The sequence below is a fragment of the Telmatherina bonti genome, assembly GCF_933228915.1.
Source record: "Telmatherina bonti genome assembly, chromosome: 4".
NCBI lineage: Eukaryota > Metazoa > Chordata > Actinopteri > Atheriniformes > Telmatherinidae > Telmatherina > Telmatherina bonti.
The window spans coordinates 7,739,438-7,883,616 of NC_136622.1; the positions used below are offsets into that span (position 1 = coordinate 7,739,438).

The 144,179-nt window shown below is 43.0% G+C and overlaps 3 protein-coding genes across 4 annotated transcripts; all 3 read left to right on the plus strand.

The window, feature by feature from the left end:
• Positions 1–22,676: 22,676 nt before the first annotated feature.
• edem2 (ER degradation enhancer, mannosidase alpha-like 2) lies at positions 22,677–30,152 on the plus strand. Of its 2 annotated transcripts, none has more exons than XM_079238404.1 (11): positions 22,677–22,878; positions 23,358–23,468; positions 23,594–23,633; positions 23,720–23,825; positions 23,921–24,046; positions 24,904–25,115; positions 25,193–25,334; positions 25,415–25,539; positions 25,614–25,758; positions 27,647–27,768; positions 27,848–30,152. In XM_079238404.1, the coding sequence occupies exons 1-11, from the start codon at positions 22,787–22,789 to the stop codon at positions 28,328–28,330; spliced, it is 1,704 nt and encodes a 567-aa protein (XP_079094530.1). In that variant the 5' UTR covers positions 22,677–22,786; the 3' UTR covers positions 28,331–30,152. The 2 variants fall into 2 exon arrangements, with proteins under 2 accessions (XP_079094530.1, XP_079094531.1); XM_079238405.1 differs by having other exon boundaries at positions 22,774–22,878; positions 23,249–23,468.
• A 27,567-nt stretch (positions 30,153–57,719) lies between these two features.
• LOC306755153 (peptidase inhibitor 16-like) lies at positions 57,720–91,820 on the plus strand. Its single transcript, XM_079239436.1, has 6 exons — positions 57,720–58,173; positions 87,081–87,231; positions 87,377–87,444; positions 87,538–87,647; positions 87,787–87,878; positions 89,111–91,820. Exons 1-6 carry the CDS (start codon positions 57,907–57,909, stop codon positions 89,533–89,535), a joined length of 1,113 nt encoding a protein of 370 aa, XP_079095562.1. The 5' UTR covers positions 57,720–57,906; the 3' UTR covers positions 89,536–91,820.
• Positions 91,821–99,990: 8,170 nt separating this feature from the next.
• snx21 (sorting nexin family member 21) lies at positions 99,991–113,981 on the plus strand. The gene is made up of 6 exons (XM_079239430.1): positions 99,991–100,115; positions 104,801–105,116; positions 107,764–107,960; positions 108,044–108,185; positions 108,268–108,433; positions 110,117–113,981. Exons 2-6 carry the CDS (start codon positions 104,825–104,827, stop codon positions 110,565–110,567), a joined length of 1,248 nt encoding a protein of 415 aa, XP_079095556.1. The 5' UTR covers positions 99,991–100,115; positions 104,801–104,824; the 3' UTR covers positions 110,568–113,981.
• The last annotated feature ends 30,198 nt before the right edge of the window (positions 113,982–144,179 follow it).

The window sequence follows — 144,179 nt, forward strand, 5'->3', positions numbered from 1 at the left end:
TTTTAATTAATCCTAAGCACAAAACTAACTGTAAATCCTTTGAATTCCTGACATTAAATTTATCTCATCCTAAATGGAATTCAGAGAAACTGCTCCTTTTAGCATTAGTGTATCGCCCACCTGGACCTTACTCCGAGTTTCTGACCCAATTCTCTGATCTCTTGTCTGAGTTAGTGCTGACTACTGATAAGGTCATTGTACTAGGTAATTTAAATATTCATGATGACAATGAAAAAGATAGTTTAAAAATTTCCTTAAGCTCTGTTCTAAACTCAATTGGGTTTTCACAAAATGTCAATGGAGCCACTCACTCTCGTGGTTATACTGTCATGAGGTTATGTTTTGCTGTGCTTTATTTTGTAGGTTTCCTGTTTTATTTTGTAGTTTTTCCTGTTTGGTTCTCTTGTTTAGTTTAGTTTTATTGATTTTCTGTTCATTGAGTTCCCCTGGTCTTGTTTTAGTTCATTCAGTACACCTGTTTCTTGTTTGGTTCCCCAGTGTATTTATACCCCTCAGTTTCAGTTCTTGGTTGCTGGATCATTTTGTTGTTTGTGTAAGTCCCCTGAGTTCCTCCGTTTAATTAAATCAGTCCTAAACCTGCATCCCAGTGTTAACATCTCTACATTTGGGTCCACACCTTCACCTTCCTCACCGCCACCTAGACACATACTCTTGATCTGGTTCTAACATATGATATTGAGACTGATAAGCTCAAACTTTTTTCCTCAAAACCCTGTCTTGTCTGATCACTTCCTATTAACCTTTGAATTCACTTCATTTGATGATTCACCGACCAAATATCAATTCTATTACAGTAGATGTTTATCAGACAATATTATTATAAAATTTAAACAATCAATTGAATCAAATTTTTCCCCTCTACCATGTGTTAGCATGACTGAGACTCCCCCTTTTAGCTGTGCTCCTGCTCAGATTGATCAGCATATTGATACTATAATAGCTTCAATGCATACAACTTTGGATAATGTTGCCCCCCTAAAGAAGAAGAAATTGGGTAAGATTTTGAAGGCTCCCTGGTTTAATTCCCAGCTTCGAGCGTCAAGGCGTTTGGAAAACAAATGGCGTTCATCAGGATCTCACTTAACCTGGAAAGAAAGTTTAAGCGTATACAAAAAAGTTTGGTTCTCTTGTTTAGTTTAGTTTTATTGATTTTCTGTTCATTGAGTTCCCCTGGTCTTGTTTTAGTTCATTCAGTACACCTGTTTCTTGTTTGGTTCCCCAGTGTATTTATACCCCTCAGTTTCAGTTCTTGGTTGCTGGATCATTTTGTTGTTTGTGTAAGTCCCCTGAGTCCCTCCGTTTAATTAAATCAGTCCTAAACCTGCATCCCAGTGTTAACATCTCTACATTTGGGTCCACACCTTCACCTTCCTCACCGCCACCTAGACACATACTCTTGATCTGGTTCTAACATATGATATTGAGACTGATAAGCTCAAACTTTTTTCCTCAAAACCCTGTCTTGTCTGATCACTTCCTATTAACCTTTGAATTCACTTCATTTGATGATTCACCGACCAAATATCAATTCTATTACAGTAGATGTTTATCAGACAATATTATTATAAAATTTAAACAATCAATTGAATCAAATTTTTCCCCTCTACCATGTGTTAGCATGACTGAGAGTCCCCCTTTTAGCTGTGCTCCTGCTCAGATTGATCAGCATATTGATACTATAATAGCTTCAATGCATACAACTTTGGATAATGTTGCCCCCCTAAAGAAGAAGAAATTGGGTAAGATTTTGAAGGCTCCCTGGTTTAATTCCCAGCTTCGAGCGTCAAGGCGTTTGGAAAACAAATGGCGTTCATCAGGATCTCACTTAACCTGTAAAGAAAGTTTAAGCGTATACAAAAAAGTCTTACGTACGGCAAGAACCGCTTATTATTCATCATTGATAGAGGAAAACAAAAACAACCCTCGGTTTCTTTTCAGCACTGTAGCTAGGCTTACTAGGAGCCGGAGCGCTGTGGAGCCATGTATTCCTTTCTCACTTAGCTGTGATGATTTCATGTATTTTTCTCAGGAATAAAATTGATACTATTAGAGATCAAATTCACAATACTCTTCCTTCTACCTATAATGTTGAGCCTGTTGTGGTCTCCGAAGCATCCTTAGAACCAGGATCTGACTTGTGTCTAAATAGTTTCTGTCCTGTCCAACCCTCTGAATTAACTAAAATAATAGCTTCATCTAAACCATCCACCTGTATCTTAGACCCTCTCCCAACGAGCCTCTTTAAGGACATTTTCCCTTTAATTGATACATCACTACTAAATCTTATCAATATGTCTTTAGTGACAGGATATGTACCACAATCATTTAAAACTGCAGTAATCAAGCCTTTACTTAAAAAGCAATCTCTGGATCCAGAGGTGATAGCAAATTATAGACCTATATCTAATCTCCCGTTTATGTCCAAAATTCTGGAGAAAATAGTTTCCGCTCAGCTACATGCCCACCTGAGCAGAAATAATTTATGCGAGGAGTTTCAGTCAGGATTTAGAGCTCATCATAGTACTGAGACAGCATTGGTGAAAGTTACTAATGACCTTCTTATGGCCTCAGACAAAGGACTTGTGTCCGTACTTATCTTGCTTGATCTTAGTGCTGCATTCGATACAGTCGATCATAACATTCTGTTACAGAGACTAGGACAGGTGGTTGGAATTACAGGTACAGCGTTAAGCTGGTTTAAATCATATTTATCTGATAGACTTCAGTTTGTTTAAATGACAAGTCCTCCTCCCAAACTACAGTAAGTCATGGAGTTCCTCAAGGTTCTGTACTTGGACCAATACTCTTTACGCTATATATGCTCCCTTTAGGCAAAATTATTAGACAGCATGGAATAAACTTTCATTGTTATGCAGATGATACTCATATACTTATCCTTTAAACCAGATGAAACAAATCAGCCCAATAGGCTACAAAATTGTCTTATTGACATAAAGACTTGGATGTCTAGAAATTTTCTCCTCTTAAACTCAGATAATACTAATTGTCTTTGATCTGAAAAACTCGGAGCTAAATTTTCCAGTTTTATAATGAACCTGGATGGCATTACTTTAGCTTCCAGTGCTACAGTGAGAAACCTTGGAGTAATATTTGACCCTGACCTGTCCTTTGGCCCACATATTAAGCAGGTTACTAAAACAGCCTTCTTTCATTTACGTAATATAGCCAAAATTAGGGACATTCTGTCTCAGAGTGATGCAGAAAAACTGGTTCATGCTTTTGTTACTTCAAGACTGGATTACTGTAACTCTCTATTACTGGGCTGTCCTAAATATGTCCTGAAAAGCCTTCAGCTGATCCAGAATTCTGCAGCCAGAGTCCTGACCAGAACCAGCAGGAGAGATCATATTTCTCCAGTTTTAGCCTCTCTTCATTGGCTGCCTGTTGAATCTAGAATAGAATTTAAAATCCTTCTCCTTACATATAAAGCCCTCCACAGCCAGGCACCACTATATATCAAAGACCTCATTGTTCCTTATATACCAAGCAGAGTACTTTGTGCCCAGACTGCAGGCTTACTTGTGGTTCCTAGAGTCTCAAAGAGCTGAGCAGGAGGCAGAGCCTTTGGTTATCAGGCCCCTTTCTTATGGAATAAGCTCCCAGTTAGTGTTAGGGAAGCAGACACCCTCCCCACCTTTAAGACTAGGCTGAAGACTTATCTTTTTGATAAGTCCTATAGCTAGGGACGGTTAGCATCCCCCCACTAAACAGTGTTGCATCATTAACATGTATGTCTCCTGTCTCAGCAGGTCTCCTTGGCCGGAAGTAGCAGTTACTGTTGTCTGTTGTCTATCTGTCCTCTTCCCCCCACACAGCAGAGGCAGATGGCTGCCTGTCCTTGAGCCGGGTTCTGCTGGAGGTTTCCTTCCTGTTAAAAGGGAGTTTTTTCCTTCCCACTGTTGCCAGTGTGCTTGCTCAGGATGGGAGATTGAGTTGGATCTGTGGTGATTCCTGTTTCCTGGTGGGCGCGGTCAGCTGACAACTGGAGGCACAGCTGATCCACATCTCGGCAATCAACGAACCACCTATTTAAGACCAGCTCTGCCTGCTATCCAGCGCCAGATTGTTGATTGCCCTGCGGTAAAACAGCTCTCGGCCTCAGCTCACGTTGCTTGTGCTTGACCTTGATTGTAACCTGTCCTGTCTTCCTCCTGCCAGAGAAAGCCAGCCTGCCTGTTCATTCGCTTGCTCCCCTGCCTGCCTGCCTCCTGATGCCCGCCAGTCTGCCAGTCTCTGAAAGCTCCGCTGGAAGAATTCACAGGAATCTGTGGAAAATCAATAAACCTCTCTCTGTACTCAGAAAGTGTCCGCTCTTTGGATCCTACTAGCCCCTCACCTACAACAGGATCCTCCAAATCAATCTGTTTTCCTTATACAGGCTATTATAAATTGGCTTTCATAATGGTTTTTTTTTTTTTTTTTTGTCTGTAAAGCATCTTGAGATGGCATTGCCGTGATTTGATGCTATATAAATAAAGTTGAATTGAATTTAATTGAATTAACTGACCCTTGAGTCAATCCATGAAATGACCAGAGCTTGAACCAAGAGCTGTGTCGTGTGGTACAGTCTGATTCTCTTGACGTTGTAGAGAGCAAAGTGGTAAAAATGGGCAATTGAGGCAACGTGGACCTTAAAGGTCAACTGATCATCCAGCATGACACCAAGATTCTGGACAGCAGACGTAGACACAAGTGTGATAGAGTCGACCTGTACACTTATTAGCGGAGGTATGGAAGGATTGGCTGGACAGACAATAAGCTCAGGCTTGAACAGATTTGGCTAATGTTGGTGATGCTTCATCCATGCATAGATATCAGCAAGGCAAGCTGATGTTCTCATAGAGACAGTTGTGTCGTCAAGTGGGAAGGAAAAGCTCATCTGCATAGAAGTGGTAAGAGAAGCCATAAGAGCTAATGACTGTATGGAGTGAGGAGGTATAAAATGAAAACAGGTCATGATCCCTTTTTTTTTTTTTTTTGTTCAGTGTTATTTGTTTTATGGTTTGTGTCTTGTGCTTAATATCGTTTTTCTTTGATCACTCACCCCTTTCTCTGTATCAGGCCTGCTTGCCCCGCCCAGTCTTGTCTGTGTCTGCCGTTACCTCCCTGATTATTCACACCTGATGGTGTTTTCACCTCATTAGTGCCTGCATATTTTATTCCCTGTGTGTTTTGTACCCAGTACGTTGTATGTTTATACACATTCAAGCCATTGTATTGGATCACAGATACATTTTCTGGTTTGGACGGCCTCTCTGGACTCTGACCAACCATCGGACAAACAAACCTTGTTATGCCTACACTGGATCTGTTTTATGCGTTTGAGTCCCAGCTCTGAGTCACACCTGTGACAAGAGGGCCAAGAACCGAGCCCTAAAGCATCCCTGTTTTCACCCCATGCATCTGGACGCTTCTCCTCACCAGGATAATGTGAAGGATCTTTCTGTGAGTTAGGATGTGAACTACGAGAGGACAGATCCAGAGATGCCAAGCTCAGAGAGTGTGGAGAGGAGGATTTGGTGGTTGACCATGTCAAAAGCAGCAGACAGGTCCAGCATTGTCAGGAGTGATGGTTGACCAGGGGATCTGGCAAGTTGTAGGGAATCAATTAGGAGAGCAGTTTTAGTGGAACGGCCCTGCCTGAAGCCAGACTGATGTGGATAGAATAGGTTTTTATCGTGGAGGAACTGCGAGACCTGAGTGAAGGCAGCATGCTCTTGTAGTTTTGACATGAATAAAACTACTGAGACCAACCAGTAGTTTTCAACCTGGACTGGGTTGGGTGTGGGTTTGTTATTGGAATGACACCAGATTTAAGAAAGAAGTTGATAATATGAGTCATTGTAGATGTGATTGTAGGGAAAATGTTCTGCAAGATGTCTGTAGGGACTGGATCTAGAGGACAGGCAGTGGGTTTAGAGTTTACTAGAAGTTTTAAGACTATCTTCATTCAGATGCGGTAAGAAGCCAAGTGAAGCCCTGCTAGCTGGATGTGGTGGGCTGAGTTGGTCAGACTCAGAGAACTGATTACTGATAGTAGCAACCTTTTCAGTGAAAAAGGATGCAAACATTTCTGGTAGGTTATAGTTAAAGGCTATGAATTGTTGTTTGTTGGGAGCATTGTGGATCTTGTTCTTATAAAAGTCTATCCAAGCAGCCAGCTTTGACCAGGATGTGGTCTGAGAGGTGCAGTGGGGTGACGGACTGACTCAGCTGTGGTGCAGTTTCTGGTCAGTGACAAATCAAGAGCATTGCCTGCTTTCTGTGTTGGAGGATTCTGGACTAGTTTGAGACTGAACGAGTTGATGAGATCCAGAAAATCCTTTGCCTGTTTTGCCAATTTGAATATTCAAGTCTCCCATGATGCAGTGTGCCATCATCAGGTATGTCAGAGAGTAACAAGTCCAGCTCAGCTATAAATTCATTTTTATTGCCTCCTGGAGGCCAGTATGTGACTAGAATGTATACAGTCATGGGTGAAGAGACCAGCATGATACTCAAGACAGAAAGAGGTAAAGTTCTACTTTTTAGAAAGAAAAACTCCGTACCACCTCCTCGTCCAGCGGGGCAAAGCGTTTGGGTGAATTCTGCATTGACAGAAAGGGCAGCTGCAGTAGCTGTGTTTTCTGAAGGGATTCTGGTTTCAGTCAAGGCTTGGACCTGACTGTCTGAGAGACTCATCAGTAAACTGATAAATTTGGCTTTGTTTACTTTGGACTGACAGTTTAGAGACGAAATGGAACAGCTGTTGGAGCCAACGTGGATGACATTGGATAGGACAGGTTTTAAGTATTGCACTGTCTGTGAGAGACATGTCTGTACTCATATCGGTCGGGGTTAGAGTTGAAGCACATTGTGGGTTAGCTTGGTTGTCAGGGAATTACAGCGTAAATTTAGAAATTTTATGAAGGCTGTCTTTGTTGGGTTTTTTTCTTATAAATGCGCCTCCACCACAAAGCAGCAACTTGCTTGCATGCTAAATTAAGATGGTGAACATGTTAATTGACCAGCTGAACATCAGCACGGCAGCATTTTAAAGTTTTAGTCATTAACATGGTTTCTCTGTATTTGCATCTGGTGACTGAAAATAAAAACTAAACAGTCAATAAAAATAGCTTACCTGCATAGCAAATAAATGTTTTCATCTCTTTACAGTTAGAATTCTCCCATTTTCCAGAATCTGCGAAGTTTGCTGCTGCACAGTCGGCCGTTGCACCATCTCGTTCTTGGGCTACCCAGTAGCTAAATGAGAAGTTGCTTCTATCCACCCATTTCCAGGAGTGTCTGAAAAGACCGATCCAGGCTGATTGTCCTACAGGGATTGTCTCCTCTATCTTCTGGTTCTCTGCTGAGCTTCTCACACTGGCCAGGTCTGTGTGATGCTCTCTGCAGTAGCAGACATTACATTGTCAGTGATGACAAATGTTGCATTTGAACCTAAAAATGAGCAATTGTGAAGAAATGTGTTGCATCATAGGTTAAAAGTTTTGGTACATTGATCTGTTGCAGTTTTCCCATCTGCTTCCAACACTGTTGAAACACTGATTTACAATCAGAAATAGTTGAATAAATTGAAAACAGAATAAAAACATGTAAAGATGAAACTGATGTAAGCTGCACGACGCAACTTCCTGCAAATTTATTCACTCTTCTATCACAACTTAGAGATTTTTCATTTAAAATGAAATACATTAATATCTAAACTAAAAGTTTCGCAAACAGACAGGAATAAAATGATCATTTGTTTTTATTTGTGTTCTTTAGTTAAAATCCTTACCGCTAACATCAGAGCAGACTGATCTATGGACCCATTCACAAGGTGCATCATTCCATTTTCCAGTGTAATATATCTCTGCACACTGAACTTTGCCCATGACGTAGTTCGGCTCACCAATTCCCCAGTTTGCAAACCCGGCCTCGTGTTTGTAGACATCTGTGTTCGTCATTGACCAGGTCCAGTTTCTCACACCATTGTACAAACCAATCCAGGCTCTCTGAAAATAAGAGTTTTTTGTTTAGCATCAGGTATGAGGTGAAATAGTTCAACTTGTCGACAGTTAACACTTTCCCATCTCAAGACAATATACTGACACATCTTCATTTACATTTCTAATTTCTCAGTCTATCTTTGTGTTTTATAGGTGTTTCACTTCAACCACTATCATCTGTATGTTGTGTAAAAGTTCTGTGTTTATGTGGTTATAGTCTTATAGAGATTATAAAGGACCTTTTATGTAAAAATATAAGTAAAGGTTGTTTTGTATGTGCTCTATGAACCTTTTTGACAGAAGTCAGATGCAAGTCTGACTTAATATAGTTTTATTTGGGGCCACTTTGCCCCAAATAAAACTTTGGCAAAGGCCTGCAATGGCTTTGCCAAATTCTTCACCGACAAAATACAGAATATTACACAAGCAGTTCAGAGAATATACTTGGTCAGCTGAAAACCAATTTAAACACCATAACACATTTTTATCCTATTACCAGTAAAAATCTGTAGAATATCGTACAGTAGCTGAACTCCTCTTGCAGTTTGGACATTCTTCCCACATTTTTTCTTTTTTTTCCCAAAAAATTCTCAAAGACCACGGTTTCTGGCACTGTACTTTTTAATTGGTTCAAAATGCACTTAAAGAACAGGAAGTACTTTGTGTCAATAAGTAACTTTATATCTAAGCAGACAAGGACTGCATGTGGAGTTCCCCAAGGTACCATCCTGTATAACATCTACATACTTCCACTGGCACAGGTCATACAGAGCAACAATATTACTTAGTGTGGCTATGCAGCCGACACGCAGCTTTATATTACAATGTTACTAGGGGACCAAAGACCTGTGCAGGATCTTGGTAGATAGATCAAGGAGATGGCTTGATGTGCCTAAACTTATTTTCAGCTGAACAAAAACTGAACTGAGGTGATCGTCTTTGGAACCAAAGAGAAACAACCACAGGTAACCACATATCTTTACTCTATACACTTGAAAACCACCAACAAGGCCAAAAATCTGGGTGCAGTGACGGACTTATACCTAAAAACCCACCAAGCAGACTAGAAATCTGGGTGCAATGATGGACTTATACCTAAAAACGACCAACCAGACCAGACCAACTAGTCTAGGCTTCCATCTTTTGTCGGCTTGATTACTCCAACAGGATCTTCACGGGTCTTCCTAAGAAACCATCAGACAATTGCAGCAGAACTCTGCTGCTTGAGTTCCCACAAAAACCAAGAAAGTGGACCATATCAAGTCCGATTCTGAGGTCTTTGCACTGGTTGCCTGTGTCTTAAAGGATAGAATTTAAAATTCTGTTGCTGGTCTATAAGGTCCTGAATGGTTTGGGACCAAATTACATCAGAGTCCTCTTGACCCAATATGAACCTACTACACCCCTCAGGTTATCTTTTTATTTATTTATTTCCTTTATTTCACCAGAAAAGTCCCATTGAGATTAAAAACCTCTTTTTCCAGGGAGTCCTATCCAAGAGGCAGCAAAAAGTGTCATTTATAGCAACGTCACAATTACAATTACTTACAAATTTTAAAAAAAAACAAAAAAAAAACAGTTCCAGATTAATTAGGCTGTCTCATATGCTCTCAATCTGGATTCAAAGTTATTCAATGAAATAAGTTCTGTTAGTTTCCAATCCGTTAGCATCATGTTCCATGTAGAGGGACGAGAAGGCAAAAGCTCTTTTTCCCAGTTCAGTATAAATCTGCGTTTTGGTGTGGATGACAGGCCAAATCAGAGAAAAATATCTTTTTGTTAGATACCTGCTACGTCTGGACAAGGCCCCAGAAACACAGCAAGAACTATGACGGTTCACAAATGACCCCTAATGGGTTTACATCAAGGACATTATTCTAAACAACCCCACAAACCACTTTCCAGGTTCAAAACCAAAGCAAGGGGTGGCAAGCTGAACAATAAACACCAGCTGCCTGATTGTCTGTCAGCATGCTCCTTATACAAGGCTGACAAGCTGTGCCCAGCTGGGAAGGATGATGAATCAGCCAATCACAGGAATGGAGCAGTGCAGCCAGTCACGTAATGGAATTAAGATCGCCAGCCAATGGTCTAGAGGGGATCGCGAAATCCGGTTTTGCATGTAGTGGCTGATGCACGCCGTAAAGTACATATCTCCAAACCTCTCATCCCGTTATGGAATTTGTCGCTTGTTTTGGATGCCTCCTCTAAGCATCCTTTTGAACTAAATGAAGGGGTGTGGCTGAAGTGTCTTACGTTTAAAACAACACTGCTTTTGTCCTCGATCATAGCCAAACGAGTCAGGGATCTGCATGCCTTTGCTATTCACCCTCTTATTAGCAGTGGACAGGGTCTGTCTGTAGCCCAATCAGATTTTGTGCCAAAAACGATGGGACCAATATTCAGGTGCTCATTGGTGAAGCTGCAGGCATGCCATCTTCCATCTTCTTCAGTGGAGGAGCAGAGGCTGAAAACATTATGCCTGGTTCAAGCACTGAGGGTTTATGTGAACTCAACAGCTTCTTCAGGAGGTCTGAGCAGCTATTGTTGACTGGATCACTTCTCATAAGGGTAAATCTGTGACTTGTGAAAGGTTATTACACCGGATTACTGCCGCCATAGGTCTGTCTTACAGATGTGGGGGGGCGCAGCCATCCACAGGGTTTAAGGGCTCATTCTACCAGGAGTAAAGGGTTGTCTATTCAGGACATCTATGCTGCCACCAGTTGGGCCACACCGCACACATTTGTGCAGTTTTGCAGGCTGGATGTTGTTCAGCCATCTCTGGCTCATGCGGTGTTGAGAATGGGTACTAAGTGTTTTTACCTGTCAGGAGCTTTTGCTCATGCTTCTGGATTGTTTATGCAATCCGGGAGGGAATATATCTCCCATAGTGAAATACCAAGAGAAGTTAGAAAAAGAATGTTGGGTTACTTCAACCCAGATTATTTGATAACAGTGAGATGTTTCACCTAAACAGCCGTTCAAGGGATACAGCCCCTGGCTACTTCCAGCCCTCCAGCGTGAGGACATTTGCATTATTTATCAGGCAGCATTCCTATTGGCTGGAGGTACACCAGTGTCTTCATCTTCGACCATTTAGAATCTGGAGTCATTTACAATGCAAACTTTATGTAAAACCTGTTGTTGGACAGAGGTAATCTGGGATTGTAGGGAGGAGGGATTCTCTCCATTTTTCAGTGTTCGGTGGGCTTGCTGGGCCCTGGGGGCCTTGGGATCCTTCCCAACACGTCAGGCTGTGGTCGCGCTCCTTTAACTAGTACTCAGTTGATCCTTGATGGCATGACCACAGGTTGCACATTCATATGTGCATGCCCACGAAAGTGTTCATCTTTCCACCAACTTTCTACTAAATGTTGCAGATGTTTATCTGTTAAGTCTCTGCAGGTATATCCAACAACTGTTGTGTGTGTGTGTGTGTGTCCACTTTTCTTTTTTTGCATATCGTTATTACTCCACTTTACATATCTTTTGTACTGTAACACTGTAGTGTTTTATTATTTTTGCGAACACTGTGTTTTAAGCAGCTTAGACACTGTCTTTTCTCTCTCTTTTTTTCTTTCCTCTCATTTTCTTTTCTCTTTTTCTCTTCCCCTGTCAGGTCCAGTGCTGCCATATCAAGTCTGATGATCATTTTAATAAAAATAATAATAAAAAATATTCAGAATATCAAAGGCAGCCACATACACGACATGTCTCCCTTGACAGAGTAAATCTGGCTGGCAAAAATATAGCACACAGATTGCAACACTGTATGCTGTGATGCTGGACAGGACAGGTTAAACAAAAAAAGATATATTAAATGTTCACCTGGAAAGTAATTTGACTGAATCTTTATATTATGTGGAGTTATAGGAAGTTGCATCAAATGACAGCAAACAGGTGGAAGACAAGTAAATAAAATGATTCCTTTCATGTGAGGGTTTGATAATTAAAAACACTTTTAAACATAAAGGAGACGAGAAAAGTGGTTTAACTTTGCTGTTTCTGCAGCTTACCACATTCTTTAACTCTGCCATGTTGTTCAGGGTGTCCACGTCCTCCTGGCTGGTTACTGCGGCCAGGTCTGTGTATTTTTCTCTGCAGTAACTTCGAGCTTCAGTCCAGCTTTTTTCTTCATTCACAAAAAAGTAGCGACCTTCACGGGGAGGGGAGCCAGCACACAGAGCTGCTGGGACACATACGAACAGACTGATTAAAAATCCAGTTCAGTGGGATCATGTTGAACATCTCATTCCAATAAAACATGTTTTCTCTTTGTAATACCAAATTGTAGAGAATTAAAATCCACTTACCTGAAGCAGCGATGATGAACAGAACCTTCTCCATTCTGCTGCTTCTATCTCTGACTGCAGATATTATTCATCCTACTCTCATCAACAACATGCAAAATTAGAAGGTATTTACATTATAGACGAAAAATGTTTACTCTGAGACGTTCAGCCACGTCAATAAAACTTGAATGAGGTTTTAAATGACAAATGACTGATTTGCCTCGAGGCCTTTGATCCTGTGAAGCTGACATCTTCCTCAGAGCTCAGGATTAGCTGATTGTCTCCACATGGACACACTCACTGGACACATAATGAGGCTGCAGCTGTTAATCAAAGTATGCAGCTACTTAAAATCCTGGTTTCATGTTCAGTCTAGTCTTGATAAGCCTACATACAGCTATTGTCCACTTCATCCAGTTCCCCTGTGAACATGCTTGTTAATATAAGATTGTAATTGGTCAATCACATGGCAACAAATCAGTACATTTAGCCATTTAAACATGATGAAGACAACTTGCTAAAGTTAAAACTTAGCACTAGAATGAGGAGGACTGGAGATTTCAGGGACTTGGAATGTGTCCCTGCTGTAGTTCTGAGTATTTACTGGGAAGGTCTGGGGAAGAGAAAACATCCAGCGAGCAGCAGTTGTCTGGACCAGAATCTTTTGTTGATGTCAGAGATCAGAGGAGAATGAACAGACTGGTTGGCAAACAGGATGTCCAATAATCTCTGGGTTCAACCAAGATATTCAGAACATCATCTCTGAACACACAACACGTCCAGTCTGGAAGCAGATGGTCTCCAGCAGCAGAAGACCACACCGGGTTCCCTCCTGTCAGTAAGAACAGGAAATTGAGGCTACAATTCACACAGACTGGACAATAGAAGATGGAGAAACGTTGCTGGTCTGATGAGTCTCCAGTTCAGCTCCACATTCAAACCCCTGCTAGGGGTCCAGAGGGTGGAAGATTCTTGCATCCTTGGAGCCCTGGGTTCCTGCTTGCCCATGGAATCCAGAGCTGTCGTCCCTTGCAATTGGGGTCTATGCCCAATGCCCCCTCGGGGGTCTAGTTGGGGCCTTTCACTCCTGGGCCTGGAGGGCTAGTTAGGTTTCATATTGTGGAACCCAAGTTGGGTTACAATCAATCAGTCAATCAATCAAGAACACTTTAATCATCCCTGAGAGGAAATTCAAGGTTCAAGTACAACCCGTCCAAGATTTTATAGACGAACATAGAACAATTACACAAATCACAGATCCAGGCAGGCTTTAGGTGGCACCAGCTTTATCTGGTGCCGCCTTTGAGCAGATAAGAACAGAGGTACGATTGGATTCAGGGTGGAGGGCAAAAAACAGGTACCACCAGACTATGCCTCATGGGGGCACAGTCTGGAGAGACAAAAATAACACCTCATGTTACCATAAGCACAAAGTCACACAATAGACAACACAAAGTCCAGCACTCAGTGAGTCAAGGGTATGTGTGGACCGCAGCCAGGTACCACGGTCCATGTGGATAAGGGGGAGGGTGGTGGGAAGAGCGTCACTGAACATCTCAGGGGAGGGGTTGTACTGGCACCAAGGCTTTCCGGGAATCCGAATCCAGAATAGATTGATTATTTGGGTTTCAGGCTATGAAAATATTTTGCTCCCAACCTTGAGTCAATGACTGGTCTCACGCTGGCAGTTCCAAACAGCCAGTGGTCAATTTCAATTTCCACCACCCATACATGCAGACCATCATTCCAAGCTGGAATTGATTCTGCGCACCAGCTCTGGAACCGCCACCAGTTTGCCAGTTTGGGCCAGATTGGCATCCTGCTTGCGATCCAGTTCGATCAACACCTGAGTCTGTGCCCTGCTCGCACGGTAGATTCCGCCACAGAATTCAGGCAGCCTGCCAGTTGCTGCCCATATTGGGCAGATTTACAGGTAGATCAGATATCCGCCAGTTCAGATAAGCAGCAAACCGAGTACCATAAATCTGAAATTTTAAATATCCTCGATCAAGAGAACCACCAGACACATTGGTCTCCACTTGGCTCACAAGTCCAGGACGTGTCCAGTCGGACATGCGGGCTCCGCTTTGCTCGATCTCCGGGATGAAAAAATGTAATTGATTGCATTCAGAGACCATCAGATCCATGACGTAAAAAGTTTGAGGATTGGAGATGTGCAGTGAGGCTCTGGGACAGACAGGACATAGGAGCAGTCCAGAATGGGAGGGAGAGAGAGAAACAGAGAGAAAGGAAAAAGCGTCCGTCTTCGCCTGGAGAGCAAAGGAACAAGATGTAACTGGGTTTCATATTCTGTAATGGCTGCTGGTTTTCTCGCTCACTAATGGTCATGCTGGTTCAGTCCCTGTGTAATTTTTTTTACAGTATCCAAAATGAAAATAATTAGTTTAGGAACAAGGAAACCAGTCACATGTGGTGAGCCTGAACAAGGCATGTAAAAATGAAATAAACAAAAAGCTCTGTCAGGGATCTGGGAGTAGTGTTTTTCAGGTTCCATCAGAGGGGGCCAGTGGGTCTTTTCCTAGAGGGTGATTTCCACAGGTGTGCTGTCTTACGGAGGATTAGTGATCACTGTATCTGGAGCTGGCTGCCAGTCCTGCAATGCTTGAGTCCAGTGGTAAACCCAAGCCCTCCTGTGTTTTCTCAGAATACCTTGTATCCTTGTGGAACTTTACAGTCTGTGTTTTCCAGAAACCTACCTACAGGATTTTCCTGAGCTCCCCGTGTTTTTCCAGCAGTGATCATCACCATGAATCATTTCTAGCATAACAACCAACTTGGTATCTTCTACTCCTGGCAGAGCTGCGGATCTGGAAACAACAACTCTGTGCAGCCTGTCTGCCCTCCAACGATTCACCATCACTGGTTCAGACTGTCAGCACTCTTTCTCCCAGATCTCTCGACATCACCCGGGCCATCTACATCCTCTAACAGGCTGGAAATTAAATCATTTTCAAGAAATCTCTGAATCATACCATGGCTCAAATATCTGTTTTTACAGTGAACTTAAGGTTACGACCTACTGGATTTTCCAGACATCCAGACAGATTTTCTCATTTCTCCAGAACTTGGTTCATTTACATGTGGGTCAAATTCATGAGCAACATGACGCTAACATGACTCCTTGAACTTCCAGAAGTGACTTTGATCGTGTTTAATCAGATTTTCTTACAGCAGCGGCTTGAAATGAACATTTCTGTGGGTAAGGAAGTCCTTGCTTGTGGAACTTTACCCGAGGTTCTGTGACTGACTGATCCTGTTTACTTGTCCAGGATAAAATAAAGTCATTTCCACTTGGATTCATCATTTTTATTTGACCAGAATCTCAGCTTATCCACTGATAACTACATAACAACTGTACAATGATTTGATGATAAAAGACAGAACATTTCTTTTATGATATATTTTGAATATGTTACTGATACTATTGATCAGAAAAAAAAATCCAACCCCAAAGCTTTATCTACTTAGTTTCTATAACTTGGCTTCACATTTTCTGAAAATCTGTTTAAAAAAAGTGACATCACTTCCTGTTTTTGTGACATTTACAGAAGTATCCAATCTGACGTCAGAGCATCGTGAACATTGTTTAAGAAGAAGTCTGAGGGTGTCACATGTAAATGTCGCACATCAGACTTGTGTCAGGTGGAACGTTTGTTGTTCCATGTTCCTGGGGCGACTCTGCAGAGTGCAGCTCTCATCAGGGCTAAGGCTGGATACAGCTGTATGCTTGTGCCTGTTGTTTAACAACGTTACAGCTAAGCAACCACAGTTTATTGTCCATTCTGTTTGAGGTAAAGGACTTAGATGAACAGAAACAGAATGAAACAAAACTTAATAAGCAGACTTCTGCAGAGCCTAACATCCAACTAGAAACTGACTAACTTGAGTGAGGAGACCTCACTACACACCATGGTTAGGCATGTTACTCCCACTAACCAATCAACAGGCTATATTTAGTGCATGTCGGGAGTAAAGGACGGCCTGACTAAGATGAAGAATAAGATGAGTATTGGAATATCTAGATTAATTTATTACAATCTTGATGAGGTTAATAAGTGGGAACATGGATTTGAGACATGATTACTTTTGGAGATGTGAGCATTTATTGAAGAAAACCTGACAGAGGAAAGCGTCTCTGTGTTTGATGTTTAGGATCCACAGGGGTTTATTTGATCTGAATGTCACCATGAGGGTAATCACCCTCTTCTGGAATTATGCAGAATAAGGAAAAGAGGTGAAAATTTGTGTGTGTGATGACCGTGTGCTCCTCTAGCTCATCCATATGTTGAAATACAACCCACAAAAAGGGCTTTTTCATTAGTGGGAGACCACAAGGTTTCCTCATTTTTTAAACTTTCATCATGGACTCTCTTCCTCCTAGTCTTCCCACAGCTCGTCCTCATCCCTCTACTGGCTGCAGGCCCATCCATTGCTTCCTAAAGTTTCTCTTCTGTCTTGTCCTCACTGCAGGTATCCTCACTTTCCTGCAACACTGCAGCACAGGTCTCCTCTAGATTAATTCTCCACATTAATGCTGCTGAAGAAATGCTGAAAAAATGACCAGACAGACGAGGCTGAAGGTGATTTTCAGACTTCAAACACGTCAATCATGCAGGTGCATAAACATGATGAACCGGCATGTTGTCGCTGTTTCCCTTTCGGCTTGTCGGCCTGAAGCGGTCGCCACAGCGAATCATCATTAACCTGCATAAAAATGCTACATGCATCCAATGGGATTGAGGAAGCTCTGTCTTGATAAAGGAAAAAAAAAACCCAAAAAAACCAAAGCTAATTTAGCTTTTTATTTAAATTTCACACACACACACACACACACACACACACACACACCTGCACACACACAATATTAACTTGGATTCCTTTTCTTACATCACTTCAAATCTCATCATTGAACCTGGACCAGAGTTTCTTTACTTTTATCATTTTAATTTGTAATTTCACAAGGATTTTATTGTGATTTTTATAGTTGTTGCTACTAGTTGCTTTCTGTACGGAATCTGCAACGCGTTTATTGTTTAAAAGCACTTTGAACTGCCTTGTACATGAAGTCTGCGATGCAAATAAACCTGCTTTGACTATTCATATGTTTTAGCTTATATGTATCCGAAGAACAGAGTTTCTTTCATCAGAAAACAGAGGGAATACAGGAAATTCAGTTGAATATGGAAATAAAATTACATAGACATCATTTGCATGAAACACAGCACGACTCGGCTAAACTGTTAAAACCCTGACAATAAGAAATGATCATTCATGGTTATACAGGAACACATTGTTTACCTTCCGCAGCAAACTCAGTGGTGCCAACTTTGTCTCTACATTTAGCAAGTTTTCAGACCAGACTGAGAGTGAAACAAACAAGGCTGCTGTTACTGGTCCTGTCCTGGCTGGCTGTCGGATAGTAATGTCTCATAATGAAGAGTGGGAACAGTCATTTGAAAAGTTAGAAGCGCTACAACAAGATGTAGACTCCTATTTAAATACCAAACTAAATTTAATAAAAACTAAAGAAAGAAAAAAGAACAGTTTAAAATAAGAGGTTTTTAAATTAAATAAAACAAAAATAATAAATAAAATCACGGCGCTCTACATCAGTGTGGCATCCTCCCACGGACCAAAGCATTTGTACCTGTCAGCTTCACCAGTAGGCTGATGCCAAATTGTCAATAGCCTAATTAAGATTTTTTTAAAAATTAAGAAACTAGAGCAAAGTAATAACGTGTGGGCGCAGATGGGTTTGTGTGTCCATGAATATCCTAGAAGCTATGTTGTTGGCTTTATGCCCCAGTGGCTGGTTCCAGTAACTGAAGGTACAGAAATTTCAGCATACAAACACTTATAAACATGAATGATGGCTAATTAAGCTAACATGTTTATATATATATATATATATATATATATATATATATATATATATATATATATATATATATATATATATATATATATATATATAATGTTACAGCTGCCCCTAATTGCCCATCAACCCATTTTCATTCAGCCTGGAAACCATCTGGCCTCCCTTTGGCTTGGATTGGATCCTCCACATCATCTGGTCTCGTCGGCATCTCTGAGTGGTTGACCTCTGCTCCAATGAGGATTCAACACCTTTCCAATCAGGATAAAAGAGCGCCATGTTCTTCATTCTGGGGCAGCTGTGTGGTGGTTGCAGCTTGCCCCCTTGAGACTGGGTTTCTCGGTTGTTGGTTTTACAGCCTTGTCTACCATATTGTTGGTTTTTGTGAAGCTTTTGATCTTTGCTGTTTTGACTATTTAGTGACTTGAGTTTACAGGTGTTTGATTGTTTGTGTTTAGAACCACCTCTGTTCTATATTTTGGTTGCCCTGCCCTTCCAACTGGGCCTGTATTGATTTCTTTTTATTTTTCGGTGGGACAATAAAGTTGCCCAATACACTTTTTGGTCTGGCACATTTGTTTTATGTTGCGGCTCTTACCCCTAGACTGCTGGGTCGTAACAATAATACAAGCGAATAGGGAAAAATAAAAGCTACGTACATGCATATTCGTGAAACATTCTCAATCGTCAATAGTTCTAGTAGTCATTTTATCAGGACTTTAATGTTTTAAAAAAATGCAATCTAGCAGTTATGAATGAGCCTGTTGTGGGCTGTTCTGAGGCCCTCTGGGAGTTTCCTTCTTTCCATTTAGTGAAACAAAAAATTGAGTATAAGTAACAGAGATGATCTGTTTATATTTGAGTGTATGAGTGTTGCGTTGACCTGGACAATGGCGGCAAGGCGTGCTGGTGGCAGCAGGAGTATCCAGGATGATAAATATAAATGATAAAATAAACATTGATAAGAATCATATCAAACTTAAAAAGATGGTAAAACTGGTGACCTATGTCAGCACACTTGTTTAGAAATGAACCTTCAAGCTCTTCTGAACATGGCGAGTTTTAATGACCGATTTGCCTCCAACATCCCGGCGCTGGAGTCTTGATCCAGCATAAAGTATGCAGGTCAGTGGCCCAAGGTCCAACGTCTGAAACTATTTACTGTTTTTTTTTTTCTTTCGCCCCACTCTGGTTGATGTGGTCCTTTATGTGTTTCTGTCCTGTTTCTGTATTTTCTCCCTGCACTACTTTGCAGCGGGATAAATCCCTGATTTCTCTAGTTTAGACCATATTGTTGCAATTTTTTATTTTAGTTGTGAGCCTTCGAAGCCTCTCTGATATCCTCTGATGTAAATATCGCCGGAAGAGCTTTGACCTCGTTGTTGGTCCATTTATCTGCAGCCTTTTCAATCTTCTGGTTGCTGTTGCCGCCTCAGCTCAACAGTTTTTATAAATGGCAGGGTCTGAAGAAGCTGAAATTAAGTGGTGGGAATCGGTGACAGGGCGGAGCGACCACCTACGTCACCACCTACACCAAATGTGTCCCTATGGAACCCCGAAAAGACCCTGGCTGTGTCTGAATGTCCACCACCCTACACGATGGTCACGTCATCTCCTAAGAGTGTTAAAATGTCCAGAGAGAAAAGAGTGCACTCAGAATTACCCACAATGCATTGAAAAGTATTGAGCATTGATGGTCACTAGATGGGTCAATATAGACTGTGGAAACGAGTGGGGAGAACAAAACCTGCACTCCATCATACAGACTCTGTCATGATCTTTCCCAGTTGTCCCTGAAGGCATCCTCCTGGGCTGATGAGCTGATGGTTTCCACCTGTGCCTCCTTCTATTTAAGCAGCGGGCCCAGGATTGTTGGTTGCCAGATTGTCAGATTATCTCTGTTTGTTTCCAGCTGTAAGTAACGCTCTAGATCACCTGGTACTCCTGCCCTGTTTCTCCTTCTCCCGAGAACCTGCCTGCCCAGCGTTTTTCCATACCTCTTCCTCGTGTGTCTACTCTGTGTATGGACCTTGGACTGGCTTTTGGATTTGGATTTTGGATACTAAACAAACCCTCAATAATCTCAGATGAGAGGAACTCCTTGTTTTCCTTCTTGGACATATCTCCCTGGAGTTGGCTTCTCCCTGTTTTCCATTTCATTAACCCTCCAGTCGTCACCAGCTGGATCCAGTTTGGATCCTCTAAGGCACAGGTGTCAAACTCCAGTCCTCGAGGGCCGGTATCCTGCAGATTTTTGTTGTCTCCATGCTCCAACACATCTGACCAACATTCATAAATAGGTTGACAAGAAGCTGTTGGATCCATTTGATTTGAATCAGCTGTGTTGGTAGAAGGAAACAACAAAAACCTGCAGGATATTGGCCCTCGAGGACTGGAGTTTGACACCCCTGCTCTAAGGGGACTTCAAGCCCTTCTTGAGTTGGCTTCCTGCTTCCTCGACCCCAGTTATTGACTAAATCTTTAACCCAGTCCTGTGGTCTTCTGGTTCTTCTGGGTTCCATCTCCTGAGTCGTTACAGACACATCAGACTCCAGTACTGCCATCGTGTATTTTATTCGATCTTTTACTCTGGAATTATATGTAGATATTGATTTAAATTCATATCTGCTGGAAATGTGATTGTTTTTATATGGGAGACTAATAAAAATGTCTGTCCGTCTTTTTTCCCCAGTCTTTGTAAAATATCAGACTAAAGACTCCAACCCTTCGTCTACAGATGTGTGATGTGAGCTGACAGTTTTCCAAGAATCTTTTGTCTTTCTGGTGTAAACTCGACTTAAGACATGCAGGGCAGTGCTACTTGAGACCAGGATTTGGAAAAATGGTTTTATATTAATAATTTTATTAAATATTAAGACTTGTCTGACACTTTTTAATGACTTATTTGTCAACTTGCCCCTCCCAAAAGTCTGCATCAATGCTCTCATGTCACATGACCGATGACGTGTGACCCTTTGTACGCCCAATGAGACACCGGAAACAACGTAACTGATTCAAAACGTCGGTGGTACTGATGCCACGTCTTCGGTCTAAATGCCAGGCTGAACGCCAGGCGTTCCCTTCTGATCGCTGCTTTACAGCTTGAGAGAGAAGTACGATTTAGAGAGAAAACCTTCAGGATGGAGATTTCATGTAGAAAATAATCATGTGTATTGAAAAACTACCACCTTGTGTCGCACACAAAGGAAGGAGGATAATAATATGGCATAAGATTAAATTGTATCAGATTAATTAGTACTGTATTAATATAAATGTATTGTGTTTAGTATTATATGTTATTGCTAAAAATCTCTCAGTGGCATTGGCTAGGACAACTGACAACAGAAGATAAATTCATGATAAAATATAAAATTTTATGTTGCTGTTGCTGACTAAAGTGGTGTTATAATCTAACATGTGGAAACAGCATATGAACCAAATTTAGGATTGTTCTAAGTAAATCCTGCTGAGATGCATGAGTACATATCCCAGACCATCATATCTCCCAACAGACTGACGTCGATGTGCCTGCCATCTTGCTTCACAGCACAGGTGTGGTATGTAAATCATGTAAAAAAATCTGATGATTAAAGAAGTCATCACCCGGAAATTGCACTTTTTAAAACGTGCGTATTAGTGTTGGGCGGAAGTGTTAACATCCCCGGAAGCCTTTTTGTTGAAGACGGCCGGGTTTTTCCATCTGGACGCTTTGTTCGCAGCAGAACTGTCTGAAGTCTCGCAAACATTTTCATTTTCTCCCCAGGATGTCGACATCCCGGGGAGAAAATAAATGTGTATAATATGTGTGTGTGTGTGTGTGTGTGTGTGTGTGTGTGTGTGTGTGTGTGTGTATGTATGTATGTAATGTATGTATATATATATATATATATATATATATATATATATATATATATGTATATGTTCATCGGATGAAACGGTTTGGATAATGAATGAATGAATTCTGTTGACGTATTGCTGAAAGGTAATGTCTTTCTTTGGTTAAATTTCATAAAATCTCTTTTTTAAAAGCCAGATAGTTACACCACAGTGTCTAGTGTATTTCTGTTGGTACCACTAAATGAGAGATGTTAGAAATGTCCTTTAACAGCGTATTATTCACAATTTTTACAATGTGGCAGTGGGGAAGGGGGGCCCTGGAGCACTCTGGCCCTAGGGACCTGTGCACTTTTAATCTGACCCTGGTCAGGACGTCAGCGCTGTCCTCCTAACTAACCCTAAACTAAACAACCCACTCGGGATTTTTTTTAAACCTTGATTAGTGATGAAAGATGAAAGAGTCAAGATAAAAGAGTGAAGAACCACATGTTGATAGTCAGTACGTCACCATTGATAGTCAGTACGTCACCAGCAGCGTCCAATCAAATCAAGCCTTTTAACATTCGTCAGCACACGGGATGACGCATGCGCAGTTGGCCCACTTCCTGGTTCCTGACAGCTACACAACAAAAGCAACAACAACCCTCCTGTTTTCTGGTTTTCCGAGCTGTTTTGGACTCTTCTGGTAATATCCTGTCCGTCTGTCCTTCTGTCTGCGTCGCGCCTCGATGCGCGCTCCCGTGTGCGCGGCGCTGCTGCTGTGGCTGCTGCAGGACGCAGCGACTCATCAGTTCAGTGGGGAGGAGATGGCTGCGATCAGGTAAACTGTGGTCTCCTGCAGAGCTTCTGCTCGGAAACTTTATGTTCTGCTTTGTTTTCATGTTTTTCCTCAAGAACTAAAGCGTCGAATTGTTAAACTTTAACTCTGGTCAGACTGTGTAAAAAAATAAAGTATTTTTCCTTTAGATTATTATTTATTTATGTTGTTTATGTTATAAGAGGGTGAGATCTAAAAGTGGATAAAGGTTTTAGTTTTCATCCTTAACTTTATCCATCATGTCCATGTTTCAGTCCTTCATGTTCCTCCCAGGAAAAGTTTTTATAACTTTCCCATTTATTCATCGCCACCATCGAGACTTTGTAAACCTGAAGAGTTTCAGGTTTTATTTGGTCTCATTCTTCCTGTCCAGTTACCTGTACCCTCCTCTTCATCACCTCGCCTTACCTGTACCCTCCTCTTCATCACCACGCTGCTCTGATGCAGAACGACGTGGTTCTTTAACCCGCTTCATGTCTCAGGCAGCGCATCAAGTCCATGTTCTACCACGCCTACAACAGTTACCTAGACAACGCCTTCCCTTACGATGAGCTCCGCCCACTCACCTGTGACGGACAGGACACCTGGGGCAGGTGAGCAGTGACATCACAGCCACCATAAATGATGTTTATATTAATAAGGATAATTTAAACCATTTTTTTCTTCCCCGTCTGGAACTTTTCCAACAGAAACGTGTTTCTCCGCTTCGTTTCCACAGTTTCTCTCTGACGCTGATCGACGCTCTGGACACGCTGTTGGTACGAACCTTTAGTCTGACGCAAAGCGCCTTGATGTGGAGACGTTCAGATGTGATGAAGTGACGTGGAAACGTGCTCCTCTGAAGGTTTTAGGAAACCACACGGAGTTCCAGCGCGTGGCGACGCTCCTGCAGGACACCGTGGACTTCGACATCGACGTCAACGCGTCGGTGTTTGAAACCAACATCAGAGGTAGAAACAGGTCTGTGTCTCCGATCCTGACGGGACTTTTCTGGTCAGAGGTCATCTGTCTGTGTGTGTGTGTGTGTGTGTGTGTGTGTGTGTAGTGGTGGGAGGTCTGCTTTCAGCCCACCTGCTGGCGGGGAGAGCTGGCATGGAGCTGGAGCCTGGTTGGCCCTGTTCAGGACCACTGCTGAGGATGGCCAAGGATGCCGCCAGGAAGCTGTTGCCTGGTATGAACACACACACACACACACACACACACACACACACACACTGGAGGAGATACTGGGAAGGTGGGGAAGTCGGGTCACAGCTGCTATGAAATGTAATTAATTTAACTGTAACCATAGTGACAACATGACACAATGACGTGTAAAACTCACCTTCACATGATAACAGAAACCCTTAAAAGAATTTTTTTCTTGGTTCGCAAATTTTCCTTCTGAGTTTTTTAGATTTTGGAGACAAAAAGTAATTTCCTGAAGCGTGTGTGAGAGGACAGCTGGAGGGATAAAAAGTAGGTGGATATAATCCCTCCGTCCGGCCTCTGAGCGCGTTTTCATGGAGCGTCCAGGTTTGTAACCTCGGCAGGATGACCTGGTGGAAAGGCTGAATAAAAGAGGGAAGAAGACGAGTTTCTGAAACGGTTGGCTTGCGTAGAATCATCTGGAAACCTGGCTGAGTGAAACCGTCGAGTGAAGATGTGGAGCCTTCTCTCCCGTTAAGCTCTGTGTCTGAACATGCAGGAACTTTAAACTGAGCAGCAGTCAGAAACCAGGCTCACTGCAGAAATGCTGTTTTTAATCGCGCTGATTTGATCAGACGCTCAGGTATCTGCTACCGCCCCCCTGTGGTCAGCCGTGGAACAGCTTGATCATCACAGTGGGGATGAAGATGATGATGAAGCTGATCTCCTGGCTGGGCGTCCAGCTGAATACTCCTCCTGCGTATCGATGGACTTGGAAACCCGTCTCTCCATTTCGGAGCCTCTGAAATCCTGAGCTCCTCCTCCAGAGGACTGCAGGACTCTGGGGGAGGAGTCTGGTTCTGGTCTCTGGGTCACGCCAACACATCTGGATCTGTCCAGCGTTCCAGACTCCGACCGGGATGCCGTACGGCACGGTGAACCTGCTGCACGGCGTCAGTCCCACCGAGACGCCCGTAACCTGCACCGCCGGCGTGGGAACCTTCATCCTGGAGTTCGCCACCCTGAGCCGACTGACTGGAGACCCGACATTTGAGACCGCCGCCCGCCGAGCCTTGAGGGCGCTGTGGAAGACCAGGTCCGACATCGGACTGGTAACTCGCCACCTCAGTTCAGTGAACGTCCCCGCGGTGGCGTTGGACCCGTCTGAGCTCTGTTCGCCTCTCCTCAGGTGGGGAACCACATCGACGTCCTGTCCAACAAGTGGGTGGCTCAGGACGCCGGCATCGGCGCCGGAGTGGACTCGTACTTCGAGTACCTGGTGAAGGGAGCCATCATGCTGCAGGACGAGGAGCTGCTCGGCATGTTCCGCGGTAAAGCTGCTGGTTCTGACCCGACCCTGCTCGCTGACGCAGAGAGCGGCTTCACTCCATCTGCTGTCGTGTGTCCTCAGCGTTCGACCGGGCCATCCAGAACTACACCCGCTTCGACGACTGGTACCTGTGGGTGCAGATGCATAAAGGAACCGTCTCCATGCCGGTTTTCCAGAGTCTGGAGGCCTTCTGGCCCGGCCTGCAGGTAAAAACCCGGACAGGACACGAACCCGACAATCACACCGTCTTCGCTGACTTTGTGGGTTTTTTGTCCTTTAGTCTCTGCTGGGGGACCTGGACAGCGCCGTGAGAACTTTCCAGAATTATTACTCGGTGTGGAGGCAGTTTGGGGGTCTGCCGGAGTTTTACAGCATCCCTCAGGGTTACACTGTGGACAAGAGAGAAGGGTACCCTCTGAGACCAGGTAGGACCAACAAACCAGCTGCTTTCAGGAGAAACCGGCTTCTTTTCATCCCAGTTCTAGCTTTGAAACGTGCAACGGTTGCTGATTGGGTGATCAGAAGTCTGAGGTGGGGGTGGGCGAGGCACATTTGCATATTTATTTCCTTCTGTGTTTATAAATGTGCCCTGCGATGGACTGGCCAGCTGTCCAGGGCGACCCTGAATCGGATTAAGGGTTAGGATAATGAATGTTTATAAATGTAGCTGTTATTCCTCATTCTTTTAGTATTTTCCAGCATAAAACATTTCCATCTTTTCTGTCTTCAGTTTGTTTTGAGTCGAGTCGGTTCAGGTGGTCAGGATTACTACGGTACACGTGGAAATGTACCTGTATGTACTTGTGAAATAACTTGACTCTGACCATAATGTGTCATTTTCACCGCTATACCTGCGACTAAATATTTCCTTTTCAGATCTATGAGCTGTAATGTAAACAGGCTAAATATTAAAACTTTGATCGTGTACTTGTACGATGTGAACAAACGAGGGCACAGCTGTGGAGTTTTTCTCATTTCCAGGTTGTTATGCTGTTCTTTTACTGGTCAGAAAGTTGACTCCATGTTTCATCTTTGTGTGATTTTCTTTGTTTTTGTTTAGCTTTTCTGACTTTCTGCTCAGTAACGATGAAGGTTTTATAGAAGTATTCTCTCTTGTTGGGCTTCACGTCTTTCTGGACCTTCATGATGTTTCTAAGGTGAATGTGGGGTCTCTCCCTGGAGTCTCCTGATGATTGACTGTCCATCATCATCATCATCATCAGCTGATGGCTTCCTGAGATATTTACCTGGTTACACTTCTACTAAAACACTCAGGTTGACTTTTTTAGCTTCTGTTCCTCCTCAGACATTTCTTCATCCTTCCCTCGCTGATCCGAGCCGTTTCTTCTGGTTTCTGCTGAAAGGAAGGTGGTTTTCTTTTAGGAGGTAACATTTCCACCTCCTACTGCGTCATCAGACAGCAACATATGTCTCCTCTCAGCTTTCTGTAGAGACTTGCGTTGTACATAAAGCCGTTGTGAAGATACATGCTGGGTTGGAGGCAGGAAAAATCAGGTGCGATTACAAACACGTTCCAGAGAAAACGCGACAGATACGTGTCACGATGTTTAGGACAGGGTGTGAAGATCCAGGTCAGGTAACTGAGTTGGCTTACAGACATGATGTACAGTCGCATCAAAAACATTGCAAACACATCAAACATCATCTCTTCACACCTCGTTTGAGCGCGCCTTCTCATCCAATCAGGGAAAATGGCTCCCAAACACGAACAAACAGCACGGTCACATCTTCTGAAGCGTTAGAACTGCACTGCTCTTAAAACGTTTGGTTTTACACCGGGGGGGGGGGTGTAAAACCTTGGCCCAGATGGACGAAGCTGAAACTCTTCTATCCTACAGTCATTTAGCAGACGCTTTTATCCAAAGCGACTTACATATATACCTAGATAGGCACATCGAGGGGCTACTTGGCTCAGTGTCTGTTCTGTTCAGTACCTCCTGACCTACAGCCGCCCCAGCTCTTTGTTTGAAAAGGTGCAACTCGTCCCTGAAACGACCCCAGCTGAGCGTAGAGGGATTCTGGGCGGAGCCATGTGTCTCCTGTCAGCTTCCTGGACCATTTAACAAACTGGGAAAACGAGGTTTTAGAGACAGTCTAAAGCAAAAGACGCAGCAGGTTCAGTAAAACCGAGTGTCATGGTACCGTCACCATGGTACCGTCACCATGGTACCGTCACCATGGTACCGTCACCATGATGGTCCTGAAAAGTATCTGCATGAACATCAAACACACCGACCTTCTGTGTGTGTGTGTGTGTGTGTGTGTGTGTGTGTGTGTGTGTGTGTGTCACAGAGCTGATTGAGAGCGCCATGTACCTGTTCAGGGCGACAGGTGACCACACCTACCTGCAGCTGGGCCTGGACGCTCTGGAGTCCATAGAGAAGATCGCCAAGACGCCGTGCGGATACGCCAGCGTAAGTTTGAGCGTCGGGTGTCGCATGCCGATCTCCCAGAAAACTGTCTGAAGGTTTTTTCCCGCTGCTCCTCCTGCAGGTTAAAGACCTGAGAGACCACCAGCTGGACAACCGGATGGAGTCCTTCTTCCTCGCAGAGACCGTCAAGTACCTCTATCTGCTCTTTGACCCGTCCCACTTCCTGCATGGCGGGGACATGGAGGAGGACGGGTCCTGGGAGGAAGGTGGGGAGGGCGGGCAGTGTGTTTTAGGGATGGGGGCGTTCATCTTCAACACGGAGGCTCATCCTCTGGACCCGGCGGCGCTCTACTGCTGCAGCCGCCACGCCCAGGAACGCCAGGAGCTCCGGGACCTCCTTCTCAGCCTATCACAGCCCAGAGGAAAAGCTGGCAGCCAATCAAAACGGCCAGCTGAAGAGGCCCAGGACCCTCCCCCCGCCCAGTCAGACAGCATTGCTCTGAAGCCGGGAGAGAAGAGGACGCCCCCCCTGCTGTCCTGTCCCGTCCAGCCGTTCAGCGCTCGACTCGCCATCCTGGGACAAGTTTTCACCGACAACACCTGACCCCGCACGCCGCGGGGCTTCAAGCCGGACGCAGTGCCTCACCGGATCATAAGTCCGGACTTCTTTCACCATTTTGGGAAAAATTAAGTTAAAAAATGTTGAATCTGATGCAAGTTTTTTTTTTTTTTTTACGTTTGAGTCTAAAAAACTGGTCTGTGCTGCTCCGAACGTTTGAGACCATGAAGAAGCTTCCGCAGAGACTCCACCCCTTCCTCAGGAAATGTGCTAATCAAGCCCCGCCCACATTGACCCCTGACATGGGAAGCTATGAGAAGAAGTTAGCTGAGGCTGGCTGTTAGCTGTTAGCATGTCTGGACTCAGGCTTTTGCGCAGGATCCTCCATGTTCTGCAGGCTTCAGAGTGTCCCTGCTGCAACGCACCTGATTCAAACCAGTGTTTGTTCAGCAGACATGTGCAGAGCTTGTCTGAGTCAGGTGTGTTGCAGCAGGGAGACAAACGGTTGTCGCTAACGCTGAAATTGTGGCAGCTGCAGTTAGCTGCACAGCCGTTGCTGCTGCTGCTTTATGGCATAAAAATAAGCAAACTGCAACATCCACTGCGCTGGTTCCACAATGTGCTCCTTCAGACACACCTGGACAGGTTTATTACCGTAATACGAACGCTAATGTTATCATCTCTTTTAGCATTGAGCCTAGCGATGTAAACGTTAGCTTGTTATGTGCTAAAACAATGTTAACTGCATCCGACTGGCTTCTCTGGATGTGTTCAGAAGCCGAGAGAGACGTTCACTGAACAGTTTCCATGAACCCAACCTGGACAAACCAGAACCAGAGGTCTGTAATCCAGTTCCCAGACAGTAAAAGTCCAGTCCAGCAGCAGTTCCAACCAGTTCCTAAACCAGCTGAATGTAGTCATCTCAGCTCACCTGCAGGTAGATCAGCCTGTTGGTAGAAACGCCTGGTCTAAATGCACAGAACATGGCAAGACTTTTACTTTATGGCACTGGGATTATACACCTCTGTCTAGGACCAATAAACCACTGGAAACAACTGGTTTTACTGGGTCTGTTTATTAGAAAAACATGTTGCTTTGGGAATGTTTGAATATTTACTGGAAATATTGGATCTAAATGAATTAAACATCGTAAAAGTTTTTTATTTAACTTGAAAAAGTTTAAATTTATATATTTTTTCATTTAATCTCAGATGAAGTCATTTCAGACTTTTAGTTATATTTAATTTAAACATTAATTATAATAATAGAACTTTTAATTCAGAGGAAGATGCTGCACACTGCCGGCCAGACGACTGATTACTCTTTGCAACTAACACTTGGATTTGCAGAAAGTCTTTTTCCTGGATGACTCGTGACTTCACATCTTGCTAGCCTCCTGCTAACTTCTCACAGCTTCTCATCCCATCATGTAAAAGATGAGCTCAGGCTCATCTTGCTAGTCTGGTTTCTTCTGCTTCCTGGTTAAAGCAGGGGGTCTAACTCCAGTCCTTGAGGGCCGGTAACCGTCTGGTTTTTGTTGTTTCCCTCTACCAACACACCTGATTCCAATCAAATGGATCCAGCAGCTTCTTGTCAACCTGTGTATTAATTTGAGTCAGGTGTGTTGGAGCATGGAGACAACCAAAACCTGCAGGAAACCGGTCCTCGAGGACTGGAGTCTGACACCTGTGGGTCAGAGCATTGTCTGCTGATGGTAATATCTTATAACACGTAAGAAACATCTTAAAAAGGTGTAAAAAAGTACAATATTTAGCTGGCCGGATGTTAAATCTGCCATCGGGATGATTAAAAACTCCACGTGGAGTTTCCACATCTTGGCCTTCAAATCATGGTGAATGTAGACGAGACCACTTTCTCCTGCGACTGCTGTAACTTAAAGGTTTTATATATTTCTATTTATTAAAGATGTTGTGAGATATTCACATGAGTTTGTTTTTTACTCAGTTGTCTGGAAATGGAAGAATTTTCCAGCAGAAATCAGAAGAGAAAGGATTTGGCTTCTGGAAGCAGTGCAGCAGTTTCGTCTTCTCATGAAGAAAACATTTAAAGTCTAATGAAGTTGGACCAAAGAAGTGAACACAAGTCGTGCACACGAACACGGAGGCCCTCTGCATTCCAGTTTAACTGGACTTAACATTACTCTGCTTCACATCTGATCTGGAAGCAGAGTTCAACCAGAGTTCAACCACACATTTCAGATTTGAAGGCAAATGAGGACGATTCAGTTTCACTAAAACAACCAATAAAAACAACACAAATGTCCTGGAAAAAATAGTGAAATCAAAATGCAAAACAGGCGTGACATGATCTCCTTTCGCCCACAGACTGCTGGGATAGGCTCCAGCTTCCCCGCGACCCTGAATTGGATGAAGCGGTTAGGAAACTGAATGAATGAACATGATCTCCACACTGCTAAGCTCTCATCACTAAATAATTCAGCTCATGTCAGAAAAAGTAAACTGAAAACTACTCTTTAGGAAGCAACAAACAGAACTTTGATAGATGAAAGTTAACAGATTGCTGAACATATTGACTGCACGTAGATGCAGTTGTACTGGTTGTACTGGTTGTACTGGTTTAGAGCGGCCAGTAGGTGTAAGCAGTGGACCACAGAGTTTATGAATCGACATCCTGTCAGTCAAAGCAAACTACAAACTAAACTGCTGTTGACATGTAGTAATAATACAACACAAGTAACTGCTAATTAACTGAGAACTAATTATTTATAATTAACTTAATTTCATTTGATTTAGTTTAATTTCTGGTAAATAAAATAGTGTATTAATTTCAAGGAGAAGTGTTAAAATACCTCTGTGTTGATGAAGAAGAGATGACAGGTGTGCTGCAGGTACACCTTAAACCACCGGTGCTCATGGAAGAGATTGCTTCAACACGAGGAGAGCATTCAGATCAAATTGGATATAAAAATTTAATTCCAGATACTCAAAGTGGTTAGAAATAAAAGATATTTAATAAAAATGCGTCAGAATTGATAAAATACACCAATGCGTTTCAGCTTTTGCCTTATTAGGGGTGTATAGTAACACAAACAGCAGTTATTATTATCACAGGTGTGCACAAATGAGACCATGCAGCACCTCCTAGTTGATGTAGTAAAATAAATAAGTGACATGATATTTAGGAATATGAATTTGCAGGGTAAGCGTTAAAACATGCTAAAATAGTAAAAGAAAATCTAATCAGCCAATCACAGGGCAGCAGGTCAACACATTTGGTCATGTAGACTTCATGAAGACGACTTGAAGCTCAAACTGAGCTTTAAAATGAGGAAGAAAGATTCAAGTGGCTTTGAACGTAGAATATTGTTGGTCTGAGTGTTTACTGGGATTTTCACATATAACCATCTCTAGGATAATGGACAGACTGGTTAGAGATGATGGAAATACAACAGCAAGCACTGGTTTCATCCATGATCTGCAGAACATCATCTCTGAACACACAACCCGTCCAGCCTGGAAGCAGATGGTCTCCAGCAGCAGAAGACCACAGCGGGTTCCCTCCTGTCAGTAAGAACAGGAAACTGAGGCTACAATTCACACAGACTCACCAGAACTGGACAATAGAAGATGGAGAAACGTTGCTGGTCTGATGAGTCTCCAGTTCAGCTCCACATTCACATGGTAGGATCAGAATCTGCTGGAAACATCATGACAACATGGATCCATCCTGCCGTCAGGATCAACGCTTCAGGCTGCTGCTGCTGGGATGGTGGTGGAGGTGGGACCAGTTTGGTCTCTAAGTACCTACATGACATGTTTAACCACCACAGCCTACCTGAGCAGAGTCGTTTGTGCTTTTTAACCTGGTGGGTAAATTATTCTGTTAACAAATGACATGATGATCAAAACGATTGATCAGAACCATCAGAAAAACGTAACTGACAATAAAATGATGAAGGAAAATACCATTTTCTTCCTGGTTTGGTTTAAATGTTGCACGCATGACGTTTCACATGATCACCATGTCAACCAGCAAACAGCTGGACAGCTGCAGAGGCTGGAAACAAAACTGTAACACAACCTCTGGATGTCAACACCAGCTTTGTTTACTTTCCCCTCTTATCCTCACATATTTTTATTCTGTCTCATTGCTTTCTCTGTTCTCCTATTGTTTTACATCACCCTCTCAGTATGGGTGGGGTTCTGCACTTCTACTTGACCTTCTCCACCATCCCCTTCTCATTGCCTTGGTTCTCCTGTGTCTCTTGAAATGGTCTTTCTTTATCGTCTCTCCGTCTTTTTTCTTCCATTTTTCATTTCCCTCCTCTTTCATTGCTTTCTCTCTCTCTTTCCTTCCTCTCTCGGCTGTCTTTTCTCTTCATTTTCTCGTTCCATTTATTTTATTCTACTTTCATTTTTCTCTCCTGCTTCCATCTTTCTTCATCTCAGGGTGTGTTTCTGGATCTGTCTGTGTTGATGACTCCATCATGACTCGCTTCTGAGCGTGTTCTTGAGTTTATTCCAAACAAGTCTTTAAAAGAGGAGAAATAACTACACCACCCTTCTTCCAACCTCGTTGTACTTTGACATTTTGGCTGCTCTCTTACAGCCTGATTAACTTATTACAAACAACTGCATTCATGTCATCTGATTTTAGCTGCTATGACAGATAACACCATGTTTTCTACACACGGCCACCTGGTCTGAGATGTGAAGCCAATGAATCTGTATCTTAAAGTGCAATACCAGTGATGGCCACTGGGGGCTAGAACATCTCAGACTATGTTTGAGCCTTGTGAATTACCCTACAGACTCTGTAGGAACATTAAGCAGAGAACAATCAGGAGCATCTACATAGGGACAACTCAAGAAAAACTCGAACAATTATTACAGCAGCAAGCGTATAGAAACAAAAGTGTAGCTACTAGCGATTAAACCCGCAGGACTACACCAAACACCCTAGGTGGACACCTTGAGACACAGGTCCCAACGACTCAGGGACGATGACCTACCAGACTAAGCATTGGCTGAGTCGAGTGCAGATCCAAGCCTGAGTATCACCCACTCCCTGACCCCCATTCCACACCTGAGAGTACTGATTCACCCCAGGTAGCTAGCTATTATGGGACATCACTACTCCAACACACACTGGGTACAGTTACATGATGACTATTAATTTGTAATCAATAATTCAGAATTAAATAATTGAGAATTAACAGTATTATGCACTGAGTTTACATGAAAATATTTCTGAATGGAGGTTTAAATGGAAACAAGTGCTTAATTCCCTTTTAGATCTGCTGGTTGGGAAGGGTTCTGATTGGACAGGGGGCCGGTGTGACGTACTTATGTCTACCGGAAAAGCAAAGTTCACTTCCTGCATCTCGCCTTTTCGCTCGTAACATGAAAATCTACATAATAATGAACAGTTTCGCCACTAGTTTGATTATAATTTTGAAGCAGCAGCTCGATACGAGCCGACTACTTCACTTTTTTTTCGCAGATGAGAAGGAAGTTTGACCACCTGCCCACAGGTGGGTCCATGCTCATTAACATGAAGGTTCAATGAAGTTAAAAGTAATGGCAATTTATTTGGTATGTTATACATAAATACCTTATTTATTCTAAATAAGCTCTATTGTTGTTTTGCTAACATTTATCCGCAAACGTGTTTGTCCCAATGAGATGTCGTGACTCTACTGTGGCTTATGGAATAATGACAGCAAACATTTGGCTAACTGGTAAAATTGGGTAAATTGTTTTATACTGGTAAGACAAGTGGTAAAATGAGTACACAGAGTTTTTTGTATTGTTTTACTGGTTCGTGGTGTTTGTGTGAAGAAACCTGGAGTCATCCATAATTAGGCTTACCTGTAAAGATAAGATAGGAGTAATGGGTACACTAGGTTTAAGGCTCCTGAAGGATGTTGCAAGAAGTTGATGTTTTACTCATCTCTGATTGTCTCTGCTTTCCAGGAGTGAGGAATGGAGAAAAGACACCACAGGTGTTCAGGCGCCTTTTAATGGTTCCGGGGGGCGGGAACTGAAGCAGTGGAGTAAATGAAGGTGGATTTTGTGGAGAATGGATTCTTAGAGTGGGGTTAATCAGGGGCTGGATAATTTAAGTATGATTGTTGGGGTGTTTAGGGCTATGTAAATATATGTATGGTTTCTGTTAAAATGTTGATGTAAATACTTTGTGTTTTCTGTGTATATAGCTGATCTGAGAACCTGGTTGAATGGTATGGTCCAGTTATATAAGCAGGCAGTTTTAATCAGTTGAGTTGGTTCTTTGAGTGTGGAAAATAAAGGTAGATAACTACATGTCCAGTTGTTTGCCTCTTCTGTGTGCTTCCCATGATGTTTGCCTCTGAGACTGCTGACTGAAGTTCACAGTGTTTGTACCTGCATTTAGTTTGTATGGACATGTTTAACTTTAAACAGTTTTTGGTGAAATGTTTTCGTGTGCCTTTGCTCATTTCTCAGGGAAAATGTGGGAGCTTGTGACTATGATATGGCGTGAGTGTGATATGGCGGCACCTTACTAGTACTTGTACACAGTACAGTTTTAACAAAGATAAACAGATTGCATATACCATAGTTTGACCATTATAATACTGATTATTGTAATGCCGCTTTTTGTCTGCTTGTTATGTAGAAACTCTGCAAAACCTCAACAAATTGTGTGTCTTTATGTGACACCAGGTTGATCCACCTTCCCCAGAGGGTGAGAGAGGAGACGGAACAGGACAGAGAGTGGTGTTTATTGGTGTGGTGACTTAATAGTGAATTAAAAATATGACTAAATCTGTCATTTATTTTGGTTTCTACTGATAACTGTACGGAAAGATGAGACTGGAAGGATGTAGGTTTAAGTTTATTAGACAAGTACATATGCATAAACAAGACAGAGTACAAACCAAACACTGTACAGGAGAGTTTGTTTTTATTCATAGGAGAGTTTGTCTTCCCATTAGTACCTGGCAGACCAGTCTCAGCTCAACATGCTGATTCTTTGTCCCCGATGCGGAAGTCAAGTCAGATGGGATTTACTGCCTCGCTTTGGATTTTAAGTTAAACTGACTTAAGTTTTTCTAATGTGAAAATGAAGCAACCATAGTGACACCCGCTTAACGTCGGCTTCATGTTCAGATTTTAGCGATGATTTTCCATTCTTTGGAATACTGATCGATACCTCAGTGTCCATCTCAGGTTTTTATTTCAAATGGAGTGTTTTCAGTCGACTTCTTTCACGCCGTTTTTCCTCCATCTTCTGAAATGGGAGAGATACCACAACAAACTTTGATTTTCCAAGTTTTTTTTTTACAGCAGAACTTCACAGCGGTGCCATCTCGGGGAACTTTACAGACACTTCAGCCCAATCAATTTATAATAAACAGTATCATTATAGAAAACCAGCAGATTGGGTCAAATCTCAACTTCTATCCAATCTCCCATACTAAGCCATATTTCTGTCAATAGGATCCCCATCAGCAACAGCACAAAGCTGTAGCTAACGTCTCTGGGCTCATACATAATAATAATTTATAATAATGAAAACAGATCATCAAGAAATAATAAGCCAAGAAAAAGGCTTACTATAATCATACATAAGCAATGACTATCTTCATGACAAATAAACATGAAAGTAATGGCTGCAAATAACAATGATAAAAGTATAGCAACAACAATAACTATAAACATCAACTTTACATTAAAGCTGGGGAATGTAATGTTGGGGAGCTAGCAGGATGTGAAAGTAGCGCCTTGTCTTGGCTCCTCCCCTTGTCTTGGCCCCTCCTCCTGTCTTGGCTCCTCCCCCTGCATTGGCTCCTCCCCTTGCATTGGCTCCCCCTGTATTTGCACCTCCCCTTACACTGGCCCCTCCCGTGTCTTGGCTCCTCCCCCTCTGCTTTTTCTCCTTGCGTGATCCAAAGCTTTTTTATTTGCAGCCTTTTCCACCAACGATTCACTCTTTCTCAGCTGTTTAGCGGGAGGAGGCAAATAAACTGAGCCAGGTCAGGGAAATCCTTTCTGCATTTTCTCAGCCATGTTTGCTGAGCAGGGTGTGACTATCGGGTATGCGCTGCTGGAGGGGGAGGAGGGGAGCCGGGAGAAGAAGCTTACGAAATATAAGAAATGAACAACTCCATTTGAGTCGGAACGTTTGGATTGGTCAGAGTTTTTACAGATTTACTGTAAACTGAGGGTCTAACTATATTTCTTATTGTTTATGATTACAAAATGTATAGACTACTATCAGGACGAGGAACCACTTCACCCAGAAGACAATAAAAGATGTCTCTGAACAAGCTTACCTACTATAGCTTGATATATAGCTGCCTTGGACAAAGCACAGCAGCATGGAACAAACGTGGAAAAAGCATCAGGACACAAACAAAAATAGTGACATTTACAATAATAACAGCAGAGAAAGAACGGATCCTTATTGATGCTAACAGCAAATGATCAGAAAATACTTTCTTATAATATTATGGTGACATTACAAAATACTGTCAAAGTATCCACTCGAAAGTGGATTTAGTCCTGGTTGATGAAAATACCCCAGTTTATTAAAACGGAAGATTTTAAGCGTGATCTTAGGGCACATTTACATGAAGCTGTTTGATTTTGAATCCGAGTCCGTTTGCTCAGAAAAACCGCTTTATTTGGGGAAATGTGAATTTGCCAACGAATTTAGATTCAGATCAAAGAAGCGGACTCGGTCCGCCTACAAACGCAGGTCTCAGTCTGTTTAAGTGGCGGAACAAATATAGGAAGCCGACTAACAAAAAATTACTTCCTGCATGTGGTATAGCATTGCATTGTGGGTAAATCCATAGCAAAGGGGTTAAGGGTCCTCTGCTTGTCATTTGTTCATACTGCGTCCATTGTTGCAGTGTATTTCTGCAGTATACTTGCATAAGACACAATAAAAACCGAAAGCAGCCCTAGTTTTGTCTCCATGTTTAACTTGCAGGTGGAGGGAACAGTTTTCTTCTTCATGTCAGTCTTGTCCTCTCTTTAGCTAAATACTAGTGCAGCGCCACCTCTGGTGGGAATGGGGATATATTATTCTAATGGTTTGGCTGGTTTGACCAAAGTGCAGCGTGAACACGATCTCGGTCCACATGGATACACCTCCCTACAACCAAGCTGAGTCCCCAATTGGACAGAATCTAGTCGACTCTCCGGATGTGAAAGCATAGAGGCAGTCTGCTTCCTGGAGCCAAACTGGGATCTGTTTCCACAGAGAGGGTCTGAAAACAGAAGCCTCTGCCTCCCGTTCTGCTTATAGAACCGCTGGAAACCAGCAGTAAACATGCAGTCTGACAGCGGAGGGAACTCTGATTTCTTTAACTCTTTAATCTTGTTTGTATATTTCATTCATTCATTCATTATCCAAACCGCTTAGTCCGACTAAAGGTCGCTGGGAAGCTGGAGCCTATCCCAGCAGTCTTTGGGCGAAAGGCTGTTTGTATATTTACTTTCTGAAATCTTTTGCATCATTTAATACTCAAAACCCTTTTTGCACATTCTGATACTTGTCTTCTGCCCCCTGTTGGACACCTTTTGCACTGCAACAATTCTGACATCACACAGCTATAACTGGTAAACATACAAAAAAAAAAATTTTTTTTTTTCTTAGTTTTGTGATATTGTAAGAAGAACAAAAAAAAAGACTTATGATTAAAAGAAATTTGAAGTTTCTCCCCCATTTTTGTTGGGTTGTTGTGAAGGGTTAATAGCTTGTAACTGAGAGTCTTTTATGTGAGAAGAACAATTTGAGCCCTTCACCTCCTTCCCTCACTTGCCTCACCTGAAAGTGCAAAAACAAACAAACATCACCACTGCTGACATGCTGACTGTTTAGTTCTCAGTGGCAGATACTTTAGACAGCATGCTGAGAACACAAGCAGACACAGAGTTAGCATGGGTGGCTAACGAGCTAGCCTCTATGTGGTCCGCATACTTAAACCAACAGCGTTGGCTGGGATATTAACACAGAAAATACTTCAAAAACACTGGAGAACACTTCTCATCTTTTAACATGGCGTCCGACTGAACCATTTCCAGTCCAGTCTGTTTACCCTTCTCAGACCAATGTGCTCTGCATCATCCTAGTTTCTAGTCATTTCAACTGCTGCTTTTTCTTTTTGGGGGGATATGCATCACATATAATGGATGAAAGCAGAATAGTTTTTGGGAAAAGCTTCAGAGGAGAGTAAAACAATAATAGTAAGGAATAATTTATTACAGTATGTGCTTATAAATGTAGTTAACTGTGATGTGTTAGTAAAGCCTCATTGCATGTTGGGTAGACTCACTCTGTGTGGTGTAAGTCTAGCTGTTGTCCACTTCATGTGGTGTAAAATCAGGAAAAAACTTCCACTGCAGGCTGTGTGTCGTGGCACTTTATTTCACGGTTTCATGACATTTTCCACTGCAGAGAGAGAAACACGCACATCTGAGTCACCTGTTGGGATCATCTGCTTTAAAGTGACATCAACATGCTCTTGATGAGCCTCATTACTAACGTTCATTGCCTCATCCCAGCCTCTTTGGAGCGAAGCACTCTGAAATGTAAAAGTGGATGTTTGAAGCTGATGTCTGTGTTTCCACATCACTCCCAATCAGGACTTTCACAAATTTTCTGGGACTTTTGGATGTGCTGACATGTTTGCAGTGGGATTTTTTTACTTTTCCAGACAGAAGGAGCTGACGTGGTTCTGCTGGTCTTCATCCAGAGCTCAGGGTTTCACGGTTTCTCCTCCCAGCGTGCCATCGGCGACATTAATGAGGATGTATCTGGTGAGGTACTGGTTTACAGTTCTCATTTCGGAGGCCTGATGGTATTGCCTCTGCAGGTGTTTCTGCTTGCAGCGTGCACGCTCAGAGCTGTGCAGGAGCTCCCACGCCCCGCCGACACTGCAGCTCTGGAACATCTGCAGGAGAAAACTTCTCAGTCCAGATGTGCTCGTAGAAACGCCGTGGGTGTAACCGGTTTTATGAGTTGTATGACATGTGCAACCAGTTACACCACAATGTAGAATGTGACTTTGGTTGTAATAGAATATGTTCAGAGGACATAGTTTCACGTAAATTATACCTACCCTGAATGAAGGAGGTAAACTTGGAGGTAAAATGTTGAATAAGTGAAGTGTTTCAGCTGAATCTGTGGAAATGAGACAAGTTACGTGTAAAATGGTGATGGGATTACCACAACTCACTTCTAGTAATGGATTATGGGTAATTTATTGGATTTAGTAACAGCTGAAATGTCCCAGAATGTCTTATTTAGATTAAATTATTCAATTTATTTAGTTGATGAATAATTTATATGGTAAAAAATGTTTATTGTTTTTAGTAGGCCGTTAAAATTAATCTCTAATATTGTGTTTATTTTCCACTCATCCAAACGAAAATGTCTCAAAGTTTCTCTTGTTTAGATTTATATAATATTCTAGTTTCACACTGTTATGATGAATAACAATAACTTACGTAGGAATAAAATGTTTAAAGAAAGAGTCATGTTCTAATCTCCATATTGGCTTTAAAGCAGCAAAAATCCATCTTCCAGACGGTGTCAGCGTTTAGACAACATACTCTAGTTTCCCTGTTAGAATGATGATCAGTGATGAAGGATTTATGATTAATACCGGTAATGTAAAACACAAGATTCCTGCTGCATTCAGGAACATCAGTTCATCCCACCTCCACTCCAGCTTCCTGCTGCAAGGCAACAACTATTTACTCTTCATCTCTTTAAGGAAGCTGGACCAGAATCCTCTTGCTTAAAATAAAACAAGACTTTGTGAAGTTTCTCTGCTTTATGTGGAGTTGATGAAGTTTGTCCAAATCCTCACATATTTCCAGTAAACTCCAGTTTTTCAGCTTCATTTAACGTCAACTAACTCTGCTGTTGCAGTTCATAAAGTCACCCAACAAACCAACAAAAAGTTTTTTTTAGCTTTATTTTGAAGGTGAAACCAGCTGGTTGGTTGTTACTGAATCAAACCAGCAGCATCAGTCATCATGAGCGAAAAAGCTCCCTGTTGCTATGGTTACTCTGCCAGCTCCAAGGAGCACTCAACTTCCTGTTGCCATGACATCATCACAGAGCATGTGCAGTGTTGACAGGTCCAGGTGCTGCTGATGATGATGATGATGGTAAACGTCGGTTTGCTCACATTATTACATAATGTTGCATGTGTGTGAGATTTGGCTACAGATCTCCAAATTAATCATAAATGTGGACTGAGAGGGTCCACACCCAATGCACACACACACACACACACACACACACACACACACACACACACACACACACATACACACACACACACACACACACACACACACACACACACACACACACACACACAAACACACACACACACAGATCCATCTGTTAACCATTATCCACCAGTCAATGACAACAGAATCACATGGGCTGGGCTCACGCACAGTCACATACTATCCACATGATGTATGGATCTGAGTGTGCATGTTGGGGAGGCCAGTTTGAGCTCCAGACTGGGGAAGTGGGAGGTTTGGTCTGGTTTTATGGGGTCCTGCTGGAGACCTCGCTGTCAGAGAATAAAATGGGATCATATGTGAAACAGTTTGATAAAGTTGTGTTTGTTTTTATTGTTCAGGTTCCAAAAAGCCTCCTGTAGGGACCCTGGAGGATCCTGGAGGACCCTGGAGGATCCTGTAAGACCCCGGAGGATCCTGTCAGTCGTTGCCTCGCAGACACAGGAAGACGTCTGTGTCGGACCGCTGGCGGGGAGCAGCTGGGAGGTTTGCAGCTGGGAGGTTTGTAGCCTGGTTTCCCATCAGTCCCAGCATGTGACTGGAGGGGAATTCCAGAGGAATCTGCAGCATTCTCTCATTTCTGCACATTTCACTCCATTTCTTGTCGTTTGGTGTGTTTTCTCCGGCACTGCTCGATCTCTCCCAATAGAAACAACACAAAGTGAAGCTGTTAACTGGAACATGCGAAGACTTCTTTGCATCCGTGTGCAACTAGAACGCACAAACAATGAATCAGCTTTCTGGAATATTGTGATTTTTGATTTTGTATATAAAATATGCAGAATGATCCAATTTGTCTCCTCCTAGCTGGCTCTGTTTGTTGTGCATCTCGCCAGACTGACAGCATTCGCTGCAACACCTGCATCGGCGTCTCACGTTACACTGATGTTGAAACTCCCTCCAAGCCTGAACATGGACATTTTCTCGTCCCAGAGTCTGAACATGGACCAGAACGTCACCAAACAAGAACAAAAACATGCTTATTAAAAAAAGTGTGGCTCTGAATTGTAAATTATCTTATTTAGATGCCACAGAGTTGAAAACCAAAGGAGATTATGAGAAGGAAGCTGAAAGAATGAAACTGATCTTTGTGGACTTTCTTTCACCGTGTCTCCTTTCAGAGCGATGGCTGGATAACAGGTGATTTTACTGTCACAGTGTCTAACAGCAACAACAACCTATGTATGAGGAGATTACGAACTTAGTGTCTCTAAGATTAGAAGTTTTATGTGAACTGGGACTTTTATGACCTCAGAATAAACTGGTCCTCTTGCTCAAAACTTTTTATGCTGCTGTGGAAGGTGACGGTAGAAGACGAGGACGCTCTCTGGTTACAATCAGCCTGATTCGTTGATACTTTTCACAAACAAATTTATTCTTAAGTCCATCTTCTGAACACAAGGATTGTTGTATTCATGAAAATCTTCATATCTTTGATTATTTTACAGATAAGAACTGAGTGACTGTTTTAGTTCAATCCAGCTTTATTCACTTCACAACAACATCATCTCAGGCTTTACAGACACATCAGTTCAGGATCATTCATAAACAGCCTAGCTAATAGAAACCAACTGATTGAGTCTTAACTTGGATCCAATCCCCCATCCTGAGCTGCATGCAGCGACAGTGGGAAGGAAAAAACTCCCCTTTAACAGGAAGAAAACCGCCGGCAGAACCCGGCTCAGGGAGGGCAGCCATCTGCCTCGACTGGTTGGGGTGGAGAGGACAGGAAAGACAGATCAACATGTACAACTGCACTTATTCAGGAAGACCTGCGGAAAAATGGGGAAATAAGTTAGAGACGGCAATTTTGCCATATTTATACATTAATACGATAGAAAAAGGTACTTCTCAGTGCATCAGGTAACATCCCCATTGCTACATAAGTAATGGATGGCTAGACTACCCATAACTATAAGAGCAATGAGCATAACCTGGACAGTTGGGTCCCGTACATGCAGACTCGATGCTCATATCCTAACTATAAGAATCATGGAAAAGGAAGGTTTTCAGCTCGATCGTAAAGGTGCGGAGGGAGTCTGCCTCCTGAACCCACGGTGGGAGCTGGTTCCATAAGAGAGGAGCCTGATAGCTAAAGGCCCTTCCTCCCATAGTACTCTTTGAGACTCTGGGAACCACCAGTAAACCTGCAGTCTGAGAGCAAAGTGCTCTATTTGGAATATATGGAACTATGAGATCTTTTATGTACAATGGAGCTTGGTCATGGAGAGCTTTATATGTGAGGAGAAGAATTTTAAACTTTATCCTGGATTTAACAGGGAGCCAGTGTAGAGAGGCTAAAACTGGTGAAATATGATCTCTCCTGCTAGTCCTCATCAAAACCCTCGCTGCAGCATTTTGGATCAGCTGGAGACATTTCAGGGCATATTTGGGACAACCCATAAATAATAAACTGCAGGAATCCAGCCTTAAAGTAAAAAGGCATTGACTAGTTTCTCTGCATTTTTCTGTTTTATGAACTTATAAACCTTTTAGTAAATTGAACTATTTTTCTATCCTTTCATTCATTCATGAACAAGTCAAACTCCACACACAATTATTCTATCGATGATTTTCCTAAAATAATCAATGTTATCAGAATCAGTACCACAACCAGAAGTTTATTTATCGTTAATGAACTGGCGTCCCAATACAAAGAACTCTGACTGGCAGTAAAACCTGACCAGTGGAGTCAGACACAAACTGAACAAACACACACAAGATCAGGCAAACTGCAGGGCAGATAGACACAGAGCACCATTCCTGCAGGTTAGAAAGAATAACATGAGGTAAACTGGGGGTTGATGGGAAAAAAGAAGCGTCTCTGTACTGCTCCTCCAAGGAACCAGTCCAGAGATCTGACAAAAAAAACACCTCAATACAAATCAACTCAATACACACACTCACACAGTCACAACATAAGGAATTCAATCGTTCACACAGTCAATAGGACTGAACACACACCAGGTTCTTCCCCTCAACCACAAAAGTATCAATCCATACAGTCCAAATCACCTGAAACTTTCACATCAAGCTGCTGGTCTTTAACTCTTCAGATTCACAAGTGTTTTTATTATCATTATGATGACGAGTTGCAGTGAGATGGATATAAAGTCTTGACCTTGTCAATAACACATCTCATTGCACTTCAGACTCGCTGGGAGGTTTTATTTCATCAGATCCTCCTTTCCCTCCATCATTACAGCATCGTGAAGGAAGCTGGAAGCACCACAAAATTTCAGTTTTAAACTAACTAACCCAGGTTAGAGTTCACCTCTTCATCATCACTTTTTATTTTCATTCATTGTTTTGGTTTCATGTTATTTTTTCTTATCTCTGTCTCTGCACACGGTCCTTAAGTTTCGTGACCTTTTACGGATTTTTCAGGGTGTTTTCTTCCAAATTAGCACCAGCTGGTCTGTTCCTTCAGCTTGCAGGGGGATTGGTTTTCACCAATCTAAGAGAAAATTTTCTGACTACATCACGGTTATGAACATGTTTGAGTGAGTTTGATAAAGGATTTTTGTAAAAAAAAAAAAAAACTTAAGCGCAACTTGAGAAAAAATTCATGGAGATTCACAAGAAGATGGTGATGGTGGTGAATGAGGCGAATGGCTTTCACTACATTTGGAGTTTCCCACTGGAGAAATAGAGAATCATATTTATGTAACACAAAAACAGTAACAGTGAATGAAGTCACCTCATTAGAGAAGGAAAATGAAGCGATGCTCTGTCAGGCTGGAAGGTTCAAGTCGCCCAGGATGTCGGACCACCAGGCAGGAGGCAGAGGGATGTATCACTAATAAGGTCTGTTTCCATTACACTTAGAATTGTGTGAAAACTAAATATTGCAATAAAAAAACGCAAATGGAAGCGCCTACATTTAAAAAAAAAAAAAGTCTCACATATACCTAAAAAGTTTTTACCTTCTCATGAAGTCATTTTCAAATGTTTTGATACAGATGTTTTATATCGCAAAAGTGTGATGGGAATACTTTTATCGCATTTATGTGTCCCAGATGTGACATGGAGGGTCATGACCACTTTATTCCAGGTAAAGATGGTGTGGTGTGGAAAAAACAGTAACAGTAAAATTCAAATTTTTATGAAAATGAGGGAGAAAAGCTCTGAAAAGTTGTAGCAAATTGTCAGCAGAAAGTAAAAACTCCAAAATAACGTGGCTACCTTGCATACGCCGCAATTCTCGCAAAGTCTCGTCACCCAAACGAGATTTTACGAGAACTGAAACTTCCACTGAAACACTGTTCAATGGAAACACCCATAAATCCCAATTTTATCAAAACTTAGAGATATTGCTTTTATTTTTAAAAAAGAAACTAATGGAAACTCCACTAAAGTTCCACGTTTTACATTTACTGAAGATACAAAGGCAGGATAACAAGTTCAGAACTCAAAGCAAATGAAAAACGAGGTGAAGATGAGACAGTCTGTGACTGATGGAGCAGTAAGTTCGCAGGCGGAAGTCAGGCGAAACAAGGCGAAAAAAGGCGTAACAAGGTGTAACAAGGCGAAACAAGGCGTAACAAGGCGAAACAAGGCGTAACAAGGCGTAACAAGGCGTAACAAGGCGTAACAAGGCGAAACAAGGCGTAACAAGGCATAACAAGGCGAAACAAGACGTAACAAGGCGAAACAAGGCGTAACAAGGCGAAACAAGGCATAACAAGGCGTAACAAAGGCGAAACAAGGCGAAACAAGGCGTAACAAGGCGTAACAAGGCGAAACAAGGCGTAACATGTCGTAACAAGGCGCAACAAGGCGAAACCAGGCGAAACAAGGCGAAACAAGGTGAAACAAGGCGTAACATGTCGTAACAAGGCGTAACAAAGGCGAAACAAGGTGAAACAAGGCGTAACAAGGCGAAACAAGGCGAAACAAGGCGTAACAAGGCGTAACCAGGCGAAACAAGGCGTAACCAGGCGAAACAAGGCATAACAAGGCGAAACAAGGCGTAACAAGGCGAAACAAGGCGTAACATGTCGTAAGAAGGCGAAACAAAACGTAACAAGGCGTAACAAGGCGCAAGAAGGCGTAACAAGGCGAAATAAGGCGTAACAAGGCGAAACAAGGCGTAACATGTCATAACAAGGCGTAACAAGGCGAAACCAGGCGAAACAAGGTGAAACAAGGTGAAACAAGGCGTAACATGTCGTAACAAGGCGTAACCAAGCGAAACAAGGTGAAACAAGGCGTAACAAGTTGAAACAAGGCGTAACAAGGCGTAACCAGGAGAAACAAGTCGTAACAAGGCGTAACAAGGCATAACAAGGCGAAACAAGGCATAACAAGGCGTAACAAGGCGAAACAAGGCGAAACAAGGTGAAACAAGGCGTAACAAGGTGAAACAAGGCGTAACATGTCGTAACAAGGCGTAACAAAGGCGAAACAAGGTGAAACAAGGCATAACAAGGTGAAATAAGGCATAACAAGGCATAACAAGGCATAACAAGGCATAACAAGGCGTAACAAGGCGAAACAAGGCGAAACAAAACGTAACATGTCGTAACAAGGCGTAACAAAGGCGAAACAAGGTGAAACAAGGCATAACAAGGTGAAATAAGGCATAACAAGGCATAACAAGGTGAAACAAGGCGAAACAAGGCGAAACAAAACGTAACATGTCGTAACAAGGCGTAACAAAGGCGAAACAAGGTGAAACAAGGCATAACAAGGTGAAATAAGGCATAACAAGGCGTAACATGTCGTAACAAGGCGTAACAAGGCATAACAAGGCGAAACAAGGCGTAACAAGGCGAAACAAGGCGAAACAAGGTGAAACAAGGCGTAACAAGGTGAAACAAGGCGTAACATGTCGTAACAAGGCGTAACAAGGCGTAACAAGGCGTAACAAGGCGAAACAAGGCGAAGCGGTGAAGGAACCAGCTCTGGTTCGGCAGGTTTGCAGGAGCTTTTCACTCTTTCCACGTCGGGAAGGTCAGTTAACCTGCAGATGAAGATCTGCACGGCGAGATGGACTTTGACCTTGTTCCCGTCTGCAACTTGACCACTAGATGTCAGTAGATGTTTCCCACTGTTAACATGGGCCGTGGTAAAATTTAAAGATAGCAGCTCAGAATAAAACATTAATTTTTACGGGGTTCATTTCAGCAGTGTAACGTTATAATGATACACCCTGATGCCAACATTTAACGTATGTTCCAGGTAAGCAGCCACCAAAACCTGTAGTTCCCTTCTCGTCCACTAGGGGCTCCAAAAAGCAGTCAATCCCCATAGATTTCTTTTTTTTTTTTTTTTAATGGATTTTTTTTGCACTTTTGGCATTAAAAAATGTTAAAGCAGTGTGCATGGGCTAAATACAACTCAACACGTGTTTCCACCTTCCTTAAACCTGACAGACAGCTGCTTTCTTTCTGTTCCTTCAGCGTCTGGGACCCGACAGCAGCTGAAACACGCTGCTTCCTCATGCAACTAACCGTAGTAATAACCTCTTAACTAACTGTCAGGATGTTCCTGTGAGGTGGTTTCTGCCATGAAAAGCATCTCAATCTCCGCATGGAGATGCTCTGAGTTCTGAGAGAAGCATCAGCATGCAGCAGTAAGCCTCCAGCTGGGATTCATATCAGCTCCGACTGCTTGGAAAGGCCGTGGTCTCCGTATGGGACCAGTTGAACTAAAGCCCTCCCTGAATGCTGAGAGGGTCATGCGCGGTGCTTCATCGGGATAATGGCCAGCACATTATCATCAGAAACATGAAGCATCACTGATGACGTACATGTATCAGGTCTCCAGGAGAATTGCTGATGTTTGCATGAAGGTTGCGGTAACCGGACAAAACTACGAGGATGTGCAGAATTCACAATGACTGGCTGAATTATTCTTGATCGTGGTGATTAGAACTGACACTGAGAACTGCTGAAGACACAGAGCCTTTACTTTTTCTTCACTCTTGTGGGACTATCAGCTCCAGGAGCTCCAGACCAGTCCCCAGAACAGAACCAGAACTTCTGGCACAGCGTTTTAAGTCTCTGGTTCTGATTCTGCTGCCCCAGCAGATGCTGCAGAGTCGACTGAACTCTCCACCACAGACTGATAGAGGATATGAGACATCAGACGTAGAGAGCTGAGCTGAGAATGTGGACGTAGCAGAATAAGCTGTCTGGCATCAGCAGACAAGATTTAGAAAGGTTTTCATGGATGCAGCTCTACGGCTCATTCCACCAATGCAGTTTCCTTACAAATGTTGCTCCATTTGAAAAAGAAACTTTCAAATGGTAAACTTCCCAATGGTAAAATATTTATTCCCAAGATTCACTGATATGGCTAGAAAATTATCCATCAAAAATAATTTCCTTTCTGCTTATTCTTGTTTAGTTTTCCGTTTGGTCCATTTCAGCTTCCGTAAGGTCGCATCAGCGCTGAACATGATGTCTTTTCCAACGTTAACCCTGTTTTATTGTTTAATCTCAGGCAGTTTTAGCGTTTTATGCCTGAACATAACCTATTATCTCTTTCTCTGTAATGCCACCCATCTTCTCTCCCTCCTCTTTGCATGACTCCTCTGTAGACTTTGTGACTTAAAGGAGAAACATTGTCTGTGATGATGGAAGTGTTGCAGTGAGTCTCTCCAGCTTCCTGCAGCGGTGGGATTTAAACAGACACCACTGTGGATTTCAACACATGGTAAGTTGTTGTTTTTAGGTTGCTGGATCTCGTTTTAACTTGCAGGCTCCACCGGTTTGTGTTGACAATACGAAGCAACAGCTTTCAGGTGGCGGCTTCAGGTTGGCTTTTCAGGTCTCTACGGATCAAATTAAAAACATTTATTTCTTCTTCAAACATTTCTGTCTACGTTGTGAAAATCTGCTTAAAGTTCAAAATGCAAATGAAGGAAAAACAGTGAATTTGCTTTGCAGCAGCAGAAAACCAGTTTAAACTGAACCGAGCCAACACAAATGATGGAACCTGAGAAAAGCTCATGGATTCTTCCATCTCTGAGAAAAAGACGCCTTAAGCAACGTAACCTGCGATGTGGCTGTTCCTGCAGGACAGGTCTGCACGTGAGAAGAATGTAGAGGAATATTTCTCTTTCTGCTCATTGTTTGACATTTCGTGCTTTCTACCTGAACAGATCCCCTCGTATCCTAAAAACAAGACTGAACTTGGTTTTGGCTCCTTCCAGCTGGAGCAGACAGCAGAAGAACTGAAGAACAGGCGGACGGTAAAACTCCACCCTGCTGCTGTCAGATATCTGGAAACTTACAGGATGGGATTCACTAAAACTTCCACTTATTCCCTGTAAGGTTTGATTAGTTTGGACTCAGTCGAGAATGTTAATCTAGATCCATATGAACATTAAAAGCTTAAATTCCTGAACCTAAAACACAGCACCGTCGATGAAGTTCATCTCTGATCCAGAACTTTGTGCACTTCTGGTTATTTTCTGCTCCAGAGACGGATTTCTGTTTGTGTTTTTTACTCACAGTTAAAAGAAAAGGTGAATGAAAATGTGTGTTTCTGACCGGACAGCGGTTAAAGTAAGTCACTCGCTGTTTCTCACATCTCTGAGAAAAGCTTTGAAGTCTTTAAAGTCCAACCTGAGAACAACTGAGGAGAAAAACAACAAAACAAAATATTTTTTAGTTGGGATCAGAATCCAACAACAACTCACGATTCAGTTCGATGCTGATTTTTGGGATGACGATTCGATTCTCGATTCAAACTGATTTTTTATTCATAATCTTTACACTTCAGCAACAAAAGGTGCTCATTTCCCAAGTAAATTCATTCTTCTATAACCCAGAAAGAACTGAGAAATTATTCAGGCCGATTCGATTTAAACTGCGACGTGTACAAAACTGTTTTTGCTCGACGTTTTTCTTCATTTCACGCCCAAAAAAACAACACAGTAGCCAGACCATCATTCTGCTGCTATAACGCTCACGAAGATGAGTAAAAAGATCAGTAAAAACAATAAAAATGACAAAAATATTACAATGGATTATTTTTTTTATCACAAAATATATATATATTTTTTTTAACAAAAATATCGATTTTGAAATTGTGAAGCAAAAACTCCAGATTTTAAAAACTTTTTTATTCCCCACCCCTACTTTTTAGTATTTAAACCATTTATTCCCATGACTCAAAATGATCGTAGTGTCTTCCGTTTCTTGGTATCCACCAGGGTACAGGAGATCAGGAGCATACGGAGTACAACAGGGTTTTGAGTATAGATTCTACCTAAAATGATGCAAAATGTCTCAGAAACTGTATCGACTTTAATACATTTGGCTTTTGTGGGTTCAGACTAAACCCAAACAACAATTTAATCATGACACTTTGGAATAAAACTAAATCAGCAGTTTGTGTCAGGATAAACACCGTCCACAAAAAAACCTGCTGCTTTTTCTCACCTTTCATATTTTAGAGCAGTGCTTCTCAAACCGAGGTTTGGGACCCCAATGGGGTGTCGGGATCATTTTAAGGAGGTCGCCAGATAATAAAACTAATATAGCCTGTATTTGTCAAATAAATCTGGAAATTTTTATCCTTTGTCAAAGTTAAACCAATAATGTAGAAATAAATCTGTGAAATAAGCTCCTTCATTTTATTCAACACATAAATGCATAAAAACCAACATGTCATGTTAAAGATCTGAATTTAGCATGAACTCCACGAGAGAAGATGGTTTCATGCTCTTTTGAGACGATTGATGTATAAATTTATATGTTGTCTTGATGGATCTTGTAATGAGATTATAAGAATGTTCACCCAGCCTTCTTTCTGTACCATGAGATACCAGTCTGCTATGTGGAAGCACTGGTACACATGTCTATTTAATATCTATTTTAAATATGATTGTATGTCTGTATTGTTGTTGTTTTTTTTTTGTTTTGTTTTGTTTTGTTGGACCTAGAGTCTGAATAAAGAAAGAAAGTGAAAGTGAAGTGAAAAGTGTTTGTTAAAGTGATGAAGCAAATCCACCACAGAACACTTCATCTTCCTTTTCAATGAAGACTCTGACAGTTTTCCAGTGTTGCACTTAGAGGATGCTGCAGGATGACCCATCTGATACGTCACACCGTTAATCACTCAGTCGTTGGAACAACAATGTACTTCATTCTGGCCGCCATGGCTCAGAGTTTGTCAACCGCTGGTTTACAGGCTTTCATAATCATGAATGAACTAATCTGACAGCAGCTGTAATCTGCACACATCAGCAGTTTCTGCTCTGAAGGTAGTTTTCAATAAACAAAACCCGGGACTTCAACATCTCCTGTTTCTAAGAGATGGTTGTTTCCTTTAACCAGCACTGTTAACCTTTAACCAGCACTGTTAACCTTTAACCAGCACGGTTAACCTTTAACCAGCACTGTTAACCTTTAACCAGCACTGTTAACCTTTAACCAGGACTACAACCAGCTGTTTATTACAAGTCAGCTGACTTTAACTTAAAGCCTGCTGCTTCCCTGAACCCCATTAAACCTTCACCATCGCACCGCAACATCACAGGATACAAACCTCCTGCTGCTACGGTCGTTTCCACCGAACAACACGCAGGAATGAATCATCTAACACACACACACATCCACACCAGGATGAGTGTGTGAGCAGCAGAGAGGTCAGGACACACATGTGCCGTGTCTCCCTGCAGACTGTGGTGTTATGTTGCAAACGGTGACCCCACAGGATTCAGTTTCATACATTTACCCCCTCTGCTTCCTTCAGCGCACACACACACACACACACACACACACACACACACACACACACACACACACACACACACACACACACAGAGGAATGTGCTGTAGCGTACAGTGAAATGTGAGCCTGTGGGTACAGCTGGGTGTGTTATGATGTGATGTACTTGGCTGTAGGAATGAAAACACAGCTTTAGGGAGATTCACGCCGTCATTCAGACTGGAAGCTGCAGGCTGAATGTTTCCACCGTTTGGACGACGTTACTTCCATTTCCTGAAGTTCCTCCAAACGTTCCTTCAGTCTCAGCCCAACAGCGTCCTCCAAACTTCAGCCTGAGGTTAACGATGCAGTTTCACCACCTCCTTCAGATGTGACACGGCATCAAGGCGTCGCTGGGGCCCAGCTCACCATCCCCGGGGCCCATTTCTACTTGCTGGGAACTTGTTACTTACAGATGTGGCAGATGTGACCCCTCCCTGTCTGTGAAGTCGCTCTTCCTCCTCACAGCTGACAGATTCTCATACGTGTTTCTGCTTCTGATGCCATTCTTTTTGAAGGTTGCCTGGCAACAAAAACAACAACAAGAGTAACACCCATGTAAAAAAAGCATTGTGTAGCATGGCTGCGGCCCAGCTGGTGTCACGTCGTCTTGTCCGTCTACTGGCTGAATGGGGGGGGGGTTTATGTCAGCAGATGAAGCGGTGGGTCTTTCACTCAGCTTCTAAAGGAAAAGAATCATCATAATGACAAATAAACACGACTAACAGAAAAGTGACACACACAGAAGTGATGCATGTCTGACGGCGTTTGGAATAAAGTAAATGCAGAACATGATATTCATATTGCAGCATATGATGGTGTGTCAGACTCACCAGATGACTGCCTGTTCCTCGTTTTTACATACCAGCGTCAGAGCACCCTGACAGGTTAAGATGTATATAAGGATTAAAGCATTATAGTATATCTAAAATGTTCTGATCATTTACATGAACCACCAGAGTTTGTTCCGCCAGGATATCAGTGGATATACTGTATTCCATGGTCGCACACAGCTGCTGGAAGTGAAATCAAACCAGATTTCTTTCGCTAATCACTGTCACATGCACTTTGTACAGCCCTTTGAATGTTTTAGCATAATTCTTCAATCTGACTCTGAATGTATCACGTTGTTCTGGAGACCACCTCCTCTGTTCTGAGCAAACACAACAACCCCGGGTTTTCCCCGAGCTGGCAGCATGATGTTTTTTGGACACATTACCAGGTTTCTGCAAACATTTATGAAACTTCAGCAACAATGTGTACAACCCTCAATTCCTAAAAAGTTGTGGCTACATATCTAATGTCTTTTTTATATACAACACAAGGATTCAATCAGGTCCAGAATGAGTGGAGTGGCAAACAGCTGCATCAGTGTTAACGTCTAGACTAATGTGTCAGCCCATGCTCAATAAAAAAAAAAATCTTAAAAAGAATTTTATTTCTATATTGTTATAAATTTTTATATTGTCATAAACATATACAATGAAGCTGCCTCTAACCCATTTTGACCTAAAAGTTACCAACTCTCAGCCCACAGAGAATAACAGGCTAATAAGGAAAACCAGAGATTAGCTGACTCATTGTTAATGTCGTTGACTGACTTTCATTAGGACGGTTTAGTTCAGGAAGACATTAAAGAACTTAATTTAACATCAACATCTGAATATAGTAATAAAACAGCTGTTTTACTGACAGTTTCATCAGTTCATCCTAACTTTCTAAATAGCTAGCATGTTAGCTGCTAACTGCTAGCTTGTTCACCGCTAACTGCTAGCTTGTTACTGCTAACTGGACCATACAGATCTGAAGCAGTGGCTGAGGAGCTAACAATGAGATTTGTGTTTTTTGACAAATAAAATATTTTCTTAACCCTAAAAGTTAAACCGCGACAAAGTTAAACTATAATATTCAAAGTTTAATGGTAGCTCCAGCCAAGCTTCCCAAACGGCCAATGAGACTGCAGCATGGAAAAACCAAGTCCAACGTTACTGTTTTTACGTCTGTCATTGACCTGACATTTATAAGCTGTGTTGATCTTCAGATTTGTTTTATCTGCTGACACGACAGATAACAGCTGGAATACATCAGACATGACGTGGGTGAAACTGTACCGTGTGCTTTATAGTAAACACTGTAAAGATGTTTACAGCTCTGTGCTTCAGCTTCAGACCTAAGGTATTTTTTCTCCAAATTTTCTGCTTTCAGTGTGGTTATTGTTGTTTTCATGCAGCTTTTTGCAGAGATTTAGGTGCCTGAACTGTCTGGTTATAAATACATTTTCCCATAATACAGACTGACAGAATGTTTTCCTTGGTGAGAAACCATCAAAACCTGCGATAGACTGGGAACCTGTCCATGATGTACCCTGCCTCTCGCCCAATGATTGCTGGGATAGGCTCCAGATTTCCAGCAACCCTTAATCTGACTAAGAGGTTTGGAATATGAATGAATTAAACCATCCAAACCAGACAATTTAAAGACTCATAAGAAGTGATTTAGAGTGCTGGATCTTTACATCACATCAGTCAGAAACAAATTATGAGTCATAAACTGTATCGGGATCAGTTGTTCAGTGACTCAGTGTTTCCTCACATTTTACTCACATTTTTCACTGACAGACAGAGGAGGATGTGATAAAGAAATCAAACTCCTATCATCAGGTGTTTCTTTTTTCTTTAATGATTGGGGATTGGGGATTTAAAAAAAAAAATTAAAAAAACATCCAAAAGAAAAGTTGGCGTTAAAGATATTTCACTTACTCACCTTTAAGTTGGGCTGCCCAAGTTTTGCCAATGTACAAACTCAACGTGCCCTCTGAGGCCTCCGGAGCCGCTGCAAACCAGAAGTTGTGTTTATTTGGAGCACTTTTGATCTGATCAAACACTTAGTCAGCATAAAATACATCATGAAAACACTTCAGTTTATCTGATCAGCCTTGATCAGAATGAATTTTCAGCCTGATCAAGGTTAAGGTCTGATCAACAGGAAAAAGAAAGCATGTCTACATGAAACATGTCTGTTTCTGTGATGGTTTTGTGTGATTCTAGTAGAAAACTCTCAAACAAATTACTGAGCATTGTGACAGTTGAAGCACTTTGAATTGTCTGGTACATGAAAGGTGCTGTACAAATAAACTTACCTTATCTTGAAAGACCTTAAACAATGACTTGTTCAAGCAGATATTCAATCAGATTTGATCAAATCTTTTCTTGTTTTTTTCTTCTTCCAAATCATTCCACCTTGTGTGTGTTTAATGTTGTATTAAGTCTTTCCACCATGTAAATGCACAACTGATCAGATCACTCTCTCCAGCATCCATGTAAACATGTCAGCTGGAATCTCTGAGGAGATTGATTTCAGATAGAAGAAATAATTATACATGTTTAATGTAGTCATTGATCATCCTAAGTGCTGGATGGAAACATCTCCTGTATGTAAAATCACATGAAAACAATTTACTGTCACAATCCTTCTAAGAAAACAAAGACCACTTTAAGGAGCAGAAGATGATGGTGTTCTGTTTTGCAACGTTAAAATCTAGAGCTTCCGCTATCCTGAGTATAACTAGATTCCTCATTTCATGATCTTTGTTTTGACATTCCTGAAAAAGCCTGTAGTGACAGAATAATGGAGTTTCAGAGCATTTCTCTGTGAAAAAGATTGAATTTATTATCACTGATGAAAATCATGAGTGAAGCTTCACCTTAGCACACCTAAAGGCTTTTATTGAAAACATGTTGTGTTGTCTGGTATGCATGTAAACAACCGTAACCAGGTAACATTCTGGCACGTCTCAGTGCAGGAGAGGTGTGGACCCAAATGCAGGGATGGGAGGCAGGCATGCAGAGTCAAGACATTTTAATGAGTTAAACAGAAAACTAAAAGGCTCAACTAAGGCATAAAGAAAACAATGAACCATCACTGGAGAATAAGCAGTATATATATATATATATATATATATATATATATATATATATATATATATATATATATATATATATATATATATATATATATATATATACTGCTTATTCTCCAGTGATGGTTCATTGTTTTCTTTATGCCTTAGTGTATGTTGGAGGGAAGACAACGTGGTCTGAACCATACCAGTCTGAGTTGTCAGCGCTGTTGTGCTGGCTTGTGACAACAGCTCCAGCCGGCTCTGGCGGCTTGGGGCAGGTTGATGTAGCTGTAGCAAGTTGTCATCTGTCGCCAGATGATGATCAGGAAGGAAAGACTAAAGTCTGTTGTTAAGAAAACCAATGCAAACCCAAACCTATAAAGTCTGACACTAGTGACTCTACATCAGATAACTTCACATCATATTTTCTTTATTGCAACTGTAGGGAGGAGGCTGTGAGGCTTTTTTTTAAAATTATTATTATTATTTCTTGAGACATAGAGGAGCACCAGTTTACCTCCACATTGTGTTTGAGTGTGAAAACAAAACCTGGTGGAGCTCAGTGGTGCCGCTGTCGGGTTGCAGACAGTCTCCTACATGTCAGTGATACACCACCATGTGTGGCCGAGGAGCACTGTGGGAGTCAGATGTGGTTTGATGCAGGGCTGTAAATTTATAATCATTATCTTTTTGTGAATTAAAGTTGAATTTTAATGCCATAAAAACCTGAAAAATACACTTAAAGATGAGGATGATGAGATGGTGAGATGAATAAAGAGGAAAGTTGAGTAAACCTACTTGTTATTCCGTCTGTTTACCTGCATAAATATGATCAGTTGTTACCAGGTAACAAAAACATCCAGGGAACTAAAACGCTGCATTCAATGTGCTGCCAGTTGGGTTGGAGTATCAGTTGTAGTTGTAAGAAAATTGGAAACTTCCAGATGGCGGGACAAAATGGTCTGATGGTCCAGGTTTGGTCTGATGGATCAGGTTTAGTCTAACAATTCAGGTTCTGTCTGATGGTTCAGGTTCTGTCTAATGGTCCAGGTTTGGTCTGATGGTTCAGGTTTGGTGTGACGGTTCAGGTTTAGTCTGACGGTTCAGGTTCTGTCTGATGGTTCAGGTTCTGTCTGATGGTTCACGTTTGGTCTGATGGTCCAGGTTTAGTCTGACGGTTCAGGTTTAGTCTGATGGTTCAGGTTTGGTCTGACAGTTCTAGTTTAGTCTGACGGTTCAGGTTTAGTCTGATGGTCCAGGTTTGGTGTGATGGTTCAGGTTTGGTGTGATGGTTCAGGTTTGGATTGATGGTTCTGGTTTGGTCTGATGGTTCAGGTTTAGTCTGATGGTTCGTTTGGTCTGATGGTTCTGGTTTGGAATGACGGTTCATGTGTGGTCAGAAGGTTCAGGTTTGGTCTGATGGTTCAGGTTTGGTCTGACGGTTCAGGTTTGGTCTGCTGGTCCAGGTTTGGTCTGACGGTTCAGGTTTGGTGTGACGGTTCAGGTTTGGTCTGATGGTTCTGGTTTGGTCTGATGGTCCAGGTTTGGTCTGACGGTTCATGTTTGGTCTGATGGTTCAGGTTTGGTCTGATGGTTCAGGTTTGGTCTGATGGTCCAGGTTTGGTCTGATGGTCCAGGTTTGGTCTGATGGTCCAGATTTGGTCTGATGGTCCAGGTTTGGTCTAATGGTCCAGATTTGGTCTGATGGTCCAGGTTTGGTCTGATGGTCCAGGTTTGGTCTGATGGTTCAGGTTTGGCCTGACAGTTCAGGTTTGGTCTGATGGTCCAGGTTTGGTCTAATGGTCCAGGTTTGGTCACTCCTGTAGATCCACGATTCAGGTTGAACAGAAAACTGAGCCACACTCATCATCGTCCCAGAATGCATTTCACCAGTAAAATAACGGCGAGCTCTGTGGGTCAGTGAGGTAGTAAACATAGAATAATCAGAATTGTCAGCAACAATTCATTTCAATGAAGAAAACAACAACAACAGGACAACAAGGGTTGATATTGAGAACATTAAAGTTAAATGATTCGTAAAAGTTTCTGAAAGAAACTTTCAGTCATAAAATCTGAAACCTTCAGATTTTAGGAACAGATGAGGAGGACTGAGCTGAAAACAGCAGAGGAGACAAAAAACAAAGGAGAGGAGGCAGAGATGCCATCAGAGGAGGAAAACATGGAGTCAGAGGATTGGGGAGTGTTTGTTGTCGTACCAGTCGGTGCAGAGTGTGAAGTGTGGAGTGTGTGTCTGTGTGTGTGTGTGTGTAGGTGTGTGTCTGTGTTTGTAGAGCTCATTTAACAGCTGGATTTCGGTCCTTTGCTGTTGAACAGACTCTTCTCGGGGTTCAGATCTGCTCTGACATTAAAGCTGCTGAAAGTGATGAGTTCTGGAAGGTGGAGTCCTCAGAAAGACAGCAGTTTGTGTGAGTGTGTTTGTGGGAGGATCCTCGCTCGCTTAAAGCCGGCTCAGAAACAGAGAGATCAGCAGAGCTGAGAGGCACTGAGGAGGGAACACACACACTTTTACTGACTCTCAGACACACACACTTAAACACAAGTGCTCTATTGTACACACACACAAGTAAACGCAGCTGAAGATCAGCCCATCGCACACACACTCACACAGACAGACACTTTGCTGGACTTTGGGCGAACCACTTGAGGATACACCCCTCAGGACTTTGTCTCCCATCATGCACAGAAGGAGCCTCTCAGAACCCCAGGGGGCCTCGATCCCGCGGACTACTCAGGATGGAGCCTCTTGGTCCCAGCTGAGGATGGAGTCCGTTGCTTTCTGCCTGAGGAGGGAAGCTCCTCTCTGGGTGTGGATGCTGCTGGGGGCCCTGCTGGTTCCTGGAGCTTGGAGTGCCCTGAACGAGCAAGAGGAGGAGCTGCTGGTGGAGCTCCATAACCGCTACAGAGGAATCGTTTCTCCCAGCGCTGCGGCGATGCTGCCTCTGGTAAGATACCTGCAGAGGCCCCGCATCGTCCCCATCTGACACGAAAACACAGACAGAAGAGGAATGTTGTGCTGTAGAGACGCAGGCAGGATGGTCTTTAGGCCCTAAAATCTGACTTAGTTAATTATCACGTTGTCTTTTTCTGGAATAAATGTTGATGTGAAATACTTTCATGTCAATTATGAACCATTTCTATCTTCTTCTGCTCATCCTTAGACCTACTTTATCTTAGACTGCAATGATAAAACCTGATTTGCAGACACTCGTCCAAAAGGACAATCCTGATCCAGTCCTCTTTCTCTCATCTGACTTTGTTCCAATGTTTTAAAGTGCTCTTTATCATCAGTTTCCTGAAGGTCTTTCAGGGTTTTTCTTTAGGCATTTTCTGCTTTTTCCTTCATTTTTTTGTCCGTTTAACTTTGATTTATGAATCATTCAGGCAGAAAAAACTTAAGGGATGAACAAGTGGTGTGTTGACACATTACAAGTTAGAAGCAGATTAAACTGGATGTTTTAGGATCTGTTACCAGCAGCCTGACACACATTTCTTTAGTCTCGTGTGAAAACAGCGAAGATTTGACAGACTGAACAGTATTCAGCCACGGCCCCCAATGTGTTTACATCAGGTTTGCTTTGATTTTTCATCCACCACATTTATTATACTCTCTCACAGCTGGTGTTTGAAGGTACAACAGGAGGTTAAGGCAGGGCGCACAGTGTAAATGGCAGTTTGTGCAAAACTGCAGAGAAAGTGTGTGTGACACGGATGGGCTTCACACACACAGGGGTTGTGAAGGTCATCAACTGTTTATTTGCGAGGGTTAAACACTTACACTGTCTCTACACAATGACTCTGGTTACAGATGATTTTCAATTTGAAAATAATAATTAAGAATTAAATCATTCTAATTTACAGGTATTTTCCCACAAGTTTACATGGAAATAATAATTCTGATTTGAGGTTTACATGAAACACGTCCTTAATTCTGCTTTAGATCGGCGGGCTGGGAAGGGCTCTGATTGGACAGAGGGCGCACGTGACTTATTGACATCTATTGGACATAAACAAAGTTTGTTTCCTGCTTCTCATCTTTTCGGTTTAACATGGAAAACCACGTAATAAGTACCAGTTTAGTTGTTATTTTGATTATAATTTTGAAGCAGCAGCTCCACACGAGCGGACTACATCACCTTTTTCCAGCAGCTGAGAGGGAAGATAGACTACCGAACATGGGAGGTAAAACAACGTGTGGAATATCTGCGACATCGGGATGGGACAAGACTACAAGCATGCGCAGAATGATCGGATTATATTAGAGAGGAACAAATTAATCAGTTCGGATTTAAAATGCGTAGAAACCAACCACTCACTTTGGAATTAAGTTTAATTCCAAACTGACTTTTGCATTCAGAATTAGGAGTTTACATGGTTGTTTTTTTGTCAGTTTAAAGCAGAATTAACCTTTATTAGGAAATTAAACTCCCATGTAAGCGTGGCCCGTATGATGAAGCAAGATGAAGTCAATGTTTCGGACTGATGATCTGAGTGTCTCGTCTCCAGTAATTAGTGGATAAACTATGGTTGTGGTTTTCTTCTGCCTCCTTCTGGGTGGGTGTGTGGTCATCGCTGTGGTGGGCGGTCTGGGCTCCGAGCTCTGTGATCAATGCTGCTGGCCTGGAACTTGGTCTCTTGGTCCGTCCCTGATCCTCGGAGGGGACGCAATTCAAAAGTTCTGTCCAAAGCAGCCGACTGGCCACACGTGTCTGATTCTACACGGTCATGGTGCCATGTGGTGTATTATACCGCACCCAATGAATCAAATGGCTGAAGCTGCATCAGAAATGGTCGCCATTGTAACGATGGCTGTCAAAATGCCATTTAATAACATTCATTCATTCATTCATTTTCCGAACCGCTTATTCCAATTCAGGGTCGCGGGGAAGCTGGAGCCTATCCCAGCTGGCTTTGGGCGACAGGCAGGGTACACCCTGGACAGCTCGCCAGTCCATCGCAGCCATTTAATAACAGTTTTACATTTATTTTTAAACAACCTAAAAAAAAAAATAATAATTGCAGCCATTTCCAGACAATGTCGAGGAAATGTGCTGGATCAATAATCCATCCATCGTCCATACTTGCTGATTCCAATGCAGGACCACAGAAAAGCAGGAGCCCATCTCTGCAGACATGCTTGCTTATATTTCTAAGCAATCTTCATAAAATGAACAAATGAATTTCAAATAATGACTTGATCCAATAAATGCACCATGAGGTCAATTCCAGGCTGGAAATATTTCATAGACCTTCATGGTCTTCGATGGATCATGTCAAAATAGGACAACCTAAATGGTCACAGTACTGTGTTTCCCTACGATGGACAACAGATATATGGAAATACTGGACTTTTCTCAGAGTCTTCGTCAGGAAGGGATAATTCTGTTTTTTCACTGAGTAACATGTGAAATGGTAAATATGTCATTATTCTGGGGAAGTGACTAAGAAAGCTGCAGAAATGATAGTAAAGTCACCAGGATGACGTCTGGAACAAACTGCTGCACATTTACAGTCAATATATCATGGAGGATGGAAGTCATGGTGGTGTGAGGTGTCACCTCACAGCCTGGAGCGTCTAGATTTTTATATAGACTTCTTTGTTGTGTATACACACACACACACACATTTATATATATATATATATATATATATATATATATATATATATATATATATATATATATATATATATATATATATATATATATATATATATATATATATATATGTACATATATGTATATTAATTAAAAGAAAAAGAAAAATTAAAAGAAAAGTTGAAAGGAGTACAAGGCTATCCAATCATATGTGATTTGACAATGTGCATTAATATCTTTATTATCTTTATTTTTATTATTATGAATAAACTCATGAATATGAATGATTGAAGGAAAAGCTTCCCAGTAAGAAAACTGGATCTTCTTTCAGGACAGGCAGACAAGAAATACATGGAGAGCAGATAAAAGTAGAAGCAGGAGATGCATTTGAAGAACAGCATCCAGGAGGACAAGCAGCAGCTCATAATATCTGAACGTCCTCCTTCACCCCCCCACTCCGCATGCAGGGTTCATCCCGACCTGCAGTAACCTTCAGACCAGACAGACTGGTCTCTGTGCTGCTGCTGAGCTCCACCGAGCTAACCGAGTTGCACTGGCAGCAACAACCAGCGCTCATTGTGTCAGGATGAGCTGATGTTTCCACGCATGACAAGGCTGCTAGGGGGGGAAGAACCGTGGGGTCAATCCAGGCTGGTTTTGCATTAAATACAATCGTTTTACAGAATGTTTAATAAAAATGGATGAAAATCAGCGGACCACACTCTGCTGTGATGCAGGTCAGAAGCTAAAAACCTGCTGATGTTTAATCAATATTCAGGTCTAATGCAGTCTGATCATTATGATAGGCTCATCATCCACCTCATCAGGTCCACCTTCTACCGGGTCGGACCTTCTTTTTCCTTCAAAACTGTCTTAAATCTGGGCGCCATAGAAATATTCCTCCACTGACTGACACCACATCTCAAAGGGCTCTGTTGCAGGGTTCTCACACAGTTTCAGCCTCCAACATAACATACGCTGTCGTTGGAGACCCCCCCCCCCCCCAGCGATTAACTGGGTAGTAAACAGTATAATGGGTCATTCTGCAGCATCCTCCAAATGTAAGCCTGGAAAACTGTCTTCATCAAAAAGAGGATAAAGTAATTTTTGAAGCTTCTTTTTGCCCAAAATCAGCGTCTCTTGCAGGGAAAATGCCAAATTCTCATTTTTAACATGGCTTGTGCTGGATAAAAACTACTATCTCAACATGTAAAGGGTGAACGACACAGCAACCGAATGTGGGAAGAGTAACTTTATCTTGCAAAGAGTTCACTACCAGAAGATGTGAACTGAATGTGGGCTCGGAGCGAACTGAAGAACACACGTGTTAGAACTGTTATCTTCTTAGCAAGGTCACATTCAGCATTCCCATGGGAAAACCCAGTTATGTATAAACTAGTATATGCTCGCACAGATACAGCTACGATGGAATATATAGGAAGTTTACAGCACAGAATATGATTCATGTAACGTACCAGCAGAAGTATTCAGAAGAAAACAGTCATAACTGTGAAACTTAGATCTTTATTTTTCTCTGACAGAGTTTCCATCAGCGTGTTATTTATGTCAATATTTAGTTTTTGCACAATTCTGGGTGAAATGGAAATGCACCTTGCGTCTAATCTGGAATATCCCTCCGTTCCAGCTCTCCTGGACATCATCAGTCATCTTCTCTATAAAACTAGCAGAACATGAATGAACATGCTCTGTTTAGCACATCTGGAGAGACTGTGTGTAAAAACATCTTTCCTTTCGACCCAAATGAAGCTCCATCTTAGAGTCAGCAGGCAGCTCCTCTACAGGCAGGGTAGGTGGATGGTTATAGCCCTGTAACCTCTCCAGCTCCTCTTCCTGCTGCACACAGGATGGAATAAACCAACCTACACAGTTGTGAAAGCCAACAAACTAAAGAGTGCTGGACATTTAAAGATACATCAGAAGAGACTAAACATCAACATTTCTTCAGATATCAGTCCATCAGAACCAAAACAAACACACAACAGGACTGACTGTTGTTCTAGATGGACGACTCAGAAAAAGAAAACAAATTTCATCCGTTCACGTGCCGAATTGATGGTTTTTTTATTTATTGGTTTTTCATTTTAATACCTAAAATTCACATTTAACTCTGCTTGAGGAGAGCCTGGAGAGTCAATGCGAGGTCCAACAGTACAGCAGATGTTTGCAGACACCAGCTAACATGTAGCATAGCAACATGACAGGGAGAATTACAGCTAAAGTCTACTGACATCCAAACAGTTCAAACCTCAGACTGTCATACGGGAATGTGTCAACAACACATCGTCCGCTTTACAGCTTCTGATCTTTTCCCACTGCAAGCAAAACATAAGGAGTCACACGGAGGCAGAGACTCTGCTGATTACAAACATGTTTGCTTCACCACCGTGAAACCAAAACTTATGAATCACATGAAGGTCCTGCTGGTTTCTATGGAGATGAAGGAGGTTTCCATTCATTTTCCTAACTGCTTAATCCAATTAAGCAGTTGCAGGGAAGCTGGAGCCTATTCCAGCAGTCTTAGGGTGAAAGGCAGGGTACAGCTGGTACCCTGGACAGCTCGCCAGTCCATCGCAGGGCCACACAGAGACAAACAACCACTCACACCTATGGGCAATTTAAAGTAAACAATTAACCTAACATGCATGTCTTTGGACAGTGGGAGGAAGCTGGAGAACCCAGAGAGAACCCACGCATACACAGAGAGAACATGCAAACTCCACACTGCCCAAACCTTGCCCTAACCAAGGATTGAACCAGTGACCTGCTTGCTGTGAGGCCACAGTGCTAACCACTATGTCACCGTGCAGCCGCTGAAGGAGGTTTTATAAGAAATATTCTCTCTTCCTATCATAAACTGTGTTGGCCTGGACCCTCATGATGTTTATCAGGTGAATGAGGGGTCTTTCCCTGGATTCTCCTGACTCTGACCATTGATAGAGATGTCCATCATCATCATCATCATTAGATGATGACTCAACTGGTTCCACCTCTATTAAACACCTGGAAAACATGCTCTTTTAGCCTTAGTTCCTAATCACACATTCATTCATTTTCCTGATCGCTTAGTCTAATTCGGGGCCACAGGAAGCTGGATCTGTTCCCAGCAATCACTGGGCGAGAGGCAGGTGCGCCTGGACAGGTCTCCAGTCCATCGCAGTAATCATGCATTACTTTCCTATTTCTGATTCCTGTCTTCTGCTTTTCATTGACTGTTATGTTGGTTTTTTTTAGAAGAGCACCGTTTTCCAGGTGTTCCACGTGAACTGTGACGCGTTCGGACTCTTGTGTGATGATCTCATGTCTCAGCTTTCTGTTGAAGCCATTATACATACAAACCTCATAATTGTGAAGGTTTACAGTAGTGGCCTCATATATTTTGGGTTTGTTGTTTCAGACAAAAGGTAGGAAAATAGATCTCAGAGCACTTTTAATCATCATCCTGTCGAGGGTCGTCGACCAGTCGAAGCAACACACTCGAGCTTGAGAGGACCCACCCAGAACATTTCTGCTCAGAGGGAACACCGTGCTGCATTCACTGTCCACAGTTGCTTCAGATGGCTTCCAGCTGTGTCCCTTCCACTCTGCTTACAGTTCAGTTCGGAAAGTAAATCTGTTTGAGTTTACTTGAGTTTGTGTGGAAGCTTCTGAGTGTGTTTTAGTTCGGAGACGGAGGAACGACGTCCAGATCAAAGGTTGTAATGAAACTGAGGAAGGAGGTTTATTTGAAAAGAAGACAGAGAAAAGGGAAGTCCGGTCCTCTCTGTCTGGTCTGAGTCCATCACAGAGCTGCTCCTGATTTCCTAATACTTTCATTTCTTCCCTTTTTTCTTTTCGTTTTTATCGACTGTTCCCAGAACACAAACACGTCATGTTTGGAGCCGTTTGCTGCTTCTGCTGTAATCTTTCCTGCTTGCAGCTGGATTCAAAGTTTAGACTTCACGTTGTGTTTCTCTGACAAACCAGCGTCTTTATCTGGACATGCAGATGCTGGGCATGCAGCTGGAAGGTTTGGGGAGTTTTGATGAAGCGTGTTCGCTAGTTAGTGTTGGAGAAATGTGTTGCTGAAGAGAGAGGATGAAAGCTGGACTGTGGCAGTGAGCTTTTGCATCATCCAGGTACTTTGAGCTTCTTCAGGACAGAACAAAGCCGTGAACCCAGAAAGAACACTTTGACAAACATCAAACAGGGTCAAAAAGTTTTCATTGCTCAGACTATCGAGCAAAACTACAAAGTTCCTCAGATAAATCTAAAAGAACGACGAAAGCAGGCAGCGGCGTCCTGTTGGCAGCCATCTGGTACTGCATGGGTGTGACACCAGTCGGTGATGATGATGATGATAGAGTGCAGGTGTGCTGATGACATGAGAATTTCTCCGTTAAGGTCGACTAAGCAGAATCAGCTCCAACAGTGTTTGTATCTGTTTGTGACGGTGTGTGCAAAGCAACGGTCAGCTGCAACGTCACACGGCGTGAGGCGGCCTGGACAGCGATGACCTCAGTATGCACGTACTTTCTGTTAATTTATCATCAAAAAAACACATGGTTTTAATAAATGTGACTTTAGGGGTGCATTTATATCAGGATAGTCCGCTGGACTCAGTCCGGTTGGACACTCGGCTCAGTTGTATACGGCTAGTTCCCTATAACTCACCAGAGGTGGCGCTGCACTAGTATTTAGCCTTGGAGAGGACAGGACCGGCGTGAAGAAGAAAAACTGTTTCCTCCACCTGAGAGTTAAACATGGAGACGAAACTATGGCTGTTTTGGATTTTTATTGTGTTTTATGCAAGTATACTGCAGAAATCCACTGCAAAGCAAAGGGACCCTCAACGCCATCGCTATGTGTTTACCCACAATGCAATGCTACGCATAGTGCAGGAGGTGACTTTTTTTGTAGTCTACTTCCTGTATTTGGTCTGCTTGAAACAGGCCAAGACCGAGTCTGCTTCTTTGGTCCGAATCAGAATCGGACCAGAATCGGTTCACGTTTCCCCAAACGAAGCAACTTTCTGAGCAAACGGACTCGGATTTGGATCAAAAAGACTGATGTGAACGTAAAGGTTCAAGAATCCCTCAGATGACCCGCTTGAGGCCCATTTATGCTCCTTTACATGTGTAAATTCAGACATCTGTTTCTAACATTGTTTCCATGTGACGGCTCACGTAGTCCCTGCTCCAACACACCTGTGTGAAATCAATCAGTTACTGGCTGTTGGATCCATTTAATGTGAGCCAGGTGTGTTGGAGCAGGGACAGCGGCCCTGGGGGAGCGACTTTGCACCCCTGCTGTGGCTGTTCTGCTCTGTTCTGAAGAATCATCAAGTCCAAAGCACTTGTGTGAGAACAAAATGCTTTTAGCAAAGAAAACAGGATATCCCAGTTTAAAATAAATAAATCAATCTTACGTGTTTCATTGTCAGAGTGTTGTTAAGTTATTAAACAGAAATGAAAACTAAATGTTTGTTTTTAATGAGTTGATAAGAGGAATTAATTTTCCACTTCATCTGCTCAGCTTTATCTGTGGCTGCTGCTGTGGAAATTTCCACTTACTGAGCAGCTGCTTCTAACCTGAGATGATGTGAAGCTCAGCTGCAGATAACAACGGCTGCTGAGAGCAGCGACAAACCAATAAACCAAACCTCAGGAGAGATTTACCACTGGATAAAGTCTGAACATGAAGTTTTTCTGTCAGATCTTTTAACATGTTTCAGCAGGATTTTGAGACTGCTCTTCTTCTGTTCATCAGAATTTAAAAGACTGAATCTTGTGATGCATGAAGCTGCTTGGACCTGCGCAAACACAGCTGAAATGCTGCTGCTGCTTTCATTTCTTCCACTATGGTGGAAGAAATGAATCAACCTGTTCAGATGAAATCAGGTGGACAGAAGCTGCAGCTGTGTGTTGGGATGCGTGGCCTGCAGATACGGATTATAAAGCAGTAAATGATGCTGCAGCTGATCGCAGCTGGTATTTCGTTTAATCTGATTGACTGCTCTGAAGGAACTTTAGGTTTTATTCTCGCCAGTTGGTGCAGAAAACAAGTTTGCTGCTCCACCTTCACGCACCTGAACTGAAAATTTGACTTATTTTTATTCTTATATGAATTATCCAAACATTATTTCCTGAAAACAAATTACAAAGTATAAAAAATTATAAAGCAAAAAAGCAAGATGAATATAGCAGTGGGTAAAATGTAAATAAAAACAGAATGCAATGATTTACTAATTTCATTACCTCATATTTTATCCCCTGTAGAACAAAAACAACATTTCAAGTATTGAAACTGAGAAAGTTTTACCATTTCATGGAAATTATGACCTTAAGCTGCAACAGGAGCAACAAAAGGCTTTTACAACTTCACGAAGAAGTCTAAAGCAAGATTTATCCTTTTACACATAATTTTGAGGGATTTTCCGGAGATCTACAACACGTTCATCACAATATGGTCCCAAATGAGCTGACCACCGCTTCATGTTCAGTAGAGACGGACGTCACGTAAAAACAAACAATAAGAAGCTCAGATGGGACATCATTTTAATCTGAACCAGTAGGGGTCAGTGTTGGTCGGCGTCTCGGTTTCTCGGACGGGAAGCAAAAACACACACTTTAAATTAAAGTCATTTTCCCTTCAGGAATCTTTCGACCCCACTTTAAACTCATATTTTACTCCCATTAGTTGCAGCATTGTTTACTGCATCTTACTTGGCAGCAGCTGCGACTTCCTCAGGGAGAAAACTGAGCACAATGCAGGGCAACCATCCATTTTAATAATCCTCGCCTCACATTTTTCACTCCTCGGCTCAAACATATTATTAATTCATTTTATGCATTAAGTCAAACATACTTTTGATGGTCAGCAGATCCACATCACAGCATTTTTTCAAACAACCACATCACTCTCAGATTTAAGTCGCTTTGGAGAAAAGCGTCTGCTGAAAGGCTGCAGAAGTAGAAAAGCACCAGCATTAATCCAGGCCTGGTGAGTGTTTCCTGTCTCCAGGTCATAATGGGAGCATCAGAGGAGGAACCAAGCCTGAAGAAGGAGTCAACATTGAGGGTTGAGCAACAAGACTGTTGCAAAAGAGCTGCGAGATGAAGACACTGTTTAGATAAGGGGGAGGACATTTGGTCATGAGTGAATAATTCCATAAATCATAAGACTTATAGGAGATAAGAAAAGTTCCAACCCCCCACGCAGGTATGGAAGCCCCACTGGGGTTTAATCCATATTCAGGTCATGCTTTCGGACTTTCAGCTGGAGTGGAGACAGAGACAGATGGAAGGAAAGGCGAGTTATGAAATAAATATCAGTGAGAGAGAATAGGAAGGAATTACATATGAAGAAAAGGAGAGAAAAAGCTACACGACCCAGAAACAGAGGAGGAGGGAAATAAACTGAAAGGAGGTAAGTTTTAGATCAACATGAAGCCTGGAAAGATTGGATGGATGGAGCCGGAGGAGGATGAGGAGGAGAGCTGCACCGAGAGGAAATTAGATTCAACTATTTCCAGTTTTTGTTGGCAAGAACAACAATCCATAAAATGCTGCTGGAATAGTTACAGATATCCTAAACCAGACCAAGCTGGACCAGCTCAGACCACAGTTCCCAACAGCCGAAACCGCTTTCACCAGTTACACAAATACTAACCAGTCAGAAACCAGTCCAGATCCCTCTGTCCTTTGACTCAAAGTGGCTCTTCAGAACTGGTTGGGCTAAAACAAACAAGAGCCTGAAACTGGAGCAAGAACTAGACCAGCTGAGAAATCCCCTCTCTGCAGGAGGCCCTCCCATAATGAAACACTCCTGAAATACCAGTATCTGCAATGCAGCCAGTTCTGCTGATTATGGAAGCTGTGGAAGTTCCCATACTCAGCACAAACCTGGAGGACAGGGTTTCTGTGAGCAGCAGGAGAGAACTTACCGTTCAGCATCAGAGGAAAGCAGCAGAGAGTCTTATCTGCCCGAGGACTCAAACGCTAATGAAAACCAGAAGTATGACCTCCAGATGTTGGGTTGTACGATAAGATATGTAACCAGAAGACAACAAGAGCCCTGAAATGTCAAAGAAAACACAGAGTCTGCTGTAGTAGTCAGTATTCTATTCTATTCTATTCTATTCTATTCTATTCTATTCTATTCTATTCTATTCTACAGTCATTTAGCAGATGCTTTTATCCAAAGCGACTTACATATGAGTGAGAACAACACAAGCACGAAATCAAACAGTAGAGGACATCGTAGGAAGGTGCTAGTGAACTGTCCAGTTGGATGCAGGTCCTTCCATGAAGTTCTACAGGCTGCTTTTTTGTGTGTGTGTGTGTGTGTGTGTTTCTTGTGGTTTTTTGGGTTTTTTTTTTTGTTTTGTTTCCTCCCTTCCTACCCCATAATACCACCTATGTTATAATGCAAAGAATTAATACCATAAAGTTTGTTGCAAAGAACTGGGCTAGGTTCTCCAACTTTCCAACAAATACAGCTATACTAAGTGTTGAAGTTCTCCTTGAAGAGCTGAGTCTTCAGCTTGCTCTTAATAGTAGACAGGGACTCTGCAGAGCGGACAGAGTTTGGGAGATCATTCCACCATCGTGGCACAAAAGAGGAAAAGAGTCTGGCTGGTGATTTAGTCCCACGTAGTGGTGGTAACACGAGGCGTCTTTCACTGGTGGAACGTAGCTGTCGAGAGGGAGTGTAGGTCTGGATTAGGGAGTGAAGGTAGATGGAAGCCGTTTCAGTTATTGTGTTGTAAGCCAGAAGCAAATCTTTAAATTTGATACGTGCTGCGACCGGAAGCCAGTGAAGAGCGATGAGCAGCGGAGTGACATGAGCTCGTTTGGGTTGGTTGAAGACCAGACACGCTGCGGTATTCTGGACCATCTGCAGAGGTTTAACAGAGCATGCAGGTAGACCTGCCAGTAGGGAATTGCAGTAATCAATGCGTGAGATGACCAGAGACTGAACCAACAGCTAAGCCGTGTGTTCTGTCAGGTACGGGCTGATTCTCTTGATGTTGTAGAGAGCATATCGGCAGGTACGGGCAACCGAGGCAACATGGACCTTAAAAGGTCAGCTGGTCAACCACCATGACACCATGATTCCGGGCAGCAGGCGTAGGAACAAGTTTGACAGAGTCGGGCTTCACATTTAATTGTGGATGTAAGGAAGGAATGGCTGTGCAGACAATGAGCTCTGTCTTGGACGGATTGAGCTGAAGATGGCGAGCTTTCATCCATGCCGAGATATCATCGAGGAAAGCTGATATTCTCATTGAGACGGTTCCACCCAAATGAGTGGTGTGTGCCAAACCTCACAACTTTTCATGGGTGTGTAGGGAGTCAAATGTAAACAAGATGTGTTGACTATAATAAACATTGGAGAACAAAAGGGTCTGATCTATACAAAGTATACTTTACCAGACATTAATACAGCCTGAGTTTACAAGATTGATATCTGTGTCTATTTATGTCTATCAACTAAAAAATTGTTGCTTTTTTGCCTTCATATTGTTTTGCGAATAAATTGCGATGAATCAAGATTAATTAATCACAAAGCCTGTAAGTTAATTATTAATGGAGTCCCACTCCTTAAATCAAACACTGATCATTAGGGCTGTGACAATAAGTTTTCGTCCCGATTCAATTCGATGCTGATTTTTTGGGTGCCGACTCGATTTAAATTGCAATTCTCATGATTCCCCGATATTGCTGATTTTTGTAGACAAAAAACAAAACAAAAAACTGGAAAAAACTTTTTTTACTTGTCATTTTTCTTGATTTAAGTTGGGAAAAAACAACACAATCACCAGACCATCATTCTGCTGCTATAATGCCCATGAAGACAAGTAAAAATATCAATAAAAACAACAAAAATGAGAAAAAGTTTATTATGGATTATTTTGTTTATTTGAAAAAAAAAAAAATTTTTTTTAAATTGTGAAGCAAAAAAAATCCCAATATTAGATTTTTTAATTCCATTTTTCCACCCCCATTGATTATGGTTGATTACTTCTGGTTTGTGTAAGTTTAACTCCACTGTCCATCACTTTGATTAATGGAAAATAAATAATCCGTATTGTTCTAAATCTTTTCTTTTGTTGGGAGTGTGTATAAAACACCTTCCGTTTACACTGCCACGGCCTTTAACTAAGGTGGAAAAGACCGGAACATTTCCATTCCAACATATCACCCCTACTTTGGTGTCCCAGAAGAGATTAAGTTTTGGAAATAGAAGATTTGGAGAACGGATTGTCAGAGTAAAAACAGAGTTTCATCACTTACATGTGGACAAACGTACAAAAATAGATGAACAGGCCAGGGCGAGTTGTTTGGAGTGAACAGCTGAGCGTATTAAACACAAACTGCGTTTGGATTTGTTTGTATTTACGTTGGAAACATGAAGATTACAGAGCTCACCTGTAGAAACCTGCATCTCAGCTGCTGCTGCATGCAAACATCCAGAACATGGATCCTGTTACGTCACTACACATCTCATTCTGTCATACAAAGCAGCTGCTGGACACATTTTAGTTTAACTACGACCTCATTTACTAATAACAAAGTTTAACTGGAGCATTAATGCTGACGGTTTTTAGAGCAAAGGAATAACTAACAATAAAACTGATAAGTACTGAATGGTGATGTCAGACAGCATAAATAATTGGCGAAACTGCGTCACTCTGAAACATCTTCATCCACCATCAACAAATTTATCTGTAAAAAATCAGATTATTGTTCCATTTTCTGGCTTCACGGCTCCAGAAATCACTTTGCTTAGTCATGTTTTATCTTTTCTGGTGAAGTTCAGTCATATGAACCTGATTGTTTCGTAACAAGTCCTCTGTTTCTCAAAATCAGAATCGTTAAACTTCTCAAAAACAGATACAAGCACTGATCCCTCAACTTTCTTCCAGCTTTCGCTTTGCTTGATGTTATCAGAGGTCAGTTTGGTCGTTTTATTGCAGATGATTTTTAAAATTTTTATAGGAAATGTTGAATAACAACTTTTTAATCTAAATATTTAACTTTTTATTGTTTCACATTTCCTAGAGTTTTTTTTTTTTTTTTTTTTTTTTTTAAACACATATCTTTATTTTTCTTATTTTGTCATTTATATGGGTGTAGTGTTTCTGACTCCTTTCTGGTTTTGCTGCTGCAAGCACTGAAGTGTCCCGTCTGCAGATAAATAAAGGTGTCTTATCTGATTTTGTGTTATGCCAAATGATAACTACAGTTCATAATGTGACAGTACACAACAGCTATGTCAGTTTGAGGACAACAACAACCGTGTCAAGAAGTGGGAAGAAAAAAAAAAGTGATTTGAAAAGGTAAAATCATGAAAATTCTTTTAAAGTTTTAGGAAAACCTGAAGTTTTGCAATATTTTTTTAATTTTATTTCATCTTTTATTTGCCAAATCTGTTAAGTTGTTTTTGCCGTGTTTTTGTCTTCTAATGACGTAGTAGCTGTAAATGATGTTAATATCAGATGGTTGATAATTGTACGACCTGTCCAGGGGGTACCTGCCTCTCGCTGGGATTACTACAGCTTCCCCACAACTGGTTGGATGGATAGATGGATCGATAGATGGATGGATGGATGGATGGATGGATGGATGGACAGCTAGATGAATGGATGGAGAGATGCATGGACAGACGGATGGATGGATGGATGGATGGATCAACAGATGGATGGATAGATGGATGGTTGGACAGATGGATAGCTGGCTGGATGGATGGATGGATAGATGGATCGACAGATGGATGGATGGATGGATAGATGGATAGATAGATGGATGGATGGATGGATTGACAGATGGATGGATGGATGGATGGATGGATGGATAGACAGATGGATGGATGGATGGATTGACAGATGGATGGATGGATGGATGGATAGATAGATGGATGGATGGATGGATCAACAGATGGATGGATATATGGATGGTTGGATGGATAGATGGATGGACAGATGGATGGATTGATGGATGGATGGATGGATGGATCAACAGATGGATGGATGGTTGGACAGATGGATGGATGGATGGATGGATGGATAGATGGTTGGATGGATGGATGGATGGATGGATAGATGGATGGATGGATAGATCAACAGATGGATGGATGGATGGATGGATAGATGGATGGATGGATAGATCAACAGATGGATGGATGGATGGATGGTTGGACAGATAGATGGATAGATGGTTGGACGGATGGATGGATGGATGGATGGATGGATGGTTGGACAGATGGATGATGGATGGATGGATAGATGGTTGGGTGGATGGATGGATGGATGGATGGAGAGATGGATGTTTCCACTGACAAACATGAAAATGTTTTTGTTGTTGTTCTTTTGTTTGGTTTTTTAGTGTGTGTGTATGTGTGTGTATGTGTGTGTGTTGCAACGACCCTTGTTGCTGGTTATGGCATCCCAACTCAGTTTTCCATTTCAGCCTCACCAGAAATGATTCATGAAGAAGATCCTGAGACTTGTGGCAAACACACACGTTATGAGACACACTGATGGAGCTGAAGCCATACCTGAACAGTCAGTTTCTGCAGCTCACAAGCAGACCGCCGTTAGCGTGGCTTGTTAGTTTAGACAGAAATACAATCAGCTGTTTAGAGAGGAGATGACCTCCATTTCAGTCGACAGGGTGTGTGTGTGTGTGTGTGTGTGTGTGTGTACATGATGACCTGGTAGTTGTAACACAGACCAGATGTTGAGAGAACCCAGAGAGAGAGGAATGTGAAGGAGAGCCCTGCCATTGTGTGTGTGTGTGTGTGTGTCATCACTGAACAAATAAACACTGACATAAATGCTCCCACACACACAGAATCACCAACACACATGGGGATATTGAATTCCAGGTCCTGTTGTTCATTCTTGGGCTTTCTTGGCAACAGTGACTCAAACCACGAGACGAGGACATCAGGGTGGGTCTCAGATGTGGATCTGCTGGCTCATCATGCACCAGCAGCAGCCCCTGGATCATCTCTGCCCTTCACACACGTTCCACATCCACAGCAGAGACGTTTAAATCAGATGTCGTACTCTGGACTGTATGGCTTGTTCAGTAGGTGAGAAGAAAAAGGGGAAGTATGAGCAGAACATTCAGGACCCACCTTCCATACTACTTCATGTCAGACCCTGGCCATGTGCAGTGTAAACTGGAATTCCTCCCTGTGCATATCCGTTTGGGTGGGGTATCGCTGTGCCCAGTTTAAACTTGAAAAAAAAAATTCCAAGTTCCCTGTAAGGAACTGGAACCAGGACAAGTTGCATTTCTGTATCAGGAACTGGGAGGAACTTCATCAGGACTCTAAACTATTACCCAAAGATTCCAGGTTATATTTGCTTTAATGTCAGCATAAACCGACAACTACTGTGATTAGTCTGGAATGAAGATGCATCTTTGAAGCTAACCAGCTGCTGCTAAATGGTAAATGGACTTGTACTTCTATAGCACTTTTCTAGTCATACAGACCACTCAAAGCGCTTTACACTACTTGTCACATTCACCCATTCACACACACACTCATTCTACACACTCATACCCTGATAGGGGTTCAGTGTCTTGCCCTAGGACACTTTGGCATTTCAGGGGAAGCCTGGAATTGATCCCTCAACTTACTTGTTGAAGGACAACTGCTCTTCCTCCTGAGCTACAGCCACCCCCTTTGACAGGCACACCATGGTAGGAAGTATAGGGTTTACATATGGTCCTTTTCCACCAGCACATGCTAAGCCTGGCCCTGCACCACTGCTCCTGGTATGTAGCTGTTTCCATCAGGATCTTCTGGCACCCCGTCTGTTGGGGTTCTGATGGTTCAGAGTCTGGCTGAAAATGCGTTATGTACAGTTTGAAGGCTCCGATTGAACAGAATTTGACATCACAGGATGAGTCGTGTGAGCGATTCTTGGTGACATTTTTTGGGTCATATCAGCATGCGACTTTTCCACCAGCAAACTTACAAGCCACAGACCGAGCAGGTGAAGCATCACCTCTTCGCCCTCCACTGTTACACTGTATGTGTCGCAAACAAACAACTCCACGATACTTATGAATGGCTTTGCCACACTAACAGTTGTCATGGAAACCATGAAAACCGGTGCAGCGGTGTCGGTTGAAATGGGGTTGGGCTTTGTAGGAGCTGGTGGAAAAAGGACCAAAAGTAACAAAGGAAGATTGGTCATTGTAAGGCCAGCATGTCAAAAATGGGAAGAAATTAGCAAAATCAACAAGTGTCTGAAGAAAGCATATCAAAGTTCAGATATGTCATGTTGTTTCTTCATTTCCACTGTTCCAGTATCATCTGTGTCTAAAAGCTGTTCTGTTACAGGACGACTGGGAGGCAAAGATGGCTTCTCTGCATTGCTAAATTCTCTACTTGGGCTGAAAAGAAACATTTAAAATAACTTTTATATGTAGATTCCAGATAGAAATCTTCCATGTGGAGGTCCTGAAACGTTTTCATCTACTTCCTCCAGAGTTACATCCATCCATCTACTTTCACAACCACTTAGTCCAGTCAAGGGTGTCGGGGAAGCTGGAGTCTATCCCAGCGATCATTGGACGAGAGGCTGGTACAGGTCGCCAGTCCATCACAGTCCAGAGTTACATGTAGGATTTAGTAGTTGTTTACAAAGCAAAGTGGATTTAATCACACCAAGCCTTCTTGGTTTACATTGTTTCTTGTTTATTTTGTTATGTTGACATCAAGATTTAATGACAACATTAACATTATAGTGAAAAAAGTCTAATTTTTCATCAGAAAATTGTTTGATCATTTAGCAAAATGTTAAAAAATATTTACTTTTTTTTTTTAGATTATTACAGTTTATTACCATGTGATATGTCAAAATTGTTGGTCAAATACAAATAACACATAATGTAGAAAATTATATTTGACATAGTTTTTACTAAAATGTGATGCAAAAGGTCTGCATGCATTAAATATAATCCATACGGAATTATAGGGTTCAGATAACAGGATCCTTATTCCTCGTTATCTCCAGGAAAAACTGTTTTCTCAGTGGTATTTTAATTTATTTTTTAAAAATGTTGAGAAAAGAAAAATGTTTGTTATTGTTAGAGTTCAGGAGTCGTAACCCGCAAGTGGACTGAATAAAACACACAGGACTCAGACCAGTTGACCGCTGGCTGCTGGTTTTCCACCTCACATTGAAAATCTTGTCATTTTGATCAAACAGCTTATTTTTTGTGACAAATGGCCCATTTTTGAAGACAATAAAACAATTAGCATGTTATCAACTAATGAAACTAGATGTTCTTCGGAATAAAAACCTGCAGCCATGGTCGCTCTTGGCTTGTGTACAACAAAATCCCAGAAACCACAGCTTGGAACACCAAAATGGAAACCAGCCTAGTCATTTCTAAAAAGACTGGGCTGTTTTTACTGTGCAGGTTGCTGCATTTTGCATTTACAAATCTTACAGAAAGATCCAAACCAGCAGTGTCCAAGAAGGTCTGGTTTACTAACTGTGTGTGGCCTCAACCAGGTTTATGAGCAGAATCTGCCAACAAAAGCAGATCTGCAGTGAGAATATGCAGCAGGACAAAGAGCATTGTCCCTGCTGCATATTCTAAATTTTGTCTTTGGTTGAGCTGCTGCTGTTTAGGCAAATACAAGAAGCCCTATTTTACAGTTTTGCAATGTGAAGAGCACGAGGTTTCCCAACACATCAGTGTGACACCAGGCAGAACATGTCAACAAGTTAAATGGTCACGTTTTTCTGAAAATACTGAACGGCTCTCATGTTACAGTCAGTGGGCCGTCGAGGTTTAGAGTTACATTCTTTTTAATGGAGATTTCTCTCAGATAAATTGTTGATGATCTGGAAAACCAGAATAACAGACACAAACAGATCCGTCTTTGTCTTAACTTTATTTAACTTTCCTGTCCTAGGCTCATCGAGCTAAATGACCTTCCTGACTCTTTATCTTGGTCTCAGCAGATCAGTGACTGAAGAGGAAATAGTTGTGTAGTAAAGTTCATAATGGAAAGGAAATGTGAACCTGGTGAGGGTGTCATCCTGTGGTCGGGATCAAAGTTCAAGTTGGGGATGACTCAGGTCCAATAACAGCTAATGGTCCTTGTTTTTATCAGTTTGTAGAGGAAGCAGAAGAGATTAATGTAAGGTTGAGACAGTCTGATGTCCTGACTCAGTGGGGGTTGGAGGCTGAAGGCTGGAGGCTGGAGGTTGGAGGGTGGAGGCTGGAGGCTGGAGGTTAGAGACAAGAGACTAGAGGATGGAGACTGGAGGTTGGAGACTAGAGGCTGGAGGCTGGAGACTGGAGGCTGGGGACTGAAGGCTGGAGGCTGGAGGTTGGAGGCTGGAGGCTAGAGGTTAAAAGCTTGAGGCTAGATGTTGAAGGTTAGAGGCTGGATGCTGAAAGCTTGAGGCTGGGGGCTGAAGGCTGGAGGTTAGAGACTAGAGGCTGGAGACCAGAGGCTGGAGGTTAGAGACTGGAGGCTGGAGATTAGAGGCTAAACGCCTGAGGCTAGAGGCTGGAGACTGGAGGCTGGGGGCTGAAGGCTAGGGGCTGAAGGCTGGAGGCTGGAGGTTGGAGACTAGAGGCTGGAGGCTGGAGACTGCAGACTGAAGGCTGGGGGCTGAAGGCTGGAGGTTGGAGGCTGGATGCTAGAGGCTAAAAGCTTGAGGCTAGATGCTGAAGGCTAGAGGCTGGATGCTGAAAGCTTGAGGCTGGGGGCTGAAGGCTGGAGGTTAGAGACTAGAGACTAGAGGATGGAGACTGGAGGTTGGAGACAAGAGGCTGGAGGCTACAGACTGGAGGCTGGAGATTAGAGGCTAAAAGCTTGAAGCTAGATGCTGAAGGCTAGAGGCTGGGGGCTGAAGGCTGGAGGTTAGAGACTGGAGGCTCGAGACTAGAGGCTGGAGGCTGGAGGTTAGAGACTAGAGGCTGGAGACTAGAGGCTGGAGGCTGGAGGTTAGAGACTGGAGGCTGGAGATTAGAGGCTAAACACTTGAGGCTAGAGGCTGGAGACTGCAGACTGAAGGCTGGGGGCTGAAGGCTGGAGGTTGGAGGCTGGATGCTAGAGGCTAAAAGCTTGAGGCTAGATGCTGAAGGCTAGAGGCTGGATGCTGAAAGCTTGAGGCTGGGGGCTGAAGGCTGGAGGTTAGAGACTAGAGACTAGAGGATGGAGACTGGAGGTTGGAGACAAGAGGCTGGAGGCTACAGACTGGAGGCTGGAGATTAGAGGCTAAAAGCTTGAAGCTAGATGCTGAAGGCTAGAGGCTGGGGGCTGAAGGCTGGAGGTTAGAGACTGGAGGCTCGAGACTAGAGGCTGGAGGCTGGAGGTTAGAGACTGGAGGCTGGAGATTAGAGGCTAAACACTTGAGGCTAGAGGCTGGAGACTGCAGACTGAAGGCTGGGGGCTGAAGGCTGGAGGTTGGAGGCTGGATGCTAGAGGCTAAAAGCTTGAGGCTAGATGCTGAAGGCTAGAGGCTGGATGCTGAAAGCTTGAGGCTGGGGGCTGAAGGCTGGAGGTTAGAGACTAGAGACTAGAGGATGGAGACTGGAGGTTGGAGACAAGAGGCTGGAGACTAGAGGCTGGAGGTTAGAGACTGGAGGCTGGAGATTAGAGGCTAAAAGCTTGAAGCTAGATGCTGAAGGCTAGAGGCTGGGGGCTGAAGGCTGGAGGTTAGAGACTAGAGGCTCGAGACTAGAGGCTGGAGGCTGGAGGTTAGAGACTAGAGGCTGGAGACTAGAGGCTGGAGGTTAGAGACTGGAGGCTGGAGATTAGAGGCTAAACACTTGAGGCTAGAGGCTGGAGACTGCAGACTGAAGGCTGGGGGCTGAAGGCTGGAGGTTGGAGGCTGGATGCTAGAGGCTAAAAGCTTGAGGCTAGATGCTGAAGGCTAGAGGCTGGATGCTGAAAGCTTGAGGCTGGGGGCTGAAGGCTGGAGGTTAGAGACTAGAGACTAGAGGATGGAGACTGGAGGTTGGAGGCTAGAGGCTGGAGGCTAGAGACTGGAGGCTGGAGATTAGAGGCTAAAAGCTTGAAGCTAGATGCTGAAGGCTAGAGGCTGGGGGCTGAAGGCTGGAGGTTAGAGACTAGAGGCTGGAGACTAGAGGCTGGAGGCTGGAGGTTAGAGACTGGAGGCTGGAGACTAGAGGCTGGAGGCTGGAGGTTAGAGACTAGAGGCTCGAGGCTGGAGGCTGGAGGTTAGAGACTGGAGGCTGGAGACTAGAGGCTGGAGGCTGGAGGTTAGAGACTAGAGGCTCGAGACTAGAGGCTGGAGGCTGGAGGTTAGAGACTAGAGGCTGGAGGCTGGAGGTTAGAGACTAGAGGCTGGAGGCTGGAGATTAGAGGCTAAACACTTGAGACTGGAGACTGGGGGCTGAAGGCTGGAGGTTGGAGGCTAGAGCCTTGAGCCTGCAAAATACATACAGAGCTACCAACGGAGCAGCTCTTTGGCGGAGTTCTGTGCAGCTGAAATCAGCGAAAACTGGCAATTCTGACAGGGTCAGTTATGTGCTGTTTGGTCAGCAAAGATTTTGTAAGAAGTCTGCAGCTCTTGTTTGTGAAAAGAACTGCACCGTTGAGGATCATTACGACTTGTTTAGATAGCATTTTCAGAAAGCCAGTGGCTGCTTCACGAGCCGCAAGTCAAGAGTCAGCGAGCCGCATGCGGCTCGCGAGCCCCACAATGAGTTGCTGCCATGTGATTGGCTGATCAGATATTTGCGTTAACAGCAGTTGAATACGAGAACCTCATGATGTGGACGGTGAGAGTATAAGGCCTTAAACATTATAGGATTTGAGCAGCGTTTCCTCACCACAGTTTTACAGGCCATAAAACAGAGTAATCTGTGGTTTTGGTAACACAGTATCTGTGAAGTGCTTTCCATGAGAATTACAGCCCATAAAACTATAATTATTCCAAAACACCCACACACTAAAATAATAATGTTAATTAAAAGCAGGAAGATTGAATCAGAAAACAAACAGAGATGATCAATGCATGAGCAATACTGTAAGTATGAGTTTAGTTCTGACTGTGTGAAAACCTTCCAACTAAAGCACTGAACCAGAAGTTTCTCCTCTGGAGCTCCGCGAGGAAAATGAGATGACTGATGACAGAATCAGGAACAAAAACTTTCTCACTTTTCTGGTCTTCATCAGATGCTGCTCACACAGCAGTTCTTCATCTGCCTTCCCAACAGATCCAGTCATTGTTCAGTTTCTTTACAACCAGTCAGCTGAAGGTCAATGGGAAGTTCAAATGGGATCATGATACCACTAGTTCTAAGCTGGAGGAGTCAAACACAAGAACAGATAGAGGAGCATGTTTACAGTCCAGCTACGGTGCAGGAAAAGGTTTGTAGGTTAGGCAGCCGCGGTAAATCAGCACAAGAAGACACAGCTACCCCACTGCAGCAGCATCTGTATCTCCTGCAGGCTGCTCGCACACCAGGTGGTGCTAAAAGGTTAGCTGGTGTTCAGAGAGTGGATGAGCAGGGTTTAAAACTTAGCCTGAAAGTTTCATCATCCCTGAAGATAAACTGGGAAAAACGTTATCAGCTAATGGTCTGACAGACACGCGGGACTCGACAGCAACATTGTCATGCATCACGCTTTCTTGTCTCTGATGACATGAACGGTGATACTGGAGGGAATTCTGGCATTTGCAGAGCAGAACATGAGAGATAAAGCATGAAGGATGAACAGTCGGGAGATTTTTCCTCAAACTGACTGAAATCTTGCTGATAACTCCAAATTAGAAGAGAAAAAGACAAACTGGGTTTGTCCTGTTTTAAGAGAAAGGAAACATCATGTGATGGTGGACGTGAAGGCTGATCCAGATCCATTCAGGGCCTGCTGAACAGCCAGTAAAACCCTCGCTGATTGGTTGTAGAGCCACGCGACAGCAGCAAAAGTTTTTTCATCCTTGCTGTTCTGACACTGTGGCGTGAGCTCCTGCTCCACGTTAGACACCTTTCCTCACTGTCTATTCCTAAAACTTCATTTAAAACCCATTTTTATTCCGCTGCTTTCAGCCCAGTGGGAGACTGCTTCTGTTCAGTGTGCCGGTTTTATTTATTGGTTTTATTTACTATTCATTCATTTTGTTTTATTGTTTTCTTATTCATTGCATGATCAGTTGTTTAATTGTGTTATTTATCGCTTTTAACTGTTTTATTCGCTTGTTGTTTTGGCTCACTGTGCTCAGCACTTTGCTCCAACTCTGGATGTTTTTAAGGACTTTATTAATAAAGTAGAGTAGAGTAGAGTTGAGTTGAGTATATTTGCATATAGCAAGTCTCTCTGTGCATGAGGCATACATTTCGCCTGATGCCTGCCAGTTATTAGATATACATCCAGGTACTGGAAATCTTGACTAGTTAGTGCTGGAAAAACTGTTCAAGATGATCCTGTTGAGAAGGATGATGATCAATAGATGTTATCTTCAGGCTCAGACTGGCTGTCTGTCCATCCTGTTTTATTCTATTGTGACATGTTTAGTCTTTATCTCACAGTTCTGGATCACAGAGCGTCAGGCCAGCGAGTTTATTCTCAAATCTGCAATCAGACCAGTATGATTATCTGACCATTTGACATCTCTGCAGCGCTGTTACAAAAAAAGAAGAAAAAATCCAGATCACCTGGAACTGCCTGATGTTCCAGCAGAACATTCTTCACTGTACCACTAGATGGCGCACAAATACCACCGTGGTGCATTTACCCCGATAGGCAACGACAGCAGCTGTATATTAAGTACATTTCATTTCATTCCTCTTTTATTTATTTGTTGCACACATGGCTTTCCACAACTTCTCATCATGACAAAACAAAACAATTTTTAAAAAAAAAAAGCCATCATGGTGCACCATCAGAGGAGCAGGAGGAAGATAAACTCATACCTGCAACTTTCATGATCAAAAACACACATATCCTCCTGACTACCAGCAGTTCAAATTTGTCCTCTGTGGAGGACCTTTGTAATCCTAAGTATTTTCATCTCCCTGAATGCTACTGAACTAACGCCTTTTGGTCTTTAAAGAGGACATTTAGTGCTTTTAAATGGTACCTCATTTGTAGGGATGGGGCTTTATGAACTTTCTTTGTCTCTTCAAGAAAAATGGCCTCCATTGCAACAAGCATGGTTTACAGGAAGAGCAAAAGTGCAGAATACTTTTCTTTGTGCTGATTTTTACTTGAAATTTTGTAGTTATATTTTCATTGAATATCTTATAAACACATTAAATCATTTCTTAGATAAATATAACCATATTTTACCACAATATTTAAAAGTTTAAGCAATGTCCTCCATAGTGGACATTTGTAGTTACACTTTTTTTTCCCCTGGTATTTAGGAGAATATAGATATTCTGTCAGCTCGTTATTTGAAAAACAACTCTTAACACCTGGAAAAAACACACAAAAGAAAAACAAATTAATAGCTGAAAAATATTCACACTTATTTACATTCAATATATACATCATTCCCTTGGTTGATACACACTAAATATTCTGCTTTTATACTTTCTTTTAAACTAAAATGCATCTGCACACATCTTCCACTCTTTATGTAACAGATTCCATCATTTGACCATGAAAAGTGTTTTTTAAAGTGAAATTTTCTGAACTAAAAACAAAAAAATTTGAAACTTTAGTTATACAGAAAGCAAAAAGAAATCCTTTCTATAGCTAACATTACGAAGAGAAGTCAGGTCGATTACATGATAAACATAGACTTTGTTTCATGTGGCCAATGCTGGTTAACTCAAGTCTGGTTTGTGGCTGTGGGAAAATCATGAGATGATTCCTGAAGTCTTAAGACAGAGGTGTGAGCATCGGCCAACTCCAGATGTGAGCACATCCTCACAGCATCCTCCCTTCAGCAAACAGCAGCAGAGCTGCAGTCTTGGTCAAATGAGGAGTTGTCATCCTAAAAGTCTTCTGGATCAGTCAGAGAGATTTGAGACATGAGGGTGACATTTCTGCCACTTTTCCCTGTTGTCGTCGTCCAGTCAGGCCAGTCAGGCCAGTCAGGCCAGTAAGGCCTTTTCTGCTCCAGTTTACATCAGTGTTATACTCACTTCAGTTCACCTTTATTTGTCCAGCTCCTGTCATCTCATGGTCCAGTTCTATCCACTTCCTTGTAGCCCAGTCATAATCAGATGAAAAGCCAACCCATCATGTGAGCCACACTAGTCCACTAATTAACTAAGTTAATATAAACTGGTTGATAAAAACAATGACCCACCATCAGTCTGCCGCTGAGAGCTGCTTCGCTCAGTAACAAATGTTTCTTTTCTTTTTTTTTTTTTTTTTTTTTGTCTTGTCCAGCATTTAAGCAAGCAGACTGATGTTCTGGATGCTGTGTTCTGCTGAGCAAATTTATTTTGCCAAGGGGAACTTTTATAGATGTAATGATCCCCTTGTATTTCTTGATTCTTATTTTATTTTTCTATTTGCTTTGGATAATAGTTAACTATTATTAACTATTATTATTAACTAACTATTAAATAGTTAATAGTTAGTTACAGAGTTTATGCTGCTGGACCTGACCGGAAAGGACAGGAAAGGGGCAGAAAGAGAACAGAAAAGAGAACATAAAAAACAAAAAGATCAACGCATACACATATATGCACATACATACCCACCTACATATATATGTATATAAACTCGCACATACAGTATATACATACATACATATATATATATACACACAAACATACATACATATACATACATATACACATACATATCCATGCACATACATATAGACATATACATACATACATATGTACACACACATACCCACCCACACACATAAATATATACACCCACACAAGCCAACGCTAGATTCATGGTCCCTGTGGAGAACAAAACCATTGACAACCAGGAGGACCAGAAACTAGCAAGTTAAATCAAAAAGACAGAAAGAGAGGTACCTGCTGTAAACTTGCTGGATGACTCAGTGACTGTGATTCATGCAGAACATTCATGCAGAACATTCAGAGTGGAACGTGTTCAGAGAAGAGTGATCATGCCAATGTGACCCCGCCCGCCTAGGGCTAGAGGCAGGCCAGGAGAACCCAGAGACCCGGGTAACCGACAGTCACCCCCAGGCACAGACCCCAACCACCCCACTCCAGAGCCAGCCATGCATCCGCCCAGGAGGTGGCGAAGGAGGTCCCCAACCAGAGTCCCCCGCAGTCAGGGGGAACAGGCCCCAGCAGGCCCAGGCCGGCAAGGGCCGACTCCGCCGGGCACCGGCCACCCAGGGCAGACAGAGCGCAGGCCCCAGGGCCCCAAGAGCCCGAGAACAGCCCCCCGCCCCCGCAGGCAGAGGGTACAGCCCACACCGACGGAGGACCAGGATCCCCAGACCGCCACCTAGCGGCAGCCAGGTCGCACCCCAGTGCGCCAGCTGCGCTCCCCGGGTACAGGACACCACCCCCCCACCACCAAACCACACACACATAAACATGCATACCCTCCCTCCCCCAACACGCACTCCCCTCTCAGCCCCCATCCACACACCCCTCCGCAATCCACACACATCTCCCATCACATACACACCCCCACCCCACCTCTACTCACTCACCCATACCAAGTCACACAAACCCCAACCGACCCCGCCCCCACACACGCTCACACCCCGCCACCCCATCCCTCTACTTCTACCCAACCACACATGCCCCACCAAACACCCCTCCACCACCCACAGCCCCCCCACAGACACCCTCACTCTTCCAACACAGGCACACCCCATTACATACAACCCACCCACCAACATACCCCTCCACACACACACACACACACACACATCTACTCATCCGCACACATCCCTATCCCCTCACCCCCCTACCCACCTATATCCCCAACCCTAATCCCCCCCAGCCACCGCACCATCCATCTGTAACCCCATACACCTACTCCCACACATCCTCACCTCACCCCTCCATCATGTCCCATGTGAGATGTCCCAGAGGGGGCAGAGGACAGGATGGCCCCGATCAGGGCCCCCATAATTACCGCCCACCACTCCCAGCGTCCCCCCCACCACTCCACAGATGCAGCTGACCCAGCACCCCCCCAGGGCCGGCGACAACCCTCCTACAGCCAGGCCAGCCCAGACTCAGGCCTAATGGATGGCACGAGGCTCGGTGCAGCGATCAAGACCACCTTGATGGCCTTTTTCACCACCCAGCGCCACGTGCACACCTCCCAATACCCTGCCTGTGTGTGATGGGGGGCGGGGAGGAAGAGGGGTCGAGGGATTTAAGTCTGGAGGAAAGCTCACCCTCCTCCAGAAGGCGAGCTGCCAGCAGCACTAGGTATGCCCCCCCTCCCAGGGCCTCCCAAGGACCAGGACAAGCCAGGGGCAGCCATCCCCGTAACCAGAGCCTTCGGCGACTCTAACCAGAGAGTCATCACCGACCCCAGAGGGGACCAACTCACCACACGCAGAAGGGGGGCATGAGGACAAAGAAGAGGAGGGGCGGCAGAAGGGGAATCCCAGACCGATTGTCCACCGCCCCCTCACTCACAGAGGACACCCCCACCTGGGGACATGAAGTCCCCCCTTGTCCACACATCGGCACTTTCACACACATCCGCCACTGTCTCAGCACACACACCTACACCCACACACACACACACACTTCCCGACACATACAGGTCCACCCAGCCACACATTCAGCCCACCCTCAAAACCATCCTCCTGACCCCCACGTCACATCCAAATCTCCCCCCCCCCCCCCCATCCATCACATCTACACTTATCCACCAACCCACCACACACATGCATACATACACCCCTGCCCATCGCCCCCCCCCCCCCCCCCCCACACACACACACACGTATACATGCACTACCGCCACTCCCCACATACACGCATCACCCCACTCCCCCACACACACAGCACTACCCCCCCCCCACAGATACCACAACACGCACCCACAAACACACACCCACCCGTATACATGCACCATCGCCACTCCCCCCCCACACACGCATCATCACACTTCCCTACCCACACACATCCACACACCTATGTACCGCCACCAGTCCTCAACACACATCCCATCCACACTATCAAACACCCCCCACTCCCCAAGTCCCAGGGTCGCAACCAGGCACCAGAGCATGTACCTGCCTGCCGCCGCAGCGGCAGGGCAGGTACAGGGCAGTAACAAATGTTTCTGCTAACATCAGGTGGATGGGTGGGAGACGCCAATCACATACTGCTTTTTCAACCCCAGTTTGAGATCAAACTATGTTTTTTTTCCATTTCCTGGTTGGGTTTCCGTAGTAACGCCACATGATTATGGGTAAAAAAAACAGTCATGGTTGAGACTATAATTCATTGTTTTTACTTTGCATTTTGTGTCAGAACAACACATCCAAATCTTTTATTGGTCACTTGCTAGAACAGTGGGGTCATCAAGTCTGGTCCTCAACCATCCTCAAGGTTTTAATGGTTCCATGGTGCAACATGGGGGGTAACCGAGTCCGGTCCTCAACCATCCTCCAGGTTTTAATGGTTCCATGGTGCAACATGGGGGGTAACCGAGTCCGGTCCTCAACCATCCTCAAGGTTTTAATGGTTCCATGGTGCAACATGGGGGGTAACCGAGTCCGGTCCTCAACCATCCTCAAGGTTTTAATGGTTCCATGGTGCAACATGGGGGGTAACCGAGTCCGGTCCTCAACCATCCTCAAGGTTTTAATGGTTCCATGGTGCAGGAGGGGAGTCACTGAGTCTGGTCCTCAACCATCCTCAAGGTTTTGATGGTTCCATGGTGCAACACATCTGACTCAAATCAATGGCTCGTGAATAAGCAGGTGCAGAAGATGACAAGCTGTGGACAAACCTTTCCATTTGAATCAGGTGTGTTGTAGCAAGGAAACAGTAAAACCTGCAGAATGTGTCCCCCTCTAGGACCGAAGTTGCTTGTTACGTCACCGTTCCAGATGCTGTCTACAGGCCTGTCAGGTATCAGTGCTGCATTAACTACTGATCAGACTTTGGGTCTTTGGCCCAGTTTAATGCACCATAATCTGGTTGTTAGAGTCCATCATATCCTGACGTTTCATATTCTGTCAGACTGATGGCTGACGTGGCAGCAGATGGCCACTCAGGGTGGATCTGGTGACACAGCGGGTGTCAAAGTTCCTGAGATTTCATGAAGTCCTCGCACCAGATGACACACTATAAATTTGTCGTCTGCAGAGATGGGACCCAAATCTGAAGGTGATTGCTGAAGGTTACGCTGCTAAATGCATCTGGAACCACAACCCAGAACTGGAAGATATTGGAGAGAACCTGTACGTCGGCAACGGGCCGCTGGATCTGGGAGTGGCTCTGGAGAAATGGTTCCTGGGTGAGACATCTTACACATCTTCCTTATTTTACCTTTTAATACCAGAAAATGGTTGAAAGGTATGTTTTTGTGGGAAAAGTCTGTTTGAAATACATCTGTTGTGTAGTGTTGATGTGTGTGTGTTCATGTTCTCTGCTGTATGCAGAACATCTGGACTACAACTACCAAAACAACAGCTGTGATGAAGATAAGATGTGTGGACACTACACACAGGTCAAATACACACACATTATTCATACACATATGAGTTTGTGTGTGGACCACATCATCTTGGTTTCATCCGTGTGTGTGTGTGTTTGTGTACAGATGGTGTGGGCAGACACACACAGACTTGGCTGTGCCATCCAACACTGTAACACCATGGAAGGACTGGACTGGGAGAAAATTAACTTCCTGGTCTGTAACTACTACCCAGCGTGAGTAATACTACTTGTCGTACTGCAACAAGGGCTCCCCCTAGTGGACAGTTACACACTTTCGCTGTGTCATGAATTTTCGGCCTCTGAAGTTTAGTAGCTCTGAAATTTTATGTGAATATTGTCTGTCTGTGTTCAGGGGTAACTATGAAGGTGAGCAGCCGTATGTGGAAGGCGAAAAGTGCTCCAAGTGTCCCGAAAACATCCAGAAATGTGAAAACAACCTCTGCGGTAAGACGATTCATCCACATCTACAGCTTGCAGGATCATCTTGTGTCAACTTGTTTTTGATCTAAGTCCAAATAGCCTACAGTCATGAAAAAAAGTCTTTTTCATGTTTTTGTTTTTTTTTAAAATATTAGGACATGATATTTTAAAAAAGCCTTAAAATGAGACCAGTCCTGTGTTATTATTTATGAATAAAAGACATTTAACAAACTCAGAAACAGAAAGCAGAAGATATGCATCACTCAAAAGGACACGTCCCCAACAATACTGAATCTCGAGAATAAATTACTGATAAACGGATGCATTATAAAAAAATTTTTTTTAAAATTCACTCCCCCCATAGTTGTCATGAAGGTAAACCTGACCTATTAAACTGAAAATGGATTTTTGTACCAGGCTGTAAACAAGTTTATTTCTGCTGTAAACAAGTTTATTTCTGCTGTAAACATGTTTATTTCTGCTGTGAAGTTGGTTGTTTTTTAACATAACTATTGGGGTTTGTTCCGTTTTGGAGCACCTAGTGGATGAAGGGGGAACTGCAATGTTTGTCACTTCTGCATAGGCTTCACTTTTAACCACGGGAGGTTGCTGGTTGGGTCGAACACAAAACACAATGCCATAAGCTTCCACCACACCATGAAAAGCCCCGAAGTCTTCTTCTGTTGTGTCTTTACTTGTAGAGCAGAGAAATCTTCACCGTCCGGCTGCTGCTGTTGATATCCTGCAGGGACAATAACAGAGAAAAACTGAAATCAGGGTCTGATGACACAATTTGTTGCAGGATGAACAGAAAGGAACAGAACTTGTTGAACAAACTTATAAGACTCATTTTTTACTCCAGCTGAATCACAGAAATGAGTGGAAATCCATGAATTGTTGCTTTTATTCCACACGTTGATAGAGACAGTATTTACCCACACATACTGCTCTGGAAAAGCTTGAAGGGAAAACCACAGGAAAGGACATCTTAAATGCTTTTAACACACTTTTCCATGAAAACAATCTGGGATTTTAGTGACGAGAAAAGTTTTGACAAAAGTTTAGTCATGGATTGTTCATATTCAACCTGTTCCAAACAAATTGGCGTTGTATTGGCAAGGCGGTACTTGGTTGAAAATGGTCCCATATTGCTGAAAAAGTCTAAGAACCACTGCTTTAAATCAGTCCATGAAGCCTGTTAGTCATCGCTGGAATGTGAATGTTATAAAAAATGATTTTCTTCTTTGTGTTTATAGTTCCTGACACTGAAGAGGAAGAAGAGACAGATGAACTGTCCTCACACCCTCCAGAAATCCTTCCTTCTGGAAGCAGTGACTCCGCAGACCAGCTGGCCACCACTGCCAGTTTTCCCAGTATCCTATCCACCCTCTTCACAGTCGACTCTGGGGACACCCCACCTTCAGGAACCACTGCTGAGGCTGTTGCCTCCAGCAGAGCTCCTTCAGCAACAGAGGGACCAGTAGAGGACGCTGAAGAAAACAATGAGAACCAGGAAAATGAGGAGAAAGAGAGGAGAGAGGAAAGTACAAACAGGAAGAATGAGATATGGGTGGGATTGGAACCCAAAAACATACCTAAGACTGTAGCATCTGCTGGTTCAGCACTCGCACCTTCAGTCCTGTTAGCTTCCCTGACTGGAATCCTGACTCGCTGGCTGTGAGGAGAAAGAGGAGGAGAAGTGAAAGAAGAGGAGAACAGAGGAGACAGTGACTTCTCCTCACCTTTGCTGTCTTACATCGACTGCACGCTGCTTTGTTAATCAACACGGCGGTAACAAACGGTTTCCCGTCTCTACATTCAGAATAAAATAGGTCAAATAATGATTCGCTCTCAAACAGCTGCTGTTTTCACATCTGCATGGAGTCTCGGCTGAGGTCTGGCTTAGATAATGTCAACATAACCAGCTTCAGTCCACCTGGAACACTACCTGATAGAGCTAAAAGCAGTTTTCACAGGAAACCGGTTCACACTGTGTGCACTGAGTTGTTAGTACTAACTGGAAAAAGGGATGTAGCTCTATTAATTCTAAATCTAAACCTCCTTTAAAGCAGCCTTTAAATGATCATCTCCATTTCTTTTACTATGAAGATGAGTCATGGAGTTTCATCAGAATGTGGCTAGTGTTAGCTTAGCATCAAGACTGGAACCTCAAATTTCAGTGGTATAAATAAATTTATTGATGAATCGTGTCTAATATTTGTAGCTGACAAGTAACTAAAAAAACCTGCAAGCTGAGCAATGAGGCTCTAGGAAAAATGGTCAGTCACAAGAAGCCCCCCCCAGCTTTAGCAATGTCTTCACGTGCTAGCAGTAGATGCTGAGTTAAAATGTTGACACTCAGCAGATGTAACCGGAATGTGAACAAGCCAAATAAAAGATAAAATAAATATAAATAAATAAATTATGTGAGGAAATTCCTCACTTCGCCTGTGTTCATGACTACCTTTGACATAATTATAAGCTTATCAAGTCTGCTGTGTTATGTAAATTGTTGTCACGTCTCTTCCGCTCAACACTTCACTACGCTTACAGGAAGGAGCGAGTTTAGTTGTTAAAGTGTCTGTCTTCACTAGCTGCCAACTTAGCTGCCATATTTAGGAAGTTTCATGGCCTCCCTGAACATCCCTTTATCCCAACAAATGCTAAATCCATTAAGGATGAAAGAAATTCTGGTTCTTGCATTGGAAGTATGAGATCCTCATGCAGAAACACGTTACATCCCCTCCAGTAGTGGAATAAATGCACAGTTCAGTGATGTCTTTGTTCTGCTCAAAGAGGTTGGAAGATGGTCACATCAGTCATTTGTTGGCACCCACCTAACGACAGCTAGCATCTGACTTCATCCTGTCTCTTCTCTGAGATCTGTCCAGCCAGTAAAAGTCAGTCTGTGTTGACTTGTCTTAGCTCTTGTTCTTTCACTTTCTCTACTGTTGCCACTTTTCTGTTGCTAAATCAACCAGACATTTATTAGATTTTTTTAAATGGTTTTCTCAACATTTAGTTGAGCTTTCAGCCAAAAATGAACCACTGAATATCAGAGGCACTCCAGTCTTTGTGGTAAGCGAGGCTAGCAATGTATCATCTTGCTCAGAGCACACTGTGGTCAAAATAACTTCAATTAAATACAAAATAAGAATTATTAAAATGATTGTAACCAAGTGTGTTTAAATGGATCATTTCAGAGATGCTGCCACAGTCTGACAACATTTTGTATTTCTTGTGAAAGACTAATTTACCTGTCTTACCAGGTGGGGAGTTCATTAGGGGATGGAAAGGTTTTATAGTGGAGTTGCGCACACAACTGTCATTGAGAGGATTCTTAGTTTAGCTCATGTTCATATCCAAGACTTTCTATGTTGTGATTTTCACTTTTAATGGTTGTTTTGTTTGGTTAAACCTAAGATAGATCCTCACACATCTACAACATGATATAGACCTCCTTTTACCATCTAAGCTGCAAAATATACGAAGGTCATGCAGACGAGACAAAAGGAAAACTGAACGCCATCATGTGACGTTAGGTTTTTTCATGTTCCACTGCTGAACCAGTAGAACCAGCAGAATCTCATTTGCAGATTGTATGTTTAACTGGAGTTTTTGTATCTGCAAGGTGAGGATGGTCCCAGTTGTATCTATAAAAAACTGATTCTAATATACATGATCATGAAATGTGGGGAAACCGCTAAGCGGGTGCCATTTTTGTTAAGACTTTTGTGTTTAGAATAATGAAAATGCAGGAGAAATGTTTGTTGTAGGCTGTTTGTTGTGTTCAAACTGACGACCCTGCTCTTCTTTCTACTGCACACCTTACCTGTCAGACTGGAATTACAACTGGACATCGTCTCATCAGTAGCTCATCTCTGCTACACCATTGACTGGATATGAACACAATTATCTTGAATAACTTTTAGCAAAAATGGTGTAAATGTCTGTAATATAAGATTAATAAAGACATAAACTTCATTTGTGCTTCATGACGAGCTATGTGTGAGCATGCTTGCTTTCAGATGAATGCAAAACATGTATTATTTCACTGTAAAATGATGACTTCACATTGGCTGCGCTGTGGTGAGGATGTTTAAAAAAGGAAGGCAGTAAAGGAAGAAAAAGAAAAGAAGAAAGCGAGTTGGAAGAGATTAATATAGATGCACGATGGAGAACAGAAACAAGAGGATTTAGAGGGAAGATGTTGAAATATTGATTGCTAATTGCTCCTGGCACTGCCAGGTTGTTTCTGGTGCTACATGGACTGACTGTGTGTTTGTGTGAGAGCATTTTTAAGCAAGAGTGTTGCAGTGGCTGCTTCATAAACGAAGCATTTCTTTCCTCTGCTCAGGATCCATTACACTCCATTCCTTTTCCAGTCATACTAATCCATTTGTGTTTCCGAAGAGAAGATGGAGGGGTGACCAGGGTGGCACTGGTCATCTCTGAACTCTAACTGGACACCTCAGATGACCAACAGGACACTGGAGGAGGACAGAAATGTCTCTCCAGCCCTGCACCAGTATCACTTCAAGTTTCCCAAATAGGCAGTCTTAAAAATTATTGTCATGTGGCTTTGCATTTATAGAAGTTTGTCCCTGTGCAAGTACACCTACTAATGTTAGGTGGGGCTTTTAACCTGATGTTAGCATGAAGCTACACAGCAGTGATTATGTAGTTATGTCTTAGCTTTAGATTAGTTTTTAGGATGATGTGGATAAATTTGGGGTTTTTTTGGGGGGTGAATCTAGGGACTACTCATGAAATCACTTCATCAAGATTTTCACATTGTAGCTGAAAACATGACACTAAAGATACTCAAACATGACTTCTGTATCCACATTATTTAAACTGAAGCCAGGCCGACACTGCGATTTCGAGGCGATTTCACCACGATTTCGCTGTTGCAGACCACACTGCGTCGTCGTGGAAACATCATGGCATCGGGATGTCCGGTCGGGAGGTCGTAAGCCGAACAGTGTGAGAACACTCACGAGGAGGGATTAATTGCCGCTACGTTCTAACGATGATGCTGCGACCTCCCGATCAAACTTCTGGCATGTCAGAAATTTTCCCCGTCGCTCGTACAGTGTGAGTGGTGTTACGTCACAATTCTATGTTCGCACCTGCACAGAAGACGCCGGTGGAGCTTTAAACAATGGCGGGCAACCCCAACTTCAGACGTGTGCGGTGGACACAGCTGCTAGAAGAGAGATTAGTAGAGCTATGGAGAGAACACGAGTTTTTCTTTTTTTATTTTGTTTCAGCGCACACAACTGCAACAACTTGCTGCCTGCTCGCCATCTTGTTGTCAGGCACGCTGTGGTTGTCATAGGAACTAGGAACCTTTGTTTTTCGTTGTTCACACTCGAGCACGTCATGCCGTCACACACCGACTGACGCCACGACAACTAGTCGTGGTTGTCAATAATCATGGCTGACAGGAGTCGTACAGTATGAGTACACATGTCGTAGGGTCAGATAGAGTACGAGGGACAAACCCGGTCGTGCAGTGGGAGCATTTCCCCGACAGTCAGATTTCTAAAATCGCACAGTGTCCGCCTGGCATAAGCTAGCAGTGCATGATCCGGTTCCATTTAAAGAGGCTGGCAAAGTTGCCAGTTGAATTTAACCCCTTAACCGTCGGCGGCCCGCAGGCGGGCCGTTTTCCGTCATTTTTTTTATATTACGCTCGTACAATATCTTAAGACGTTTCCTTTTTCAATAAAACTGCGCATGACGCACCAGTAGGCTCTCTTCTTCTGATTGACCACATTTTTGACCGACTGGATTGATCCATGGTTCTTCCTTAGCCAATAATACCAACTGAGTGTCAACCTAGGTGGTCTGACCATCACATACGTTTCCGCTTCCAGACCTCGCCCACCAGTTCTGATGCCAGTGCTGACACCACTGCCGTAAAGCCAATAAAATTACCGTCACGGCGATGTGCGGCTTCTGTGTGTGGGATGTAAAATGACTTCAGGGGGTCCGTGCGTAAACATTTTTGACAACGTGCGTACTTGTGTGCGTCCGTGCGCAACAGCAGAAGAAGCCTTTTTGTCCGCTTTTTCTCCGTATGAACTTTTGCAAAACACGCCAAAAAGCGGAAATACACCCGCGAGGAGGTGGTGGAGTCGTTTACACGGAGGGACAGTGATTTTTACAGAGGAAGACGTCTCTGACTGCAGAAGAAGATGCAGTTCCTGAAGGACAAGACCATGAAAAGTAAGCACAAAGCTCTATATGCAGCTACGGTGTCTTTATAAGCTGTTTAGATGAGTAACTCTGTTGTTTATGGGGCTGAAGGAGGGGGGTGTTGTTTACTATGTGCGTCGGAATGGGGAAGGAAGGGTGGAGGCGCCCGCGTTGTTTTCTTTCTGTTGTTTCTTACTGTTGCCGTATTTCCAGTGGTTCTGTTTGGTCTGCTAAAGACGTGGGACCTGGTTTGTTAGAAAACTTTCGGGTCTCGGCTCTAAAACGTCAGACCCCGGACCGGGGGAACCGTTCATGCGGGTGTCGTTCAGTCCGAGTTTGCGTGAAGCAAAAAGAGCAACGATGAAAGAGACGCAGCGGTTCAACACATCTGTTTCCCTCCAGTTGTAAACATTTGTTCATAAATACAAAATCACAGAAAGAAAAAAACAAGCTGCTGCTGATTTATCTGCGTGTGTGTACCGCTTTCATACTCTGTGTGCGCATGCGTGCAGCGATGCGCGTCTGTTAGAACATACACTTATTACAGTCGCAGTACTAATGTGAGATAAAAACTTCTTGTTTGTCTTTATTAGTCTGTCATCTGATTGTGATGGAAACCCAGCAGCTCTTCAGATGAAGAAGGACCAGCTCCTTCCAGAGGAAGCCTACATTCCTGCCCTTCAGACCACCAGGACCCCTGCTCATCATAACAGCTACATATTCAGCTCTCCTGCTTTTTTACTTTACTTTTACAAACGCTCTTTATCAGACAATAGTTCAGAACTAATGTAAAAATGTAAATTGTATTGTGTTATGGTATTTTTATTATTACATTTTGTTTACATTACATAACATGGCATTATATTGTTTACATATATAAACATGATGACCGTAAAACTTATTCTGACTCTTTTATTAATGCACAATGGAAAAAACAAGCTTTTAGTGTGTTTATGCATCATATGGTGATTTTCAATAATACTGATAGTAAATATGAATATACAACAAGATTCCACTTGATACCACCTTTCATTAGAGTCTCATTGATGACTGTATGTTGAAGTGTTCTGGAGTTGTAGCTTATTGAAGTTGGAAAATCCAAAGTGGCCATTTGGAGACTCCAAATGGCCACTTTGGGGAGCGCATGAACATAAAGCCCTCATAGAATAATAATTGTGGCTGCTATTTTCACCAAATTTTAACTGGTCATAGGAAAGGCTTCAGGCTACAGCTACACCTGATTTTCCAGTCCATTTCTCCATTTCTCCATGTGCAGCATGTTGACAAAGTAGAAGAGAAATTCAGATGAGGGAAAAAAACTGAAATTTCCTTGTGTTCCAACTTCAATAACTTTATGCTGGTTACAGTTACAATAACTCTGAAAGCTCAGGGTAAAACTTTGGAGTGTTATCTTTATAAAGAGACCATGCTTTTGAATCTACTCCAAAGGGTTCAAGAACAGCATCTACTTTAATTTGGGTATGTCTTTTTCAGGCGCATTTGGCATTTTGGGGGGTGACTGTTAAGGGGTTAAAGTAGCTACATCATGAAAATATGGAGAAATACTATATATCCTTAACCATTTGGATTTTACATAGGAAGAAATGAGAATGAAGAAAAGGATGTACATTTCTAACTGAACTGTAAAGAGGAAAGACACAGACTGTTACACCTGCACCAGGCTCTGCAATGGACATGCCCACTCCAGCCAGCTTCCCTCGCAGTCAAGCGGCAACCTCTGGTGGTTAAAAGGGAAGCCTATGCGGAAGTGCATAAAACTGCAGTTCCCCCTTCATCCACTAGGGGCTCCAAAACAGAGCAAATCCCCATAGACTCCCATGTTAAAAAGACCAACTTCACAGCAGAAATAAACATGTTTACAGCAGAAATAAACATGTTTACAGCCTGGTTAAAAAATCCATTTTAGGTTTAATAGGTCAGGTTTACCTTCATAACAACTGTGGGGGGAGTGAATTTTTTTCTAACTCGCCCATTTAAAAGTAATTTAATCTTGAAATTCGGCATATTTAGGGGCGCATCCTTTTGATTGACAGGTACCCGATCTCCCGCTTCAAGTAAGAAGAACATAGAACAACCGCAGTTTTTAGCAGGTTAACAACGTGACTTAGCTTTAGCCCGTTTACCTCCGTTAGCTGGTTAGCTCCTGTTATCTCAGGGTTAGCTCGGTTAGCTCTTAGCGACAGGCAGTTCAAAGTTTGCTTGATGTCAATCATCCACCATGATGCTCACAGCCCCCCTCACAGCAACATCTCTTTGCCCATATTTGTATTTTCTGGGCGAGACGACACGCATGACGCTGCCAAGATGGTGATGGTAGGAACCGCCCACCGAGCTTCAATTCAGCTCTTCAGAAACCTACGGGTGACGTCACGGAGGCTCCGCCCATCTTTTTATATATAGTCTATGCTCGCAGTCAATCTCCTGATTACTAATTATTCACACCTGTTCCCTATTCATCCTCCAGCTTTATAAACAGCAGCTCTCCAGCCATTCCTTGTTGGACCTCGTAACTGCTCGCAGCCTTTTCCCCTCTCTCCCTTCCCAGGCACCGACTCACCCATCTACCCCAAAGATTGCTCTTGGATTATTTCCCTGGTTTTGACCACTTGCCTGTCTCTGTATTCTCCGTGGCTTGACTTCCTGGTTTTCATCCCTCCTCGTCTCGTGGACTCCTCAGCTTGTCATCCTGGTTTCGAACCTTTGCCTGTCCTCTGGATCACCTCTTTATAAGCTGCTTCACCATCAGCTTGGTGAGACCATCATCTAAATCCAGTTTTAGAATAAACTTGTTCATAATCTTCTTTGTCTTGAAGAGTCCTTCGTTACACAGATCAGATGCACATTCACATCAGTGTTTTTTATTCAAATCTTAGTTTGTTTGCTTGGAAAGTTCACTTCATTTGGGAAAATGTGAATACGCCAAAAAATATTCAGATTCAGATCGAACAAGTGGACTACAAGTGCAGGTCTCGGTCCGTTTCAAGTGGATGAAATACAGGAAGCAGACTACAAAGTCACAAGTCACTTCCAGCATTTAGGGTAGTATTGCATTGTGGGTAGCGATGATATTAAGGGTCCTCTGCCGCATCTATTTTTCATACTGCGGTCATTGTTGCAGTGTATTTCTGGAGTATACTGGCAAAAGACAAAATAAAAAACCCAAAACAACAATAGTTTGGTCTCCATGTTTACCTTGCAAGTGTAAGAAATGGTTTTCTTACACAGGTCTTGTCCTCTCTTTTGCTCAATACTAGTGCAGCGCCACCTTTGGTAGGAATGGGGATATATTATTCTAATGGTTTGACCAAATGCAGCGTGGACACGTCTGTCTGCATGGATACACCCCCCACAACTGAGCCGAGTCCCCAATCAGACCGAGTCTAACAGACTATCTTGATCTGAATGAACCCAGAGGAAGACCCCAGCCATGAGCTGGCCAGCTTCATGTTGGAGCTCCCAGCATGAAGCTGGCCACACAGGGATCCAGTCTACCACCAATGACTCCACCTGAATCCATGGCACATAACAAATTGCAACAATAAACCAAAAGGTGATCAACAATAAATATGGCAACCCAGTCTTAAAATACAATGTAATCCATCTACTGCTCCTTCAGTCAGGTTAAAGAACTGGTCTAAAAAAGGAATAAAGCAAAATATGTCCAAGGTAAAACTTTGAAAGACATTTAGAGAAATGGAGAGCTATTGGTCAAGACCACTTTAAAAGATTAATATATAAGACTGCATAGAAGAGAAATATAAAAACATCAAGACTTGTTCATAGTACCTTACTGTATATCAGTGATATACTAAAGTTTAGGTTCTTAAGAAATTAGGAATTTTTATTTTGAACCATCCTTGAGCCATTCCTAAAATTATTTTGTACCAAAAAAAAGTCTGCGTTAAAAAGAAATGTTATTAGAGGTGAAACATAACGCTAAATTTGGAAATTGCCTGAACCCCAAGCTCTCAAAAGCTCTATAAAACAGCGGACATTTTCATTTAAGTCATTTTTTCTATTGTGATTTAACTCGTGTGTGTGTGTGTGTGTGTTGTTTTAAAATTTACTCAAAATGGCTCTAAATGCTCAACAAAAAGCAATGTTTTAAATAGTGTCCTAACTGTATAATATGTTGCCAGACCAGGGTCAGCATAAATAATTAGAGCCAGATTTTCACAGTTACTTGTCAAGCAAGTCCATTTTTTATATTATCTGAAAAATTAATCAATTAATTAAGGGAAACAAGGTTGTGGATGAATTATCGTAGAAAAATAGTTAAAAATGGAAAGTGAGGGGTCTCACATCAGCCTGGCCAACCCTGCTAACTCCTCTTCATCCATTAGCTCCACTTTCATAATTATTTGAACACTGTGGCGGAAATATGCGTATAGTGTAGTTTAATAGGTTACTCCTTTCTTAAGTTTCTTTTATGTAGTACAAGATATATATTCTGCTAAGTTAGAGTAGTTCAGTAAGCTTGCTTTAGTAGGTTCATGCATAAAACTAAGTGTTCTGTTCAAGGCCTGTTTTAGCTTTGACTGTTGTTATCTCCAAGCTGGCAGTTGTTTTGGCTAGTGCTGCAAGGAAAAGGTTATTTGTGTATGTCTAAAGATCGCTGTAACACCCTGAGCAGGGGCAGAGCTCTTGAGACCTCTCGCTCACAACATCTGTACATGGTCAATTAAATGAACAAAAATCAGTTGATTTATAGATTTATTTCTCATCAGATGAATTCCACGACAACACACAAATTTTGCATTTTATTTGTACACGTCTGCACTTTTTCTATTTTTCTTGATTTTACTGAATCATTATGTCTATTTTTTGTTCTCTCGTGTGAATGTATGTTTGTCTGCAGCTGAACTTGCACTATGTGCCCGTGACAAATTTCCCCTTGTGAGACAATAAAGTTTAACTCTATTCCATTTAATTCAGGTCAATCATTCATTTATTCATTCATTTTCCTAACCGCTTAGTCCGATTAAGGGTCGCAAGGAAGCTGGAGCCTATCCCAGCAGTCTAAGGGCGAAAGGCAGGGTACACCCTGGACAGCTCACCAGTCCATCACAGGGCAATTCAATTCAATTCAATTCAATTCAATTCAATTCAATCCAATTTAATTTAATTTAATTTAATTTCTGGTATTATTACATCTGGCTTCAAAAATATTAAAATGCTTCTGAAATCAGATCGGTTCGTTTTTCCTCTACTGGTGTCATAGACATTAATAAAGATTAATGTCTATTAATTTCTATTATTATTCTCTTATTAATGTCTATGACTGGTACGGGTTGTTAAGGTCACTGTTTCTCAAATGGGGGTACGCGTACCTCTGGGGGTACTTCAACGTATTCCAGTGGGTGCGTGAAATTTTTTGAAAACATATACCTTTTATGTTTTTCTCACATCCTTAAATAAAATAAAATAAAATTAAATTATTTAAAGATTTAATATATTTTAATAAATGTAAGTGTACATCTATAAACTGAATTTTCATTTAGACTTACACTATTTTATTCCTCCAAAATCTGACATTGACTTGAATTGAACCCCACCCGTTACAAGCCAAATCATATCCGTCAGTCACTGTCGCAAAAGATAGAGTCCTGGTTGAGATTTACTAAACTAAACACAAATGATAAAGTGATGTTTTTCATATTTATTTTTGAACCAAAAGTACTTTGCAGTGGTGTGGGTACTTGGCTGAAAAAATATTTTACAAGGGGTACTATGTTGCTAAAAGGTTGAGAACCGCCGGTTTAGGTCTCTGCCCTTATTTCTAACCCCATCTTCTGGACAGAACTCAGTACTGCATGCCCATATTTGGCGACAGCCGACACCCACCGGCCCCGCCCCCTCCTGCAGGCTACGGCCGGGCAAAGCTTCAGGAATCAGGATGAAGTCAGCGGTATGTGGGTCCAGAAACCCCAACAGGACTGTCCGCTTCCTACACTGTCATCTGTGAACCTTCGAACTTGAAATAACCTAAGCTGACATGGATTAACAGGAGCGGGAAGAGTCCGCTTCGTGTCCAGGGTGAGTTGACAAAACTTGGGAGAGTTAAAATGAGGAGCATACTGTGAGGAGGAGTAGAAACAAACTTGTTAGCTCCTCTGCTAACTTTGCAGCTAATTAGCTGTTAGCCTCGCTGCCCCTTTAATAAGCCGGACAGAAAATTGTGACTGTAATTTCAAATATAAACGAATCAGATTAAATTATTAACCCTCAATAGCCAATATATAAAGAATTCAAAGATTTACCGCAAACTAACCTTCGTTATCGCTCGTTGAACACGTTTTAAGCAGAGTTTTTAACTTTGCTGTTGAAGTTAAACAACCATTCAGTTTCGTATTTCTTCATCTTTAAAACCATTTAAGACAAACTGAGTGTTTTCCTGTTCACGCTGTTTATTTTAAGTTATCTGTGTCATATTTCTGGGTGCTAAATGAGATGCTGCTTTCAGGGACACCTTGTAAATTCTTCTTCTTTTCCTTCATCATTTCAGCACAAAATACTATTTTAGCATGAAGTAACTTTACTTTTACTTTACTTTATTTACAGAATGCAAAACAATGCACATAAATCGAAACAAAACGTACCACAATAAAATGTTTAAAATTTGATCAAAAGTAAAATAAAGCATCATAAAACACCTTTTTTTTTTTATACCACTCAACTTATGTAGAGATATCAGTAAAGTTAAGAACAGCTGCAGGTCAGTCATAGTTGTGTTTATATGGCTGATTTCATAAAAGTTGAGCTGCAAGTCACTGTTTTCCCGTCATCCCCAGTATTTTCAGTATATCCCTACAATCCCTTGGTTCTGTGACGTTGCTCCTGATGTTCTGATCTGTTAAAATGCTGAATGTCAGTCGGAGACCCTGAGATGGAGCGAAGGGCCGAAGCCTGGCTGTGTGTGGTTTTCCTTGCCGCAGGCTGTCTTAGCAGGTCTCTGCATTATTAATGTGACATGATTTCCATTCACAGAAGCTGCCAGCTCTGAAACCGAAGCCAGCGCAGCCTTCTGCCACGTCCGATGCAGATCAGTGTGTCTGCTCAGCTCAGATGGGACCACATAGTTTTCCTGTGACCTTGATTCTGAAAGTAAACGGACTAATCTTCACCCTGAACAGAGTTGAACTTTCAGTAACTGCCCAGAAAACACAGTTCCAGAGTCTTGTCCCTGTTATCCTTTTACTGTAACCCTTAAAACTAAAATCCTTTTTTTAAATTATTCTGCCATGGATTGTTCAAAACAATCTCACTTATCAGGTTATGAGAGTAAAATAATGTAAAATGAGCGCATCAGTAGATAACGCAGCATAAAGGTAAACTAAAACAACCAGACAGAATTCATTACTAAGAGCAATTTGTAATAGTAGCACACAGATCAACAGGGACTGAGCCTTTTCTCATCTGCACATCAGGTCACATCTCGGCTTTCAGGAGAAAAGTATTAACATTGACTAAAACACAACAGAAAATATGTGCATATTTCCACTTTTTACTCTTATTTTGTTCTCGCTTATTTCTGCTATTTACAAGGGCTGTGACGATATGCTTTTGTCCCGATTTAATTCCGATTTCTTTGGGTGTCGATTCGATTTAAATTGCGATTCTCACAATTCTTTGATATAGCTGATTTTTGTAGATTAAAAACAAAAAAAAAAAAAGTACAATTTTCTTTTTTTTTTTGGCTCATCATTTTTCTTGATTTAAGTCAGGAAAAAAAACAACACAGTAGCCATCATTCTGCTGCTATAATGCCCAAGTAAAAACAAAAAGAAAAACAATTAAAATGAGAACGTTTTATTAAGGATTAGTTTTACTTATTTAAAAAAAAAGATTTTTTTTCAACAAAAAAATTGATTTTAAAATTGTGAATAAAAAAATCCAGATTTTCAATTTTTCAATGTGACTTTCCCACCCCTACTATTCACCTACAATCCTGCTAAACAAACTCCATCTCAACCATTATTTTCTTCTGATCTTTGTCTTCTCCTCATTGGACATTACCATTAATTTGAGGCAGCTACCTGACTGCTGGCAAGTTTGCCAGGAAGTTTTCATTATTTCCAGATCAATATAGCAATCTCTTAGCAACAAGGTACTGATAATCATCTCTTCTATGATGAAAGTGTGATAAATAATGGTGTTATCATAGATCACTGTTTGTGTATTTCCTATGTCGAGTCTCTGAATGAACAACGCATTTTGTGGCTGCGTAAACATCGTGGATGGGAAGTAAATGCCTGGAAAACGTCTGTAGGTCACCTTAAGTGTTAAAGTTGGAGTTTTCTTTCACACAGTACTAAAGCAAACCAGACCTTTTACATAACATTTAAAATAAATAGACAACATCGTCAGAAGTGGAACTGCATGAATAATTACAGAAGAAGACGAAACAGAAACTGGGTCGTCTGTTGGTTAACAACTACCGCCTTCATCACAGAGGTGTATAATCCAGGTGCCAGAAAGTCCTGTCAGGTTTTTAGATCTACCTGTACATTTAGAGCAGGTGTTTTCACTAACAGGCTCATCTACCTGAGATGAGCTGATTAAATCCATCTGATTTAGTGATGGCTTGGAGCTTTCTGGCATCTGGATTACACACCTCTGCTGCATCACATGACAGCAAAACATGGAGCTCTATCAGATCCTAGCGCTCTCTCGTTTATTAAATGTGTGTCAGAACTTTTCTACCACCAGCTTTGTTTTACACACATACACACACACACACATCTCTGCTTGTGATTACCCACAATGCCCTGTGTTGAACCCACAATGTCTGTTGCATTGCAGTCCGCTTTCTGTGTTTGGTTGACTTGAAGCAAACCGAGACCCGCATTTGCAGGCGGATCAGAGTTCGCTTCATTGATCCACATCAGTTTTTTTCATTCAGGACTCCCCAAACCAAACCGACTTCCTTTTAGATTTCCTTTCTTTTTCTTATTTAGCAACTACCCAAAAAAGGTTGCAACTAGTTTTACTTTGTTTATTTAGATTTAAGGGGGGATTGATGGATTTTAGCCCTTTTCCATTAGTATCAGCTTGTCTCAGCTTAACTCGCCTCCACAAGGCTTTTGTACCCGTTTACCGGTACTTTGTTTAATAACTCCTCCTCCCAGGTTCTAAGCGAGCTGAGTCGGCTTGTGTGTGACGTCGCCAGACTGCATGCCGCTGTTGGTCAGGGGCGTATCCAATTGGGCCAATCAGAGGTCAGGGAGTGACATCACTGGGAGAGCGACTCTAACTTGCAAGTTGTTTACGTTACGTGACAAGCAATGGCGCAACAAAAGTCTGTTCCGTGGTCCAACACTGAGGTGGAGACATGTCTTTGCTTGATTGCTGAGGAAAGGGTACAGAGGGAACTAGATGGGGCGACACGAAATTAAAAATTCTAGAGGCGCAGTCTGGAGTTACATGTTTTTTAGCCCTCGACCCCCTATGATCCTAATGTATCTCTGTTATCTGTTATAAGACGGCGCCGGTAAAACTGGCTGCTGGGCCTAAGCTTCAGTTCTGTTCTGTAAACTTGTCATTAATGTTACATGTCTGTATGTCAAACCTTGGACGAGCTGGCTTGAACCTTGAATTTCCCTTCGGGGATGAAAAAAGTATCTTTGATTTGATTATCTGTGAGGTGGCGTATCTGCTGGTTAGGGATAGATGCCTCAGCTACATACAGGGAAACAAAAAGCTGCAGGAGCTTCAGACCCAGTTAGTCTCAGATTGGTGATGCTCTTCCCATCTGAGAGACTCTTCCTCTCTGAAATGCTCCTTTTATACCCAGTCCCGTTACCGACCTGTTGCCATTTGATCTGATTAGTTGCTGCTTCTTCCATTGTTTCTCATTGGTTTGGTCGTTTATCGTCCTCCTCGGACGTCCACGGAGCGGTGATTCATCGTGACATTTTTAATGGAGATTTTTATGCCAGGTCACAGGAAGGGACTTTTTTCTTCTTCTTTTTTTTTAACCAATCAACAAATTGCACTGTGTCAAGCTCCACCCTTTCAGGTCGGGCTATTAGACTGGTAGTCCAACAGAATGGTAACCAAAGAGTTGGACGGTTCGCATTTTAGGGCGCCCGTCCCAGTTTACATGTGTGGAAAATCAAACTGAAGCTGCACGGTCGGTGAAAACGAGGTAAAAGTTGTTGTTGGGTCCCAGGGATCTAAGTTCACATCCCAACCTGGCAACAGAGATGAATCACTGTGGTGGGCTCTTGAGCAAGGCACCCTAACCTCCAAGTGTTCCTCAGGCACCAACATGTGGCAACCCTCCGCTCTCTGGTTAATCTACAGATGGATAAAACGCAAAGCCTAATTTCTAAATTCAGATCAATAAAGAGTTATAGAGAAGGAAGGAAGATTAATGAAGTAAAAAATGAATTTTATTATATTTCCATTAAGTTTCTCAGCACAAATACACCCAGTTAGAATTAAATAATCCCGTTTCTGTATGTACATGTGATATTTCTACTATAATCTATAACAAAGCATGTGCTCAGAGTGTCAGCAGCATCTTTCAGATATTATGGAAATAATGTATAAAATAATGTATAAACTGATAGACTGCTCTTATTGGTCGGCTCAAGTGGCCTGATCAGGCTCCGCCCACCGCTTCACAGCGCCACTTCGGAAATATAAAATGTAATTTAATCAGGACTTAATGGATATAAACAAAGTGTAATGATCAATACCTTTTTCTTTTTCTTTAGCCCCACCCCCTTCCGGTGGTTGCCATGGCATCCCGGCTTCTGGACCGTCTGAAGCGCTCACTGTTTAAAGATGGTCAGGGGGTAGAAGCGGAGCAGGAAGCAGGAAGCGGGCTGGAAGGGGAGGGGCTTAACGAGGAGCGGTGGGAGGCGGAGCTGGAGGAGGAAGAGGAGTGCGTCACCGACCGGCTCGGAGGGACGCTGTGCTTCGACAGCGGAGACGGCGGGCTGGAGGATGGAGCTGACGGTGAGGGGTCGGGGCTGGACAGCGACTCGGACTTCCTGGGAGAGTCGATGGAGGAGGGGCTCAGCAGCACAGGTGATGTTCTGCTCCAACTTGGAGGGTCTCTGGTCCCAGGACTCAGAGAAGGTCCTGATCCGGCTTTTCTTTGTTTCTATGTTATCAAAACAGATTATTTTAACTCACGCTCCTGGTTTAAAGTGTCAACCAGCAAAAGCAACAAAGAAGAAGAGAAATAAGTCAGATGGATGGTCACAGACAGGAAGTCAGGAGTGAATGATTAAAGATTCAGCGGTTAGCTTGTTGTCTGACACGCTGCAGCGTCGGCGCCTCTTCATCACAGTCAGCAGAGCTGCCTCAGAGAAGACCATGCTGAAGTACGCCAGAAACATGGGATTGTTCCAGAAGTCTGCTGCAGACAGGCAGGCGGTGGAACGTCGAGTTTACACAAGGACTGGGCGATGAATCGTATTTTAATCTCAACTACGATCTGGGTTTTCATTGATCATAAAAATAAAAGGGTGTGATTATTTATCTCTCTGCAGTTTCCTCTCCTGCTGTCTTCAGCTGCTAATCGAGCGTCTCTGGCGTTGCAGCGCTGTGCTGTAAACTCCTCCCACAGCCGCTTTGCTTTCATTCAGACACTGTTGCCAACTTGGAGACTTTCTCGCTAAATCTGGAGACTTTTTTTTGTTAAAAGCGACAAATCTAGCAGCTTTTACTGGAGTTATTAGAGAGTTTTCTGGTGTTTTGGCGACTGACTTGAAGGCACATATTGTTCTGCAGTTACTGTAAGGAAGGAGCAGCGGGAGCCTCTCCCGTCCTAAAGCACTCCCAGGCGGCCAGTCTCAGTCGGCTCCGGCTGCAGGTCAATGTAGAATAACTGCAGTAGGTTGTGGAAGTTCACCTAAACATAGTTTATACCATTGTCAGTGACAACTGGCTGCATTATTTTCCTATACATAGTTCGGCAAGTTAAACACTGTAATGTCCCTCCGTTACGGGGCGTTACCATAGCAACGCGTTAACCAGCTGGTTCAGATCAGCCGTCTTTTAACAGGTGAATGAGAGAAACGCGCTGCAGCCTGACAGCGGTTGTTTGGCATAAAACGTACATCCAGGCCAACGTAAAATAGTTCCTATATAAGCGGTAAAAGCGGATTAAACAACTCGGAACCGTGCATTAGACGGTTATAATGTACGACACGGAGTCTAGAACACCACGACGCGCAGTGTTGTTTAATCCTAACTTATATTCATTCAGTTTACATCAGTATTTGCACTTTGTCAAGACAAAGCTTCATGTTATTTGTTTTCTAAAATCTGTGGAATCATAAAGACATTATTTAAAAGCCACGGTTTAATGTTAACTATATTTATGTTGTTAAAGATTAAAGGATAATTGTGTCCACAGGACGAAACCAATGAAAAACATTTACAGTGACTTTTAGAGAAATGTTGAACTTGGACACAGCGATAAGGAATACAAACTAGATTACTTGTCCCAGTTATTATTTTCTATGTTTAGCTGCTGCGCCTGTCAGGTTTTCCTCTCTGCAGACATGTAGCCGTGTCTCACTTCCCAGAGAAGACGGCGTGTTTCTGGATCCTCTTCACATATGATGGAGCTTTAACCTGCATGTGTGGATTTCAGGATGAAATGTGTTCACTGTGGTTTCTGGGGTCTTCCTCAGTCCATGCGCTGGTTTCCAGTAGAGAATCATGACTGGTTTTAATGCAGTCGTGCCTGAAGACCCAAAGACCACCAGCACCCAGTTAGACCTTCACCCTTGTCCCGTGCACACAGAGATTCCTCCTGATTGTTTAAATCTTTTGATGTTATATGCTGTAGATCACAGGTGTGAATCTCTGGTCCTGCAGAGCCTCTATCCTTCAGGTTTTTGTTGTTTCCCTGCCCCAACACACTTGATTGAAATGAATGCTTATCATAAAGAAGCTGAGAAACTGTTCTAGCAGTGTGTTGGAGCAGGAAAACAACAAAAAGCTGCAGTTTGTCTCAGATTGGTGATGCTCTTTCCATCTGAGAGACTCTTCCTCCCTGAAATGCTCCTTTTATACCCAGCCCCGTTACCGACCTGTTGCCATTTGACCTGATTAGTTTCTGCTCCTGTTGTTTCTCATTGATTACCAGTAACCTTTCCAGGCTTTTCTGATCCAACTTTTTACAGATGTGTTGCTGCATCAGCTCTGATTTTCCATGAAATGATGAAACGTCTCCGTTTCAACATCTGAAATCTGTCGTTTATGTTCGGCTGGGAATAAACTATGTTGATGGGACTTAATGTCGTTGAACTCTGCTTTATTAGTTTTTTCCACGGTGTTCCTACCTAGATGTTATTGGGGTTGTAGCTGTTCAGACCCTGACGTGACATGTTGGACTTCCAGGAGGACAGAGGTCTGGTCCGTATTGACAGGTTTGGTTCGGACTGGGAGACTTTAATGTTGGTTTGCTCGGTGAGGCCGGTCCTGCAGCCCGATCAGGATGCAGTTTTGGCAAAATGAATGAATGATTATCGGTAAACGTTAACAGTAAACAGGGATTCACCTTGCTGGATGGACGGCTCCGCCCACACACTCACACTCACACTCACACACACACACACACACACACACACACACACACACACACACACACCACGTTCATCTCTTAAACTGGTGTATGTGGAAGTCCATACACAAGGTTCCTTTTCTGTTGTTCCTCCAGATGCTAGTCCAGTGGGCGTGTCCCCGGTTGGCCCGTCTCCGTCCTCCCTGCTGGCTCGGCAGCTTCAGGACAGCTGGAGGAGTCTGCGAGGGCTCGGGGCGGGAGGTCCAGTCCCCTCCATCAGACGGCAGACGGACAGCTTGCTGTTCGAGGTGACAGATGCCAGCGTGGTGCAAGACGGCTCCTCAAAATACGTGGTCAGTTTCTGTCCCGGACATTCCCGCTGCATCCCGTCTCAGCCGCGCGGTTCTGATCCCGCATCGTGTTGTCGTCCCTGCAGCTCTACACCATCCACGTCGTTCAGTCTGGTGGCAGCGATAAGACTCCAGCCATCATTACCCGACGTTACTCCGACTTCCAGCGCCTCCATGCCGCTCTGCGGCGTAACTACGGAGACCAGATGGAGCGTGTTTGTTTCCCACGTACGTAGAGACAGCGCGGCGGTTCCAGAACTCGACCGTTTCATTCTGTGGTTAAAACCAGCGTGTTTTTATCTCACTGCAGGCAAGAAGCTACGGAGAAACTTTGCGGCGGAGACCATCGCTAAGCGCAGCCGGGCGTTTGAACAGTACCTGTCTCACCTGTGTTCCCTGACCTCCCTCCGGGGGGCGCTGTGCGTCCGACACTTCTTCTACCTGAGTGACCTGCAGACCGGACAGCAGCTCATCAGGTAACTGATGAAACTTGTGTTTGGCCGCCATTTCCGTGGTTTTTGTAGGTTGAGTTTCCATCGGCTTTAGCTCACATGAAGTTGTGGGAAATGTCCATAAAGAAAAGTAACTTCCTGTTGAGTAGCGATGTCAGAGGCGGGCTTTGGTTCCCTCTTCTGGTCCAGGTTTTCTTACGGACCTGCTGCTAGTGAAGGCAGGTAATCTGTGCAGCTTCTGGGAAAACTCGCAGCCGCAGGTGGGAAATGCGATTCAAGCAGTTTGGACGATAAAATGATCAGAAAATAACGGAAAATAATTTATTAAACGGCTGTCGTAATCATGTGACACTTTTAGTCGATCCATCTGCAGTTTCAGCTGGAAGTCTCTCACACTGCTGGTTGGAAATGCACGTATAAGCCTGTTGCTAACCCTCATGAAGGGTAAAAATTAGGTCATTGTAGACTGATTTCTCATTTATGTTATACATTAAATACTTCTGACGATATGCTAGTGTCCCGATTCAATTCCGATTTGTTTGGGTGCCGATTTGATTTAAATTGCGATTCTCACAATTCTTCAATTTTGCTGATTTTTGTAGCTTAAAAAAAAAATGTATAAAACATTTTTTTTGCTCGTCATTTTTCTTGATTTCAATCAGGAAAAAACAACACAGCAGCCAGATTATCATTCTGCTGCTATAATGCCCTAGAAGACAAGTAAAAAGATCAATAAAAACAATAAAAATTACTAAAATTTCATAATGGATTCATTTAAAAAAAAAAAAAAAATTGATTTTAAAATTGTGGAGCGAAAAATTCCGATTTTCGATTTTTTGACTAGATTTTCCCACCCCTATTAAATACAGACAAAGCCTCCATTCCTCCCAGCTTCTGCCAACAGTGCGGACTTCCCACCACCTACCAGCTGTTAGATTGTGTAGAATGATCAGTACAGCCAGTTCTGATTAAACAAATGTGTGGCATGGCGCTGTGGTGTTTTCGTCATGTTTGGTTCAGGAAGAAACTCTTAGATTCATGCGGATGACCAGAATCCACCGAAATCAGATTTAAGTGCTGCCTCCTGGTGGCCTGGAGGACTAACACCCTCGTTACGTCTCAGACGTGTGATGTCCTGTTTCTAGTCCAGTGTGTTTCAGCCTTTGTAGAGCCAAGGTACACTTTTTTCACCGACAAAATCACAGAGCACAGCACAAGCCAAAAAAAAGAGCCAATATGAATAATGCCTGCTTGGATGAACACAGAGCTGCAAATTGGGTGAAATTGGACCATTTTTCAGGGCATACCCGATGATCTCCCACGGCACACTGGTAGAGAAACACTGGTCTAGCAGACAGGAACTGGTTTTTGAAGTGGCGTCTTATGGTGATAAACATTTTCACACTGACACATTTCTATGTAAATACCTGTTTATAACAGTGGTGCGTCGCAAGATGATAAATATTATGTAGTCTACATTTACCAAATAAATGTGGGATTTTTTCTTATGAGCCATGAAGCTGAAATCCGCACCTTCATGTCTTTAACATGTTCATACATAAACAACCACGCTGTAACCCAGAATGCATTGCAGATCTGAGTTTGACCCCTGGGTGTGTCGACGCTTCACAGCGCGACCGAAAACAACAAAAACCACTTTTTCCTCCTCACAAACATTCTGAGTTGATTTTGTTTTCTTTCTGTGAGGGCGGGGCGTTTCCAGGAGGCCTTGGGTCCGCTGCTCAACGCCAAGAGACTCCAGCACAAACTGGGATGGACAAATTACCATGACAACCAGGCTCAGTCCTCTCCTCCGGCCTCCTCTCATTGGTTCTTCACCTTGTTGGGGCTGTCGTGCTGTTTCCAAGAGGTGGACCAGCTGGAGGAGGCTCGGGACCACTGCGACCACGCCCTCCGCGTGCTGACCCCCGCTGACGCTCAGACCGGCGGCGAGGACAAGCCCCTCCCCTCCCACCCGCTGCTGCTGCCGCTGTTACGGGCGGTGGTGCGGCTGTCGTGGCAGACGGGAAGAGACAAGCGGCAGTGGGAGGGGCTTCTGCAGCGCCTGGAGGAGCAGCAGGGGGGGCTGGACAATCATCCAACCGTCAAAGAGTTTCTGGTCAAACACGACCTTGCGGATAGCGAGGGCGAGGGTTAGCAGCACGCACGGCGAGGGTTAGCAGCACGCACGGCGAGGGTTAGCAGCACGCACGGCGAGGGTTAGCAGCACGCACGGCGAGGGTTAGCAGCACGCACGGCGAGGGTTAGCAGCACGCACGGCGAGGGTTAGCAGCACGCACGGCGAGGGTTAGCAGCACGCACGGCGAGGGTTAGCAGCACGCACGGCGAGGGGGACCTTCAGGAAAACCGAGGTTAGAATATCTGGAGGGAGGAAGCTGAAGCGTTTCGTCCTTTTAGTGTTCCGTGGAGGTGAAACGATGATTCAGCATCGCCTGGAAACGTTTCAGCTCGCGGTGAAATGAAGGCATTTTGCTTCCCTTCACGTATTTATGTGATCAGTTCCAGCCGGGCCGTTTTCTCGCACATCAGCGGCGTCAGAGGAAGATCTGATGCTGCAGGTCCACGAGTTCAAGCTGCTCCTTGCAACAAACAGAAATCATTTGTTGTTTTTCCACTAGGAAAGCTAAAAAGCTCCGTTTGTGCATAAAACCACTTCAACATTTCGTTTCTGGGTGTCCCTGCGATGGACTGGCGAGCTGTCCAGGGTGTACCCCGCCTTCCGCCCAAAAGACAGCTGGGATAGGCTCCAGCTTCCCGCGACCCGTCATCGGACTCAGCGGTTTGGATGATGAATGAATGAATATAGTTTCCGGTTTTGTAGTACACTTCAGGTCTTACTGACGATGCATCACGTCTTCACACACGTCCACCGTGAAGCGCAGACGTGGAACAACCCATAAACACAAACATACTGGCAGAAAGTCTGGTTCCTTTCAAGCCGGAGGCGATCTGAGGTGGTTCTGGTGGGTCGTCGTCATGAGGCTGCTGGCGGGGACAGGAGGAGGTAATGCCCTCAGACACGTCAGATCGGGTGAGACCTGAGGCATAAACCAGGATGTTCTTCAGATCTGATGAGACCAGATGAGACGGTTTCCTTTCTCAGCGTTGATCTGAACTCTGAAAGGTTGTGTCTGGAGACGATTCGGCTTCATTTGAGTCTAAACCTTTTATTTTCTTATATAAACTGCATTGTATTTTTCCAGAAAGGCTGTCTAAAAAAAAAAGCTGTGTGGTGTGTGTGTGTGTGTGTGTGTGTGTGTGTGTGTATGAGATGTGTGTCCAGACCTCCTGTGGGACGTTTCCCATGTTGGCTTTTACCTTTTACGTTTTCCAGTCAGCTGATGTGGTTCTGGTGAATCCAGAAGTGAGAAAGCAGATCAGCTGTTTCTCAGTTTCACATCTGGTGTGAAGTAGCTGCAGTTCACACCGTGTTAGAGGAGGATCTGCTTTCAGTAAATCAACTTCATGTGAGGATTCTCACATTGCTTTGGTCTATCAGAGTCAAACTTGTCTTTAGAGACTTTCCTGCGGCGTGTCGACACACTTTAGTCCAGGAAGAGTTTTATGTGTCTGACCTCAGATCAGTAAACGTTTCTACACTCCTTCCTTCTTCCTGGTTTGCTTTGAAATCGCCGTTAGGAACCAGACCATGGCGTTCCCAACACATCAGAAGCACAGGCAGCTGCTTGTTCAGACAATCATCATCATCATTCTGATGCTTCGGCTGCAGAAACACTTCAGTATCTTCTGGATTTGTTGTGATCGCTCCAAAACCTCCATGAAACCTTCCTGAACGCGGCCGGGACTTTTTACTGGAAGTTTTCTCTTCGTTTGAGGCATTAAATCACCGTGAATCTTCATCATCAGCTCAGATCTCAGCTCAGCCGACACGACTGACTCACTGCTTCAACCTGCTGCTGCTCCCAGCCACAACGTGGATGCGGTTACTATGGAGACCCAGTGACCGGCAGTGACAACTAGTTAGTGGACAGAAATAGATGCTGAAGGTTTGATGACGGGAGTCAAACGGCTGCAGAGTTTCTGAGCTTTGAGCTGCTTTTGTTTTCAGTGCGACGCGAGTGATCGATACGATAAGGGACGAAGCAAAGACATCGGCGCATCGATGGCTTTGTGAGGGACACGATGACTAGTGACGGGCCGAAATGTGCACTTTTCCTGCATCACGCTGACATAGTGCGCTCCATGTCAGACTTTAGTTTGTTCAGCTCCGAGACGAAACCAGTAACGGCTCCGCGCCTGCAGAGACGAGACCAGTAACGGCTCCGCGCCTGCAGAGACGAAACCAGTAACGGCTCCGCGCCTGCAGAGACGAAACCAGTAACGGCTCCGCGCCTGCAGAGACGAAACCAGTAACGGCTCCGCGCCTGCAGAGACGAAACCAGTAACGGCTCCGCGCCTGCAGAGACGAAACCAGTAACGGCTCCGCGCCTGCAGAGACGAAACCAGTAACGGCTCCGCGCCTGCAGAGACGAAACCAGTAACGGCTCCGCGCCTGCAGAGACGAAACCAGTAACGGCTCCGCGCCTGCAGAGACGAAACCAGTAACGGCTCCGCGCCTGCAGAGACGAAACCAGTAACGGCTCCGCGCCTGCAGAGACGAAACCAGTAACGGCTCCGCGCCTGCAGAGACGAAACCAGTAACGGCTCCGCGCCTGCAGAGACGAAACCAGTAACGGCTCCGCGCCTGCAGAGACGAAACCAGTAACGGCTCCGCGCCTGCAGAGACGAGACCAGTAACGGCTCCGCGCCTGCAGAGACGAGACCAGTAACGGCTCCGCGCCTGCAGAGACGAGCAGAGACGAAACCAGTAACGGCTCCGCGCCTGCAGAGACGAAACCAGTAACGGCTCCGCGCCTGCAGAGACGAAACCAGTAACGGCTCCGCGCCTGCAGAGACGAAACCAGTAACGGCTCCGCGCGAGCTTTTCTTCATGTGACCCTGCAGCACTTCCAGCTTCAGTGTTTGTAGATACGCAGCACTTTGTCTAAAGCTGGGCTGGTAAGGCCACTCTGGCTGATGGTTTTAGTCCAGTAACACCAGTTTGGAACGGACTGCTCCGGTTCCTCCAGGTTTGCAGGACTGTACAACTCCATCTGCTGTTCTCTGGCTGTAAGTCATCACATGGTCCAGTTCAAACTGGCAACGCGGAGACCACTGGTGGTGCTGGTTTCCAGTCTGTTTAATAACGTCTGCATGGATTATTTTCATACATGTTTACATTTCATAGTGAGTGTATTTCTGATGGTTGTGTGTGAAACGTGTGTTTTCTGTAATGGTGATGAAGATGCGACGCGTTCCAGCAGGTTTGGAGACGTTGAAGCTTCTGTGGAGTCGTTCATCTTCATCACTGATCTGCCGTTGGAGTTGTTTTTGTCTGCGTTTGGTTCCATTTCCTCCTCTTCCACTCTGCACCGCTCCCGTCTCAGCTCAAACCCAGCTGGAAGATTTAAGGTGTGGATTTCAGGTCATTCTGGCACGTCAGCTACATAGTTATAAACACGTATGTTGATATGCAATAAATTTATACCAACTTCAAGATTTGTCTCGTCTTTTGGTTTCATGTATCTGAAGTTATTGTGAAATCTCAATAAATGCTGCATTTTATGTTTTTAGCAGTTTAATACTGATCCAACCTTCTCTTATTGAATTCAACATTTAATTTTCAATTATCATCTATCATCCATCCATCCATCTGTCCATTTTTGCTGATTCTGATTTAGAGTGATGGGTTTGGGACAGGTTTGGTTTTAGTGAACTTAATTAATTTCTGTTTTTGTTGTTTTTATCTTAATATATGTTTATAACGGCATTGTTAAGGATTTTATTGCTACAATAAACAGCCTCTAAAGTGACTGCTTGCAAGAATATTGCAGTAAATGTAGCAGAAAAGTCAGGAGGCGTTGTTGCACCGCTACGTTTGATAAAGTTAAATAAGGCAGGAAGGAAAAGATATGTAAGGAAAAAAAAAACAAACATCTTCCATGGTTTGGTTTACTCATACATGCAGCCCAGAAAAAGGCTGTTTCAGAGAAAGTGACATGTAAGACTAATTTGTTTAGTTTACCATAAAAAATCCATCAGTATATTTGCTCATTGTCACATAATTTCTGCTCTTTGGTTTCAGGGAGAAAGGGTTATAAAATTACTAAACCAGTACGGGCACACAGACCAGTAAGAGACAGGCTCATAAACTTATATACATATATCTTTTTAATGTCTATGTTCAGGCTAAAGTTAATGCAGCTGATGTCTAACTGCACCAGTGTAGCATAGGAAACCGTAGCTGAGCTGCTGGGTGATGTAACTACATGTGTTTACTACATACTACATACCTACATAACTACATACCTTGCTAATAGTAAAAGCAGCGTCACAGGAGGTTTAGAAATGGATATACTCAATGCTGACTTAAAAAGAAGTGGGTATACCTGCGTATGACCTGGACTACACCACTGCATACATGTATAATATTTGCAAGTATTAGTTGTTTTTGTCAGTCCTTCCATTTTATGTGTGTTGGTTTTGTGTTTTAAAAAGTGTGGTTCTCACTGGGTTAATTTACCAGCTGAGCTGCTCGGTGGCCTCCAGGAGTTCCTGCTCCGATGGAGGATTTGACCCCTTAGTTTCCTGACAGAACAGCAGCAGTACCTCCTTCCGGGCAGCAGAGGGCGTGCTCCTCAGGTCCGCACACACACACAGAATAAGTTCTGAATAAGTTCACAGTTTTATTACTGGATGAAACCGCATCTTGCCCTCTGGGTCAGATGGACTGAGACCTGCTCCAAGCCAGATCCACACAGATCTGGTCCCGGCCGGACGACTCAGACCCAGCTCAGGTTTGTTTAAATATTCCTACTGGTCTCCGCTCAGCTGACAGGTGCTGCCTGTTAGTAATTGCTCCACAACACATCTCCATGGTGACGAGGCCAAGAGCTGGAAGATCAGCTGCTGTGGAAACACCAGTTGCTATGGCAACGGTCATGGAGCAGGGCCGAGGCGCCAACATGGCTGTGAGTGGAAATTGTGACGTGCAAAGCGGGAGTGCTGTCAGTCACTGTTGTCATGGTGATTTGATGACAGTTCTGAGTTTTGTGAGAAAATGCAGATTTCTGCATAGAAACAAAGCTGCTGGAAGGGACAGGTTTTTCCTACAAAGGAAAAAGGTCCTGAATGCAACATGTCTGCCATCTCAGGATGTTGGAAAATGCCCTAATAAAAATGTACTTTATTCATTAATAAGCGAGGGAAGGAGTAAATGACTGCTCAGGGCTAAAAGATCCATCAGATACTGATGTTCTGCCAGATTTCTGAAAGTCACTAAACCATCAGGAGCAGATCCAGCTAATTCCAAAGGTACTCGATGGGATGGAGATCTGGAGAATTCGGACCTAATCTCTTTGCCTCCCCCTGCAACCTGATTTATGATGATTGAGGTTCTCTTTCTTTAGAATATAAAGGCAAGAAGGTTCAAAAAGGTCCTCAACTCTAGCACTATATCCAATATCTCGGCACTCAGCCGTCACTAGGCCAATTATTCAACATGTCTTCATTCAGTAGGATTTAAGCAAGTCCAAGGGTCTGTGCAGGATCCTCCACCTGTAAAAGGATAAAATGTAAAAGTGGTTGGAGAAGCATCTCTTAGACCAAACCAGTAAAAACAACAGGACAACTTTTTATCCATGTCGATGAGACGTTTGATCACGTCTGATGAAGGTCCAAAACTCAGGCGGCCATACCTGTGGCCATAACTGGTTGAACTTTTCAGGTTGATCTGAAATTAAAAACGTGTAAAATGTTTACTGGGCCATTAAGTCAAACCCTGGTCCATCAAAAAGAGGTGGTCTTGTTCAAGAACAAACTAAACTATGATTTGTTTCACTTTGTGTGCGTATATCTGTGACATTTTTATGGTTGTTTGAATCCCATGGATGAATATGATTCCTCTCCCGTGTTTGTGCTAGACGGCCTTTACAGTGCATGAACATACCGAAACAAGGCTGCAGCATGTTAATTGCCGCTGTGAATGTGAACACAATAACATGACAGTCAATGAGGGTTTACCACTCAACTCTCAAGTGGCTTTCAGGAAATTGCAGACCTTGGTGCTACATTAGCCTTATCATTTGGCTTCACTTTGTACTATTTGCTGACATGACAGCATTTGAGCCCAAACACACTGCTAACCTTGCTTTCTGTGCCCTCTGCTCCTGCTGAACTGACTTTAATCAGTGCATGTGCACAATTATGTACCAAATAGTCATAGATTACCATTATACACACAAGGTTAAAGCAATCACCCACTTTATCTGGTCCACCTGCTCAAGAAATATCTAATTTAATGTCTGGAACAAAATGTTTTGTTGATGTCAGAGGTAAGGGGAGAGTGGGCAGACTGTTTGGAGATGAAGGCAAGACCACACCGGGCTCCCTCCTGTCAGTAAGAACAGGAAACTGAGGCTACAATTCACACAGACTCACCAGAACTGGACAATAGAAGATGGAGAAACGTTGCTGGTCTGATGAGTCTCCAGTTCAGCTCCACATTCACATGGTAGGATCAGAATCTGCTGGAAGCATCATGACAACATGGATCCATCCTGCCGTCAGGATCAACACACACATGCATGGTTTAACCAGCACAGTCTACCTGAGTCCTGCTGCTGACCATGTCCATCCCTTTCTGAGCACAGTGTAACATCTTCTGATGGAAACTTCCAGCAGGATGATGCACCATGTCACAAAGCTCACATCATCTCCACCATGACGATGAGTTCATTGTCCTCCAACGGCCTCCACAGTCACCAGATCTACATCCAACAGAGCAGCTTTTTGATGAGGTGGAACAGGAGATTCTCATCATGTTGTGCAGCTGACAAGTCTGCAGAAACTTCATAATGCTATCATTTCAACGTGGAACAAACTTTGTGAGGAATTTTTCCAAAACTCCAATTGGGTCCAACCCAATACTAGCAAGGGAGACCTGGTATAGCAAGAGATGGGTGTATACACATAGCTTTTCAAAAAATAGACCTCAAACAACTCAAAGCATTTAAGTATTTATTTATTGAGGGAAAGAAGATGAAATACAGTCAGTACATCCAAAAAAGAAAAAAAAAGCATGCCAGTATTGACCTGGTGCAGTAAATTGTGCGACAGTCGTGACGGTATTGAAGGTGCCAAACGAATCCACACTGTAGTCCTTCACATACATCTCCCTCAGTTGTCAGTAGCAGGGCTTTGTCAGTGAGTACCACAGTGATTTCTGTTTTTTTATTCTAATGAAGAAAATGAACAAGTTTCCCCACAACAAACATTTATGGAAAAATAATGTGAAGCTGGCAGCTTTTCAGAAAGCATGTAAGGAATCACAGTTAGAACAAATTACCTAAACTTATTTCCCTTTTTCATCATTATCTTTGGTGTGGAAGGAGTTTGGAGGCAGACTCGTTTTGCCTTAAAGGATTTGGTAATCCACCATGAACTGATGTGGCTAGCTAGCAGTTAGCTAGTTGTGTGCGTCCTAAAGTGGCTTCAGGTTTATTTTAGTCTTTTTCCAGAAAATGTGAAAAAAATACAGGACCAGTTATGACAAGAGATCACTGAAATGCTTTTCTGTGCTAATCAGGAGTTAGCATGCTATATTTAGACCTCTATAACAGTTGATACTAACAGCTGATTGTACACTAACATCTATTTACAGACTACTAGCATAGCAGGATGATGGTGAGAAGCAGAAGTAATTCACACAAGGCAAAATGGAACATAAAATATATAAAAACTACTATGATTATAAAATATACTTTTACATCCTACAATAAAAGTTGTTTAGATTGTTCACATACCAAAGTTACATGATATCTTTGGCTAACCACTACTGACACATTAGTATCAAACTTTATATTATCTTTCTTGCATGACCACACACACACCCACACGCACACACTCACACAGTTTAGAAAAAGAAATCCTCCAATATATTCTCTATTCCAGCTCAATGATCCTAATCTTTTCCGAGGATTTCATTTCCTCTAAATTTCTTCCTGAATATGAAAATAAATTAACATTTTTTATATTTAACAAAATTGCATTGAACAGCTTCATTATTTGACGCATTATTACATCATTATATTTAACCCTGATTAATATTTCTAAGATTATTTCCACCAGCTACCTCTTCCTGTAATCATACTGGCTTGTAGCAGCCCTGGTGAACAGAAAAATGGAACAGGATTTATTTGTCACTGCTATGATTTGGGATGGATACTCAGGTTTCCATCTGCTCAGATCTTCTATCTGGATGTCATCATTGATATCCTGACAGGTTGATAGAAGTCTGTTTGTCATTTCAGTATTAAAGGTGGCATCATTTGGCTGATTTTGCTGTTGACATCTGGATTATAATCATGCAGTAGTGATATGAACACTTTGTCTGCTCACTGTTTCACCACTTCACATCTCGACATAGTTTTAAAAAAATGCTGGAAACTGAAACAAACAAGGAGAACAAGCCCCCCCCCCCCCCACTTTAAATTTAATTTAATAAAATTTAATTTAATAAAATTAAATTAAAAGTGCTTGTCTGTAAATAAAAACACAATATCATATCTTTTTACATCTCATCAACTCATATTTCTGCCCAGTAGAACATAAACAACAAATCAAACGTTAAAACAGAAATTTTATAATTTAATGGAAAATATGAGCTGATTGTAGATCTGATGACAGCAACACATCTGTAAAAAGGATTCTAGCTGCTCTACAGTCCTGGACCTCCATTACTGGATTTCTGCTGTCATGATGCTCCAGATGTTTTGTACTGGTGAAACTGGACTGCAGCAGACCAGTTCTCCTGTTCCACCATCAGGATGTGGTCCAGCATGGTGGAACCTGCAAGGTCTTCCCTGAAAGAGACGTTGTCTGGATGGGAGCAGATGTTTCAGCATTGATGGAGCTTCCCAGATGTGGAAGCTGCCCACGCCATCGGCACTAATGCAACCCCATCCCATCAGAGATGCAGGCTGATAACAAGCTGGATGCTCCCTCTCCTCTTTAGTCTGCAGGACACGCCGTCCATGCTGTCCACAAACTATTCCACATCTTCATCCAGGTTTCCACTCAGAACATTTTAGATGCGCTTTGGTCCAGAGAGTGATTTCAGGAAGTCTTCCTGAGTCCATGCAGTGATTTCCAGCAGACAGTTATGTCTGGTTTTGATGTAGTGCTGCCTGAAACATCGATGTTTTAGACCTTCACCCTTGTCTCTGAAATGCTCCTTTTGTGTTGATCTTCCTGACAGATAATTAACATTATTGGTTGTCAAATGCTTCCCCAGCTTCGATGGACTGGTGAGCTGTCCAGGGTATTCCCTGCCTTTCACCCGAAGACTGCTTGGATAGGCTCCAGCTTCCCCGCGACCCTTCATTGGATGAAGCGGTTAGGATAATGAATGAAAGAATGATCCTCCAGTTGTTTTTTATTTGAACCAACTGTTTTTCCAGCCTTTTGTTGCTGCTGTTGCAGCTTTTTACAGATGTGTTGCTGGCATCTGATTCAACATGAGCTTGTGTTTTCCATGAAATTGTTGTGTTTCCTTGCTTGTCCTGACAGCACTCATCGGTGGAACTGAGCCCACCGTAGGCTTCCTAACTGCCTCTGCCAAGTTCCCTGTATCGTCCGTGCTCATCACTTTGATTCAGTCCAACTGGTTTTTGCCCATCGCTACTCAGATTCTCATGACTCACAGGGCTACTTAAACCAGGAGCATCCGGCTCAAAGGGCCAAAATCCTGCAGGTTTTTTATGTATCTGCTGAAGCACTCCTGACTCAAATTAGTCATGTGTGCTTAAGTTTACAGGCTGTTAGGTCCATGTAATTTGATTCAGGTTGGTTGAAACAGGAATACATCGTAAACATGCAGGACAGCAGCCCTCGAGGACCGACTTTGGACACCCCTGGACACCCCCTCTCCAGTCTCTTCCTCTCTGCCAGATAAGAAGGAGCTCTGGGTCTTTTGTAGTCCAACGTAAAGTAAATCTTCTCAAGTTGCTGACCTGCCCATTTGTGTCCCTGGTTACCTCTTTCTTGCTTTGCCAATGACAGACCCCTCTTCCCTCTGGATGTTCTGGATACGGACCCTTGCCTTGTTTTGGGACTCCTGAACCTCGCCTATCGTCCATGCAAGCACCTAATCTGTTCTGTGCTCTGAGCTCCTGAACTTATTTCTGGAATCTGGACTCTCTGGGCCTCTTTGTTTCCCAGGATCATACCACCTCCCTTCACGCTCATCTCTCAACTCCTCGTCTTCAATAAAACTGTTTTTTGTTTTTGACTGCTGTGTGTGACTGAATTTCCGGGTACTCACAGTCATCCATTACAGAAATGATCAAATGTCTGCTTTGTTGTGGAGGATCTATGTTGTTTATGTTCTACTGGGAATAAAATGCAGGTTGAGACGGTTAAAACAATACATTCTGTTTTTATTTAACACTGCATCCCAACTTTTTGGGAATTGAGGTTGTTCTATGTTAAACATTAACTTACAGACTAGATGTAACTTTGCTCGTCTTTTTACTTGGTTTTACTTTCTAAATTGGAAAAGTGGTGGATTATAAAATGGGTTCAGATTTATCCTCTCTTAACCAACTGGCTAGATAATAAAGTTGTAACCCTTGAGATTGAGGAACGTTAATGGACTTACGACTGCATGGAGGCAAAGAGGCCTCTCGATATGACTGTTCCTCACTCAGTTACCCGCTCTGTGTGAGTGTTAGCAGATATTCAGGAGGAAGCAGTGACAGTGGGGACTTAAGAACAACACTGGTGGAAAAGCATCCCAGCGGATGTAGAGGCTGTTTGATCATGAAGGTGCAGAAATCTTAAACAGGCCTCTTGTTGTAGATTCGATTCTGACATTTTATGGCACAAAGACGTAAACAAAGGCGTTCACCCAGAAGAAGACACCGCAACACTTTTCCACAAGGCAACAGCACTCTTGTGATATCTGATCCCAGTCACAGGCGGTCTGGTGTGTGAAGGAGCTCAGCAGTCTTGTGCAGCTCTTTAGACTCCCTTGACTTGTACAAACCTGCAGAAAGTCTCTGCTGCAAACCGCTAATGTGAGATTGTTCTCAAACATGAGCACTGGTTTCATTCCAGTTCAGGTGGAAAATGTCACCAAGGTTTGGAAAAGTCTCATCAATCCTGTTTATGTCCACTTTTTGCGAGGAAGTTTCCATCCTTTTAAGCCTCCGTTTTTGCTCTGATCACATTTTTTTTATGTTTTATTGTTCTAATTATTTGAAATCCGTTTCAGGTCACATCCAGGGTCTGATCTGCAGTCAAACAAGTCACAGCTGAAGTCCAGATTCACTGCAGTCTTTAAACCAGAATTCAGGTTTTCCTTGTGGTTGCCTGCATGTTCCAATATATGATGGATATTTCATTGTTAGCTTGTTAAAGTTTTATGATTCAATGGAGAGGCCAGAGCTGCAGCTTCTTGTTTTTTCTCTGTGGTTTTAGACCAAAAACTTGTCTGATAGATTTTGTACCTTATTTTAAGTAATTGTGTCTTTGTTTCTCTTGAAAAACACAATACTAATTAAGTCCATACAGTTGTGTGAGCAGTTCATAAACTAAATTATATCAGCTTCTTAACCCCACTTAAGGAACCAGCTCCATCACAACCAATGATGTAATAATTGTCAATAAAGGAATATTTTTTGACATGATTACATTACTGGCAAGTCATCTAGACACTTTACACTACTGGCACTTTACATTGCTAAATAATCATTTTGTTGGTTGCTACACAATTAGGAAAGCTTTAATTTATACAAATTTAAGTGTATTTCTTAGATTTTTTTTTTCCCATGGTGTGAACATTTTAAGACTCGATATCCACAATATGTTTTTTTTTATTTTTTTTATTTAGGTGATTGAACTTAGGATTGAAATTAGGTTTTAATATTTGAGTTGCTGAGGATAGCCAGAGACCCTGAAAGAAGACCCAGAACATGCTGGAGGGACAGGCTGAGAATATACTTGCATTTATGCTTGTCTTTGCATTGGCAACCGGCTCCATCATGGACATAGTTGTACACATTTTTGCTTGTGCATTCTTGCAGCCCCCAAAGGGACACAAGTGTTCTCTGAGGGCTGGTCTCAAGCCCAGATAAATGCGAGGGTAGTGTCAGGAAAGGCATCCGCCAATGATTGGCTGCGGCGGCCCCTTCAGGGGGAATAGCTGAAAGGACAACAACTTGCTTGTGTGTTATTGTTGCTGGAGAATTCATTGCTGGGCATATTAGAAAACTCAGACCAAACAGCTGCTGAATTTTTGGGATGTAAACAAAAAGAACATGGTGACAGTAGAGGTTGTGTTTGGTTCATTTTGACATCAAGAAAGAAAAAACCACAGCAGCGGTATCGTAGCTGGTATGTAACGACCCTAAACCAAGCGTGTTGTATGCTGTCAATGAACCTTTCTCCGATTTTTACCTCCGTCAACCCTGTGACCTTGCATCTGGTCAAACTGGTCCCTATCATGCTCCTACTGGTTACTCACATACTGCAGCTTTCAAACATGTGCATATTCTTATCATCAGGCTCAATTGCCTGCAAGCCTTAAACCATTACGGCCATGAGAATCCTGAGATTTAGGTTAGCTAGCAGGCTAATTAGCAAACAGCTTTTCCACTTAAGGTAAAAAGTATTAAGCTTGTGACCAGTAGTGTGCAGGAAGAAATGGAATTGTTCCATTTTCATTATTAGTTGATATATTTTCACTTTGTTTTTAATTACTATTTTGAATAAAATCTTTCAGATGATAATTTCCTGTATTCTGTAGTACCTATTGATTTGAAACTGATGGCATTTCGTTCTTTTCATAGCTCAACAAAAATGACTCAACGGCACCTCCTCCTGGTCAGGCAGAGAAGCTGCATAATTCACTCTTCTGCTGTACAGTCGAGGTCTCTACTGAAGTCACAGAGCTGCTCTGTCTTTTCACCTCATATCATGAAAACAATGTGTTTTTGCGCAGTCCATTCCCCCATAAAACATGCAGTAACATAAAAAGGCAGATTGGTATGCTGCTTTGTTTTACGTTACTACACTATACAAATTGTCTACGTATGTTCAAAATGGTTAGTGAACTGATACTTTACTCTCAAAGCTGGTTGACATGCTCACCTGAGAGATGACACTGCTAGTGAGACTTAAATAATTTTCACGCCTTACTTTTGAGGAAAAACATCAACATACGCTACTGGATGTCATGACATACAAAGTTAAATAGTCTGGGGACTGCTATTGAATCATTTGGCTAGCTTTGCAAGTTTTTAAATGGTGTGTTATGATCTCTGTTGTGTTAGATTTTGCAGGCACTTACCTGCCAACACATTTAAATGATCACTTGTGTGTCTGGCACAACTTGCGACTGCCTGCCTACCTAACCCTAGAGCTCACTACACGTGCCTACTTGTGAGATGTCTGAAGTTACTGTAAAGATTGGTTTTGGAGAGCAGCATTGCTGTAGGTTTTACATATTTTCCTACTACAACATACCTCAGTAGAGAGGTATGTTGTTGTCTCAGGCTGGCTGAATCGGTATGGTTTCATTCTGTCCTGCACAACACTGTAGCTCACAAGGACCAGTGTTGGAGATCCCTGGAGTAATATGATGCAAATAGGCAAATTTTGGTCCACTTAAAACTGGAGATCTTGATGGGAGCAAGTAATTGACCATCCAGTGAACCAAAGAGATGAAGTGACATTAACATACTGGACATCTGGCTGTCTCTCCCACTTGTCTTCTCTGGACAGCTTCTTGTGAAAACCATATTAGGTCTGAACACCATAAGACTACATGATCTGGATTTTCTTCCTTTTTTTTCTTGGTCAGTTGCCCCTAGCATTAAGCAAATAAAGTGCAGCGTCAAAGAAAATTGAACCAAAGGAAAGTGAAAAATATTTCAGAATTCCTTGCCCAATTGGATCGAGTTCTACAGACTATCCTGATGCGAAAGGGCCTTTAATGAATCTGGATCTTTGTGACCGATTGGAGGTTTTGATCAACGGTATCAGTAGTCGGTGGCTGTTTCCGTTAGACTGTGGTAACTGACAGCAGAGGACTGGGACAGAGCTGATTGTCGCTCTCCACTCGTGTCCCATGCGTCAGCAGCTCCTCCACCGTCGTCCAATCATCAAGCAGCTTGCTGTTCCTCAGCCGGTTCTGCTTCATGTGGCTAAGCTCCAGCACTGTCTGAGATGACAGCGCCCCCAGACCTCCACCCACCTGCTCCTCTCCTACTCCTCTCCTCTCTCGGTGTTGCCGTGACAATGCTAGGTGACGTCTTCTTTCTGTTCGACTCCAGTATCGCCCAGCCCATCGACCATCCTCCCCTTCCTCCTCCCCCTCTCCTGCTCCCTCGCCTCGCACTTCCTCATCTGTCGTGACCTCACTGCGTTCCCTGGCCAATCGGTAAGCTCGGGCTCTGAGCAGCTGATTCCTAACTGACTTCTGATTGGACAACCTTGAGCGAGGTGAAGGTGGAGATCGAGGACTACGTTGAGGAGCTCCGAGTGTGCTGTAGATAGGTCCACAGGAATCTTTAGGTTTCTCCATGCGACTACCTAGCGTCTGAAAGCCTCGCCAGTCTGACACTCCACTGGAACCAGATCCAGGACTCTTGGAGAGGGAGTCCTCCTCTCGGCTCCGGTTTGAGTTTTGGGTGTTTCTCAGCATGTTCTGATGATTGTTCAAACTTGTTCTATCTATGCTGAGGTGGCCAGTGGGCTGACAGTTACTTGGATAACTAGCCCTGCTCCTCGGGCCCATTGGGCTACTGATTTTACCTGGATGATTGTTCTGGTGTGTGTTACTCAGAGTATTGGGATCTGTCATGTTAGGGTGACTCGCCCTACGGCGTCGCTGTCCTTCACTCAGATCTGTGATTGTTTGACTCCTCCCTGGAGCTTCTATGGTCCCACCACCTCCCTGCTGCATCTGCTGCTGCTCCAACCACAGCGCCCTCCGCTGGCAGGGCTCAGTACGACAACCTGCAGATGGAAAGAAGAGCCCAGGAGGTCGAGCTGAAGCACAGCAGTCAGGGATCAGCAATGTACATTTGTTACAGTTTTCATAGGTGTAGATTCACTTACCAATAGACGGTGATGGTGGTGACCGATGCCGAGGCAAAGTAGGACTCCTCTCAGCTCGGTGGAAGTGGACTGTTGTGGTCGTGCTGTTCCCCACAGAGCAGCGGGATGCCTGCGGTGTTCCAGAGTGGGTCATTGGAGTTGACTCAGGGATTGACTCCAAATCCCAGCGTCCTCTCTGCTCTCGAGGGGAGTGGCCTGAGCGGAAATGGTGAGTTTGACGATGAGTGTGGCTTCCGTGAATCTTGTGAAGCCGCCTGTGCTCCCCGGTGCTAACGCTGTGGAAGCCAGAATCGCTGGGTTCAGAAGAGATTAAGGACTCAGAGGAAGAGGAGGAACCCTGAGAGGAAGGGGTGTGGCCAGGAAGTGATGACATCGCATCTGTCTCAGCTTCAGACAGCGCCACCCGGTGGTGTGGGCTGTCAGGACCACAGCCTAACCCACTGTCAAGCTCACTGAGGGGAAGGTAGCCGAGAGGACGGTCGGATCTCCAGGAAGGATGATAGTCGGACTAAAGAAATCATAAATGAGCATTGAGTTTATTGAATTAACTTCCTGGCTTTCCTTGAAAACAAAAACTAATATTAAGCGAAGAATTGATGTAAAACACTAGCTCCAATTACCTGTCTGGGAAAGGTTTTAGCCTCCACCTCTTCTGCGCTGTAGCAGCCAATCAGACAGCTCTCTGAGTTTGGCTGATAGGGCATCATCTCTGGACTCTGCAAGACAAACGGCAATCCAAAAATCCAAACATCTATTCCTTTTATTCTGCTTATCCAAGGCTGTGTCTTGAGCACAGCAGTTTAAGGATAGGAGTCCTGATTACTGTTTCCCCGGACCCCTCTTCCAGCTCACCTGGGGACCCCAGGAGCATTCTTAGGTCAGCTGACAGACATATGCTATCTTGATTTAAGCTTGTTACTACTCCACGAGAAGCGAGAACTTTTTTCTTGTTCTCGAGGCTCCGAGAAGAAAATGACGTCATTTTGTTCTCGCGGACGCGTTTGAAGACAGTTCTTGACACACCGGGCTGGCAGAACATTTTTCTTGTGGGGCTGCAAGAAGTATCGTGTGATTGGTCGGACATTTGAGCTGGGCATCGTTACCACAGAGAAAGCATGAAGCGGAGTTGCTGCTTCCGTGTGTTTGCTGTTGCCAGCAAAATTGATTGTTTTAAGTAAAGTACAAACATTTTTACTTGTGGCATTAAAACACTCGGACCCAGCCACGTGCATGACCTGCCCTGCGGCGGATGAAGTTGCTCGTTAAATATGAAACTAGAAAAGCACGCAGAGAGCGGAAATCTCCGCCAAGCACAATGTTAAACAATCCATTTAAAAAGCTCCTGGATCCAACCGCTGATCCAGATCACCACCAAAATTTAATTAGATTTTCACTCTTACATTTGCAACAACTCTTGACATATTTATAAAAATTTGTCCGTAACCTTTTAAGTTATGTTGAGCAAAAAGACGCCGGGAAAAATATAACCTCCTCGGCAGAGGTAACAACCGGGTTCATTGCACATGAAAGCAGACATCGCCTCCCGCAGTGATCCCTCCCCGCTGCAGACATGCTTCTCATGGAGTATGTATGGACCTGATGAACAAGACATTTTTTCTTGTTCTTGCAGCCTCGAGAACAAGAACTCAGTTCTTGCTTCTCGTGGAGGATGGAACAAGCTTGAGGGTCTACGCACTTCCGACTCCACTGGCCACAGAGACTAAGGAGCTGCCTGCATAATTCTAACCTACCACTGCAGCTTACCTACTGTGAAATGAGACATCCTGCCTAGCAATACCATTGGTCACTAGCACCTTGTTGCCCAGCAACTGAAGATGTGACAAGTGTCAAAAGTTTAATAATCAAGTCATTCCTATTCTTCCTGGGATTTCCCTTAGTTAAATTTACATTTTGAAATGCAATCAAAGCTAGAAACATATTTCTTTTCATTTACTTGTTCCTTGAAACTGTAAATAATTTTCTACCCGGTAGACACTTTATTAACCACTTAAAAATGCATGAATGTAAAATATTACACAATTTTTGTGTAATTAATATATTGGCTTTGTTACATCTCTACTAAATTAAATAAAACTCAATAAAATGTTGCTACTCCTCAGCAATCAGCTGCTGTTCTTCCACCACTGTGTGTGCAAAGTCAATCCTGGGAGAAACGAGGCCAGGAGGGATCCAACACCAGTAGCTTCCACTGCATACAAAACAGAGATTTGGCTGGATTCAGAGGTGCTTTCCAAATGGGACAGGGCTTGGCACTGAGACACAGCCAGAGTCTCTCCAGCTTGTCCTGGTTCTTCCCTGGATCCTTTTGCAGGTGGGATGTTCCTGACCAGGGAGTCGTCCAGGAGCCATCTTAACCAGATGCCCAAGCCACAACATCTGGCTCCTCTTGATGTGGAGTGGTAGCAGCTCTACTCTGACCTCTTAATGACTGAGTTTCTCAGCCTAACTCTAAGCAAGAAATCTGACTTTGGCCACTTGTATTTGTATTTTTTGCTTACTACCACAGTTTGTGTTTATAGGTGAGGATAATAACATAGAACTTCTCCTTTTGGCTCAGCTCCCTGTTCAGCATGATGACCCATCTGCACCACTGCAGATGTCACACTGATCCAACTGTCACTCTCATACCTAGAAATTCCATCCATTAGAGTTATTTAAGGAACTGGTGACAAAAGCAGCCCTGGTGGCATCCAACCCTCGCTGGAATTACTGCTGGCAACACAGACCAAGCTCTCAGACCAGTTGTCTGAACCAAATGGCCTGATTTGCCATACTTCTGAAGCACTCTCACCTGGACTTCCCAAGGAACAGAGTCATATGCCTTCTTCAAGTCCACAAAGAACCAGGACAATTACCAGGCTGTTTTACCTTTAGGTAAATTTTTATCAGATACCACAACATAGAGCAGGGATCACCAACTCCAGACTTCTGAGGCCGGTGTCCTTCAGGTGCAAATGTTTCCCTGCTGCAACAAACTTGGTTCAAGTGAAACAACTCTCCAGCTTGTTGTCAATTTCTCCCCATGCCACTTAATGACCCTTGACAACATTATCAGGTGTGTTGCGGCAGAAAACCTGGAGGTTGCTGGCTCAAGAGGTCCAGAGATTATGATATCTGAAAAAGAATCTATATAATAAACACACATATAAAATCACCTGGTACTCCAGTCGGTCCAGGTGGTCCAAGCTGTATGAGACACTGGGCAGGTAGTTGGTACCCGGGTGCTGGTCATTTGGTGATGTGGGTAGGTAACCATTGGGTGGATAGACATCAGGTGACATCATCATGTGACCATTGGCAGGGTACATGTCAGGTGACACAGTCATGTGCCCATAGTAAGGCCTGTGTGGTGGAAGAGATCAATCAGGTCATATCAGGACGTGATATTACAAAGGATTTAGCTTCTCCAGAATATCATTGATCATATTATTTATTTATTGAATCTCTTTTTAAATCAAACACAAGATATTTAAACAATTAAAGATGTTCTTATATAGCCAGGGTATAAACGAGTCTATTCTGTTAACTTCCTTTGTTTACTTGGCAGATAATGCGGCTGCCAGCCTTGTTGACAGGATTGTTTCTATGTTTAGGCAGAACTGCACAGTTGTCTGCTGATCCAATCCATGGCATCAGTTAAAAATGAGCCCTAACTGACTCTTGAAGAACCTCCCGCCTAAGAACCCCACCAACACCCCCTCCCCTCACACACATCCTTTATACCCAAATACAAGGACAGGCCTGACCAGCTTCCATAGACTGTTGGCATCCTAATTTACATCAGTCCACACTAAACTCCCCGTATGCACAGCTGATACCATCCATTTTCCCCAACCACTTTATTCAGTCAATGGTCGTGAAGCCGGAGCCGGTGCTGATACTATTATGTAAATATGCAAACCCACTTTTTGTAGTTATTCATCTTAAGGATTTTTTTCTTTCTTGGTTTAATGTATAACTGTATGTGTGCCTTCTAATTAGTATTTGGGGATGAATACAGTATTTTGAATTAAATTGTAGTTGTGACCACTTTGAAACCAAAGTGGTTGCTGCTGGGATGGCTTAAATTAAACTTTCAGGACTGTTTCCATTTTACCGGAAGATGGAAATCACTGGGTTACACCCACAAAGCCATTTTTATTCAGAAAAAATTACATTTGGTTACAAACTGATCGATTTTATTGGCCCACCTTGCAAGTACCGGGTTGGTTTCTCTTTTACCATCAGAACTGTCTCAATGCTTGGTGGGGCAGATCCAACACAGCATAAGAAACATTCATCACAGACTTTGTGGATGTGTTGTTAAAACCATGCCACATTAATACAACTGTATAAATGCCTAACAAGACTATATTTAATAGAAGACTGGGATTTTGTATAGTTCAGATATGCCATAAAGGCCAAAAATAAATAAAAATGAAATATAAAAATCATGACCTGGATTTAACTCAGTATTTGCATCAGATGGTTAGTTAACACTAATCCTGTTAAGTTTAAAAAGCTGCATAGCCTCAAGAAACACACACAGACATATAAAAAGAAAACATTCGGTTTCATATAAAATGGGACTGTAGGGCAAAAGGCGAAGGAAGGAAGTCAGAATGAGTGCAGATTTTTCCTCATCCTGATGCATCTATAAGGATGAGCAATGGGTATAATGTGGCACCCATCATGCTTTCAGCTCCTTGTAGACCGCAGGTCCTTGAGGGTCAATCGGGTACCCTGGAGAACTGTTGTCTTAGTGCTCCAACACAACTGACTGAAATGAACCCCTTAACCAGCGGGGCTTTGCCCCAGATTGTTTTTGTAAATGTGTTTTTTAATATAAAATCGTGTACAATCTGTTGCACGTTTCATATGTCAGTACTACTGCACATGACAGACCTACCAGTCTATCATCCACCTGCCAGACCTACCAGTCTATCATCCACCTGTCAGATCTACCAGTCTATCATCCACCTGCCAGATCTACCAGTCTATCATCCACCTGCCAGACCTACCAGTCTATCATCCACCTGTCAGATCTACCAGTCTATCATCCACCTGCCAGACCTACCAGTCTATCATCCACCTGTCAGATCTACCAGTCTATCATCCACCTGCCAGACCTACCAGTCTATCATCCACCTGTCAGATCTACCAGTCTATCATCCACCTGCCAGACCTACCAGTCTATCATCCACCTGCCAGATCTACCAGTCTATCATCCACCTGCCAGACCTACCAGTCTATCATCCACCTGTCAGATCTACCAGTCTATCATCCACCTGCCAGACCTACCAGTCTATCATCCAACTGTCAGACCTACCAGTCTATCATCCACCTGTCAGATCTACCAGTCTATCATCCACCTGCCAGACCTACCAGTCTATCATCAACCTGCCAGACCTACCAGTCTACCATCCACCTGCCAGACCTACCAGTCTATCATCCACCTGCCAGACCTACCAGTCTATCATCCACCTGTCAGATCTAATAGTCTATCATCCACCTGCCAGACCTACCAGTCTATCATCCACCTGTCAGACCTACCAGTCCATCATCCACCTGCCAGACCTACCAGTCTATCATCCACCTGTCAGATCTACCAGTCTATCATCCACCTGCCAGACCTACCAGTCTATCATCCACCTGTCAGATCTACCAGTCTATCATCCACCTGCCAGACCTACCAGCCTATCATCCACCTGTCAGACCTACCGGTCCATCATCCACCTGCCAGACCTACCAGCCTATCATCCACCTGTCAGACCTACCGGTCCATCATCCACCTGCCAGACCTACCAGCCTATCATCCACCTGTCAGACCTACCAGTCCATCATCCACCTGCCAGATGTACCAGTCTACCATCCACCTGCCAGACCTACCAGTCTATCATCCACCTGCCAGACCTACCAGTCTACCATCCACCTGCCAGACCTACCAGTCTACCATCCACCTGTCAGACCTACCAGTCTATCATCCAACTGCCAGACCTACCAGTCTATCATCCAACTGTCAGACCTACCAGTCCATCATCCACCTGCCAGACCTACCAGTCTATCATCCAACTGTGGGACCTACCAGTCCATCATCCACCTGCCAGATCTACCGGTCCATCATCTACCTGCCAGACCTACCGGTCCATCATCCAACTGTCAGACCTACCAGACCATCATCCACCTGCCAGATCTACCGGTCCATCATCTACCTGCCAGACCTACCGGTCCATCATCCAACTGTCAGACCTACCAGACCATCATCCACCTGCCAGATGTACCAGTCCATCATCCACCTGCCAGACGTACCACTCCATCATCCACCTGCCAGATGTACCACTCCATCATTCACCTGCCGGTTTGTCAATAGTACTGAAATATGGTATGATATGATATCAATGTTTTTCTGAGATAATAATTTATATATTAACTGTATCTATTTATTATCCACAAGGGCTCTAAGAGAGCTTTTTCCAAGGACCGCCACCTCCTTGAGAACCCCTGTTGTAGACCCTCATGATGCAGTCCTACTGTCTTTACACCCCCAGGTCCTGCCCTCTATCACATGCTCCCAGCGGTACCTACCCTGCAGCATAACCTTCTCGCTGGCCTTCCTCGCCCTCCATCAGTCCCATGGCTCTCAAGGCCTCCCAGTGCCTTTCTGTGGAGGCGCTGCACTCGATGGCACAGCGGGACCGCCGCCTCCTGTGTCCATGTCCCCTTTTACCCTCCACCTGCACAGTGATTGGCTGGCCATATTCGTCCACGAAGTGTAGCTCCTCTCGGTGTCGGTGGCGTGAGGGTTCACGAGCTTTAGCCTGAGAAGACAGAAGAATGAAAGCTAAAGAAAAGCTTTTCTGCAGAGCAGGAAGAAAAGGCTCAATGAGCAGACATTCACTCTGAATATGAAGCACTGTCGTGGGTGTATGTTTATAACTGCAGCATCTCAGGGCTTTACTTTAATGTCAGAGATTTATTCTATATGAGGGGTGGCAGGTTTGTTAAAGATCTGCAGCACTCTGCTCATCCTGCTGTTTTCTGTAGCTCCAATAAAGGATGGAGGCAGCATAAATGCAGCGTTGAAGTGGGAGTTTGATCTCCAATACAAGGTTTAGATCTAACTTTTGCTGTGACTGACTACAATTGTGTTATATAACGTGGCATATGATTCACACGGGCTTTTTCTGAAAAGATAAAAACAGACTCATTTTGCATAAGTTGGACACCAGTAAAGGAGAGTTGGCAGGTTTATTTTCCAGCTGAACAGCAGCTGATCTGTGATTTTCTCCTCTGGCTGTAGATCTCTTTCCACAAAGAGCTGCTGTTGTGTTGGTGTTAAAATCTCCACCTCCATCACCATCTCTGACATGATATCACCAGACCACTAATGTGTTTTATATCAGTATGATATGCTTAAAGGGTTTATGTAAGACTGATGTGTTGATTGAGGCCATTCTGGATTAGTAATTACAAGCAAAATCTTTATATGATTGTGGAATTTGAAGAAAAGATATCTGTGTTTTATCAGTATCAGAATTACCTGGCATCAGATTGATAAAAAAAAATTGCGGTATTACACAGTTGTAGTTTGTGGACTTTTCATAAAGACAGAGTATTTATTCATAAGATGTTTAGCGCAGTACTTTCATCCATCTGAAAACATCTACAAGGTAAAAATGGTCTATAGGTTTGACAGAATGACTCTGTGTGTCTTTGGTGAGCTGTTTGTCGTTGCTTTAGAAATAAAAATTGTATGCTATGGTATGGTGTGGTGTGGTGTGGTGTCATATGGTATGGTATGCTTTGGTGTTATGTCATATGGTATGGTATGGTATGGTATGGTATGGTATGTATGGTATGGTATAGTGTCATATGGTATGGTATGGTATGGTATGGTATGGTATGGTATGGTATGTATGGTATGGTATAGTGTCATATGGTATGGTATGGTATGGTATGGTATGTATGGTATGGTCTGGTATGGTATGGTATGGTATGGTGTCATATGGTATGGTATGGTATGGTATGGTATGTATGGTATGTTATGGTGTGGTATGGTATGGTATGGTATGGTATGGTATGGTATGGTATGGTATGGTATGTATGGTATGGTATGGTATAGTGTCATATGGTATGGTATGGTATGGTATGGTATGGTATGGTATGGTATGGTATGTATGGTATGGTCTGGTATGGTATGGTATGGTATGGTATGGTGTCATATGGTATGGTATGGTGTGGTATGGTATGGTATGGTATGTATGGTATGTTATGGTGTGGTATGGTATGGTATGGTATGGTATGGTATGGTATGGTATGGTATGTATGGTATGGTATAGTGTCATATGGTATGGTATGGTATGGTATGGTATGTATGGTATGTTATGGTATGGTATGGTATGGTATGGTATGGTATGGTATGGTATGGTATGGTATGTATGGTATGTTATGGTGTGGTATGGTATGGTATGGTATGTATGGTATGTTATGGTATGGTATGGTATGTATGGTATGTTATGGTATGGTATGGTATGGTATGCAGCTTACAAGTAATAAACAGACGCTCTAAGAAAAATGTCCATAGAAAAGGAGAAAATATTCTGGCAGAAAATTCCAAGAGGTTTTATCATAACTGTACAGACACTTCCGTTATCCCAGTAATGGAAAGTTCTGTATTTCCACAATATATGGGTCCTGACACATTCACAGAATTATACCAAACCCCACTGAAGAAAAAAAGAAAAGTTGAATTAACTTAAATATTTATAAGTTTATCCAAACCCACCTACCAGTTATTAATTTTAATCCCAGTAAATCACATAAGTGTCAGGTGATGGTGTTGGTTAGTATCACTTCACCTACTGTCCTCCACACTCATGGAGCCAACTCTAACATTCAGTCAGAACTTATCATGTCAACACACTGTGAAATAAAGATGGTGAAACACAAAAGTGTTATTTGATGTCCATGCGTAGCCGGGATTTTGTAAAATCGAACATCTTCCCACCTCCAGCCGGTAAAAAAAATAAAATAGTCCACAATACCTAATTTTTCAAAAACAAATCCATCCACACATACCTGCATAACCATGTTGTTAAGCACATTCATCAGCATATCAAACCTTTAGGCGGCAGTAGCGCCCCTAATCCTATCCAATCAGAACGCCTTACCTCACAACATCACTTCCACAAAACACGAAACATGCTAGTAACATGATATGATTAGGTGGCGAAAAATACCTGTCCTAAATCTCATCCTTCGCCTTTGGCCGTCTATGTGGAACTGATGGCAGTGTAAAAACACACACAAAGTGCCTGGACAACAGACAACGCCAACACAGTTTTGAGGACGTCTATGCTGTTGAAAACAAGGGTCGCACATGTGACGTCATGGTACTTTCTGTTGCATATAGTGACTTCTCAAAATCTAAAACCTAAGATTAGACATGTTTACAGACAGACATGCAAATGGAGTATTCACACATCTTCACTCTGGTTTGAGTTTTTTTTAAATAATTAGTTTTGATTGCATAAATCTGTGTTTGCAACTGTGGATCTGTGAATCTGTATTGCCAAAATTTGAGAAACTAATCTCAGATAACTCCCAAACAGAGGGGTCCAGATGTTGAAGTTTGAGAAGCGTTCTTGTTTCTAGATGGGACACGCTGCTTAAAAAATACAGTTAAACTACTGTCAAAAGTTAAAATGTAAAATCCCGTGAGATTTTTACTCCACATTTGGCCTTATTTTTACACATTTTTCTTGGAGTGTATTTTCAAAATCCTGAGCTGCAGCATGCCTGAGTTTTAGTCTGAGAAGTGGTTAGGATAACCTTTATACAAATTAAATATGGCAACTTAACTGCCTTTGTTAAGATCAAATTGGTGGAATTTTAAATGAGCACTTTTCAAAAACCCAGATAAGGAGCAAAAGTCCAGGGCAAAGGATCCAGAGTTCCCCAGGGTAGATGTGCAGCAGAGGTTAACTTGGTGCTCAGGTATAGCAGGACAGAATTTTAAAAACCTCACATCCCCCTCCCTCCAGATGCAATAAAGGCAGGTTCATCATGCCTACCAGTACATGTGTATAGACATGAACTTGTTATCTAACATAGATTCACAAATTTCAGGCTTTTAGACATTTAGAGAGAAAATACGGCTGCAATGGGACGAATTTGTGCTTTTGGTGGGTGTAAAAGTAACTGTGGACTTTGCTCTTTACCTGCTGATTGTCATCTGTCAACAGACAGCAACTCAAATTGTATCAGAAGAAACTTGCAGCTTGACTTTACAGCACCTGCATTAGCTTGCCATGAGTCGCAACAGTTCACCAGAGTCACAAGCCAGCTAATGGCTCAGATTGATTCGGTTCAGGACCACCTTGTTCTTCCACCACCTTGTTGTGTAGCTGAGGGGATTCTGGGGGGAAACGTCTTCCACCTCATATCCGCTCTGTGACATAGCTGCTTTATGAATCTGTATCTTTCCAACTTGCTAGTGGTCGCCGATATAGTGACATTCATTCATTGATACCTGCCTGAGTTCACACGCCAACTCTTCTCCCCCTGATCCCTGCCAGATCTGGCACCCCTACACCTGCAGTTTCTTACATTTTTCTAAACTTGGCAGTGGGTGGAGTTACGCAAAGAGAAGGGACTGTGTCTACACATTAAAAGCAAGCACAGTTTGTGTCTTGGACTGCAGTAGTTGGTAACCAGAGCAGTAGTTGATTTAGTTGGCTGTCAGTTTCAGCATACTGCTTGAGCTCCAAGCCCCTCCAAACCTAGCCAAGGCAGGGTCTAATCCAATTTAGTCCTGCTAGTCGTTTCCAGTGCTAATGAACAGCAGAGAGAGTCTCTAACTTAAGAGTGCCCAAGTCCGGTCCTTGAGATCTACTATCCTGGCTGCAAATGTTCGATGTGTTCATTCTCCAACACACCTGAGTCAAGTGGCGGATTTCCCTCAAGTGCATGTCATTCAGCTCTGCAGAGGCCTGGTAACAAGCCAGTCATTTGATTTAGATATCAGGAAAGTAGCTCTTAAGGACTGGCAAACTTTGGCAAACCTGATATAACCGCAATATGTCACACACCTAGAGAAGCTAAAATCTCTGATGCTAATGTATCAGAGATACAACCAGAGCAGTAAAAAAAGACCTTAAAAAAAAAAAGAAAAAAAAAGACCAGGTTTTAATTAGATGAATGGATCAATGGGCAGCACTTCACAACAAGGTGTTGAGGAAAACTATTTCATTTGAATCAGGTGTGTTGAAGCAGGAAACATCTAAAACAAAGGGCAGCATGGCGGTGTAATGGTTAGCACTGCATCTACATGGAGTGTGTGCATGGATTCTCTCCAGGTATTCTGGCTTCCTTCCACCCACAAGACAAGCATGTTGGGTTAGCTGCCATAGTTAAGTGATCACTTATGACCTGTAAGTGGCTTTGATTTAAAGTATGTGCCAAATGACTGTAGAACAGAAGAAAACAGGAAGAATCAATCCAGCAGGATTTCACATGTTCCTGCAGCTCTCGTAGGAACAATTATTCATCTTTTGTACATTTTTAAAAAGCAGGTTATTTGATCACCATCAGGTAAAGTGGAAAAATAAAAGTGGAGCTCCAGTGTAAAACACGAGCATGTCATCATTCTGTCAGCTGGGAACACAAAAGGACGGCTCTGGCCCGGAAGGGCCGTCCGTCGCTATGTCTGCCGAGTTCACAGTATAATGGTGCACTGTAAAAAAGAAAAAGTTGAGTGGACTTAAAATTTCAAGGCAACAAACTTCAATAAAATTTTAAGTTGAACAGCTAAACTAAATATTTTAAGTTTTGCTTTTGAGTTTGCTCAACTCTAATTTAGGATTTTTTACAACTCAATTGTAAGTGCCACTAAATTACAATTTCATATAGTAATAACTTTTCATCTTTAGTTCTGGTAACTGTTCCACAAGTTGTACTAATTTAAAAACCTACATGGTTATAACTTTTAATCCTTACTTGCTCTAACTCTTTCATAAGTTAGATTTATCATTTTACACTGTAATTACTCAAATTCTTTCACAAAATCTACTTGAATTTGATTAAGTTAGTATAGCAGAATAATTTAAGAGTAATTTAAAATTGCACACTGCTAATGTAACATAGCTTCATAATTTAATTTCAATCACTTCTAATCAAATGCATAAATAAATACAGATACAACATACATCCTCAAAACCTTAGTTTTATTTAAAATAGCAGCATTGAATCAAATAGAAAGGCAAATAAAAAAAACAGTTTGTGCTTTTATCAATATAGGAAAAATGAAAGACAACTTGTGCTCATAAAAAATAACGGTTGGACAGTCCTATGCAATCATGAAAGATGTGATTTCAAAGCACTGATGGTTCTGAAAGTGCAGCAGTCTCTGTGTTTGCAAAGCTGTGTTGAACCTCCATGATGTGGCCGATAATGTTTCAGCTGAACAGCTTCGATGGCGTTGGTAAACTGGCAGAACTTGAACTGCATTCATTTCAATCTGAAAAACAAAGATGACAATTTGCAGGGAATTAGAAAGGCAGTCAGCAGAAATGTTATTACACATAACATTTTATAAATTTAATGACAATGCAAAGACTAGACTAGACACTTGAGCTGAACAGAGTACACATTCAGTGTTTTTATTTTTAATAAATTTTGCTGCAGTAAACATTAATTACAAATAACATTTATTATTTAAGGTTATCAACCTATATCTATACCTAAACCCAACACCTACATCAGTTTAGGTTAAGAAAGTCAGCAGTCAGTATAAAACAGGGCAGTCAATTAAATGCATTTCAATGTTTTTAAACAGAAGGACAATATATTCAGGCCTGGGAACTCACAGTGGGTCATAATACAAATATTTAAACCTTTTTTTAATCAAAAGCAATGTAGTAAATTCAGGGCAGGCCTATATTTTGACCAACACAATGTTTTTAATAGGTATATTGGCCTTTCCTACCATTACACTGTAATAATTTTGATCAACTCTGACATGACTTATCTTATCATTTTAATATGTAAATAGTAGTAGTATGAAGTGTTTTATTGAACTTGGCATGATGTAAATGTTACCACAAAAAAGTGTTACACAAACTATTCCATGTTGTCCTGATACAGTACATGAAATATCAGCTAATGTGTTAGCATTAAAACCCTAATGGCTACTCCTTTAGCTGCAGCTAGTAGTCGAGCATGAATTAACTGAATACTAAGCAGCAGAAGCTAACATGTCTTGTCCGGTTTGAACGGTACTAACCAGCAGAAGCTAACATGTCTTGTCCGGTTTGAACGGTACTAACCAGCAGAAGCTAACATGTCTTGTCCTGTTTGAACGGTACTAACCAGCAGAAGCTAACATGTCTTGTCCGGTTTGAACGGTACTAACCAGCAGAAGCTAAAATGTCTTGTCCGGTTTGAACGGTACTAACCAGCAGAAGCTAACATGTCTTGTCCGGTTTGAACGGTACTAACCAGCAGAAGCTAACATGTCTTGTCCGGTTTGAACGGTACTAACCAGCAGAAGCTAACATGTCTTGTCCTGTTTGAACGGTACTAACCAGCAGAAGCTAACATGTCTTGTCCGGTTTGAACGGTACTAACCAGCAGAAGCTAACATGTCTTGTCCTGTTTGAACGGTACTAACCAGCAGAAGCTAACATGTCTTGTCCTGTTTGAACGGTACTAACCAGCAGAAGCTAACATGTCTTGTCCGGTTTGAAAGGTATCAGCCCAGATAAGCTAGCGGCTAACTCATGCAGCAGTTCTGCTGACTGCTGCTGAGTGAAAAGCTGGTTGTGTTTAAATGTTGAAAATGTGTAGGTTGCCTCCTCCATAAATCTACAACATACTACACAACACTAATCAACTCTTCCCATACCATTTGAACTTAATTTAAATAAAACTTACCTGCGTGGAGTCCAGCTCGAGGCAGCAAAGCCACGTGAGACTTCAAGTGAAAACTGCAAACTCAAAAAGTTGGTTTTCCCACATTTTACAACAAAGAAATTAAAGTTAGCAGAACTGTTGTCCCTTGTATTGAACTCCAACTTAAAGTTATCATTTTTAACGACTCACCTAATTGTTTTGGGGCAAACAACTTGCTTGTTTTGTTGGGATTACTAACATTATTGCTTTAAATGCCATTAATACATATTTTCAAGTTTTACCTACTTGAATGACTGTTTCAGGTCAAAAAAATACAAGTTGGATTTTTTGCAGTGTAGCTGCTTGTGTTCTAGCATCACATGTGCAAGTTAAGATGCAGTCGAGTTACAGAGATGCAGCACGATGTAGGTCAGGATTCAGCCCCGCGTAACCCTGCAGACCTGCACTGGAGTCTTTTCACTCAGCACGAGGCCCAGGGCCACTCACACACACACACACACACACACACACACACACACACACACACACACACACACACACACACACACACACACACACACACACACACACACACACAATCTGACACACTAAACAATGCAACCAGACATGAACACTGAAACACAGATGTGCACACCCACATAAACATGCAGGTTCATACATGCAGAAACTAGCTCAACACAAACCTACACATGCAGACACATGCACACAAACCCAGCGCAGCACACATACGCACACACACCACAGCCAGAGAGTGATGTGCTGTACCCTGGAGAAGTGTGTTGCGCTCGGATGCACTTTGACAGTAACACAAACTGATCTCTCTGCCTCTCCCTCCTCATCCGTCTCCCTCTTCCTCTCGCCGTTGTTTGTGATGCTTTGACTCAGTTTTCCCTGAGTCTCAAAGTGCAAAACTCACAAAATGTGACACTCTTCATTCTCAGCACAAAATCACAGTTAACGTGCAAAAAGTGGCAAATGCAGAAAGTTAGATGAAACTCGGCCAGAATAACAAATGAGATTCAGTGAAATTCAGTCACTGCGGTCCGTGAATCCAGTCATACTGCAGACGGCTTCTCGGTCTGAGTACTGAACGACACAAATACATTTTATACGACTAAAACTGGATTTTATATGAGGAAAGTCTTTGTTAAAACTTTATTTGACACCATCCATCCATCCATCCATCCATCTATCTAACCATTCATCCATCCATCCATCTATCCACCTATCCATCATCCATCCATCCATCCATCCATCCATCCGTACATCCATTCATTCATCCATCCATCCACCTATCCCTTATCCATCCATCCATCCATCTATTCGTCCATCTATCCATCCATCTATCATCCATCCAGCCGTCCATCCATCCATCCATCCGTCTGTCCATCCATTCATTCATTCATCCATCCATCCATCCATCCATGCATCCATCCAGCCGTCCATCCATCCATCCATCCATACGTCCATCCATGCATCCATTCATCCATCCATCCATCTATCTATCCATTCATCCATCCATCCATCTATCCACCTATCCCTCATCCATCCATCCATCCGTATATCCATTCATTCATCCATCCATCCACCTATCCCTTATCCATCCATCCGTCTGTCCGTCCATTCACTCATCCATCTATCCATCCATCCATCCATCCGTCCGCCCATGCATCCATTCATGCATCCATCCATCCATCCATCCATCCGTCCGCCCATGCGTCCATCTATCTATCCATCCATCCATTTTTTTCTTGCAAACACACCTGAAGTAAATGCTAGATAACTCATCAAATTCCAGCATTCTTGAAGTTTTGAATCATTCAGCAAAGTGAAGTTTCAGCTTATTGTTTAAACAGCATTTTATTAAATAAAGCACCTGACCTTTACTGATCATCCGATCTGGATGTTTAAACCTCCATCATGGAAATTCATCTCAGACATCCTTACAGGGTGGGGAGTGTGTCTGTAGGAAAACTACTTCCACCTCAATGTTGCAGCGCTACAGTCCACCTTCATGCTGGGAAGGTGGAGGCGTGCACGACTTCATCCGCGCTGGGAAAGTCGTGGACAAACTGATGAAGATGCTTCATGTTTCTCTCACAGGTCTGCATGTTCACAATCAGAAACAGGAAGTAAAATTAATAAGGTGTGTCTGGTAACGTGGAGGGGCACTGTGATTGATTTATGTTTGACTGCCTTCATTAATATATTGGTTGAACTTCGTCTGTTTTCTCTTGTTTGGTTTTTCCTCTGCTGGGCGGTTGGAGTCTGGTCACCACACTCCCTCCTTTCTCCCTTCATTTTTCCTGTGTTAGCTGTTGGGGTCAAGTTTGTCGGAACACTTTACTTTTTAGTTGTTAGTAGATTCTGTCACTTTTGGTTGAAACCCCGTCACATTTATATAGTTATCTTGGGTTTTTAGCTGGGTTGTGGGAGAAATTGCAATAAAAGTTGCATTGATATCAATACCGCACCCAAGACACTGCAAGTGGACATGAGCACAGACTCCAGCCAGCATATTTTAAACAAAAACATATTTCTATTTCATCTTTCACTGTTTGTAATCCTGATCAATTTTTTTGTGAGGAAGTGAGATCACACAAACGTTATCCTGCCACAAAACCAACGTTCACCATGCAGAATCCCAGTCTGAACTGACCTACACAATGGTCTGATGTCCTGCTGCACCTGACACGTTAACACCGTTGAGTGGAAAGGAAAGGACGGGAAAGGTTAGAAAATATGTTGCTGGAGCCAAACTGAAGGACGCCCAGAGAGAAACATCTGCGGTGCAGATTCAGAAATAAACAGCAGGAAATCAGATTGTGAGCTGTGTGATTTGTGCAAAGTGGAGAGTGAGTCACATTTTTTTTTGTACTGTGCACACAAAGAGTACGTGTCAGCTTTTATGAAATGAATGGAACCACAAAACGTTCTGGAAGGAGAATGTTTGCTTTATGTTCATGTCTGGTGTCGCGCATCGCACTGTTACAGAACATCCACAGAAATAAACTACAAAAATTCCTCTGTTTGCACTGTTTTCATCAGTAATGGAGCTCTAATGCGGTGCACTGTACTCCGCCATCGCTGGCAGCACGGAGCCGTGAGCCCTGCATGCACCACCACCCATTTATGTCAAACTGTCAATCTCCATACAGTCACATGAAGTCCTGCACTCCGCTGTCGTCAGATCAGAGACAGATCAACAGGGTGGCTCTTCGCTCTGCAACGCTGTTAGCACAGACAGAGCCAACATTTGCTCGCCGCTTTAGCTGCCGCCATCCAATATCCCTGTTGATCCGCTGAGTGGCAAACTTCAGCCTCCATCTGGCAGAGAACTGAAAATCTCAGCTCTGCTTCATCTCAGTTTAAACAGCAGCCTGAAACCCATCGATCCTCTGCAGCTGCAGCACCACACGCTTGTCAGGAGGATGACGCAGAAACCACCAGGATGATTTAAGTAAAACTTGGTGTAGAGTTGGAACAAAACCAGAGACAGAATTTGGATTAATGATGGACAATTCAATGAAAATAACAACATTAGTGAGAATTATCCCACTGTTCATTTAATTGTGAGGGGAAGGGGTGGGCACAGTGGCATCAGCTGAAATCTGATTGGACATCCCAAGTGGAGGACAGAAATGCCTTTCCAGCATTACACCAGTTTAAAGTGAATTTAAAATAGTTTCTAAATAGTTTCCTGAGTAGAGTCTGAGGTCACTATCTGCAGTCCCAGACCGGAGCCCCCATCTTACCTGTAAAGACACCTGTGGTTAGTGTTCTGGTTTCTGGAGTCAGTTTCCTTAATGAGGGCCTTCAGCCCATAAACTGTATATAAATGATGTGACATCACCAGTAGGTTTCTAAAGAGCTGAATTGAAGCTAATTGGGCGGTTTCTACCATCACCATCTTGGCAGCGTCATGCATGTCATCACTGGGAAACTACAGAAATGGGCAATAAGGTGGAGCTATGAGGGGGGCTGTGAGCGGGGGAGTGGATGGTTGACATCAAACTCTAACCTGCCTGTAGCTAAGTGCTAACCGAGCTAAATCAGAGCTAACAGGCGCTAACCAGTTAACAGAGGTAAGCAGAGTAAAGCTAAGTCGTGCTGATAGCTGGTTAAAACCAGCTGCTGTGCTATACTTTGCTGTCTTGAAGCGGGATATCGGGTAATTTTCTAGATAAAATTACTTCCAAACAGAAGAGTTAGAAAAAAATTCACTCCCCCAACAGTTGTCATGAAGCTAAACCTGACCTATTAAAGCTAAAATAGATTTTTGAACCAGACTGTAAACATGTTTATTTCTGCAGTAAACATGTCTATTCCTGCTGTGAAGTTGGTCTTTTTAACATGGGAGTCTATGGGGATTCGCTCTGTTTTGGAGCCCCTAGTGGATGAAAGAGGAACTGCATGTTTTGCATCTTCTGCATTAGCTTTAGTTTTAACCGCCGAAGGTTGCCACTTGATCACACTTCTGTGTTGTGTTCATGGCCTCCCCAGTGAATGGGAATCGTAATAATCTGACTTTAAGCTTGTTGGCATCGGTTCCTTTCAGTGTGTGTTCCTGTAGTTCCTCATTCCCTGTCGGACCAACTGAAAGCAGGATGTCATGGAGACTGGTATGTGCTGTGACTGACTGTGAACATGCTGCATT

What these genes read in the sequence shown, in the direction of transcription:
- edem2 (XM_079238404.1), top strand. Translation starts at nt 22,787, where the DNA reads ATGCGCGCTCCCGTGTGCGCGGCGCTGCTGCTGTGGCTGCTGCAGGAC. An exon ending in GAGGAGATGGCTGCGATCAG is followed by an intron (nt 22,879 to 23,357) that starts GTAAACTGTGGT and finishes TTCATGTCTCAG; the next exon opens with GCAGCGCATCAAGTCCATGT. An exon ending in AGGGTACCCTCTGAGACCAG is followed by an intron (nt 25,759 to 27,646) that starts GTAGGACCAACA and finishes TGTGTGTCACAG; the next exon opens with AGCTGATTGAGAGCGCCATG.
- LOC306755153 (XM_079239436.1), top strand. Translation starts at nt 57,907, where the DNA reads ATGCACAGAAGGAGCCTCTCAGAACCCCAGGGGGCCTCGATCCCGCGG. An exon ending in TCTGGAGAAATGGTTCCTGG is followed by an intron (nt 87,232 to 87,376) that starts GTGAGACATCTT and finishes TGCTGTATGCAG; the next exon opens with AACATCTGGACTACAACTAC. An exon ending in TGTGTGGACACTACACACAG is followed by an intron (nt 87,445 to 87,537) that starts GTCAAATACACA and finishes GTTTGTGTACAG; the next exon opens with ATGGTGTGGGCAGACACACA.
- snx21 (XM_079239430.1), top strand. Translation starts at nt 104,825, where the DNA reads ATGGCATCCCGGCTTCTGGACCGTCTGAAGCGCTCACTGTTTAAAGAT. An exon ending in GGAGGGGCTCAGCAGCACAG is followed by an intron (nt 105,117 to 107,763) that starts GTGATGTTCTGC and finishes TTGTTCCTCCAG; the next exon opens with ATGCTAGTCCAGTGGGCGTG. An exon ending in ACGGCTCCTCAAAATACGTG is followed by an intron (nt 107,961 to 108,043) that starts GTCAGTTTCTGT and finishes TCGTCCCTGCAG; the next exon opens with CTCTACACCATCCACGTCGT.